The 144,179-nt window shown below is 47.9% G+C and overlaps 1 protein-coding gene across 1 annotated transcript; it reads right to left on the reverse strand.

Annotated features, from left to right (window-relative positions):
• Positions 1-3,864: 3,864 nt before the first annotated feature.
• LOC126530258 (uncharacterized) lies at positions 3,865-59,660 on the reverse strand. The gene is made up of 7 exons (XM_050177578.3): positions 59,415-59,660; positions 56,341-56,447; positions 53,168-53,369; positions 31,987-32,133; positions 27,783-27,865; positions 20,924-21,152; positions 3,865-3,999 (listed from the first exon to the last, which is right to left on the reverse strand). The coding sequence occupies exons 1-7, from the start codon at positions 59,514-59,516 to the stop codon at positions 3,982-3,984; spliced, it is 888 nt and encodes a 295-aa protein (XP_050033535.2). The 5' UTR covers positions 59,517-59,660; the 3' UTR covers positions 3,865-3,981.
• Between the last annotated feature and the right edge of the window lie 84,519 nt (positions 59,661-144,179).

Consider the following 144,179-nt stretch of genomic DNA (forward strand, 5'->3'; position numbering starts at 1 on the left):
GAAGCACCGTGCGTATCTCTTCGGTTGAGAAGTCCCAATCCAGCTCTGGATTGGCTTTGCCGCGATATGCTTCGGCGGTCGTGCCTCTAGCATTTTTGGCCAACGGGAGGTACTTATCGGCGAGGCGGTCAATGTGGTAATTTTCCGTGGTAATCTTGAGTTCCTCGCGCATGATCCTGTTCAGCATGCGAGCCTGGTCCGCTTTGGTTCTGGTTCTGTCTGAAAGGCGTTTGAGCAGATGCCACGTCGCTCCGCTGTTGATGCTGCCGTCCGCGGTTGATGCTGCCGTCCGCGGTGTCGCACACTTCGTTCCATTGCTGGTTAGATAGTTGCGTGCAATATTCTGCAATCAGCCGGCTGAGGGAAGAAATTCTTTCCTCAACCATCGATTGTGTCTTTGTTCTTTCCATCTCCTGGTGAGCGATTGTTTGGCTTCGAGCATGTGAGCCAGTTTGCTGTCCATGCTTTGTAGGGGGAGATCTGTCTCTATTTCCTTCGTGGCTGCTTTAATGTCGGCGTTTCATTGCGACGTTCATTGTTCCATTGATTCTTGGCCAGTTCGGCGTTCGTGTCTTAACTCCCGGAACTTGTCCCAGTCGACGTCCGTCATGTTTCTGGGTTCTCTGGATAGTTTGTCAGTCGTTGCCTCAACAATGTGGTGATCGCTGCCCAGATCCTCGAAGAGGTTGTTGCACTGATAGTTTCGAACGTTGCGGACGAAAGTGAGATCCGGCGTTGTGTCGTGGTTGACCGAGTTACCCGTTCTTGTGGGGTATATGGCGTTCGTGATGAGCGTTAGGTCAAGTTCACCGGCGTCGTTTAGTAAGTACTTGCGCTTGGCCCAACGTTACTAGACTAGCTTCAGTTGTAAAACTCCCCGCCCGCGCGCATACAGCCGCTGTCGCCACTTCTGTGACAGCCGCCAGAGGGCAACGCTGTTCCATCGGGCTCCACTGCAGACGCCTTGTCACAGCCTTGAGCTCGTGCGGACGGGCAGGTTGCGCGTGTTTCACGCTCGCGGGCGTTCTCCCTTGTCCGAATTAGTGATACCACGAGAAAGCGGTATCCACCTACAGCAATAAGATTTTTCGCGCCAGTTCGTTAATACTGAAAGAAGGGTAAAGTGCATGAAAGGAAGAAACGCATACAGCGAAACGCAGAAGCTGCGTTTCTAAATGTCGTTTCTTCCTGTCGTCTTAACGTTTCGCGCAGTTTAGGCTCACGAGCCTGAATATCTGGCCAAAGTGCGTGATTGTAGGATGATCTTCATCCCCACCAAAGCTTCTCACCATGCCAAAGAAGCGCTACAAAAATAAAGATGAGGTTGGTCTTCGTACACACAAGCCACACACACAAAAAAAGAAATACCGATTTTTTATTCCGTGAAGATGCTTAATTAGCGAAGCTGAAACGTGCGGCTCATTAAAGTATTTCTCAGTTATAAGGTTACACACACAATCGGCTGCGAGAGAGAACGACGTCACTGACGGTATGTCCGCAGTTGTCGCTTGCGTTCGATGTCTCGAGTTTGCTCGGCGGCGTGGTTAGCAGCCTTCGCCTGCGATTTGCCGCTTGTGATTCTTTGAAATTAAATTTCTTCAAAATTACATCTTTCCGTTACGTATGACCATGAGTGGCTCATACTCCCTTGAGCAATGGCTCATACCCCCGTAAACGCGGCCTTCCCATTACGACGACAGAAGTGAAATTCTACGCTGGAAAGATGAACGGCCATGCAGCCAGCTGTGGAAGACGACGATGAACGCGGGAGCAGTGACACGAGCGCGTGCCGTTGATTTCGCAGTGAGTTCCCGGTCAGCACGAGGAATCGCTCTGTTTCACGCCGAGCGAAGCGTCGCATTGCTGGGAGCACAGAAAAAGTGGTGCGCCGAACTGTCGACATCGTTCCGATAGCGGCCTATGCAGCCAGGTACGCAGAACGTCGGCATCGTCTGCTGATATTCTTAAGAAACTAGGCGAAGGATGACACGGATGACATGGTTGCTGAAATTCGCTGTCAACAACGAACCACAGACTACACCAACGCTGCACCGCGTGCTTAGTCCGGCACGCCCGCGTAGCCGGCTAGTGAGGAAGTGAAGCCGGGCGCGACTGCAGCGCCACGAAGGCGCGGGCGGGTGGCGGTCCCGCGCAACGGCGCCGAGTTTTAAAACTGAAGCTAGTCTAGTAACGTTGCGCTTGGCCCTGCGGGCCACGTATCCCCAGGCCGTGTTAGGAGTGTTGAAGTCCCCGGCCACGATCATGAGGTTGTTGCCGGCAAGGTTGCGGGCGAGCTGGAGTATTTGCCTAAATTTTTGTGCTCTGTGCTTGGGGCTGCAGTAAACGTATAGGATGAATCTGTTGTTGGCGTTCTTGGCTCTAGGGAAGACTTCCGTAAGAATGAATTCGCAGTTGCTGGGGTCGGGATTAATGTTGTGTGTCGTGTGGGCTAGCTTGTTGCTGACCAACATGGCGCTATCTCTGCACTTGTGTTGCGGTGTCGTAGCGGTCACGTCATAGCTGGATAGTGAGGGTGTAGCGGTATTTGTCTCTTGTAGAAGAATAACTTGGGGTTTGTCTTTTCTGACTCGAATGTATTGTCGTAGGGGTGCCTTTTTGCGGACGTAGCCCCTACAATTCCATCGCCAAAGGCGAAACGGTTCAGTTTGCGCAGCCATCTTTTTTGTTGGCGTTGGGTGGCCTTTGTGAGACCACCCTTTGTGAAGCCTAATTGTACATCGTCTAAACATAGAATAGATAATTGCTGGAGGTAGCGATGCATGAAGTGATCTATCCTATAAATGAAGACCATGTAGCGGAGCACACCTCCTTAAGGTATAGCAGGTTTTTCTGAAAATGAAAGGGATAACACATGGCCGATCCTGACTCAGAAATTGAGGTTAGACAGATAGCTCTCTATAGTGTTAAGCATATTTCCTTGAATGCCTATCTGCGTCAGGTCTCGGCATGTACTGTACCGCCATGTCGTGTGCTACGCCTTTGACATATCGAGGAATATAGATAAGAAGTACTGCTTGTGCAGAAATGCATCATAGATGTTTTCTTCAATGCGCACGAGATGGTCGGTTCTGTATCATCCTTCCCTGAAGCCAAATTGAAATAGGTCAAAGATTTTGCTGGACTCTAGGAAATGTACAAAATAGCGATTGATCATTTTCTCAAAAAGACTTACAAAGGCAGCTCATAATCGCTGTAAGATTGTTGCTGATCAGCAATGATGTATCATTACCGTGCTTCAAAAGTGAAATAACAATAGTTTCTTTCCATTCAGCTAGCTGTAGCGGACGTTTTGGTTCAGCGAACGTGTGTGTGGTTTTCTGAGCTACACAACTGCCAAGCCATATGTAAGCACAGTGTTCGTGTTGACTAAATGTCTTTCTTTCCTTGACATTGGGAAAGTTTTATCTGGTTCTCACATATTGTTTACCATATTGTGACGTCAGTAAAATGAAGCATTATGAAACCCAAACGTTAGGCACGAGTACCGGCTTTCACATATCCCTCAAAATTTATTTTATGAAAGTTAGAAGTTGAAAGTTCCATTGTCATAACCACTTTCTTTCATGGCTTTCTACGAAACGTAGGAATCTAACGCATTCGTTGGTCGTTACACCAATATATGTTGAAACTACTTGTTTCCCAAGCTTTATATTAGGCAACCGCATGGGAGCGGAACACTAGCATAAAACAACCATAATATACAGGCAGTCATTTGTCTGCCAATACTTAACCATTTCCCATCGAACTTCTGTTGTGCCAAGAAAAGCCTGCATCAATAGTCGAAGTTTCCATTCTTGTCCAAAGAGCGGTACGTGTAGGGATTAAATAATGAGAATTCAGAAGTCAATTTGTACCTGAAGTAGCTTTATTGCAGCGAAAATATGCTCATGTGAATAGAATATCTGTGGAAACTGCACACCGGCGAGTGGGTGTGTGCGGCATAAGATGGCTTCAGCATTCCTAACTTGACGGCACGCACTGAAAAAGAGCAAAATATTGCACGCAGTATTTTTATAGCATTTAAGCCCTGTCGAAACAAGATTCGTGCACTTACCGATATTCATATTTTGATTTGTTTTTCCTCTACAGGAGATCTCCATACTCGACATGCGCCACTTTTCTCACGCCTTTACATCTACGCCTTACGCGCTGTGCAAGACCAAGAACCGCATGTTTTTGCCTTCCCTTCCTATGTGCGTTGTCTTTTTGTTGCGTTAATTTTGCCGATCAGCAACGTACTCTAAATACGGAAATTTTTCATCGAATAACGCTGAAATATATAATGGGAATCCTCTGTGTTTACGTTTTATAATACAGCATTATTATAGTTTTCGAAGCCTGTTTTACATGGCCTAGTGTACTCATGATAAAGATATAAGCCTTAATAATTTGCGCGTGTGTCTCGTTTCATGGAAACTAAGAAATGTTGTAGTGACATATGGGACAAACAGATGGAATGAACGCAACACAGGACGAGCGAGTAACAGCGCCTGATGGAATGACTTGGAATGAACCCGTTCCGCAACGTCTTTGTACATCGTCCGTATAAGCAGCGCCCGATTTCTTCTTGCAGAGACCACGGTCTTCATTAACGACCACATAACACCAGACATCAAACGTATCTTTGCTCAAACCTTCGAACTAAAAAAAAAAACAGCCCGACTGGAAGTTCCTACGGACGAACAAGTGCCGCATCAAAGCACGAAAGACAGAAGGGAGCCCCGGGTACATCGTTTCTAGCACACGTGACCTTTCGCTAATCGCCTCGTAGCTGTCCAATCGTTTGTTTTCATACGTAATCAAGCAAATATTCTAGACAATGTATCATTCTTCAGAAGAACTAAAACGTTCAGTAAATAACACCAGGTTCACCCATAAAACCCTAATACACTTTAACATGGGTGGCCTCTCAAACAACCATGATAACAAGATATATATCTTTTCTAACCTGATTGACGCTTTCACTATCATCTGCCTCTCAGAAATATGGCTGACGAACAGTGATAGCAAGCTATTTGGTATTCCCGGATACAAAATGGATGTGTGCGTAAGCACGTTCGGTATGGTGGTTCGGCAATTCTTGTCCAAGATAACCAGCCATATCGTCGCCGCCATGATCTGTTTCTTTCGCGATAACGTTGAATCTGTATGCCTAGAAAGTGATGTATTTTCTTTCAGCTAAGAGTAGGAACACAATAATTGGATAAGTACACCGTTCCCCATCATCCCGTTGCCCTAATTTTTGTTTTCAACACGATACTATGCTGGCCATCAGTGGAAACGAAACACAAATGTTGTTATACTCGGTGACATAAACATAGATAATACTAACCCCACACACAGTCATTCCTACAATTAGATCAACTGATATGCAGCATATGGCCTAGATCCATTATTACCCGAATCTAGAAGATATCGTCCGTCCGGATCTCACTCATTATTGCACCATGCATTATCAAACTTACACCTAGTGCAATGTGCTCCCGTAGTCGCTATTCCCACAACGGACCACTATGCTGTGTTCGTTCTATTAAACTATCTACCCACCATACCAACGCAACATAAAAAGAGCTAACTTTCGCAACAGTAAGTTCTTTAGTAAAATTGCAGAAATCAATTGTAATTCGATTTTTCCTAGGATAAACCCAATCCTAGCTCTTGAACAATTTAACAACAAAGTTAGAGGCATGTACTCAGAGTGTCAGAACCTTGCACAGGATACTCACTGGTTCTCAGCCTCTAGGAACCCATGAATAACAGGCTCCCTCTTACAGAGTAATAATAAACGTGACAACCTTCGTAAAAATTGAAAGGCCAATCTTTTAATGTAACTTGAAAGTCACGGTAGGTAATTTGTTCTAATACACTTACCAGCCTCTTGAAAGAGGCCAAGCCCTCCAACTTTGAGAAAGCGATCATGAAACACTAAAATAATACCCGCAAAACCTGGGATATCATTAGGTCCCTTCTTCATCTGTCTTCACCAAAACGCCCATTGAACAAACTTAATATAGCAATAAGGGTAGTAACGGAAGCCACTCATATTGCAAATGATTTCAATTCATTTTTCTGTCCTACACATGACCATTCACCCTAAAGTATACGACAACCAGTACTGTGGAAAATCCCTAATTGATTTTACTTCTACCCTAGGTCACCCAAGGAAGAGTCCGATTGAATCGCTAGTTTATGAACTACAGGCCTTGATAATTTACAGCCCTCTAAAGTCGAACTAATATCACGTCATGTCGCCCAGACACTCACGCACATTATTAACTGCATGTTCAAATCAAGCGTTTTCCCCGACAGATTAAAACACGGTAAAATAACTCATCCATACAAAAGAGGTGACAAAAGAAACTAATTTCGCACTATCACCCAATCTACATGCTATGCCTATTTCGTAAAGAAATTGAGAAAGTACTTGTAAACCACTTACGAAACTATTTTCACCAATTTAATGTTCTCTCACCTGCACAACACGGGTCTCGCAAAGATTATTCGAATGAAGTAGCTATACCATCATTCACTAACAAAATAAAACACGCCCTTGACAACGGCTATATCGGTGGCTCAGTTTTCGTTGCCTTCGGTAAACCAGTTGATACGATCTGTCACAACATTCTTTCTTACAATATAGAAGCTCTGGGCATTCGTGACCCAGTTCGTTCGCTCATACAAAGTTACCTGTCTAATAGAACGTAAGTTGTAAATTTCTGGCAGCATTGCAGGAATGTATTGACTCCTACAGCAACATGTGATTCCAAAACGGGTGCAAGGCAAACGGTAACAGATTTTTGGAGTAACTGAAGATGCACCTTCGATTTCTCTCGTTGATTTCGAGGGATAAGTTTTTGGTTATTTTGATGCAGGCAATTAAAAGCCACACGTTTTTTTTAATGCACGATGGAGAAGCCTTGGAGGCTGTCTTAAGCTAAGACTCAGAACACTTTAAGCTATAAAGGAAAGCGTAGTATATTGACGCGAAATAAGTTTGCACGTGTTGACACGGGACCCTTAAGGCGAGAACGACGAAGTTCGTAGTTGCGCGCGGGCTCTCCGAGGACCAGCCATCGCTAAAGGCAGACATTTTTTGCCAATCTGTAATAGCTGGGTGACATTTCTGGTGGACGTGCGGGGTACGGTCGATGTTAAAATCTCCGGAGCATACCCCAGACCTAAGCCCGGCGAGTAGCCCAGCCGAGCTTACCCCTGTGCACGTACGTGCCAGCCGACGTCTCCAGGGACTCCAGCCACAGCACGGTCTGCTACCCGAATGAACTAGAATGACGAACCAACCACCTCCTGCCACTCCTGCAGCATCGCAGGTTGTTGTCAATCACATCCGGACGCCGAATCTGTTCCACGGAAGTGCTTCAGAGGACGCCGACGTCTGGCTTAACCATTTTGACCGGGTTGCCAACCTCAACGACTGGAACCACGAACGTAAGCTACGCTACGTGTACTTCGCTCTTGAGGATTCCGCGAAAACATGGTTTGAGAACCACGAGGCGACACTGACGTCATAGGAAGAATTTCGTAGGCAGTTCCTCAATGCCTTCGCCAGGGCGGGCAGAAAGGAAAGGGCGGAGTTAGCGTTGGAGGCAAGAATTCAAGGCCCGAATGAGCGAGTGATGGCGTACGTAGAAGACATGTATCGGCTTTTCAGACGTGCGGACCCTTCTATTACTGAAACAAAGAAGGTGCGCCACCTCATGCGCGGCGTCACAGAGGAAATCTTTGCTGGCCTAATTCGAAATCCGTCGACGACACTTGCAGAGTTCCATGACGATACCACTACTATAGAAAAGGCCCTTCAACAGTGGGCCAGGCAAAACTACCGCGACGCCGTGATTTCAAGGGAGCTCTCTGCCGTTACCCTCGGTAACGACGTTGGCGCCTTGCGAGAACTCATCAGGGCTGTCGTCAAGGAGGAACTGCAGAAGGTGCAGACGACCACTGCCCCTATGGGACATTTTTCCATTGCGGAAATGGTGCGCGCCGAGGTCCGACAGGCCGTCCATGTTCCTGGACAGTACGAGGCACCACAGGAGGTACCGCACGCCGAATTGAGTTACGCTGAAGCAGTACGCCGTCCGCCACCCTCAAGTGCGTGCAGCGTGGTGCACCCCACTCAACAAATGGACGTAAGCTTCAGGCCGCCTCGCACCCCACCGCACATCGCCGAAGCAAGGACTAGGAAGAGCGACGGGTGGCGCACCACAGACTACGAACCCCTTTGTTTTCATTGTGGCGAAGCCGGGCACATCTACAGAATGTGTCCTTATCATGTGGGGCTTCGTGGATTCTCGCCGAATGCACCTCGTCCACGACGTGGTGAGCGGCCGCCGGAAATAGAGAGTTTCGTCGCAAATCGTCGCAAAGTTGATCAGCGATGGCCGGAGCCCCGTTCGTCGTCTCCTGCTCGTTACAGGTCACCATCGCCAAGCCAAGTCTTTACTCGCGGCGCTCTGAGACGCCGCTCGCCTAGCCCGGCGGGTCAGCAAAACTGAGTTCAGCGACCTCCGGAGCTGAGGCCGCTGACTACGACCGTACGCAATATCCTCCACTACGACGACAACGACGAAAACAGAACGACGCAGACGTACAGACGGAGTCGAACACCTTACGAGAGGTAGTAACGTCGAACATTCCCGTCACCATACACGACGAAGAAATAACGGCGTTAATTGCCACTGGAGCGGACACCTCAGTTATGAGCATGGACCTTGCCTGCAAGCTAAAGAAAGTTTCTACCGAGTGGACAGGGTCGCAGATTCGAAGTGCAGGAGGCCATCTGCTAACCCCGGTAGGAAGATGCACAGCGCGAGTGAGCATTCGTGGGTTTACGCACCTCGGAGATTTCGTTATCTTCCCAAGCTGCTCGAGGGACCTAATTCTGGGAATGGACTTTCTGCAGGCTAATGGAGCTGTGATCAACTTACAAAAGTCGCGGGTAACGTTTTCGACGGCGCAGGCCTTAGCAGGGAGCAGCACTGACGACACGTATGTCAACGCCTTGAGGATTGTTGACGAGAACATCACGGTGCCGCCAAGGAGCAGCGTATTGACCCTCGTCACCTGCGACGCATTCGACGGCTATGAGGGTATAGCCGAGGCAAATATCCCGCTGCTGCTCGAAAAACACATCTGCATCGCCCGGAGCCTTGTTCGAATACAGCATAAGTGCTCGCAAGTTTTGTTGACAAACTTCAGCCATGAGTATCAGCACGTCCCTCAAGGTACAGCTGTGGCATTCCTGAACGAAATTGCTGATTTCTCCGATATCGGCACGTTACAAGTGACTTCACCGGATGCAACAACTCACGCCAGCCTGAATACCCGCGTCCACATTAATGCTGACTTAGCAGATGTCCAGAAGGATCAGCTCCTGGGCCTACTGACAGAATTCTCCGGCTGTTTTTCCACGGAATCCAAAGTCCAGCGCACTTCCGTTACGCAACACCGGATAGTTACAGAGGACTCGGTGCGGCCTGTTCGTCAGCATCCGTATCGCGTGTCACCTATGGAGCGGGAGGCGATTAAGCGTCAAGTTCAAGAAATGCTAAATGATGACGTCATCCAGCCGTCGACAAGTCCGTTGGCATCGCCTGTCGTACTAGTAAAAAAGAAAGACAACACACTCCGCTTCTGTGTTGACTACAGACGGCTTAACCGAGTCACCAGACGCGACGTTTATCCCCTGCCACGGATCGATAACGCGTTGGACCGTCTGCGTCATGCTCAGTTCTATACTTCGTTAGACCTAAAGTCAGGCTACTGGCAAATCGAAGTAGACGAGCGTGACCGTGAAAAAACCACCTTCGCGACTCCCGATGGGCTGTACGAACTTAAAGTGCTGCATTTCGGTCTCTGTTCCGCTCCTGCTACGTTCCAACGAATGATGGACACTGTACTCGTTGGACTAAAGTGGCAGACGTGTCTAGTGTACCTAGACGACGTTGTTGTGTTTTCCAGCACGTTCGATGAACATCTCGCCCGGCTACGAAGTGTCCTTACCGCAATACGCAAGGCCAACCTCACCATCAAGCCTGAAAAATGTTACTTTGGCTTCCAGGAACTCAAGTTTCTAGGCCACGTGGCCAGCTCCCAAGGAGTACGACCATACCCAGAAAAGCTCGCTGCCGTTGCCGAGTTTGCTCGTCCTAAAGACAAAAAGGCTGTTCAGCGGTTCCTAGGCCTCTGCGCTTACTACCGTCGTTTCGTTGAAGGCTTCTCAAGGATTGCTGAACCGCTCACGAGACTGACACGACAAGATGTGCCCTTTGCGTGGACGGAAGACCAAGAGCAGGCCTTCACCGAATTGCGTAAACGCCTTCAATCCGCTCCAGTGCTGGCGCATTTTGAGGACACCGCGGCAACTGAAATACACACCGACGCCAGCAACGTAGGACTCGGGGCCATTCTGGTTCAATGGCAAGATGGCGCAGAACGTGTAATTGCGTACGCCAGTCGTAGTCTGTCAAAAGCAGAAGCTAATTATTCAACGACCGAAAAAGAGTGCTTAGCAGTCGTGTGGGCCATCAGCAAGTTCCGACCCTACTTATACGGCCGGCCATTTCGAGCGATCAGTGATCACGACTCGCTCTGCTGGCTTGCCAATCTACGAGACCCGTCAGGTCGCCTCGCTCGTTGGAGCCTTCGCCTCCAGGAATACGACATAACTGTTTTCTTTAGATCCGGCCATAAGCATAGCGACGCTGACTGCTTGTCACGTTCTCCTATTCCCTTGATATCATCCGACTTGGAGCTAGATTTGCCGTAAAGTTCCACCCGTCAAGCCTGCCGGCCTCCTTCAGCCTTTGGGTCCGCCTCCGGCGCCGTTCCACCAAGTGGGAATGGACCTTCTTGGGCCGTTCCCCACGTCCTCCTTGCAAAATAAGGGGATAATCGTGGCAACTGACTATTTAACTCGCTATGCGGAGACGAAAGCTGTGCCGCGGGGAACTGCTGCTGAAGTCGCCAGCTTCTTCGTCCCCAACATCGTGCTTCGCCACGGTGCACCCGCTGTACTCATTACTGACCGCGGTGCAGCGTGTACAGCGGAGTTATTGCAACAAGTCGTCACGCTGACGCACATCGACCACCGAAAGACCACAGCCTATCTTCCCCAAACTAACGGCTTAACAGAGCGCTTAAACAGAACATTAGCCGACATGCTCTCCATGTACATTGATGTGGAACACAAAACATGGGATGAAATTTTGCGATACGTCACGTTTGCTTACAATACCGCTGTGCCGGAGACCACCGAATTTACATCATTCGAGCTTGTTTACGGACGTCGCGTTACAACCCCCTTAGACGCCATGCTCCCGGTAGACCACGGAACCACAAGGAATGACAACACTGAACATTTCGTCGAGAAAGCCGAGGAAGCTCGCCAGCTTGCTCGGAATCGCATCCGCACCCAGCAGAATACCGACGCCTACCGTTAATACCAGACCCGACGGAATGTCCAGTACTTACCAGGCGACCGCGTGTGGGTGTGGACATCTATCCGACACCGTGGGCTCTCAGAGAAATTGTTGCGCCGCTACTTCGGCCCCTACGAAGTTGTACGCCGCCTCAGTGATATGAACTACGAGGTGGTGCCTCAAACCTCCGATCCTGGTTCGAACCGACGCCGTCCCCGTGCTGAAGTCGTCCACGTAGTACGGATGAAGCCGTACTACGCACGCCAGGGTTAAGCAACCCTCACAAACCGCTTCAGCATTGTGTACATTCCTGTATGTTTTTATGCGTTGCATATTGCAATCACTCAGTTCAGCCCTTGGGCGCGGCCGGGCAGCCACCATTGACCTTTAGCGCAACCACGTGACGTGACGTCACGACAGCCGGAGGAAAAGCTGGGCCCCAACTCGCGCGGTCCCACGCGGCCGCAGCCACCACCTGACTCCCGCTCCTCCCGCTAGGGGCGCTGCGCCGGCGCGTGACGTCACAGACCGCGCAATATGCAACGCGCGCAATATGCAACGCATTCTTGGTTTAACCAAGCTAAGCCTGGCCATTTTTTTTTGTCTTTTCATGTTTGCACTCTTGCCCATAGTGCGCGCCCGCTGCCCTTGAAGCGCCCGGGCCGGTCGCTTTTGAGAGGGGAGCAATGACGCGAAATAAGTTTGCGCGTGTTGACACGGGACCCTTAAGGCGAGAACGACGAAGTTCGTGGTTGCGCGCGGGCTCTCCGAGGACCAGCCATCGCTAAAGGCAGACATTTTTTGCCAATCTCTATTTTGCCAAACTGCTTTAGTTGTAATAGCTGGGTGACAATATTGAAGAGTGCTCAGCAATTGCAAAAAGTGGTGTGGCCATGCTGTGGCTCGCAGTTCGACGAATCAAGTTAATAGATTCAAAACCAGCGGGCACCCGGGTGCATTGATTGCGTACTTGGCTTAACATCTAAAGAAAATCAATAATAAAAAGAATACGGATGAGTTTCCAAAGTAAAAAACCAAGAGTGGCTGGTCGTAATACCGCATGTTCATAATGTGTCTCATGAACTAACAAATATCTCCAGCAGACACAGCATTGCAATGGTTTTTCGTGGCATGTTACAAATTAGTTGGCGTAATTCATAGAAATAACGACAGCAACCTGAAATCTAACCGTAACGAGTCCGGTGTGAAGTACTATAAATATATGTGGCATACGATAAAGTAGTATTTTACTGCGTTTCACTCTCCTTTGCACAGCATTATATAGAGCGAACCGGGAGGTTGCGTTAACACTCGCCTGCGCAAATATAATCATAACGGTAATCAAAGCAGCCATCCCGGAAACATAGCTACACATCACAGCAGTTGCCAGCGCCAGCCTAATTTTGAGTGCACAAGCATCATTTCACGGTTAAACGATACTTTAGAAAGTGAAATTATCGAACCTTTCAAAGTGCGGCCGATTCGTGATTAGAAGTGCGCCATCAATTTCAGAAACATGCTGAGGAGGAGGCGACGTTTATTTGATGAAAAGACGATAGAAGGCGTGTGAGTAGAAACATGAAATGCATCCTCTTCTGCCTATGTTCGCTTGTTACAGCCTCGGAATTTTTTGCCCTGCGCTGTGTTTTGACATGCGAATGTCAACGCATTCATATACTCAATGACTGTGCGCAATAAACAGTTGTTAGTTCGCTATTCCAATAGCGTGTGTCTGAGTGTCTTATTTAACAGTAGCGCTCAGCAATCATTCAACGTGTACAGCTAACTATCCCCAAGCTTAGCTCTTTCAGTTGTTTCCATTTATGGTGACTGCCTGGTCATCGCAATATTGAAACAACCACCGGCTGGGCTGCAGGCCGCGCACGAATGCCCCATCGCTCCATACTTTGCTCTTCCTTCGTGCACAATCGAAATTTTCGGCGGGCTTCGCAACGAAACGTTTCGTTAAAGGATTAGCACTTATTGGAGCAGGTTCATATTTATAAGGAAAAAAATCCGTTGAAATCGCTCATCACAGAGTGTCGCTGAGTATGTTTCGACGTGCGTCACCAACAACCCGCCGAAAGTAAAGAGGTTGCGGTGGTGTCACCTTTAAATCGATCTGTCTCGCAGCATTTCAGTGCCCTGTAGGTTGCAGGTGTAAAGCATTGGAGGAAAAGCGATGTCCATTTGATCACGTGGCCCTCATGGCCGGAGTGCCTCATTTGAGGGAAAGAGCGCGCGGGCTTTGTGGAAACATTCAGCTCTTTCACGCCGTTCGTCAGATATAATCGTGAAAACAAGCTCGTTAACGTATGATTTGGTTAATGTGGGAGCACTGAGATGGCTGTTTGCAATACTGAAATGTTTCGATGAGCCCATAAACAAACATCCTTGAAACGTGAAGAATTTCAAGCGGCTCAAATAAAAAAATAAGTTTAATTTCACAACGTTTCGGAACCAACTCGGCTCCTTCTTTAGTAGGGGGTGACGTCGGAGGTGTCGTGGCGCAACTTTTAAGTTTTCCTGCTCGAGGTAGCGGAGGAGGAAGAGGAGGGTTGGAGGAGGGGTTGATGAATCCTTCATGGCTACTTAATAATGATAATAATAGTAATGGCAATGTTTTTATTTGTGTCCCATAAGAGTACACGACACGGGAGACCTGCAGTAAAAGCTGTCATGCATGACAGCTTGACACAGCCGTAGGCCCCCCATACACGAGGCAGTTACATAACGACAAAAAAGGCATATAATACATGCTCACATTTGAAATTACACATTCCGAGCATGCAATGTAACGTACACAAAAATAAGGCAAGTTGGAAATACAAATCGCAAGTTCACGCATATAATAAAACATCACAGTCAACGACGGAATAGTCACAAAAGAAATAACAGAACTGCGGGTTCATTTATCCGCAAGAAATAACTGTAATACATACACAATGTTGGTAAAGAGAAACAAAACAGATAAAGCACACATAGTAAATTGAAAGAGGAAAAACAGAATCATTCCATCACCATGTACACTGTTAGGGATAATGGAGTAAAGAAAAGCTTGGTTTGCAGAAACGAAAAGTTAAGAAAGTAACGGCCTAGAATTTGTTAAAATGCTGTCGAAGTTCTTTGAATGTTATATCTTCAAGTTTAACGTGTTCGTTATTTAATCTCTTAAGTACCCTGGGTAATTTGTTCCGTAGTGTCTTTAGACCATACGTTGTTTTACAAGTTCTCACTTTCCAGGGCGTAGTGCTATGTGTCAAGCGGGCAGAAGTGTTTTCCTGTAGGTTAGCTAAACGTTGTAAAAAGGAGCTCTTATTTGCTTTTTCGTTTTTAAATGCTTTGCCTAAGATGGTAGTAGAACAATTTGGCAACTGGGATTACGTTGTACTTGTCAAAAACATGCTGTGTGTGCGAGTGATAGGGTAAGCCCTCAACAATTCTAAGGAACTTTTTCTGCAACCTATGAAGCTTGTTTAAGTTTCCCTGTGTTGTGTCGGACCATATTAGATGGCAGTAGTTCATCCTGCTGGAAAGCAATGAATTATGGATTAACATCATAGTTTGCGGTGGAAGTATATGGCGAATTCTGTATGTTAAACCTATTACTTGCGTAAGTTTATTTGTCACGCTATCGACATGAGCATCCCATGACATATGTTCATGAAAAGTGACACCTAATGTTTTAATACTGGAAGTAATCTCAATAGGTGTCCCATTTATTGAGATAAGTTTGCTGATTGATATATGTTTGTTTTTAACTCGAAATATTACAGCTTTTGTTTTATTCTCATTTATCAGGAGGTTATTCCTATGTGTCTATTCATCTAATTTTGCTGTCGTCAACAAGGTCACCGATATCTTTACCACCTATCAATATGCTGGTGTCGTCAGCATACATGATAAATTTCACACTTTCAATAACTTCAACAATGTCATTCACATACATATTAAATAAAAAAGTCCCTGGAATGCTACCCTGTGGGACGCCTGAGGAGATAGGTAGTGAATCTGAGTGATAGCCATTTATGACAACTATTTGTTGGCGGTATTCTAGATAACAACGTATAAGAGAAGCGACATTGCCACGAAAGCCGTAGCGTTGAAGTTTTTGAATTAGAAGGTTGTGATTAATGCACTCAAATGCCTTTCATAGGTCAATGAAGATACCCAGAACAAGTTTGCCTTCCTCCAAATGATGTAGTCGATGTTCTTTTTCTGCTAGCAAAGCGAGTTGAGTGCCCATCCCCTTACAGAAACCATACTGACTGTCAGTTAGCCGATTGTTTTTGCTCAAATTCAGTTAGCCGCCTTAATATAACTTTTTCGAAAACCTTTGAAAACACAGACAGTATTGATAATGGCCGGTAATATCTGAAATCGTTCTTATCACCTTTCTTAAAAAGTGCAATGACGCGCGCTATCTGCATCCTATGAGGAAAGGTAGCTTCGTTTAAACAGAGGTTAAAGACATAAGGAATGTACTGAGATATAAGATGAGCAACGCATTTTTATAGGTTTAATTTGAAGGCCGCCAATATCCCTGGCACTACTGTTTTTTTAGGCTGAAAATTGTAATAGTTATTTCCCCCTCATGTACTGGATAAAGAAATATAGAACTGGAATTTTTAGAAATGTATTCAAGATCATTGATCGGTGCGCAGTGTGCTCCAATGTTAACAAAATGCTTGTTAAAAGCATCTGCAAGTGCTTTGTGCTTTACCTCAGTACCATTTATTTTCAAACTATGTATCTGTTCAGCAGGAACATTGTAATTTAGCAGAGATTTCAGGTTTTTCCACGTAACATCCGAAGATGAATTCGAAGAACTAAAGGCATTGAAACAATGCTCGCGCCTCGCCTTTTTTATGTCTTTATCTAGACAATTCCGAATTTTCTTAAAACGGCGGAAAAGTTCTAGATCTTTGGTCTTTGTGAATTCAGCATATAAAGCATTCTTTTTGCGTATTCGAACAGACAGCTCAGGGGTGATCCATGGCTTGCGTATTTTATTTTTCTCTTTTACGCACTTCAATGGAAACCAAGCATCGTGTATTGGTTTTAAGAGGCTAAAAAAATACTCATAAGCGTCATTTGCATCTTTAGTGAACAAGGCCTCAAGATCTCGCCGGAAAAATGCGCGTTGGTCGCGTTTAGCCGAAAGCCAATGAGATCATACGATGTGTCTATCGACGGTCGAAGCATACCTTACGTCAGGACGCACCGGTTCTTAGGCGTAATCATTGATCGTAGCTTCTGCTGGAGTCCTCATGTGGCCTTCCTAAAGAAGCGCCTGACGGATATCTCTAATGTGTTTAGGTTTCTTGGAGGAAATGTCTGGGGTACTTCAGTACATGCAATGATGCAACTGTACAGAACGCTCTTTCTTGGGTATTTTTGATACAGCTTGCCTCTGCTGACTAACACCTGCAGAAGTAATATCCGTACACTCGAAAGCGTCCAGGCCCAGGCACTTAGAGTGTGTCTTGGATTGCCGCGGTGTTCGTCAACAGCTGAAACAATCGCCATTGCACACGATTTCCCAGCCATGACCCATATAGTCATGGAAGCGCTCAGAGCACACGTAAGACACCTTGCTCGAGCCCCTGTCCATCATCTAGCCTCACTGCCAGAGGATCGACCACATGCTTCCTTTTGTGAAACAGTCCTGCCTTATCGTGCATACCTTCCATCAGGTTATACAGCTCCAGCGAAAGCTCCGTTTCCACCATGGTGCTTGGCTCAAGCAGAGGTTCCACTAATGGTACCAGGAATACGAAAAAAAGCCCAACTTTCGTCTCCAGCACTCAAGCAGCTTTCACTGCTCTTGCTGTACGAGACGTACAACGAGCATCGTCATCTATATACTAACGCTTCAACCACGGTGAATGGATCTGCAGGATCGGTGATCTTTCCAGCAAAACCTTCCACCATAAAGATTCGACTATCTCACCAGACTACATCGACTGTCGCGGAGCTTGCTGCTATTCGTTGTGCACTTCGTGTAATTTCTGAAGAACTACCCAAGAAATGGAGCGTGTTCACTGACTCCAAGGCTGCTCTTCATTGTTTGGTTTCTGCCTTGCGCCAAGGACCCCACGAACAACTAGTTCTAGAAATCAGACGGCTGCTTCATCACCTCGTCGAGCAAGGACACGACATCACGTTGCAGTGGATTCCAAGCCACTGTGGCATAATGGGCAATGAACATGCCGACGCAGCCGCACGATCTGCACATGAGGAGGGCTTGCAAGACTCCATTCCATTCTCAAGAACAGACGCTGCAACGAAAATTTGTGTGCTTGCAAATGAAGCCATCAAAACTTTATGGAACACACCAAGCTTAAAGCATACACGTTTGCACCGACTGGACCCATACCTTCGACTTCGACCCCCATCTGGACTCTCTCGACTCCAAACAGCAGTACTTTGCCGACTGTGACTTGGTGTCGCCTACACAAGATCCTTCGCCTTCCGAGTCGGTACGGACGACAGCGCGGCTTGCAGACACTGTGGCGGCGAGGAGACTATCGAACACGTGCTTTGCCACTGTCCTCAATACAGTGCGCACCGGCTGTCACTAGCGACCGCGTTGGTACGCCTTGACGACAGGCCACTTTCAGAACAGTCAGTTTTGGAATGCCTACGTGAACTGTCGTCGCAGCAAAAGTCGGTCAAGGCTTTGTTGACTTTTCTACATGACAGTGGCCTATTAGAAAGACTATAATGACCCCATTTCGTACCTTCTCATATTTTTTTCTCACGCTTTTATTTTTGTTACGCTCTTCTTTCCGTCTTTACTTCCCCTAGTGCAGGGTAGCAAACCGGAGGTGTTAAGTCTGGTTAACCTCCCTGCCTTTCTCTCATTTGCATCTCTCCCTCTCTTAGATTCAAATACAGTATTCCAAGCTGTTTGCAGGATATTGGTACGAAACATAAGAAGAGTTTGTTCAGTTATCGGTTGAATAAGGTGTGTCGACTGTGATTCCTTATTCTCTAGATGATTCTTGTAACATAGAAATATTGGCATGTGGTCGTTCGAATCCGACACGAATACGCCAGTTTTAACTGGATCTTGATTTATATTTGTAATGAATACGTCGATTAGAGATGACGTATTCTTGGTCACTCTGGTAGGCAGTTTTATAGTATTCCAGCATGCATTGCATTTCAATAGCGTTTTAGGTCTGAGTTCTGGTGAATCATTTTTCATCATGTTAATATTGATGTCCCCCACCAAAAATTATGTCTTATATTATGTTAACAATGAACGCAAGAAAATTATCCAAGTATTCAAGAAAATGTGTAACAGAACCACTTGGAGGGCGATAACAAACAGAAAACACTGTGTTATGAAGTTTTACAGTCAATAACTCATAATCCTGAGTTACCATCGAAAACTCATTCAATATTTCACACTCTAATGGTTTTCTAGTTAAATTGCACACCTAACCCCCTTGGTCGATTCAGATAGAAAGTATTATATAATGGAAGCCGGAAAACATTCACGTCATCAGTACACCATGTTTCCGACAGCATAATAACGTCAAATGATTCTTTCATTTGTTCAATGAAATGTTGTTGGTCATTTACCATGTTAGCAATAGATCGGATGTTTAGGTGAAAACATTTGAAAGACTTGCGAAATGTTGGCTCTAAATGACTAGAAAAAGTGTGCGGTAATACATAAGGCGTACTGGGTACATTTGCCATAGCAGTGTTTCAGTTTAGCTGACTGTCTTACTCAGTTTTTCGTGGTCGCTAGAATTAGAAATGACTACCGCGCTTGCCCCGTCTGTTTTCCGCACGAGAACCCTGTTGTTGTTGTGCCATTCATACTTGTAGTTGTTAGTTTTGGCCCAGAGATTAGCTCCGAACAACAAGGCGCGTGTCCTTTTAGATAAGTTCTCTCACAAAAAAAAAAAAACAGTCATTTTCACTTGACAGTTTTTTTCGTTCTTTGCCACCATTTATCCCTGATAGCCTGAATGGCAAAACGACAGATTATACCAGGTGTTTTATCTGCCTTTGAAGGCAGGCGATGGGTGGCTACTATATCATTTTCCAGAAGCTGCGGCAAGTTGTTTAACACAGTCAGCTTATTTAAATCAAGGAGCTAGTTTTCATTCTCAACCGGCTTAATTTCATTAGGGGAATACCGCACCCATTCCACCTTAAGGGTGGTAGGCTGGGCGCGGTATGAAAAAACTGTTCCAAAGAAAACCGGCCGTCAGGTTATATTCACAATGTAAGCACAGAATCATCTCGGACCACTCCCAGCCTGTTACCCTTAAGTAGCCATGAAGGATTCATCACCCCTGCTGAACACACCCTTTCAACACACCCTGCTCCAACCCCTCCCCCGTCGTCATCGTCATCTCCATTCTGACTCCCCCCTGAAGGAGGAGCTGAACTGGTACTGAAACCTCGGGAAAATAAACATAATTTTTTGGTTGGAGGCAATTTAAAGTCATGATCAATTGACCCAACCAGACAGGCCATTCTGTCAAAATCTTTAGCTTCAAATCCCTGACAAGAGCCAGTAAGTTAGCGACAAGCAACACTTCAATTGATTTTCAAGCCTTCAAACTTTCAACATGCGTTAAGGCTTTAAACGTACGCATTTTGGTTTGGTGAACGCTTGAAGGGATGCTGAAGGCATGCAGTAAGAGTCATGAGCGAATGTTTTGATCGATAGAGGTGATTATAGAAGCACTTCTCGTTACATTCACAAGAGCATAGCACAATAGGGTGCTTGCGAAATTTAAAACGCAATGTACAAATTTGTTCATGATACACAATACACGTTGCGACAAGAAAAAAATTTCAAAAATCTGGAAAGCATAAATAGTTGGGGGGTCGCAAGTGAATTACTTATTTCATTAAAACCGCAGATAAGATTGCAAAGCATACATAGCGCCATGGGCACTAATTGAGATATATGGTGTTGCCTCAAGAAAACCAAGTGTTAACCTTACAAGCCCGAAGCCTACAAAAACGTCAACTCAATTGTTGTGGTATTTCCCATTCGTCAAAGGAAAGAACCTGCTATCGCCAAACCGTAGTGATGCAATCGTGTTCTATGACATATTATTTGCTAATATTGACAACTATGGCGTAAAACACATCAGTAGATTTAGGTTCGAAATTATCTTGGGCGCCATTTTAAGTAGGCATTGGAAGGAAATTAACTGCGAATAGTGAAGCAGGGAGCAAAGTGGGCTCAACTTTTATGTGCTCGACGACCGATAAGTTATCCTTGAGGTCATTTGTGCAATATCTGACCTAGCCTTACAATGAGTGTCTTTGAAAGAATCAGACGAGTGTCCCATGGGTCAAATGGAAAGACATTGCGCTTTGTTATTTTAGTGGACCTAAGTTTCATATTGTACCAGCACATACCTAATACCCCTGAGTTAGAAAAATGGGAACATTTGACAAACGAACGTTTGGGTAACACCTACCAAGAGAGCGCTGCTCAACACAAATTCGTATATAGAGAAGGAACGTGGCTCCCTTATCTTCGTGGCATAAACAGCTTGGAAACCTTCATCGGTCCAGACTGCGTAGTGGCTCTCGTACACATTTACCACTACCTTGATTTCCGCTGGGCTTAGTGTCGCGTCCTTGCGAATGAAAAAGGTCTCATTCGGGTCGTCCTGGCTCAGAAGGACACGAATCTGCACCCAAGACCTGGAAGAAAGCCGCGCGTAGCACGCTTTCACGAAGGTTCTTTTATCCAGGCATTTTTTTCTCTCTCTCTTACAGAATACAGTTCTTATAGTTTATATTAAGCCCAGTCGTGTCGGACATCAGCCATGAACGCTACCGGTCAACTTCGCGTCGTCGAGCAGTGCCGCCAACCCACACGATAAGTACCGTCTTTGCTAGCCGATGTAGACAACCACGGTTTCTTTTTCGCTTTGCCGCTGGAACAGATGGATGTTGAAGATACCGATAAAAATCTTGTATGTGGCGAAGTTTAATACCCGCCTGAGTCCATGTTTAGGGAGATACGATCGCCTATTCCCGCGGTAAACATAGCACAGCATGTGTCACGTCTCAGATAGCGCTACTTCCACACTCTGATTTGCACACTAAATATGGATTATCAAAATCCCCAATCGTAGGCTATTTTAGTCGCTGCGCAGTGCATAGGTCTTTGCACGATATCTATTCAACGGCGTCTTGCGCATGTCTACTCCATTCTTACACCTGACGATAATGCACGAACAAACTTACGTAAACGCTTCAGACAGCAAGAGAAAACAGGGGCGCCTATAACGTAAAGCTATTTCAAACGTTTCCAATTCTGCAATCAGCGCTGGGTCAAGAACGTTTTTTTGACCACCCCTACTTCGCCTGTCTATCATGCGACGTCACGAAAACCGCGATATCTCCCAATCTGACATGGCGTGTACACACTGATTGTGCATGATTCTAATGAACAAAAAAAAAAATATGATTTTTCATTCGACGCCTTCTCGCCATTAACCGTCTGCTATAGGTCAGAAGGTTTCAGGCTGCACCCACTTCACCTGTCTGTCACTCGAAGTCATAAAGCCGCGAAAACTCATTGCGTCACGGGGACATGTGCGCGTTAAAGATGCATTATTATGCCGTAAAAAACTGATTTTTTTTTCTGTATAGCCGGAGACTGCCCTATTCTGAAAGGAATGGAAGGTGGCTGGCGCCTATCGCTCAGGCAGTGGCTACTTGCACCTGCCGCAGAGCATGGGTTTATTTGGGTATAACAAAACTTCTTGAGCAGCCGTGTAACGTCATCGAGCCCTTTCGGCAGGTATACGACCTCGCTCTTCCAACTGTTCTTTGCAGAGGAATCGTTTTAGCGTCACTTTTAACTCTCCGTTACACGTCGCCGCGTTTTTAGGCAAGCCACCGCAAGCTAAGTAAGGGAAAGCGGACCTATCGCAGACGCCGGCCCCTCCCTCTTCATCCGGTTTTCCTTTTTCAGCGCGCTGGCTTGACCCCATCAAAACCCTCTCCATCTGAGCGCACTATTTACTTCTTGTCAGCCAACTAAATAAGAAAAACCGCTTAGTGTAGGCAATGCTATTCCTTTTGAAAGCAAACAAAAGTGACCTCCTATTAAGGAGGAGAGCGTTTCATTGAGCTGTTCAGGCAACGCTGCGGGTCACCGCACGTTGCTTGTGTCGGCGGTTACGTAAATTGGACGTCAGGAAATTCGGATAAAAACATATTGGAATAGTTTTAGGTTATCGGGCCCCAGGTGTTACTACACATAGGAATGGGTAATGCTCTAAAATATGGTAACAAGAGAACTGAGCAGCGCAGATCATTTAATACAAAGATTCTAGCCCAGCACATTGAATTTGCGCAATGTTGACGATGCTATAAAATACATTTAGCTGGCAAATTTTGGAAAGCTTATAAATGCTGAATAGTCTATATCAGCCACCGTCGCTGTCTGTGCCGGTCGCATTTATATTTTATTGCATTTTCTTATTTCTTTAGCAAAGAAAGGTGTGATCCGAGCAGTAGTGGAAAACAGTTTAGTATATAGTATATAGTATAGTATATAGTATAGTATAGTATATATAGTATATATAGTTTAGTATATATCTTGTTTTTTTTTTCTTCTCTCTTCCTTCTTCTTTTATTCCCTTTACCTCTTTCCCCAGCACAGGGTAGCCAGCCGGTATTTACACTGGCTATCCTCCCTGTCTTTCCTTCCCTTTTGTCTCTCTCTCTCTTAGTATATAGATCGAAATGACGAAAAAAAAAAGGTTCTAAATGTGCATAAATAACAAACAAGTCTTAAATAAACTGTTGCTGTATGAAAGAACAATATATATATGCAGAGCTGGTAGTAAAGAAAATTTCTGAAACAGGAAATATTTTGAAAAGTAGCCAAACAAAGGAAACATATATGTATATAGAAAGAGAAAGGGGAGAGAAAAAGATGCAGCCTATATAAGACATAACTGACGCATACCACCCCAAAAACAAAAAAGACATCCGTGTGTTAAACGAGCATTTATGCGATGTGCATGGGTATATAAGCGGACACGAATATATCAGTAGGCACAGTTTTTCATTTGTTGACTGTTCTTGGTTGAAAGAAAATTTGAAGGCATTAGCACGAGCGAATGCAGGGATTAGCACATTAGGGTTGCGATACCGTGGGCGGCTTGCACCAGCATTTATTGACAAAAATAATAGCGATTTTATTAGCACGTAATACAATGCTGCCTAGAACGCCTCCACTTTGCACCCACTCAAGGGTTTAGTAAAAATACTGGTCGGCAAAAATTTTCTTGAAAACGCTGCGTCTTAATCCGAAAATTCCGGAGATCGCACTACAGACTAGTTTCCTGAAATTATGTGGTGATATCGCCGTCTACAATTTAGGGAGCAAAGTACATTTCGCTGTGAAAACAACAAAAAACAATTTTGCAAGATTTAAATTGTCTTTTTTTTAGCGAGAGTTGTCGCAACACATTGTACGTTTTAGACGCCTGATGAAAATATTTTTTTTTTTACGCGGCCATCCGTCAGTGCGGCTTCTTATGTCTAGTCAAATAGTGTCGTTCTCTTAACGACACTAATAGTGTCGGGATCTCTTAACGTTACCCAATACACGGGAATGTAGAATGACGTGTTTAGTTGCAGCTCACGTCTGCAGATTGGAAAAGAAACCTGAAGCATGTTACCTTTCTTCTTGCTTCTAGAATGCTAAGATTATTATCCTTTATGATTTCTCTAAGTGAGTCATCACGGCGGTAACAACTAAATATCAAACGAACAGCGAATCTATTGAGGTGCTCCATTTCTTGATGTCTTTTTTCGTGAAGAAACTCCAGCCAACATTAGCATATTCTAACCGCGTCCTTAGCGGTGAGGTGTCTGCTAAATACTAAACAGGTAAAGGAGGATACTTCAACTTGTATCTTAGGACACCTAACTTGCGTTGAGCAAGCGCCTGTTCATTATGAATATGATTTGACCAGTTTGGGCAATTGCTAATCGTATCACCGATATGGTTAAAAGACTAGGTTTCTGCTATGGGGGCATGTTTATTAGAGTAGTGATATTCGAAGGCAGGCTCTTTAGTGACAGTCATAAACATGTTTCTTTCCATCGATAGTTTTCATTTCACAGACATACGACCAATCGTAAACTGCGCTAAGGCTTTCGTTTAAAGTTACATGGTCAACAGTATTGTTATTTGCTTTAAACAGCAGTCACTTACAAACAACCTCATACTAAACCTTTCATCAAGTTCCGTGTTTAGGCCAATAATGAACACCAGGAAAACCAGAGGTCATAGCAAGCATTCTTGCGGCACTATGGAATTTACGGATAGCTGTTCTGAGTGTAGTGGAGAGGACGACGCGGGAGGCGATGCCACTTGAAGTCGCATTGGCGCAGGAAACGCGAATGTCGGTGGTGCAGGTCACGCGGCGACGTCGGCATAGGTCAGAGGTGCAGCCACGGGAGGGCAGGGTTGAACTAAAGGTAGCGACTCGGCAAGTTCCTCGCGAATGGCGCGCCTAATGGGAGCAGCCAGAGATGTGTCAGGCTGGCGAGGTCGATCGTTGAGAGGCAGCATAGACACTTGGCCTACCACCTCCTCATGAATGAAATCCTTAATCTCAACAGAGAGCGATGTTGCTGGCGTGGAATTGGAGCGAAGCGTGAGGCCCGAGAGACAGTCGCCAGGTGCAACCGCGCTGCGCGCAAGGACCCCCTTTGTCGACGCAGCCCATCGAAGTTCTGGCAAAAAGTGACGACAGCAATGACAGAAGTAGGGTTTCGCGCGAGGAGCATTTGAAATGCGTCGTCCTCAATGCTTCAGCATTGTAGTCCACTGTAGTCCTCCATAAAGAAAGCAACAAAATCCCTATAAAGAAAGGCGTCAGGCAGGGAGATACGATCTCTCCAATGCTATTCACAGCATGTTTACAGGAGGTATTCAGAGACCTGGATTGGGAAGAATTGGGGATAAGAGTAAATGGTGAATACCTTAGTAACTTGCGCTTCGCTGATGATATTGCCTTGCTTAGTAACTCAGGGAACCAACTGCAATGCATGCTCACTGACCTGGAGAGGCCGAGCAGAAGGGTGGGACTAAAAATTAATCTGCAGAAAACTAAAGTAACGTTTAACAGTCTCGGAAGGGAACAGCAGTTTACGATAGGTAGCGAGGCACTGGAAGTGGTAAGGGAATACATCTACTTAGGACAGGTAGTGACTGCTGATCCGGACCATGAGAGTGAAATAATCAGAAGAATAAGAATGGGCTGGGGTGCGTTTGGCAGGCATTCTGAGATCATGAACAGCAGGTTGCTATTATCCCTCAAGAGAAAAGTTTATAACAGCTGTGTCTTACCAGTACTCACGTACGGGGCAGAAACCTGGAGGCTTACGAAAAGGGTTCTACTTAAATTGAGGACGACGCAACGGGCTATGGAAAGACGAATAATAGGTGTAACATTAAGGGATAAGAAAAGAGCAGATTGGGTGAGGGAACAAACGCGCGTTAATGACATCTTAGTTGAAATCAAGAAAAAGAAATGGGCATGGGCAGGACATGTAATGAGGAGGGAAGATAACAGATGGTCATTAAGGGTTACGGACTGGATTCCGAGGGAAGGGAAGTGTAGCAGGGGGCGACAGAAAGTTAGGTGGGCAGATGGGATTAGGAAGTTTGGAGGGTCAACATGGCCACAATTAGCACATGACCGGGGCAGTTGGAGAAGTATGGGAGAGGCCTTTGCCCTGCAGTGGGCGTAACCAGGCTGATGATGATGATGATGTCCTCAATGCTTCAGAAGAACTTCACTTTGGCCTATTTGGTGTTTACTGCATATATATGCATAAATATGTCCTCAATGCCCTTGAGGATATGCTTCGCCTTGTCCTCTTCACTCATGGTGGAATAGACGCGGGCGCAAATATCCACGACATCCTCTATGCAGCTGGTGTAAGTCTCGCCGGGCTGTTGAGCACGCTGGCGTAGGCGCTGTTCAGTACGAAGTTTTCTCTAGGCTGGGCGACCGAAGACTTCCGCGAATGCTGTTTTGAAAGCGGAGCAGGTTTGTAGTTCCCGTTCATGATTGTGGAACCAGAGGTTCGCGACGTCAGCAAGATAGAAGGTGGCAGTACGTAGCTACGTCGGGTCATCCCACTTGTGATCACTGACGCGCTCGTAGATAGAGAGCCAATCTTCCGCGTCAGTCTCACGTGATCCGCTAAAAACAGGAGGGTTCCGCTGCTGCTGGGCAGCGCCGCACATGATAGGAACAGCGGATGCTCCAAGCGGATTGTTGGGAGCCTCGTTCATGGCAGCGACTGGAGCAGTTGTCAAAGTTCCGCTGCGAAGTTCCAGGGTGAGGTCAGGGAGTGCAGCACCTCCCACCAAATGTAATATGAGGATTTATTATAAGAGACTAGGCACAGTCCAGTTGCACCGGCAGTACACGAACGCAGATCGCATGCACAGCCAACACAAGCGCGTTTTCTTCGTCGTCCTCTTCACTACAAGAGTAATGCCTTTCAGTGGTGACAAATTGTTTTGGCTTGCTCAAATAGGCAGATACACATTTCATTTGACTCGATGGAAAGTCTAGACAGTTAAGTATTAGAGTCCAAGAAGAATAAGGGAACCTGTCGAAAGCTTTTCTAACGTCATTGAGTATTACGATTATCTGCAATCTTTATCATTAATTGAGGTGTTTGCGTCAACCGCCAAAGTAAAGAGTAGTAGTCAAAAGCTGCGTTGCGATAAGGAGGGAATTTTCAGTTTTTTTCAAGGAAATTCGTCTTGCAATTAGAAAATGATGTGCTCGAATAGTTTGCACAATCTGCACTTCTAAGATATTTGATGATAGTTAGGTAACAATGCAGGTTCGCCTTTTTTTTAAAGAATGTGAACTGCCTGAGTGAACCGCCAGTCTGCACGGACTACACCATGTGCAAATGAAGAGCGACAAATTATAGTAAGAAAACGGGAAGGTAATTCGGGCACAGTGGCGAAAAAATGTATTCGGAATATTGCCGCGTGTTGGTTTTCTTTCAGAAGCAGGGAAAAGACGACTTTGCGAGTTATGAATTTAGGCCTCATATAAGCTGTGCGATCAGTAACAATGCGGACATGCTGGTTAGATTTAGAGAAGGCGGAATGAAAGTGTCCATCAACTCGAACGCCTTTTTGGGTAGCCTGAAGTGACAGCTACGAAAGGTTGGTTCCCTCAAGACCATAAACCACGAACATGCACATTTAGGAAAAGCCGTTAAAGAAGGTGACAAGTAAGCTTGCTTGACGTAAAGCCTACATACCGCTTATTATCGAGTGCTGTTCCGCTGAAGCTGACATAAGAGCCCGCGTACAGCACTGGCATGAGTGGCACTTCCAATCCGTTCTGTAAGAGATGACAATTATTTATTCAAAATGTGAAGAACCTGTGTCTTCGGAGCCTCCGGTTTCGTGATCGATCACAGTTGCTTTGCTAGTGAGCTTTAGTGCGCTTGAAACAAACGCTCGGAGAAGATATTTCATTGCTGAAAGTTTAAAATTTTTTTTTAGCTTTCTCTCGCTTTGCTTTCTCCATAAACTTGGCCGATGCTACTACAACAGGCAACTATGAAAAAAAGAAAGAAACGTCAGTTAGGCTTCCACATTTATCTTAAACGTTAAAACATGTTTACACACGCGCGGTATACAAACCGTTCTTGTAGGCTGAGTCTTTGGCAAACTAGCACAATAAGAACGTCTTTTCATGCATGTGCGTTCAGAAAGGCAGTGACAAACGGTTTTCTGTCGTTTGTTAAAAAACATTACCAAATATAAAAAAATAGCCAGAGTACAAGAAGTCACATGGTCAGGAAAGAGAAACCGTACAAGAGTAACTTCTTGGATGTTCTATTTTTTCATTTCTGCAATATTCACCAACTGTACGAAATCACTGAACCCAACAAGTAGTGTCAATACACTCGATGTTAGCGGAAGTATATTTTTTTACTATTCTCAGGAGATTTGCTCAAGCTAATACCCTAACCACAAAATCGGCGTTTACGACACTGCGCTCTAAAGAAAAACTCTCAAAATGGGTCATGTTAAAGTTGGCTGTCATAAGCAATGGCGTAACTTTAAGCTCTTTACGTTGGAGAAGGAAAGAAAGAAGGTTAAATCACGTTAAAATTGTGGACAAGGGGAAAGAATACGCGTGTGTTCCTTCCTTCCACTTTTTCTCGTGTTTTTTCGCGCAGTTTTAACCTTCTTTGAAGTATGATCCAACTAGGCAGCAAGAATATGTCCTACTAAAGAAAGAAAGGATTCAGTTTTGTTTCATTCATTCTCTGTTTTGAAGTTGCTAAGCGGTGTATTTACCTCAATATTACAAAACAGTGATGTAGGACTAGGCACTAAGAATTTGCGAAATAGAAGCCTCAGCTGCTTATGCTTCGTAATCCAAAGTTTAGTTCTTGGAATAACAACAACAAATTACATTGTTATACTATATACGTTCCAGGTTATATGGTAGTCAATCAACTCTAGAACTAACTGTACTAAAACTTGTTTCCGCGCTTGCTTCAGCATTTAGGGAACATGCGCTGAATCAAAGATGACGTCTTATATGTTCGCCCACTACGTGTGTAGCAGTGAAGCGGTTTACACGACATGATATGACTAAGGGATCACAAACGTATACCGACTTTTAAATGATAACGTAATTTCCTATTATTAGTTGGGAGCATTGGGTGTGCTGTCGCGCTGTAATGACAATGAAGAACCCAACTCTGGCCCAATTGAGTCACGAAAGCTAACCCCGGCATTCTAGATCGTTTCGCAACTCAGTACAGCACCTCGACTTCAGAAAATGCATGGCAGCGTCACCCCTCGAGAGAAGTGATCACTGCGCTTCAATCACACCCCAGGAAAAATGTTGAGAAGCGCAGCCTTTTTTTCAGCCGATTGGCAGCGCTGCGCATTGCAGGATGGTGGAACGCAGGAAGGGCATCGCGTAGAGTATCGTTTGAGAATATGGTAGCAGTTATTTTTGGTACGAACAGGTCGAAATAGGTGACATTCAAGCACGATAGCGGCGAGCACACGCGTCGGTCGTCAGACAATGATTTCCGGGTTAAGAGGGTAGGCCATTTATGCGTGACTCATTGTGCTTTCCTGCATAATCGATGGTACTCCCATTTGTACGAAAATGTACGCCAATCTACGCTTCAAGCGTGCGATCTGATTAGACATGCCGGTGCACTTTGGGGTTAGTGATAACTTAGCAACACTGTTACCAGGGTAAAACGGTCATTGAAAAGAGACATGTGCTCGTGTCCATTCCCTCTTCTCAGCAACCATAACCCTAACCCTTACTAAAAAACATGAAAGCAAAAAAGACGCAGTTTCGCTCGCAATGCGAAGCATCGCTTGTGATGGCAAATTGGTAGACAAATATAGAAAGTAATAATAGTAGTTTTACCGGCAGTATACACTTGGAAACATTAGCTTACTGAGTGAACTGACAGGCATGGTGTCAGCGCGCACAAGCAAACATGAACAAATCACAATAATTGAGCGCGAACACTCGTTGTCAAAATGCTGGCGTCAGCGAGCGCTGCAGCAGCAGCGAGAGAACTAACCTTCCTGCTCTCTATCGCTTCAACGCAAAGTGAGCCTACCAAGGTACGAGCCGTCCGAAGGCACTTTCAAGATACGGCACGCGCCACCGCCTAAAGTAAGCACTTGCTGGCACAGTTGAAGCCGCCTCCCCTTCCCTTCCGCGCTGCGTCCCGCTTTCCTCCCTTCCGTGCGCGAGATGGCGCCGCGATGGTCAGTTCCCCACACGCCTGGCCGCGAAATTCGCAGTTGCTGCCGGAGCACAACGTCGCCACGCCTTCTTCCAGGGCCTTTCGCGAGACTGCGCGCTTGCTCCCCGCTTTCCTGCTTTGCGCGCGCCAGGTGGAGCAGCTATCGTTGGCGCCTCTCGCTTGCTTTCATTCGCACATAGAGCATACGGCGCGCGATGTTGGTGCGGTCGTCACTTGACTTTAAACGGAACATCACGGCAATGCCGTCAGCAAAAATGCCCCTGGAGTGCCCCTATAATTTCTGTCGCAATAAAAAAATAAAATCACGAGGGGAAGAACAAAGCAAGTACGAAATATATTTTTCAGACTCCGTTGGCATGCAGAGAATGGGTTGGGCCCCTGTAGGTGAACGGCTCCATGTCATTCATGGCGCCACTTACATTGCGTTACACCATCGAGCGGGACTTCACAGCCCTGTGCACGAAGGCGTCGAGGAATGTTGACATACTTTTATCGAGAATGTTGCTAAACTGAATAGCAGAAGTCACTAAGATTTCGCTGAATTTTGCACCAATGTCTCTAAGCTTGTCGATAAAACTGTCTGCCTAGCAAATTTTATATTCTCGTTACAATAATGAAATGCGGCTAACGACAGCAACTTTTCGTCATACCAAACTATTTCTTTGCTTTAAGAGTGATAACTATTTCTTTAGCATTTAGTTGACGAGTTGGGTTGCCATGAATTATTCGATTCAGAAGGAGCACGCTTGACCTACGACAAAGTGATACAGGCCAACAATGGCCATGTCGCAAACGCTTGCCCTTTGCGCAAGTCCGTGTTGCTTTAGAAATTGTGCCACATTTCTTTACACACTTTCAAGGATCTAGGAAGTGCGATAACAGATGTGCTAGAAAATGGTGCCATTTGACATGCCAGTAAATGTGAAAGATGAGAAATCAGTGATTTCCGAACTCATTTATTCCAACATGGGCATTTTCACTGAAGGCTACTACCTTAATGTTTCTTGTCTGCGTTTTGCTCAAATAACTGCGCTCACTCGCTGTGGGGTAACAGTGAAAATTTAGCTTGTTTTTAACTTTACTTTTACTAAAATGATCAAGAGGAAGCAACGCCCTGAAGAGATCAGGCTAAGCCACAATCATTTAATAAACCACCTTACTTTGTCTTCGCTCTTACATAAACTAAAACTTCTGCATTATATCTGCATTTGCTATTTTTTCCTTTTTGCGAACAGCCACAAAGTGCTAGGCAAATAGAAACGTTTACCTCCAACAAAACATCGTGACCTCATCGCGAGGGAGGAAACCCGTGATAGAACATCGAATCAGATCTTAATCTCGCCAACATCATCGCTTCACTGCACTTTCCCCTCAAGGTTGTGAAAATTGCCCAAGAGGTAGCTTCTGATACCACGCCGCTGGCAGTGCCTTATTCGGCACTGTCAAGACAACGTTGTAACATATGGAGGGAGTCGCATTTAATTAGCCCATTTTATTTTCGAATGTCACACCAACTTTGGGACATTCATCTGAACCTTTAAAAGCTCAATCTAGGCAATAACCAAGCCTAGTGTGCACGCCGTTTCCATGACACACAAATTATTGGCAAAACATTAGTTTAGGTTAAATTTTTTCAGAATCTCTTCCTTGAATGCGCTTCCTGACGATCAGCATGCAATACAAAGGGCAGAAAACAACTTACTCCGCTGAAGACGTATGCACGCCTTCCATTCGATTCTGTAAAATGCGCCTCGTAGACGGTCAGCGCATCGGCATGGATGATTAGCCTCCGCAAGGAGCTGAATCTCCGGATAGGATCTTTCAAAAATTCCTTGTCGTCCCAGTAGAACTGCGTGTGTGATCAAGATATCAGAGAGATCATACCTCGCCAGAAATACGGTTATCTATTCACAAAAGGCATAACATCATGCAGGAATTCCAAGCAGTATTCGAACGAACGCATGGTTCGTTCCTTTGAAGAATCTTGAGTACTTTCCTTCCGCACTGAATGATCCACCATTATTGACTTACAACTCGGTTTTGACGTAGTAGTTCTGCGGAAACCCGCAAGGTGGAGAGAAGTAATTAATAAAGGCAAAATCAGACATCCACCCGTTCGTAGCAATTGCTACAAAGGAAACCCAAACGGGTTCCTCGAAACAAAAGCCTCAGAGTTGAAGAAAAATTCGTCCTGGTCCGGGACTCGAACCCGGGAACACCGCCTTTCCGGGGCAGCCGCTCTAACATCTGAGCTAACCAGGCGGCTAGCAGATGGCAGGGCGAAGTCGAATTTGTCGACAACACACGAAGCAAGGCAAGTGTTTGACGTTGTAGTTCTGCGGAAACCCGCAAGGTGGAGAGAAGTAATTAATAAAGGGAAAATCAGACGCTGTTAATAAAGGGAAATAATAAAGGAAATTAATAAGGGGTAAATCAGACGCGGAAACTCCGTGGAGTTTCCTTTGTAGCAATTGCTACGAACGGGTGGATGTCTGATTTTCCCTTTATTAACAACTCGGTTTTGTCAAAATTGCTGCGAAAGGGAAGGTAACGTTTTCCATTAACTTTTGTTTGACAGGAAATGATCTATACTTGAAAAATGCTCAAGTTAATAATGATGAAATTCGTCACATATTCTCGGTAATTTCTATTACGTATCCCTGCTACAACAGCTACTACAAAAAGCGCTGCATCGGCAGAGAAGCGAGTGCTAGTCTACGATGATTCAAATCACCAAATGAAAGTGCGCGCTTTTAGAGACAACTGGTGGCGTTGTTCTCAGCTAAAAAAAGGCAGACACTGTGCCGATGTTTGCGAAAGTGAATATAGGACAGACAGAACCGACTGGACGAACGCACCCAGCGCGCAGAGGATGTAGCGAACAACGTTGAGTGTTCTTAGAAGTGTACCTAGAGGGGAAAAAAAACTAAATCTCATAATTTCTCAAGCAGCATTACCGCGCTAGCAACTTCTTCAGCAGAATAACGTGCATGCTCTCCGAGTAATGCTTTCAAAGCATGAGCGACATGGCACCATCAGGAAGAATTTTGTAGTTCACGTCACAACAGTGGCGCAACCCTTTGTATGGTCGAACGCAGCGACTGAGGAAACTTTCTGGCAAAACTTCGATGGGTAGGATTCTACGACAAAACTTGAACGCCCAGGTAGTACTAAACTTGTCCTCGGCGGACGCTGCAGGGGCGTGCATCCACTGTTGCGTGATGTGCAAACGTGCAAGTCGGCGGACTTCCTCGGCTTATTCAGTAAGGTAGCATTAGGTATGTGAATGAAGCCCTGTCATCATGCGGAAGCATAGCATCCTGAATGGTTCTAGACTTCCCAACAGTAAACACGACAAAACGGCTAAAAGCTTGTTGTTTACTGTATGGCAGTGTTGCAAGCGAATACAATGTAAGAAGGATCCGAAGCCACGTCTCATGTTGCACATATGCATGCACGAATAGCACGTAAGCAATGGTTCTGTTCAATCGCTCCGCCAGTCCTTTCGTCGGTGGATGGTATTCAGTCGTCTTGAAGTGGCTCGTGCAGCTCAGCTTGTACACGTCTTCGGGCAGCTGGGCCATGAACACTGTTCCTCTGTCGGTAGGCTAATGGCGTACGACGGGCCGCTATGTCGAAGCAAGATCTCGTCTGTAAAAATTCAGAGCTCTTCCACAATGTAAAGATGGAAAACCAGCGAAGTTGTATTCCTCAATAGCTATATTAAGTTCTACAGTGAACTCTCACTTGAGTGAACTTCAAGGGACCGAAGGAAATAGTTCACTTAACTGAAAGTTCACTAAACTTAATATTCACTAGACCAACATAAGACATGGCATGCAGAGCCAAAAGTTTGAAGTGTAATTCATGGAGCAAAAGACATGGCATCCATAGTGTTGGAAATGTGTGAAATGGAATTTGTACCTATCAACAAGTACAAGGGTCATAACAGTTATAATGCTGCCTTTCTCACTTGGAATAGAAATCTGTAAGCTTCTTCTGCACTTGTACTTTTAAAGCACAGGAAGTAACAAAACTGTCCAAAGAGTCAATGTTTTAGTAGACTTCTTCTGGCACAGCTTGCGGTTGAGACAGTCTCTCAACTTTCCAATGTACCCTACAACCTCAGCTGGACCGTTGTCCAGGCGCTGAAGGATTTCCATCTTGTCCGAGAGAGAGAACCGCTTCCGTTTCGCCGCACTCATCTCGAAAGTGGGTACGCAAATTGCCGTTCTTACTTAAAACTGGAAGGCTGAACGGAGCCGATGAAAAACACAACACGTGGATCGTTTGTGTGCACACGCGGAACCGACGAGACTGGAAAGAAAGAGACGACGACCATGCCACGACTAGCCGGTCGGAAAAAAAACACACCACGTGGTTTGTGGTGTGACAGATCGCCGCTTTGCTCTGGTGGCGTTGTAAGCGCCAACGATGTTACTTTGTTCACGGCCTCTGAGGTTACATGCTTGCTCGTTTTGTTCGGGAAATCTTGGAGGCCATGCCTTGTTGCGGTTCGTTTTCCGTGCCGCCGCTTTGCCCCAGGGGTGCTGTAGCGCCAGCAATGTTACATTGCCGCTGGAGCGGCGGTTTGATGTGGGCGGGAATAGGTTGCGCCTATAGTGCAGGGCGCAAAACTTCGTTAAACTGAAATATTGACTGTTCCGAAACTCGCTTAAGTGAAACATTTTTGCATAGAGTCTATAAGGAAACTGCCGGGGATTTTTAATATGATCGTTATTCCGAAATATTCGATAAATCGACCTTCGTACAACTGAGACTTTACTGTATATGGTGTTATGCTATATTGGTTGAATAAAGGCACAAACACATAACTTCGTTGTTTGTATCGTCTTTTTTATATACTTATTGTAATGTTTTTACTCCTTTTATTTGATTTTATTATTTTCATTTGTTACCGTTTGCTTTTGTTCATAGATATGCACAGACCTCTCGACACGCATCGTCTTAGACTTTCGTTTGGGCAACAGCGTTCATCGCTCCGGCGCATTGTTTTTGTCATCATCATAACTTCCTCGTTTCTTTCGTATCCTTTTTTTATTTTCTTTTTATTTTTATTTATTCAAAATTTTTAGTTTTCGTAATTATCATATTTTTTATTTGATTTTCTTATTTGCTACTTTCTTTCTTTCTGCCTTTTCTTCTTTTTTTTCCTCTATACGTATAGACTGACGTTTCGACAAGCATCGAGCCCGTTGGCGTATGTGCCATTGAACGCGGACCCTTTCTGCACTATCGCCAGGACTGGCCCACAGGGTGATTTGTTTTTGTGAGCATCTTGGGGACACATTTCTTTCCAAATCCTAGCCATAGACACCTTCGGTGTAAAAAAAAAGAACTGCGCAGCATCGGCAGCCGTAGCGCTTTGCAGAGCCCTGGTGTCGGCGCAGCGCCCTACGTCATCTGCGGCGGCTACGATCCACTTGTCCCCGGCAGACGATAACTGAAAATGAGGCCATGCCGCTTACCTCGAATGGTGCACAAAGGGATGTGACCGGTTACCGTACACTTGCGGACTTCTAGGACGGTGATTTCCGGCGTTGACGTTCACGGCAGCTTTTTACGCAACCCTTAAGACGTGCAGGAAGCTTGGCACAGTAGTATCCCTGTCGAGTGCTGGCGAGAGTTCGTGAAAGTGGCTAAGAGACAAGACATGTGCTTGTCGTAGGATGCAAGTGAAATGTCGTCGCGCATATCATTAGTTTGGATCACAAAGTGAGAGTTCCTGTTTCCGTTCAAGTTTTTCTTTACAGGAAGTCGATTCGCTGGTAGAACGACGAGAAACTGCGACTAAAGCGGCTGGCGCATGGCGGACTTGCCATATGCTCACAACTATAGCGCGAGTTTTCTTTCGAAACTTCTGTCCTGAGACTGCACGTAGCATTATATTCTGGTTCATGGCGCGAATATAACGCGTATGTTAATATAACTTTGCGTGCTCCCGATGCCCTCCGCGCCTGCTGCCCCTTCGCCTCGCGCAAGAGTTGCGAGTTAGCAGCTGCCACTGCATTTCGCGCTGCCCTATTTTTCTTTTTCTATCTTCGAAGCCTCATGAGGCCACATCGATGTGGTGCCAGCGCATTAATCACAACCTTGGCCAAGATTATCAGCTTGGTTGTGCAGGCGTGTGACTCGAGCGATCTTTGAATTCACCCGGGGCAGCACCAGGCAATCCGTGAAAGGCTTTGCCGGGGCTCGAGTGTGTCGCGGGCATTTCTGCAGTGTTATTCGTCCAGTCACCTTAGTGAGTGTCACGGAGGACGATGCCGTTCACGGCGGCAGAGCAAATACACGTCAGCACTCATCCGTGCGTTATATCTTGTAGCGGCAGTTCGCAGTAACGAACAATAAAGCCTTCAGTGCACACGCTTTGATTCGACGTTTCTTGTTTTATTGCGGCAATACTTCACTTTACAATCATAATATACTTCGTTTTCTTCTTTCATTTCTCACAGACCAGAGTGGACGTTCGCGTTATGTTAGCGGCCGCGCTATTTATGTGCAAATGCGGTACACCCATCGCCATTTTCTATGATTAGGCAGACATCGGGATACTCGCTCTGCTGTGCGACCAATTCCGCTGCCGTGAGTGCCTGCATGAAATCGCTGTCATTCTCCGCGTCCTGGATTGCAAATTTGAATGGGTGTGGCTTACAAATACTCGGCAACTTCGTGTTTCGTGACCGGATTTCTACGATATGGTAAGAATAATTTCCAGTAGACGAAGGGTCTGGCGTGCCAGTTGCCCAGATGGGTCTTGTAAATCGGACAACCAGCACAGATAACGATGGTCGGACACCAATTTGAAGGAGCAACCGCAGAAGTGAGGCCTAAATTTTATGCTGGTCCGCACAACCGCGATACATTCTTCTCTGAGAAAGAGTATAATTGACTTCGGTGCGTGAGAGAGCACGGCTTGCGTAAGCTATAGCTCGCTCGGTGCCCCTTTGGTGTCAGACGGGCACGGCACAGAGGCTTACGCCGCTGGTGTAGTTATCTCAACATCGTTGTCAGAGTCATCGTCGAAGTGGTGGTGTCTGCAGGTGTTGTTGCGCAGCTCTGTGAAAGCCGCGTCCAGCTCATTAGCATACAGGCTAATGGCGCGTCTTCGCGTATGAGATGAGTCGCACTATCCGCAATCCGAGAGCAGCTGGCAATGAAGCGGCGTTAGTAAGCCGCAGAGCCGCAGAAAGACGCCCCGCTGCTTTCTTCTCACATTCAAATACGATACCTTTATTACCTTTCTTTGTCATATAGGCAGTTCCGTAGTCACTCTGGGCACACTGCTTGTTAGGTGAGTAGGCAACGGTGGAACGTACCCATGCATAAAAAAAACGCGATTTTTACTTTGCGTGCAAACTGAAGCGGGGCCCTGTAAATCTGTAGATGTTTATACGACCAGGACAACAGATTCGCAATAATTGCATTTGCAAAACAATTAAACGAACTAGTAAATGTGCAGCTCATCGTAACAGCATGATAACGCGTTCTCATTATTTACAAAGGAGAATGAGACCTAAAAATTATGAACCATTTCACTGTGTGAAGGTGGTTAAAATGCAACGCTGTTTAGCACGTGACACGGAGGTGACACACATATATATAGTTTTGAACAAAGGTGCGAACTCATTTTTTGTCTTGATGGGAGCTCATTATGACCAACAATACGCACGCTCATTCATTGTCTTGATTGGCGGTTATTTTACTCGCAACTGCAATCACATTCTTTGATAAAGTGAAATTGATGCACGTACGCTGCTGGGTGGCCGGTTGGGCCGGATTGGTGTGACATCGCAAGGTACGCGTCTACAACACGGAATGCGTAAATCGCTCCTTTTTCGACGCCGACACATCCACATTGAAACCACTGACAACGACAGCAGGGGTAGTGACATCGCAGCTAATTCACCAAAAGTGAGCAGCCATGAACCATACGCGACTAATAATCGTTGCATTTTTTGCTTGCGTTACAGTGAGGTCCGCATAGCTGTACCGGAGAAGCGTGGATCTCTGCGCTGCGGAGCTCCGAGCTTTCACGTCAAGTATAGGCTGTCCAGAGAGCGTACGATGCGGCAGTGATCCTTGGCCTTCCCGTCCCGACGTGGGAGAAGACCGCGGCTTCATCAAATCCCTGAAAAGGGACTATCAGAGCCTCTCAGGACCATCAATAAAGTTCTCTCTCTCTCTCTCTCTCTCTCTGTCTGTCTGTCTGTAACCAGTCCAAGTGGGACGCCTTGCTGAAGAGCTCGGATTTCCCACACCAACTACAGGCCGTCCAGAGGGCCCGCGCAGTCGCGGAGAGTCACCATCCTGTCCCGTCGTGGGCGGAGCCACCAAATTGATCGGGGAACTTTCGGTTCCACCAATCAAGTTCCTCAGGACACTCTTAATAAAGTTCTTGTCACTGTCACTGTTCGCTTCACTTTGTCGAACGCTTGTAGCCTCTGCCTTACGGGGCTATGAGCCATCGCATTTTTCGCTTGCTTACGGGAGCATGAATGCTTCCGGCGGTATGAGCCATTATTGATGATAGTTTTTATTCACGGAGAACAAGAATGCAGAGAACCCCAGCGATATACAGCTTCGCTGTAAAAGGAAACCCCATTAAATTTCTAACAGCGAAGAAGAAATGCGTCTATGGCAGCAGCCTTGTCATGCTGACGCCGAACACCGTCCGCAATCACAAGGCCGAGAAACCCGCGCTCTTCGTCCCCAACGTGGCACTTCGCTGCTTTTTGCGAGAGGCTAAAAGAATCAAGCACTTCCAGCGAAATCAGCAGACGCTACTTATGTTCATCAAAGTCGCCAAAACTACGACACCTTCATCCGCATAAATTAGACTAGCGTGCCATTTCAGACCAGCAAGAAGAGCTTTCGTCATTCTTTGGGATGTAGCTAGTGCAGAACATAGGTCCAATGTATAAACACAAAATACTTGACTCGCCGCTGTCTGCCGAGATAATCATCTATATGGGGCAATAAATGAACGTAGTTTTTGTTATGATATTAGGCTCTCTATGTGCAAACTAAAGCCTGCTGTTTGATCTTCTTTCTTTACGAAGACGACCAGCAGCGACCAGGGATTACTGGAATGCTGTATACCATTATCCCTAAGCCTCTTTGACTTGTGCTTGTGTCACGAAAAGTTACTTGGTCGAAACTTGTCAAGTGTGTTCTTTTATGGGTAAGGCGTCATTATATATTCGGTGTTTGGTCATGCTTTTCTGACGTACCTTAGATGACGATGAGAGGTAGTCCTTCAATTAAAGCAGCAATTCGTGCAGCGCTGTCCGTTGTTGGTCCGAAAAACTCTAAATAATGTCGGCGTTGCTGAGGAACGAAATAGTGTTAATTTCTGTTGACTGGTGCCCGATGTCCCTTGCTGCAGACGCGAAGCATTCAAGAACGTCTGCTATGGGGTCGGCGAAGGCGATAGCTGTGCGAATAAAAAGCTGCCTGAACACTGAAATTCAGCCCAAACAGCGCAGAACGTGTATCGCGAAGCGTGGCGAGGCTTCGGGTAGCGCAAATAACTTGTGTCAACGAAAGCAAGAAGTTTCCTATGCGACTGCTTGACTTTCTCGACCAGGACGTCCGCCCACGGTGGCAACGTTATGCTGCCAACAGAAAAGCAAAGCGCGTTAAGATGGAAGTCGTCAACACTATCTGCTGCTCTCTCTGTAGAGCTGATGGTCTCCTCTTGAGGTCTATAATGGCACTGAATTTCCGCAGAAAGTTGGCTTCCTGGATAAATACTCGTTCAAATTCGTGAAGTAGAACGCAGCTGGTCAAAATTTACATTCCCGAATGCAGACTTTGATTGTACACATGCCGACGGGGCCGACTACAAGCCGTGCCGGCAGTAAAAATTTGTGTTTCGTACGAAGGCAAGGAACTTCCTCCAACTTCTTCACTAGTTTACTACTGATGATCTAGTAGTCGGCCACTATTTCGAACAGCCGAATAACCTCATGGATGTCGAGCACCACTGGCATATCTAAAGACAGCTGGTTCCAGATTTCATTTGCTGTCGTCGTTTCTCATCTGTGCTCACACAAATCGTACGCCATACTAACGTCGATTGTCAGCTGCCTCACCCCCGAAGGTAGCTGTCGTGGATTTTCCCGCGAAAGGCTTGGCGTAAGCCACTGCGCTGCCACGGGACAGCTCCGGGAATTGGCGAAGACCACCATTAGTACGGTGATCATGACTGTCGCCACAGGGGCCTTAGCATGCGCTTCTGGATTGGTACTTTTCTATCGCTATGACTCTCGCCAAATTTAGGCCTTGGCGAATTGATAGCTAGAATCCTGCATGCCAAGGCTTGGTTGGGTACAGGCAGTTTCCGTATACGTGTCCGGTTCTACCACAGTGATAGCACAGGGGCCACCTGTCTGGTGTACGCCAGACGCATGTTTCCCTCTGTGGTGGGCGCTGATGGTCCACTTGCTGGATAGGTTGCAATGGCAGACGCGTGGCGGGAGACGTGATGAGTACGAAGAGCGGTGAAGCAGGAAAGGAACGTCGCACACCTTCAGCGCATAATGCATCGCAGATCTCGGTCGTCACAGGCTGGTGTTGCCACTGGAAAGCGGAAATTGCAGAGCTTGCTCTACTTCATTCCTGATAAGGCTGGAGATAGGTCCAACAGTAGGCCCAGGCAGGTGGCAAAGCCGTCCTAGGTCTTCGCTCTCATGATTCTAATGGGGTTCATTGCAGAAGCGTTGTAGAAGCGGCACTGAATTGCCGTTCGTGCACAGCTGTCTGCTGCTGGAGCACTTGTTCCATTGTCGTGACTTCAGTCAAAAACTCGACCACAGTCATTTGGCGTACATCGAACGAGGTCAACGAATCGCTCCTCGTTAACTTCACATGAATTGCTTTAGCTGATGTGGTGCCATGTTAGCGTAAGCTCGATGAAACTGCTGCACTGTGTCTTCAAGGTACGTAGTAACACTTTCGTTCGGTCGTTGGACACGCATCTGAATGGTTCGATCGCTTTCTTCACGTTAGATGGAGTTTCTGTATCTTTCGCGCAGGTAGCGACATGGTTTTCTTCAAGTTTTTCTCTGGTTTACTGCTGCAGATCGAGTAGTAAGCCCCTATTTCGAATAGCCAACTGACGTGATGACTGTCGAGCACCGCTGGCATATCTAAAAGCGGTCGGATGCAGAGTTCATTTGCTGTCGTCGTCGAATCGCTCCTCGTCAGTGCTCGCACAAATCGGAGGCCATACTAATGTCGATTGTCAGCGGCCTCACCCCCGAAGGACGCTGTCTTGAACTTTCCCCTGGAGGGCTTAGCGTTAGCCACTGCGCTGCCACTGCATCGTGCATTGTCAGAAAAGCGGTCTACGATGACTGAAATTACCGAGCAAAGGCGCGTGCTGTCTCAAACCACTTGAATCTGAAGCTGGGTCACTAGCTCAGGTGGACATCTCTGTCTTTCCTGTAAATAAATTCTACCTATTCCCTCCACGACTGCGCAGCTCCCATTTCGACGACCAACTCTGGGCGACCCAGCAGGCCTACGAAGCGAAGAAGAGGCAAAACCTCGACGTCCCATTATGGGAGGCCTAGGCCCAGCCGACTAAACTGCTGGTTCTCATTAAAGTTCACTATCTCTCTTTCTCTATTCGCTCCAAGAAGGAAACAGTTCTCCCTTGTCGTACAAGGGGCGAACGCCGTCCTCCACGGTGGAGTACGCGTTCTTTGGATTTGTCATGTCATTCCAGTCATTGAACGCTGCGATGCGTTCATCCTGAGTCTTGCACCCCTCGGAGGTGGAACCATAGCACGCGTTCACCGCTCGTGGGTTCTGCAACATCTAATGAGTCGAGTTGTGCATTCCATATTGTTTCGTGGAGTAGGCAACGTTGCCTTGGGAAGAAGTCCACGCTGAGGGAGCAATCATTGAATCTTCAGCTGGCCCGGTGAACAGGTATGGTCACTAACAGTGCGCTGACATTCCTGTTACCAGGGAGGTACTTGTGTATACTTCCAACATCGACTGCGACTACCCCTACATATTGCCACGTCCTACAGAAGGTCCTAAAAGAGGCACTAGATCTGTAGAATAACGAAGAATAGTCTACGACGGCTGAATTGCTGAGCGAGAGCGCGTGCTCTCTCAAACCACGTGAACCTGAAGCTGGCTCACTGCACCTGCTCGCATTGCTGATGTAAATGCTGACTTCCCTAATATATTGCATTGCCAGTAAGAACAAGTCTCGAGGTGGTGGTGGTGGTGGTGGTGGTGGTGGTGATGTTGAAGCAGGCGGGGTTAGCCTGGCATACATAGCCGGCAATTGTTCCGCCTGATCCTCCTTCGAGTTGAGGTCAGGGGGTGTGTCACCAGGTGTCGATGAGCCCCGTGTCTCGCAGGAAGGCTATCAGCAGTCGTTGCGCTCTCTTCCTGAATGCCGCGGGCCCTCCGGGGAAAACAACGTCTTCAAAGGTCCTGTGCGTGAGACCGCTTTTTTGCAGGTTGTCGACCAACGCTTTTCTTTCTGTGTCAAACTGTGGGCATAGCCAAATGAAATGTTCGATGTCACCAATGTCACCACAGAAAACATAGAGTGGGGAAGCGCGAAGCCCAGTCTTGAATAACCAAGCTGGGGTGTATGCGGAGTCGGTCCTGATGGGGTATAAAAGCGTCGCTTGTTCGCGTGTAAATCCATGAGTCACACAGGATTCGTGTGGATTCTTGCGCATCTGTCTAAAGTGAAGGCGGATTGCATCCTTAGGGTTTTGAAAAGCTTTTGGAGCTTTCACTTTTGGGACACATGTCAGCGCTAGGCGTGCAAGGGCGTCAGCTTCCTCGTTTCCATCAATTCCTACGTGTGATGGAATCCACTGAAACGTTATGTTAAATCCTTTGCTCGCTAGGTCGTCAATCAGTGCCAGAGACTGCCTTGTAAATTTCTCTAGAGGTAGGCCCCGATGTAATCTTTGTAATGCTGACTTGGAATCCGTCAGCACCACGACATCTCGTGCAGAAAAGGCACGTAGTTTCCCCAAAGCCGCGGTGATTGCGGCGCTTTCTACTGTTGTAGAGGAAACTACGCGATCCAGTCGGCCAGACCATGACACATCAAGGGATGGTATGCAGAATGCCGCTGCACAGCTATCTGTTTGTGCGCACACCGAACCGTCTGTGTACACTTGTAGATGGCTTTGAAACACAGCGCTCAAGTGGTCCAGCACAATAAACTTGGCTTCGGCAGTTGAAATGGTGCGTTTCGTCGGTAGGTGGGGTACATTGAGGCTGCAGCTAACATCCGGAAAAGACCATGGCGGGTCAAGGCGACTTCGTTTAGGCCATTCCAATCCTAAAAATCGGAAGGTGTTCAGCGCCGCATGGAAATGTGAGCGAGTTCTTGATCTTAGCCGCCGGAGAAGCGCCGTGCCTGCGCGTGACTCGCCCAGCCTTAATAGCTGCGTCAGCAAGGCCTGAGATGCCAAGAGGCGGAGTGGAAGAGACTCTGCCTCATTAGTGACTTTCTTGTTTGAAGCCGCCGTTGGAACTCCCATCGCCAAGCGAAGTCCCTTTCTGTGCACTGCCTCCAAGCGCTCGAATTGACTCGATGACGGTGATATCAGAAGGAGCTGATAGAGAATGCGGCTTGTTATCAGTGCATCGTTCAGTTTAAGCATGGATATAGGATTGTTTCCCCAACGTACACCTGGCAATCGACGAAGTGCGTTGATTCTTTGCACTGATGCAGCCACAACACTTTCGACCGCACCACGCCATAGTAGCTTGTTGTCGATGGTGATGCCCAGGAATCGAACATGAGTTGCACGAAGAATTGAATGCCCTCTGATATTCAGCGTCAGACGTGTTGACTTGCGTCTCACTCCAGAGAAAAGCATGAAGGCTGATTTTTCTGCTAATAAGGATAGGCCAAGCGTCGATAAGTGGCGATCGATAGTGGAGATTGCGGCCTGGGCTATCCGGGCCAGACGTTTGTGTTGGTACCCCGAGATCCAAATGCAGATGTCATCTGCGTAGATGGACATTCTAACTGCCGTCCGACCTACTTTCAGGGCATCTGAAAGGCTGGCCATGGCAACGTTAAAAATCAAGGGGGATAGGACACTTCCTTGTGGGACGCCGAGGGAAATGCGTCGCTTGACACTCATTATACTTCCCAGCTTAACTTGTGCACATCGATCACTGAGAAATTCATGGACGAATCGAAGAGCATTTCCCGAGACGCCCATGGCTCGGAGTCCGTTGATGATGCCTGTATGAAGCACAAAGTCGTATGCCTTGGCAACGTCCATAAAGATGGCGAGTGTGGAAAGGTCGTCTACGCGATGGTGCTCGATATGGCTTAGTAGATCCAAGACACTGTCGTGGGCACTCAACCGTGGACGAAATCCGGTCATACATGATGGCAGTCTATTTCCTTGCTCAAGATACCATGTTAACCTCGTACATATTAGTCTTTCCATCAACTTTGATACGCATGATGTTAGCGATACTGGCCGATATGAGGTGAGGTTTGCAGGATCCTTTCCGGACTTGAGCACTGGCACCACCCATGCTGTCTTCCACGCTTCTGGGATCTCTCCTGTGCTCCAGACGTGATTAAATATGTCCAGAAGTGCTCGTTTTCGTTCATATGGCAGATTTGTCAGCATCTGATTGCTGATCGAATCGGGACCCACAAGTCTCGACTTCTTTCATTACCGTACTTAACAGAGCCCGAAAGGTGATAAATAAGGCAGATATGATTACGCCAAATGGTAAGACATAATTGTGGGCAGGGCCTGGTATATGCCATGCAAAGAAACACGAAACACATAAATGGGAAAGATGAGCAAATGGTAACAAAGGCAAAAAAAATTCCGCACATCCCGTCTCACGATGACTGTCGACGGTAATGCTTTAGCATTTAATCAATAGAGCAGTACAAGGTAAAATCACCGTAGAAACGACGCATATATGAAGCATGTGCTGTAGCGGGACTCCACTTCCGCGTTTCTCTGAGAACACTAGGCGCCATACAGCGCGGCCACCACCAAGCCGGCACATAGCCTCTGAAACGCATGGCTCCTGAGGAACGCGTCATATGACAACCGGGCTCCTATCTCCCCCCCTTCTTTCTGGGCACGATGGGCCATTTAGTACTCCTGCCGCGAAGTCCAAGAGAAGCGTGGTGCACCGGTGCGTCCAAACACTGGGAATTGATCCCTCGCTTGCCCCACAGTCAGTGGCGCACACTCAGTAACCCAAGTTGGCAAGAGGTTTGTTGAAGAGCAGCCCACACCTAGTGCATTCATGGTGCAGCTCGCTAAGGCTTTGGCATGAAAGGCGTTCACTGAAAAGCGGCACTTACTCAATGCATTTGTGCAGTAGCTTGCTAATGCGTCTGTTTGCGGTCCTCGAAGAACCTTTGTGGTGACACTGCTTCGATTCCGCTCAGCGTCGGAGAAATTTAAGGCATGTTTTTAGTTATTGCAAAGCACCACATTCCTAGTGGAACATATCAAACTACACAGGTTGGCGTCAAAGGCGCTGATTGCAGCGCGGCACACGCCTACTGGAAGACACCCTGTGGCCTAAGTTGGCATTCAAGAGGCTTACTGACTGCAAGCGCAGACTGAATGGCGCATACCAAGTGTTGCAAGTCGGCGTCAGAGCTTCTTGGAACACCAGTGCCTACTCAGTGCCACATCTACACTGATCCATGTCGAGGTGAAAATGTTCGTTGAAGAGTGGCACGTATGTACGCATTCCGACCGACTCGGAAACCCAAGTTGGTCCGATGGTGGTTTCGCACTCCACTGTCTGTCTGTCTGTCTGTCTGTCTGTCTGTCTGTCTGTCTGTCTGTCTGTCTGTCTGTCTGTCTGTCTGTCTGTCTGTCTGTCTGTCTGTCTGTCTGTCTGTCTTTTATGAACTATTGCTGCGCGGGAAATTCAAGCATTTGCTCGCCACATCAGACTTCTATGACGAAATTCACTCACGCTTACACTCACGCTTACACTCTCTCTACCCTAAGTTGCAACTTCGCCTGACACCTGGGCTCTCCAGTCACTAAAGAACTTTACAGTGTCACATGTCGTTATGCGTTGTATTTACTAATGCCTATTTGTTCCTAATTGGGAGGGTCAACAGTGCGGCGTGCCTCTTGTGCAGGACCGATGAGACTCTAGTGCATCTTCTGTCTCACTGCCCATCATTAGACACTCAACGACGTACCCTACAAGTTAAACTCAGCCTGCTTGATAATAGAGCGCTCTCGCAAGATCCTTGGACCATCGCATGTGCGTTGAGCATGCAAAAGGACAAATAAGCTCTTCTCCACTTTGTGAAGGATACTGGCTTGTGCTAACGCTTGTGACAGCGGAGATTCTTCTGCGACTGACTGTGAATCTTTGATTGCTATTTTTCTTTTCTCTCCTTGTCCATTGTTCCCCTTTCCTCCTCCCCGAGTATAGGGTAGGCAAACGAACACGTCCTTGATTACCCTCCCTAACTTTCCGCCTTCGTTTTTCTATCTCTCTTGAGAAAGTGGTGACTACGCTCCGTCTGTGAAAACCGCACGCCGCACTCGAGTTCAAAATTTGGCTGAGATGTTCACAGTAGCATGCTCTAACCTCGGAATGTGTTTTTCTCCATGCCCGAGGGGTGTTGGAGGGCCTATTCTGAAGGATTTGGAGTTTCTTTCCTACACGCTTGCTACGATTGTAAACAGTAGGCAAAATAAATTTCAAGGTCGCTTTAATAGTGAGAACAGCTGCTCATAATTTGAAGACTATTCGAACAGTATTCTAGTTCATTTGCTCTTGACAATCCATTCACCTAAAACTGCTATTCGCACAACATTAGCGGCGCTTATCGATATAGAGGCGTCCATCACATTTTTCAAAGCGTTCATATCCGGATTTGTTTTTCCTGTGCTATGCGCTACATGGAACTAACAGGGACGAAACGAAAACTGGATATAAAGAGTACACGAAGTGACTCCCCGAGTCACCTCGTGTCTACTTTATAACCAGTACTGGTTTCGTACCTGTTAGTATCCTTTAGCACATACCGCAGGAAAAATGCATGCACATCAACTATCGCAATTCATCGCGCTTTGATATGCTTATTTATTCTCTGGTGGGTTTGATACACCAAGGTGGCCCATGCACATTCCCCGGGTGCCGCAATGGAGGGACTCCAGTTTCGACAACAATAGGTTTGTTAACGTTTAGTTCAAGCTCGGCGCGCGAAGGTATAGCTTGGCAGGGGCATCTCAATGTGTTCACTGGCTCAGTTACCAAGCTTGCGACCATCAACAACCTGCGCCAGGAAAATCCCGGCAATAAAAACTCACATGTAGGTATTCAAATAAAACATGTGTCGCTTTATTGGAAATTAACTAAGGGGTATAGTGGCAGAAATAAAATGTTTGCATTTTGTAAACTGGACTTGGCAAGAAAAAACGATACGATGAGCCGACGATGGCGACTCAATCTCGCACGCACACGGTAGGAAAGCGGGGATGAAGCACCACCTTTCGCACCACGCAAGGCGCCGAGGAGAGCGAAGTTGGGAGGAGAGGGTGAGTTCTGCTCGGGCTTCTGCTGCGTAAGGTGTGGCCGCTCGCGCCCTATCTCGAAAGCGAAACACAATGAGGGAAGAGTCTAGGTGCGCCTAGCGCTCATAACCTCGTGTAAGTTTTGTTTTTTGCAGCTTAGCTCGCGTTCAAGCAAGAGCAAGTAGGAAAGTCATTTCGCTTACTGCTCGATACAGGGAGTCTTCGCAGTCACCGAGTGAGATATGTCTACGTTTGCTCCGGCGCGCGTGACACCATGATCGTTAATTTAGATAGTTAGCGAATACTTACAGATTTATACGGCCGATAAAGCTACTACCCTCACTTTATATAGCTGTCTACTAATTTACGTTTGCCGCCAATGCTTCGCCGTTCCGGTGGAACTGCGACTTTTTTTGCCTCAAATGCGAAGCACCGATTTCGACAACAAATTATTAGACAGCTACGCGAAGTAAGGTTTCTCTTTTTCTCATTTGCAAAAACTGCGGTAAACATTCGCTTAGTAAGTAAATTAACAAGCATCTTGCGCGCATGCGCAGGAAAACATGAACACGCCCCACACGATGGTCGCAGACACTCGCTGTCAAAACGCCGGCTCGACGAACAGGGGCATCAGTAGAGAGCGAATTGGCCTTCGAGCTGCAGCTCACTTCAACACGAACTGAGCGGTGGAATCACTGTGCACATGGAGCAACCCGCCCTCGGCGCACCTAGACTCTGTTCCCACCGCAAATCGCTTTCAAGATAAGACCGGCGGTGCCCCGTTCAGCCACAGTCGGAGCCGAACAACCCCCCCCCCCCCCCCCTGGTGCCGGATGCGCGATGGAAGACGGCGTGCTCCCTCCCTACCTTCTTCCCTGTCATGCGCAAAGTTGAGCCAACATCCGTCCCCGCTCGCACGCGCAAGCTTTCAGTCGCGTCGCCAGCACACAAGGCGCCACAGCGATGTTATCGCACCTGGACTTTATAGTGAGCATCACGGCGACGGCGATGACAACGGCGGCTATTCGCCTGAAGCGCCCATATATATAATTGCTATCGCCATGCCGCTAAGAGAAAGAAAATGGACGTGGTGCAAGCAATGTAAACGTTACGCAGTCCCTCAGCTATAGTATAGGCGGAAGGCAAAGAAAGAATGGCGCTTGCGGCACTAGTTAAGGCGGGAGGCAGGTAGTTTATGTTGGCGTGAAGTTTCCATCCTGGCTACGTATGGGTAGCATCCTGGCAGCACTGCAATTATGCATTTTAGTTTTACATAGAAGCTGTTTATGGCTAGGGTTCCGTGCATATATCGTGGCCGTCAATAAATATGCGTGAGCGAAAACTACCATCATCAGCAATGACTCATGCCAATTCTCGCGCTATCGTCGTCATCGTCTTACACCGCTGGCTCCGTTGCCGCTCATCATGCCAGCGTTCCCACACTTCCCCTCCCTCTGCGAAGGAACTGACGTACAGGGCTTTACAGGGCACTACAGGGTTTTCATATAGGCACCCTATGGCCCAGTGCCAGTCGATGCGGTGATTTCGGTCTAAATTCTTTGCCTCAATATATAGCGAAATGACAGCCCGAATGTACATAACGAATGTCCAACACGAATAAACCCAGATGTATAAAAATAAATGTCTGTGCGTACCTTTTGTCACGATGACCACCGATCAAGACAATAAATGTGTTCGTACCTTTGTTAAAAATTCTGTGCCACCTCTTTGTGCCCAACGAACCGCCAAAGTATATTCATCCTGAATGTCTACAGTAGTCCCAAAGCTCAAAGACAGCGCTTCAAAGCCCTAATCGCCAAGGCCACGCAACTAGCGCGCAACTCCCCTTTGATCATAGCTGGTGACTTCAACGCGCCGTACCACACCTGGGGCTACCCATATAACACTAAAAAGGGGGAGGACCTCTGGCGTGAGGCTCTAAACCTAAACTTGTTGCTAGTCACGGACCCAGCGTTCCCCACCAGATGCGGAACATCGTCGAGCCGTGACAGGACACCGGATCTCACCTTTGTCAGGAGCATTGCAGCGGTCAAGTGGACGAACCTCGGGGTAGACTTTGGTAGCGACCATTATATCTTGGCCACACACCTCCAAGTCGACCAGAAGAGACAGCGCATGTTCCATTACACAGACTGGGACAAATTTCGCAAAATTAGGGAAGAGCGAATGGAGAGTGACGACAAGCCTAGCCTCGAACAATGGGTTGCACAGGTTAGACACGACATCAAAGCTACCACCAAAGAGGTTTGTACAGACCTACCAGTGGAAAAGATAGACAGCCGTCTCGCTCACCTATTGGAGGCCAAGCAATTCCTCCTCGCCAGGTGGAAAGGACAACGGCTCAACCGCAGGCTCAGAAAAAGGATATCGGAAATCAACAGAACTATAGAGGAACACTGCAGAGCCCTCTGTAAACAGCAATGGGATGAGGTGTGCAACTCGATCGACGGGCAGATGCGCAACGGTGGCACCTGGAACCTCCTAAAGCATCTCCTCGACGAGACGAACACTAAAACCAACCAACGCAACACACTGGCGCGCACCCTACACACAGCCAAGCGAGAATATTCGAGCAAGGAAATTTTATCGAAACTCGTACAAAAGTACCTATCAGTCGCATCGTGCCCTACACCACCTTCCCCTGACTACGAAGGCTCCGAGAACCCTGAGCTCGACGCAGAATTCGGGATTGAGGAGATCATGCAGGCGCTCCACGCCCTCAACGGCAGATCGGCTGCGGGTCCGGACAAGATCACAAACAAAGCTCTACGGAATCTGGACGAGAAGTCCATCGAATACCTAACGGACATCATTAACCAAGCATGGAGCAGTGGTAAAGTCCCGGAAATGTGGAAATCTGCCAACACCATTCTCATCCCCAAGCCAGGCAAGCTGCCCAGTCTCGATAACCTCCGCCCAATTTCGCTGACATCATGCGTGAGGAAAGTTGCTGAGCACGCAATCCTAAACAGGCTTTCACGCTACCTGGAGGACCACGACATTTACCCACACAACATGATCGGCTTCAGGGTCGGACTCTCGACGCAGGACGCGATGAAGCTCATCAAGCATCACATTACTGACTGTAATACGCGGGACACGAGAGCCATACTAGGTCTAGATCTGGAAAAGGCATTTGATAACATTCTTCACTCGTGCGTTTTAAACACAATCTCAAGCCTATACCTGGGGAAGCACTTTCATTCCTACACGAGATCTTTCCTGTCAGACAGAGAAGCCACCCTTAAGATCGGGGACCTGACTTCAGACATGATCAAGCTGGGGTCTAAGGGGACGCCACAAGGGTCAGTCATTTCCCCAACCCTCTTTAACCTAGTCATGATCGGTCTATCCCGGACACTGTCTGCTATTGACGGTATCAATCATACCATATACACAGACGACGTTACCATCTGGTGTACGGGAGGTAGTGAAGGACAGGTAGAGACGGCCCTGCAAGAGGCGATTGATGCTACCGAGAGATACCTTGAGTCCACGGGCCTTCGGTGCTCACCGAACAAGTCGGAACTGCTACTTTATTGACCCAAGCGCAGAGGCCCGAAACCAAAGGGATGGAAGCCACTCGCCGAATGCGACATAAAACTGTGCACAAAAGATGGAGGATATATTCCGAGGGTGGATGCTATCCGGATTCTCGGCATGATGGTAGAGTCGAGTGATTCAAACAACCAGACAGTGCTGCGACTCACTAAGAAGACGGACAATGCCATCAGACTAATCAGAAGAGTGGCCAACCGGCAGCAAGGCCTCGGAGAAGATAACCTTGTGACATTGGTACATGCGTTCGTAATGTGTCATTTCACTTACGTCGCGGCCATGCACAACTGGCAAAGATCGGAGAGGGATAAGCTCAATGCATTAATCAGGAAGGCAATCAAGAGAGCTCTCGGCCTCCCCATATACACTCCCACGGAACGCTTACTTCAGCTTGGCATGCATAACAGGCTAGAGGAAATAGCGGAAGCACAGGAGAGGGCCCAGTTCATCAGGCTATCTACCACACAAGCTGGAAGACACATCTTACAGGAGCTGGGCGTTCCTTCCAGAGTAATCAAAACAAAGTTCTGCAGCATCCCTCGAGAGCAGCGGGACCGCATCACTGTCGCGCCGATCCCACGAAACGTCCATCCAGAACACAACGTGGGAAGACGTCGGGTGCGCGCGAAGGCTCTCCTGGAAAAGGCTCGTGAACGGGCTTCGCAGAACAGTTTGGTAGACGCAGCGCGCTACGCCGACGGACAGGCCTTCGCTGTAGTTAGCGTAAATCATGAAAGCCAAATAACGAACGCAATCTCGATTCGGACGACGTCCTCTGAAATCGCAGAGCAGGCTGCAATAGCGATGGCCTTATTGGACAACAAAAGGACATCAATCTACAGTGACTCGATAGCAGCTGTTAGGGCATTTGCCAAAGGAACCATATCCGAGCTGGCCCTAGGGATATTAGGAAGCAAAGATGTCACGCCACACACATTAATCTGGTTTCCAGCCCACATGGGACAGATCGAGGGTGCCCCGCCCAACCTCAATGAGTCTGCACACGGAGCTGCGCGAGGGATCATCAACCGCGTAGCTACCGGGCAGCGTGACGCCGGGGGTACTGACAATCGGGACTCTCCTTCCTCGTACACCGAAATTACTAAGCACTTTTACTTGGCTCGGAGGATCTACCCCCTCCCACATTGCAAACTCAATAGACCTCAGGCTTTGACACTAAGGCTTCTACAGACGGGGGCATACCCAAACCCTCTACTTCTTCACAATATGTACCCCGAAATTCAGACGACAAATGCATGTGCACTATGCAATGACTTAGCGAACTTACCTCACATGCTCTGGCGATGCCCCGCATTACGCGGCAATGAAAGTAACACTTCTTCACGCTGGGATGCTGTCCTACACAGCCCCAACCTCGAAGAACAGTTATGGGCTGTCCAACGGGCCCGCGACGCAGCGGAGAGGCTCGGCCTCTCTGTCCCGACGTGGCAGCGGCCCGCTGCGCGCTAGGGCGCGCCCTAAAGGACCCTAATAAAGTTTTTCAGCCATCCATCCATCCACCTCTTTTTCATGTGCTACACAGTTTGCTGGGCGTCCGCCATCACAGAGTGGAATGGCTCATAATTTTATTCGCCATCTACGTTTAAAATGAACCAAGCTGAAAAATTGCTACGCTCTAAGGCCCCCTAGATGGGATCTTACAACTTCGACTCTAAAACTAAAATTGGAAATAGGGTCTGGTGCGGGGCCCTTTAAAGAACCCAATGACACCAAGAAGCTACCTACGCGTAAATATGCTCTTCGCTCCATCAGTACACGAAAGACATGAGTGCCAGGCAAGATCGCTACGTCGTTCCCGGTTAAGGTGGTTCCGTGCACACCCGTAGCACTGGTATTTGCGTCCACTTTCATCTTGTTCGAGGAGTCCACCGATGATTTGTAGTGAATCCCGTCGACTTCAAAAATGTGCTCCAAGGAGAAGTCGAACCTGCAGATACAACGACGCCAGAGTTCAATTATTTTTCATTGTGCCACCTCTGGTAAAATTGACGTCTCGCCGTTGATAGATATATAAAATGGCACCTGTGAAATAAGAATGAGCAAAATGGGTAGATGTCTCTTGATAGCCTGGTGCACCAAGTCAAATACTCGCTCACATTTTATCATGCCGTTCGAGTGAAAGGTATAGTAACATCAAATATTTTACTCTGGTTTGATTATCTTCACGGTTGTGCCTTAATATCTGTGACTCACTTCCATGTCTACTCAGGATTACAATTGGTACTGCAACTATCTTACATTTAGGAATAATAACAGGAAGATGGTGAATTGACCAACGAGCAGGGGCAAAGGAATGGGAAGCCCCGGCAGGAATCCGACGTTGAAAGTAAGCCACATAGCCATTCGTCGTTTCACAATTGTCGACGCAAAGAAAACTAGAGAGATGCAGTAACGAAATAATATTGCCCTTCTCTCGTTCCGCCATCTTCCGTATTCTTCTCACGCCAAAAGAAGTCCTCGTGATTGCAAAGAAACTTACTCACTTACCCATCTTGCAGGATTTTTCCAGAGATCACCAACTGGTTTCCTAGGCAGCGTTTATTCTGTCTTTTGATCGGGACAGAAAAGGACCATAGGCAGATGAGTAGACAAAAGGTATGCATTCAAAATGTTCAAGAGGACGGACTAGTAGGCATGGCCGAACAGGCTGCAAGTTCTTGTAAGAAGTAGGGAAGATCAAAGTCGAAAAGTATTTTTTCAGCCGACATTATTAATATAAAATGCTTAATTCCTCCAGAATAAAGGAAGAAGGAATATGGATCAGACAGTTGTAGAGTGTGCAAGAAAAAATTTTTTAAGTGAGTTGTCAAACGAGATTTACACTTAAGCGTAAGCAGTTGGAACATAACACAAACCAATGCTAAACTGCACATGGATCATTGAAATTTCCAGAATATAAACAATAACGAGGATATTAATTGTAAAATAACTAATAAATGAAGACCTAATATGAAAGAAAGCATCATATGCAGGGCACTTTCTTTTTAAAGTGTTGTCAGTTTCTCTTTTTTTAATCTCAGTTTTCACAAGCGATGTATTGATCGTACTCATCGCGTTAAATTTTGTTTTTCTATTTTTACTGGCCCTTCTGTCCGTTACTTTACTTGTCTTGATGCAGCTTTGCTTCTTCTCGTTCTTAACTATAATTTATGAACTGTCCAAAACATGTCCCTTCCACTTCTTTTCTGGTAAATCTCTGAGAACCGGACAAACACCATCTCAGCCTTGGCGATTCCTTCCCGTGTTCGTCACCTTTAGTTCGCTGGAGAACTTGCAGCGCATCTGAGACCCATCCGCTTCCTTTCCTAACTTAAAATTCACTTTCGACATTTCACCGGCTCTCACCATTTCGATATCTCTCAGCCTACCCAGGCAGTTGCAGCCGCGTTCGCTGTGAACTGGACAGCCTTGAATGGCCGCACAACTTCTCCTGGCTATTCTTCTGGACCACCTGGCCCATCAGAGGCTTCACCACACCAACTCCCAGGTGAGCCACTGCCATCTCTGCAGTATTGCTAACGTATCCTGGCGGTCACATCATGCGAGCTATGTACACCATTCAACGCCGGCTCCCGCAGTCGCCAACATGCCGTGTCGCCTAGTTCTCCACTCTCTCGGCACTGTGAAGGCAGCGACGTTTCTCTTGCGCTCACTGTAGGGGGCACTGTGCGAGCTGCCATCATCATCATGGAACTCCAGGCCACGTGCCGATGGCGTGAAGCCAGGATTTCCCTTGCAGCTGCACCGGCAGCCACAGCTATTTGGACCCGGAGCTGACAGAGAAAACTTCGTGCTTCCTCTTCATCGGCATGGTGTCCAACTCTGAGAGGCTCAGCTGGCCGTCAGGCTCAGAGGGCATGGCCCCGTACACACAAAAACGCATGCGGTTTTGCGGAATACCGTGTTCGCGGAGAGGTGTACGGTAGCGACACCACTAGTAGCTGCATCTTGTGAAAGGAAGCTTACCCAGAGAGAACACAAAGCTAATACTGTAGTAACTCACGATATAGTAGTTAATTGTGGTTTAAAAGGACTGGTAGCGTAATAACCTTCCAAGGGAAGCCCTTTTATTACCTTCCTTCGACGAGGACCCTAACGCAACGCATATATGTTTCAAAAGCACTGAATAGTTGAACAGGTAAAAGCTATCAAAGAAACTAAAACTCTCGTCTATGGCATCAGATAACATCCACACAATTATTATTGACATAAGTGCCAACATGAAAGAAGCTTCACGTCCACCGTTGCGGCTGCTCTGCATTAGAGTCGCGTAAATTTTTATGAGTTTCTGTTGTTGTTGTCCTTGTTACAATGACATTCCTGTAGCGCCCATTTTGTTACTTCTTTGCGATAATTAATCTGAACTTTCTCACGAACGTCCCGTGCGTTTAACATACGTTCGAATTAATATATTTAGGACCACGTAAACCAGTATACACAGCATTTGAACGGCGTACGCAATGCAAAGCTACTCACGACTTCTTGAAACATCGCAATCAATCAGCGTTGCACTGCTTGCAGTCAGCAAATATTACGAAAGCACGGCGCCACACATGATGCGATTTTCAAGCTTTGGCAATACCTCAGAAAATTGCTGGGCGAGAACACTCGTTTTTTTTAAGTATGATTTCCTGTCTGCGTTCCTAGAAATGTTTGACTCACTCACACGTTATGACGTCTGTAAGCAAATATCCATTTGACCAGGAACGCCGTAGTCGGTGACTTTCATTTTGTTCGGACAAGCTAAATTGTTCTTGCGTACGCCTACGTAAGAGTGCAGCGTTTCGCATACACAGATAACGGATCTGCGACGTATCCAATAAGCACATTTCGTAAACGAAAAAAAAGTTGTGGACGAAGTTCTTAATATATTCAAACTGCTGAACTCCCTTGCTCACTTTTTGTTATTGTCAGGCACACTTAGGACGACGGTGATGACGATAGCTCCCCCTTGAATGCTGGAGCTGAGGTTGAATGCATAAGGGTTTTCGGTGATGCCGTCTCCCTGCGAAAGTAAAATAAAAATTGCAACGATCAAACGTTGGCACCAACCTGTAACCTGTAAAACCTGTAGCCTGTAAAACCTGTAACCTGTAAAATAGATAACAAAGACAAACAGCTACAATTCACAAACGATATAGAGGTTATCCTCCTTATTAAAGACGGTGTTATGCTGGTCTCTAAGAGCTAAAAACTGAAAACAGCCCGTTCATATGGCGTGATTCGCAGCGGCAGGATGATACGATTGCACATGTTCTGTTCATGCGGTGGTCTACGAGGTGTCCGTGGGCAGGATTCCCTTATTATTTGTATTCAGATAACGTGGAAGCTAGCGACTTGACATAAAAGTAGGTGGGACATTTCCAAGCTCATTTAGATGGAAGTCAAGAAAGAGTATATTTTACGCTGAAATGAAAAAAAAGTATAATTTACCACGCGTTCTAAACAGCCTTTCGAAAAAAAATATATTCCCGCCAATTCCAGAAATAACCTGCAGAGCTGTCTGAAGTACTACTTGTGCACAAGCAACAATGGCTGCGCTGCGTAATGTTCTGCATGTCATGGGTCGTATTAGGGGGGATTAAATACGTTTACTTTTGCGTTTATAGAATGGTGTTACAGCGATACGTAATTCATTACACCCTCTACGCATGTAAGTCGTATGCAAGGGAATGAAAAGACACCTACCCTAGCTTGCCGTGGTTGCGTAACGAGATTTCAGCACCCAGGCAGCCCAGACGGCCCAAACCATCCGTTTGGATTTGAATTCGCGCTTCTATTTTGCTATCGTTTCTGACGAAAAAAAATGCGAACTCAGCCATCGCTTGGGCTCATTTCACGCTGAAGACAAAGTATTGGCCATGCTTTGTGTTTATTTTTTTAGTATAATCTGCCTACTTTGACGTTGCTAAGCCTACAGAGCGGCGCCGAACCGGAACAGTGGTTCCATTTCTACCTCTATGATGCCGAAGATCCAGTCCTTCGAGGCATCAACTCGTGCAGTCGCCCTGAGAATTGTGTGTGTGAAGAAACTGTAGGAGCAATGTAGTCAGGTGCTCGCAAAGTGGAGGCGGGTGCAAACGTCGTGTGGGGAAAGCAAAATAGCGGAAATACATAGGGCCTCGCTAAGCGCAGAACGTTGCTTGACAAACGATCCACACAAGGGCGCTCTTGAAGAGTGATTGCAACAAGCATGGACTTAAAGTACCGCTATTCCAATAGTATTCGCCGCAGATTTGGAAACTTCATTTATGCTTATGCTGTCGTTTAACTCCTCCGGGAGTATCCACTGCGCTAGTGAGATTGGTCTTGCCGGCGGAGCGCAACATAGTGTCTGGTGAGGCGTGCGCATAGCGGGCATCTACAGCACCAGCTAGTTCCCCCTGTTTCTGCGCATGATATCACTAGAGCGGCGATCACAAGAACGCCATAAACGGGGCTTCGCATCGTGTTTCTACGGCATCGCATTCATATAAACGGTGCAAATAAGCTAGATAGGATAATCGGAGCATTGCTACTGCATAGGGTAGTTCGAGACGGTATAGATGGTCTCACCCTGAAGAAGGGGGGGGAAATGAGGCAGCTTTCGCTGTGCGCTCTCTTTCATACCTCGGCTGAACGCATGTCGTCGGATAAAAGACCTGGCTCGTTTAGGACGAAGGAGGATGCGCCATGTGTACGTGCTGTCGCTTGAGCGCTACCCTGATGCGCTAAGAAAGCGATACGCGTCTGTCATGTTCATTGAAACGCCCCTACTGCAATCACGCCACTGCCTTTGCGCGTGCTCGACCATGTAGGAGCCGCGACATAAACGAAGTATGAGCGGGAGAGAGAGGGAGGCGAAGAGAAATTGTAAGGAAAGCGGCGTAAACGTTTTTGCGAAGGTTACCGTAATCGTTAGGCAGAAATCAGCGAAGAATGAGTAATTAATTCAAGTAACCTAATAATGCTTTTGGCACTCATTATGCTTCCTTTAAGTACGAGGCACTCCTTGAATCCTTTTTGACACTTTGCCGTAGGGTTGAAAGAGGTAGGTAGGTTCCTGTCTCGCCGAGATTATATTCAAAGAAATCGTTGCCTGACCATTGGGGAAATCGTTCCTCTGCCGCCGACCACAACAACTGGGTGCTCTAACTACTAGGCCACGATGCACCCGTATTTCACTCGTTCCAATGAAAGCCAGCATTTTGACTCACTAGGCGGCCGTGCCACTTGTGAATTTCTTGTTTTTCTGTAAGAGCTCACGCTTTGAGGGGTCGGGTTCGACTGCACAAGCTCTGGGACCGGCCCACTTCCCCCTGTGCTTTAACCGTAGTAGCTCATGCTGCGTTGAAACTGTGCGACGTGATACCAACTTCACGATCGGCGAAGGTAATTATGTTTCACCGTTTTTTTTTTCGTCGGAGTACAAATGCCATCGTCCTTTGAACATACCCTACACGGCGTAGTCATTGGCAAGTTCGATTGTATAACGCCTAGTTGCTCATGACACGACAATCCCTGTTGCTCTTTCTTGTGGTATCCCACTACTCATGTAGTACATAACGATCGTCATGTCACAAGCTCCTGTCGAACGGCCGCTGTAGAAATGCTGCTTTATGATCTTCTTCAACGTGATCATCGTCCTACTACTGTCGTCGCACACGCGCACGCTCCCGACTCTACTAAAAGAGTTACTCAATTCACACAAGCACGTTTGTTCACCTGGTAGCGGTTTTCAAAACACCAAGGAATGCTGGAGAGCTAAGTACTTGAGAAATACCTTGCATAACATCCATGGCCCCCGGTGCGTGCGATCGGCAAAAAAAGAAAAAAATTATGTTTCACTTAAAGTACCATTCAGCCTTCATTCTTCACGCTGATGTCCAAGAAGCTTCTTCCATTCATTAAGGGCATTGCAATGGACCATGAGAGTTCTTTCCATTGAAGCGTTTCTCAGAACAACATGCCAGCAACACCGCCAGTCACTTACCGTATAGTAGTGGTGGTACCCTAGCGCCTCTCGTGCTGCAGACACCCACGCGAACTGTTGTTCACTGAGGACTAAGTTCTCGTTGATGAGTGTAAGTGCCATGTTTCTTACGCGATTAGCGATGCTCCTTGAACACCTGGTCCTGGAAATATAAGTGCTTTCTCACGTCTCGCAAGACCGCAGAGACCGCTTTGCCGCGAATGTGCGTGGCTCTCGCTAACGGCGCAAAAACGCACTACAATGCCATCGCCTGATTCCCAGGGTGCTGCGTGCCTGATTTGCAGCTGCTCATAGAAAGCGCTTGCAATATTTTGCGGCCGCGAAGTGATAAATAACTAGCGTCTATTCATAGCTGGACGCTTTCTGCGTCTATTCATAGCTGGGCGCTTTCTGCGTCTATGTCCTGTGCGTGTGTTTGATGAGCTCGTTCCGGTGGACGGAACAATCAGACTATAATTCGGTGAACGAGATCCCACAGTACTCTTTATACTGCTGTCTGGCCCAGGAAAGCTGGAATGGTGGTGACTACGGCGTTACCTGCTTCGTCTTCCTGCAGTGGCGTCGGGGAGCTAAGCTGGATCTTTGGAATGCATATTCCAAAAATCTTACACAAGTACATCTTACACAAATATAAAACAGGCTCATGTTTACACAGCTTATGAACCTGATGAATCCCGTTATAGTCATGTTCAATATATATTATTTTCCACTGACTGATTAACTGCCTTTTTATTCTGATGTTTCCGGTAAATATGATAACGCCATGTTCTAGAAGGCGCTAAACGATATCATATTTAGGTTGTTTTATTTTATTTATTTTTTTATTTACCAATGCCCTTACAGGCCTCGTATGAGGCATTGGGTAAGGGGGGCGTTACAATAATGTTAACAGAGTATATAGAACATATAAAAAACATAATAGACATACATTATTAATTGACAGTGAAAAAAATATATGCCTATATTATACAAGTATTAAAGCATACGTTAAAGTATTAAAGTATTAAGTTAAAGTATACAGCGGCATTTCAGCACCCTAATTTATGCATGGCTGTTTAAACAGCGTTACAAAACAAATTTCGCAGAATTCGAACACGCCATGCCATGCTCTGGCTTGAAGGAGGCCACCACGTCCCCACCAAATATTCAACAGCCGGACTAGATTTTGTATTCTCAGGATCATTACTTAAAAAGTGTCATACAAAAGATAACATGCCACAAGGGACTGAAATTAGTGTTTTCAAAGCGGATCTGGGATCTAGTATTAAATCTGCAGCAGACATTACTACAAATAGCTTGTTCAGTAATTTTAATTTAAAACATATAATACACATACGTGTGTACCGGAGCCCTCTGTATAAACGAGTATTGTGGAAAGGCGCGGTAGCGCAGTCCACGCCAGCAGGCCCCAGTGCGGGCAGTACGCACCCAATAACGGCCAGCTACGGCTCGCGCCACCACGCACGCTTTCCTCGTCGTCCTCTTTTTCCAATGGTTTAGATGTCTCTAATCCCGGCAGTGCTTCCGTAGTATATATGAGACTGAACAACAATTCTGAACACTCGCGAGAAGAATGCACCATCTAACACTACGGACGTGGTCCGACCAAAAAGAACAAACCCCGGTCGAAGCAGTACGGTCTGTGTTTGTCAGTGCATGCGTGGGAATGAGGGCGGGATGGCGGGGCGCGGGTAGGGGGTGCATTGTCGTGTTGCTGCTTTGTCAACAGATGCATCGCTGGCAACGTCAATAGTTCGCTGAGTATGTCTACCACATCGCTCAGCTTTTTTTTTTTTTCATTTCATTAGGTTGGCAGCAACATTATTGCTGAGGAAAACAAGGGAAGAAACAATTAGAAAACATTTGCTTTTCTAGCGGCAGGTGCCCTTCGCGAAAATTCCATTTATATATCAACGGGTTTTTGAAAACATCAGTAGAACTCCTCTCACGATGACTGTCGACGGTAATTCGCTTATCATTGAATCAATATAGAAACAGAACGTATTCCTACCGTCGAAACGAGTTATGCGTCAGGCATGTACTGCAGCGGCATTCCTCCGTCGCGCTTGCCTAAAAAAAACTCAGTGTCTTTACACTTTGTGAAGAAGCATGACCAGGGAAGTTGTGTATGTGCGCCCCTTAATGGCTAACTGCACCTTCGCCGCGCGTCGGCTTGGCATTGCACTATCATAGGGATCGGCCCACGTATGGGGAGTGGTTAACGCCTGAACACCGCTTGAACAGACATTGGCACATGCAATTTCTCAAAAGAGGAAATAATAGAATGGTATTCCCATTTTATTACCCCAACCTAAACAATATCGTTACAGCGAAGCTGCCAACACGACTAGACGCGCTCAATAAGGTTATATTCCTGTTTTGACGGTTTGTTGGCCAAAAATTTACGGCTCATGAAGTTTGTATACTCGTGATATGTGGCCCATTCCAGCTGCACTCCGTAGTGAATCTTTGTGTTTTTTTGTGGTATTTATGAGTTAAATGAAATTCCTAAACTGTGCGGAGGTCGCGGGATCAAATACCGTCTACGGCGGGCGCATTTCGATGGGGGCGAAATACAAGAACGCCCGGGTACCGCGCATTTGGCGTGCGTTAAAGTACCCCAGGTTGCCAAAATAATTCACTATAGCAAGCTTCATAATCAGCTCGGGGTTCTGGCACGTAAAATTCCAGAATTTAGCCCTAATTCCTAAACCAGTGCTTTCGGCCCGTGTAAAGGCGTAACGTAAAGCGCTAGCAAAATCCATCGTTTCCCTAGGAGGAACAAAAGGATCACAAATTTCATGCTTAGAGTAAATGATGGCTCCTCTAGGTGGTATGTAGGGAAAGCTTGCAGCGGTGAGGTAATTATGTGCTTTACAAAAATTTCTGGATACTCGTGCACTCCCACTCTTTATCCGTTATACGAGGCGTGTAGTTGGTCTTTCTCGTCCTCTCAGTGAACTCTGTGAGGCTCGTTGATTATGCTTTGTCGAAGTAATAAACATGTGAATGAAACATTGTAACTCTGTCATGTGTGTAGGCTAATTACAGACATTTCACAAAATTATTATGCAAGTGTTCTAGAGTGTCATACAGCCGGCATGCGCAATCGTTCTCGCAGACCTAAACCACTTTACAATACTCAATGTCACAACGCGACTTCTTGGACGTGCACTTCCGTACAAGCAGTATAACGAGTGCTGATATATTTTAAAATATGGAGAACGAATTGGGTCCAATCTGTTTACGACGAACCAAGTTTAAGTTCAATGAAAATTGTCCAAATAGTTAGCACAGTGTGTGACGAAGCTTTCACGGTTCTGGCTTAAATGCAAGCGTTGCAAATAGTTGCAGAACTCTCATTTTCATCCCTATCTTCATTTATTACATGAGCTTCGCAGTTGCCTTCCCCGTGCCCGTCGGTTACCTAGACAAGGCACCTTGCTCATACTAAGAGAAAATAAGGGGCCCGTTATCGAGCATGTGTAGGTAAAGTTCACGAGTGTGAATTGATTGCATCCTTTGCAATAAAGTACCGTTGCAAGTGCCCCAGAACGATATGACTGAGTTTTACAAGAGGCCCAAAATTTACCCAGCGGCACGGCGTAACTAAGAAAGCCACCGAGCTAAAACATGGGAAACATAGGAGAAGCGCTATGCGTAATTTATGTCCGTAGTTAAATACGTTGGGATGCAATACAACCTTTCTTGAAATATTGCAACGCCTTGGTTTGAGGCTAAATGAAGAGGAAGAGGACGACGGATCTTAACACGGCTCCTGGTGTGTAACGGCCTGCGGACGAGGATAGCTAAAGCGGTGTTCGTACTTCGAGTCTGGGTAGTGATAGCGCTGCGCCCTCGGGTGGCGAGCAAGAACTGTACTTGTAGTCCTCGACACCAGTTGCAGCAGTAGAAACATGATGAGAGGGGCCTGGCATTGGCACAGCATCATAAGGTGGCGAGTCCACCTGTCGGGTGAGATCTTCCCGTGCAATCCCGCATATTGTAGATGCGGGATCAAAGGACGAGCAGCCGTTAACTTGCAATGGAAGTCACATTCGGTAACCGACCGAATTTAGGCTTGATACGCCGCCTCTTTAGGGTCTCGAATGCATGACAATGCCATGTGGCGTCAGCTACTGTACCAAGGTTCTTTTTGCCGGTGAGGAACTGATATACATCATCGGCAATTCATTTTACGAAGTGGCCGACCTTATCTTCCTCCGACATGCGAGGGTTGAGGGCCCTGCAGAGCTTCAATATAGCCTCAACATTGGACAGGTGAGTTACCGCATGCCAATGGTAGCAGTTGCTCACCCGTTTGCAGTGTGTGAGCCACTCATCGACGTCCTCGCCAGATATAACTCCGAATGTGCGAGGCTCTATCGGGTAGTAACGCTGCCAGGGACCAGCCGCGGCTGAGACAGGTACCGAAGGGGCCGCTGTAACCAGGGCAAGGGCTGCAACTGCAAGAACTGGGAAATCCGTCTTTACCGCCAGACATCTCGACCACCCGCGGAAACGGGGACAGGCGAGCTATGCGGCGGCTTCGGCATGGATCAGGTGGTTGCAGAACCGTGTTTGCTTGGTCGAGTACCCAGCGCTTCCAACTCAGCAAGTGACGAAAGCGTAATATGGCGAGTTCACGGTAATTTTAACGCGATAGCCATAAGGATACCGTGTCGCAAGAAATGCGTTGCCGGCGTCATACATAGACTCGCAAAAAATTATTCCTAACCCCAACCACGCAGCCGCTTCCCGTGGCACAGAGGTGTCGCTAAACTAATTCAATCCCTCAAAGTAAAATGCCTCAGAAAGATCGTAAAGTACAACCTAAAAACAAGCTACAGACATAATAGCCTTCGAGTTTAACTTGAATATACCAGTAAACATAGTTCTGTTACGCGGAAACTCAAACACATTCCCCTCTTCCAGGGTTTCTACCATTCATAGAAAGGCGCGGTCCACTCGGTTCCTTGAAACGACACCATCGTGCTCGGCTCCACGCATCCGCAAAAGATGCTGCTGTTGCCGGGAAACTTCAGAAGCAGTCAGGGATCTTTGAATGCTATCTCTTTCCACTCTTAAAGACGAAGCTTAAGCGTCCTCTAATGTTGAATTCCAATGGCGCAGTCGGAGCAAGTTTTTCTGGTCGTTTCGGAGCAAGTTTCTTCCAATGACAGAGTGAGGGCGGGAGTAAGGTGTTCCAATGAGAGAGTCGGAGGGGATTCAGAGCGGGAGTCACTCCGTGGAGCAGAAAAAGATGCTGCGCCAAAATCGGCGGAGTGGACCGGAACTCTGCGGGACGTATTTCCTTTACCACGTTTGCCTGCTGGGAGGCGCCACTGGTCACGACTCGCGAGGAAGCAAAAGCTGCTGCACGTTTGGCGAGACACCCATTCCGCACTTTTAAAAAGCAACATGTGAACGGCGCTGAAGAGACAAGTGACCGGTGCCGCAGTGCTGGGAGCAAACAGCGGAAGGAAATGACAAGACGCAAGGTATCCTGGGTAACTAAGTGATAGAACTTCCGCTTCCGCCTTGCTCCGGCGGCGCAGGTTGTGTTCCACTCGCGGATCTGGAGGCGTTGCTCTACGCCATAGTCGAGTGCTCGCTCGCGGAGTTCGTCGGCTGCTCCGACTCCGCCATTGGAAATCAACATCAATTTTCTGTCGCGTGAGAACTTCAAGTTACACCAACTTTATATGTAATAAAGGTAGCGAAACCTTTGCGAGTTATGTAAACGCATAGCTGGAAGTGTACGGGTTGTTGCAGCCTTTGCAAAAAAAAAAAAAAAGATACATATCCAAGCACTCTGGACGAGATACTTTTATGAGCGGAGCGAAATTTTGCCGGCCGTAGGAGGCTAACTACAAATGCAGCGAAGGTCGAACAGCAGAAATGTGGTGAAACGATGGGCAATCTGTGCGGAGTTACGGGCGTGTGTGCGAAGTTACAAGCAAGTACCGCTTTTGGGAAAAATGTCGAAAGCATGGATTCGAAAAAATCACGTGGTCGTTATGAGGTTAGTTTCCCCTCATCCCGAGAGGACTTCCCATTATACCCGATTTGCGTTTATTATACATTGTTAGCGCATTAAATGCAATGTGACGCTATATTTTATCGTTTGTCTCTTATTCGAAGCGTTGCTAAGATACTGAACCTTCGTTTCTTTTATTTTTAAGCGGTATACAACGTTCCCTAAGTGTCCTCGGCGAGCTGATCTAAACACATCGTTTATGTCGGGTTAAAGTAAGGGCTAGGTAATGGTCTGTGAGTATACCATGTTCGAAGTGGGCGGTTTATTTGCGGCCTTCCCAATAAGTACATGGAGGCGCTGCACGGCGTTATGACTGAGACGGATAGTGCCGAATCGAACACAATGTCCTAGTTGAACGTCAACTGCATCCGAGGTCAAATTCAAGGAAAATAGAAAACAGAGCTTTACAGAAATTGTCTGGCAAAGCAGCTGTCAAAACATTTCTGTAAAGTTATGTTTCTTTTTAATTTTCCTGTGACTTACCATGTCATTTATAGTTTAGGTTGACAAAAATTTTGTGCGTAAAGACAGTTACCTATTTCATATTACAGAAAAAGTTATGTTTCCTGTTTGAAATGTTTATATGCTTAAGTATTATTTGCTGTTTTATTTTGAAGAAAATGTATGTGTAAGAACATTTGTCCATTTTGCGCCACAGGAAAAATTCTGCTTACTGTTTATATTTTTCTGTTATTTAACTTTCTTTCTGCTCCACTGCACAGAAATTCGATGTGTAAAGAAAATGTTCTATCTTTATAAATAGCGGGCGAACCAGGAACGTCGCTCAAGCCAACGTTTTGCAATAAAATTCATTTTTCTTTATGACCGCAGTCGCCACCCTGACAAATTTCTTCAGTTGTATGTTGTTCCAATTTTCTATCGTGCGTCACGAAAACATTGCAAAATAACAAACATCCTGTAAATATGCACTTTGCCTCAAAGCGAAAATTTGGCCGTGTGATAAAAGCTGAGTATATTTAAATACAGCGGAAAAAGAAAGATGTCTCACGTAACGCTCGTGTGTGTCTACGTCAGGTTGGCTTTACTCAGTTTTGTGTGCTGCTGTTATATATGGTCACTTTTTCCCTCAGTGGCTGTAAGAAATAATTTGTAATTGAGGACATTGTAGAAGAAAACGAATTTTGGTTCCATTTTACATCAACACATCCTTTGACAGATAAATATGAAACAGGAATCATAACAGAAGTGCTTATGCGCACTAGGTTCAGAAAATAAGTATCACCAGTTTTCCTGCAATTGTTATAACAGCCTAAAATCAATCTCCTGAGCTACATTTTAAGCTTCCGCTCGCCGTGGATCGTTAGTGCACGTAAAGAAGGAAGAACAGGAAGAAGTGCACGCCGTTTCAAAGCGAGGTCAGCGAATCAAATAAGCACGCACAGTGTTGTGTTCAATAGGCACTCATAGCTAACTTACTGAACTGTCCCCACATCGTCATTCAATATTTTTGAATTGTGTTTTCAATGTACGCGTGTATTAATGCCCAATTTCTCTACACACAATAGCATGAAGCTGGGTGTGCAGTATGTATTACGCATGACGCTAAGTGCACAGTGAAAAGATGCACGGATTTTGAAAGCGTAAATACGAATAGAACGCTTTTTTGATATCAACGGAAAGTTTTGTGAAAAGCCAGATATTGGTTAAAGTCTATCCTCGCTGACTGGGAAAATAGGAAAACAGTTATCACCTGAAAATTGTTTAACCCATTCTTCCAGCTTGATTTTTCAATAAACCAAATAATTCATACAGCCACACCCAACAAAGAGCATGCGGCCGCCCTACTAATGTTGCAAATGATGCTTCAAAGAGCGAGACTACAGTTGGCGTCGTGAAAAAATGAGAAAGCGTTTCATTTTAAAGCAAGAAAAGCTGACTCCTAAATGAGCTACATGAAAACCGAAGAGAACCAGTGAAGTTCTTATTATTGTACAAGAGTACCAGCTTGCATATCAAGCTGCAATGACACTGAAAAGTTACTCCGAATGGCATAGGCATTTCGCTAGAATAGCAGCTTGGGCTTGTTGGTTTTCCATCCAGGTGTTAACAGCGCAAAATATAGACGAGAGACGAGACGAGAAGACGATACCACAAGCACTTGTGGTGTCGTCTTCTCGTCTCGTCCCTCGTATACATTTTGCGCTGTTAACACCACGATCGGCATTTCGTTGTTGAAGACTTTTGCTTTAAAATCCGGTCTTGGAGACACTTGATTATGGACGCTGCTTCTGGTACAACACTGTGCTACTTGCTTGAGCGCTGGACCTTCGTTCCTTCCTGAGGATGTCATGGTGCGACTGACCTGAGAACAAATGTGGTGCTTCATTATGCATGTGGTGGCAGCATGATTGCACATACGTCAGTGATGCACTCTCCCACAAGACTTCCATTTTCAAAGTCGACAATGCCATCTGTGTAGCATTTGTGAAGCGACTCACAAATCATTTTTTTTTTTTGCACCAGCCAGAAGAGGGTTTATATTGAGGTAACAGCAGAACATGAGTACTTGGCGTACCCGCCGTGGTTGCTCAGTGGCTATGGTGTTGGGCTGCTGAGCACGAGGTCGCGGGATCGAATCCCGGCCACGGCGGCCGCATTTCGATGGGGGCCAAATGCGAAAACACCCGTGTACTTAGATTTAGGTGCACGTTAAAGAACCCCAGGTGGTCGAAATTTCCGGAGTCCTCCACTACGGCGTGCCTCATAATCAGAAAGTGGTTTTGGCACGTAAAACCCCATAATTTAATTTTTTTTAATGAGTACTTGGCAAGTCAGTGGCACCGCATACTCTTTGAAGCTAAGAGTGCTCGCCATTGTACAAAAATGCACACGCGCCGCACATGCGCACAAAACACGCGACGCAAAAACTACACAACACAGATTTTATTCCGCGGTGGAGGTCACTGTGTGTTTTAAAAAAGTCGCAGTTTCTCCCGAAAGCAAAGCATCGACTGCGATAGCAAATTAGTAAACCGCTGCACAAGGTAATGATACTAGTGTTTATCGGCCGTAGAAACTTGTAAACATTGGCCTACTAACCAAATTAACAAGCATTGTGTTACGCGTGTACAAGCAAACATGGACCCATCTCACTTAATGACCGCCCACACTCGCTGTCGAAACGCTCGAGCGAGAAATCGCGGCTGCCGCGGCGAGCAAATTGACCTTCGTTCTGCCTCTCGCTTCAACGCGAAGAACACATGGCACACGAAGCTATCAGCACTGGGCGGACTCTGTCCCCATTGCAGATCGCTTCCAAGATAGAGAACGCGCCCCCACGCCATGCGCAGCTGCCGCCGGAGTATAACTTCCCGTTCCTCCCCTCCCCGCTTTCCTCCTTTGCGCACGAGAGAGTGAGCCACCATCGTCGGTTCACCCGGGCAAGCTTTCACTCGCACCTACAGCATAAGCGGCGCGGCTACGCTGTTATAATCCTTGGACTTCATGTGGAGGATCACGGCGACGCTGACGGCAGAAATGCGCCTCGAGTGTCCGAATTGTTGCTATCAGAATAATAATTGATAAGCTGCACTGTTGGGAAAACTTACGTGCGTATATAGTGTGAAGAACACGAACACCACTAAGTGCATCAGTACAGTTAACGCTTCACGCAAGATGACTTTGAAGTTGGGATCCAGAGTGTTGCCAAAAGTAACTGCTCTAACCGCCGGTTTGTGCAATTTAACCGCATTCCTCCGAGAGCCTGTGTATGGCAATGCTAATGAGGAGCGGGGACAATACCGAACCTTGTGGTGTGCCGCTGTTGCCTAAATTGTATGGACCGCCTGTCACTATACCGAGTTTGACCCGAGCTCTACGATTAGCTGGAAAGGACCTCACATAATTGCAAAAATTGCTTCCCAGGTTCAAGGTTGAGATTTGATGTAGAATATGTTCTTCTCCTCGCGTTTTTTTTTATTATTTTGCGGTGCAGTGCACGAGCTGTTGTGGTTATCTGGTTTCGCGCAACGCACGATTTTGTGAGCTGTGCACAAGGACACATGACTAGAGGTATAATTCAGTGCTACACGAATACTGAGTTCAAGTGGCCTAGGAGTTCTATAGAGATTTATACAGTACCAGTGGCACCCACGACGATAATGGAAGAGAAAATAGTTAGAGGAATTTGAAATCCCACAAGTAACGCCGGCCTCCTCCACGTAAAATTAGTCGAGTGATCAAATGACTCAAAATCTTGGGCATCCATTGTGCACACAAGAGCCGATAACCGAGATGTTCCTGAATTATGCTGTGAACCGAACCGTGGCTGATGTTCATACGCTCTGCCAGTTCATCGATGCGTATCCTCAATTCTTGTCTAATCAGCTCATTAACTTTGCAATTGTATGGGGGTGATCGCACGTTGGCTTTGGCCCGGTCTTGGATCGTTTTTGTATCTTTCACGCTTTCAACCATTTGCTCCAATGCTTCACAGTGGCCAATGAATTGCAATGTTCAACGTGCACGGCAGCCATACGGTGATTAATTTCTTTTTGTGAAGCACCTTCAGCTGTCAAAAACCTCACGACACCACACTGTTCAACTTTTGGAGCATTCATTATGTCACGCAACGATGCTCAACTCGTGAAGTGCATAAGAACAATAAAGAACATTTATCCTCACACCTGCTTGTCAGTTTTGTAAATGAGATATGCCTGTGTGCTACGCGCATGCCTCGCACATAATGAACCGAACCATTATGGCGAAAGGTGGGTTGGTTCACTTTCATTTGGCTAGCCCTCGTACAATATAAATGTGAAGATACACTGCAATATACAAATGCGAAGATACAGCTTCATAAAGGGCAAAAAATTGCCACTGGAAACAAAGTTCAGAGCACGTATACAAAAAACCTCGCCACAAGATATGTAAATATACGTATAAGTCTGCAATATATCAACATATCTAAGAAAACGTCGCTCTATATAATGCTTCAAACAAGTTAAATAAACATGTTGTGCAATCACAGATTCGCAGGTCAAAGAATCCTTAGGATCGCATTCCCCTCCCTCCACTGCCCCGACGTATTGCGCGCGACGGAAGGCGGCGCGCTTCCTCTCCGCTTTTCTGCCTTGCTCACACAAGACTGAGCCACCATCGTCGGCTCACCCATGCCACCCCCTTCGTAGCCTTCACTCGCACATGCACCATGCGGCGCGCCATCACGATGTTATCGTCCTTGGACTTTATATGGAACATGAGGGCGACGGCGACAGAAGGAATGCGCCTGGATTGTCCATATAATTGCTATCGCAATAAAATAAAAGGATCCGGCAACTGAAGCCTCCTGTGGCCCTTTACATTCCGCAAAAGAAGACGAAGTAACGAAATCGAACTTTCACAATGCGGTTAATTCGCTGCGCCTTAACAATCTTTTTTTTTTCTTTTGTGCGGCCGGAGCACCGAAATAAAAAAAAAACGCCAAGGAAAGCACGTTGGCCGCAATCGGATGCCTGCTTTGGGCACCTAATGTGGCTACCGAAGGAATATCAAAGAAAACGTGAGACGCTTGGCCCGCACAGCACCATACGCATACTGCTAGGTATCCTACACTGCCGAGACAAGACTTTCCGGAGAGGTGGCGCTCAAGCGAGCGCGTTGCAATTCGTCTAGTCGCCACAGTGATGGCGGAGAGCAACCATTCTTTCTTTCACTCGTCTGCTCTCCAGGAAGTGTCCAAAACTCTTCCAGACGAAATCCACTCGGCCAGAAAAAAATGAACACGCACCGAAGGGCGCCGCACGGTGGTCGGGCAACATGAGAAAAACGCATGCGTTCTCGCTCGCTCTGACAGCCCGCGGGTAGCGAGAACAAGAAAAGCGAAGAGCCTTAATGTGTTTTCGCGAATGAAAGTAAGAGTGGAAAAATAAATACGAACGTAGTTACCTTTGGTGGCTTCAGTGTCTTGACATGGATGCTTTGGCGCAGTTGAAATGTTGATATTCTTTTCTGTGACATCATGTCACAAACGAACCACCACAACGCTCGCTTCGTCTCACAAACGAACCACAACGCTTCGTCAAGACCTCGCTGCGTGCTTTGTCAACTTGTCTGATAGTGTATTGATTTGGCTTGATGCACCTTTGGCGTCGAATGTTTATAACAATAAACACACAAAGTTGCGGAATTGAAAATCTAAAGCACAACTTTGCAATTCTCAAGGCACCTTTCGCGTCAAAAGCTTATGTGAACTTTATACGAATAAAGTTTTGAAATTGAAGTCCAAGCGCTCTGTAGATTCAGCGGCCTCCACGAGATGCCGCAATGAGCCCACTTGCGAAGAAAACGCCCTTGAAACTTTGTGCTCGGATGGAGCTCCTTGCGTTATGTGACTCTCGGTGCACGGGCGTTGCCGCAATTCCATCCCGAGTGTGCTATGTTCGCGCTGAAATGCTTTTTCGAACATGAAAAAAAGACTTTCTAGAGAACGTCCAGATTGATTTCCGGCGCCGGGGGTGGTTTTCACTGGCGGTGCATTACAAAAAGAGAAATAAATGTTTATTATACGAAACAGTGTTCCGAGCGAGGCCGGGTATCACCCTGAGGCGGGAAGGCTTCTTAGTCCAGGAACCCTCTGGCTTGGACTGCCCTCTTGGCCCTGGCGACGAGTTGTCGTTGGTCTTCCCGGTCCCCGAGGGTTAACTTGGCCTCCCACGTTTCGAATAGGTGGTTTGCTTCTGATGCTCGTTTTGCGTCGGTTTCTGGTTGCATTTCGCTGCCTTCCTGCCACGGGCATTCCAGGAGCAAGTGTGCCAGAGTGTCGGCTACGTTGCAGAGTGGGCAGAGGTAGCCGTGGAGCATCGGGTAGAGGCAATGCATTATAGTTCCGTGCGTGCACGTATTAGTTTGCAGGCGTCTAAGGATCAGGCTTTCTTTGTAGAGCTTAGGGTGCGAGTTTAGGGTGCGGTGGAGGGGGCACTCGACGCTCGAGCCTGTAATGTTGCAGTATGGCCGAATAGTTGGTGGGTACGGCCTCCGCCTCTTCTGTAGCGGGTCGGAGAGCGCGTGGGGAGAGGGGAGGCCGGCTAACGTGCTCGCGGGCAGCGGCGTGGGCCGCTTCGTTCCCTTCTAGTCTATCGTGTCCGTGCACCCACGTTACGCAGGTGTACTGGAGCGGAGTGCTTCGTCTTTTCAGTATCTTGAGTGCATCGGCCGAGATGCGGCCCCTCAAGAAGTTTCTGCAGGCGGCCTGAGAATCGGTGAATATAACCGTTGCATTTGTGCATGTGGTGGTGATTTCCGCTTCTTTAGCCGTTCCCGGGTTGCGTGCCTTGATGGTTGCCGATGCTAGCTCGGAGCCTCGGGAGTCTACGACGCTGAGAGCGTACGCGTTTCGATGCGGATACTTGGCCGCCTCGGTATAGCGGGCATTCGGGTCATGCTTGAAGCTTCGTTTGATGGCGTTGGCTCTAGCCTATCTTCTTCCACTCTTGTGGTATATGGAATGCATGTGGCGCGGGACACGTGCGATGCAAATGTACTCTCGATCGTCCAGTGGGATTCGCTCTTTCTTGTCCGTGCCTGCGACATACGTCTCGCTGTAGTTCAGGGGTCGGAGTACTGATCCCTCTGCGGGCGTGAGCTTGAGTCGTTCCAGCTGCCTGTTTTTGTGCGCTTCGGTGAGTTCTTGCCACGTGTTGTGGACGCCCACCTTAAGGAGACGTGAAGTAGAGGCCATGGCGGGGAGTCCCAGGTCGACTTCTATTGGCTTCCTTATCATGATCTTGAGCTTTTCTATTTCAGTGTTCTTGAAATCCAGGTACGACGTGCCGTATGTAATGCGGCTGGTGAGCAGTGCTTGTATTATTCTTAGAGTGTCTTGCTCCTTGAGTCCGCTTCTTTGGCTTGAGATCCTCTCGACGAGGTGTGTGAGTTGCGAAAAGGTGCGTTCTAGTCTCGGTAGGCTGGCAGCTTCCGATCCGTCTTTGTGGATGTGGATTCCAAGTATTCGCATGGTGTCGACTTTCGGGATTGTTGTCCCGTTGAGGGTGATGCTAGGGTCGGGCTCTTCGTAGCTGGGTGTCCGGCCTCTCGTTCTTGCTTTCAGGACGAGGTGCTCAGACTTCTCTGGCGCGCAGCGGGGGCCGCAGTTTCGGAGATAGCTTTCGATGGTGTCGACGCCAGATCTGCGTCACGCGATGTATGCTGATGACATCACGCTCTGGACTAGAGCTACGAACGTTGGAAGGCAAGGAAGCAGCGGTGCATTACAGCACGAAAACATTGAGGGGCGGGGCTGAAGCCCCATAAGCCCCCCCCCCCCCCCCCCCCCACCTCGATTACGCCCTTGACCATGAGCGACGTCACATTGCGGACCCAAGTACGGAGGCACAAAGACGCGAGTACTTCACCGTCCGTATTGGAGCGCAGCGGCCACGAGGAGAAGGGAAAACGACGTTCAGATTAAAATTTCAGACCATTCCGCGGCACGTAGCGATGTAGTTATATGCAAATACTATCGTTGGCGCGGATTGTATGCTCTGCGCTTGTCAGCTCAAGATCGCCAGACCTTGTGAGGGGCCCTTTAACTTCACAAAAGGGCAAAGAAGTGCTATCTGTAGGGAATGCCAAGCAAGTTCCGTGATGATGATTGCGTGACGTACGAAGAAGGTAAAAAGCTTAGTTTTAAAATGGGAATAAAATCACAACTGCCGCGCTCATCTTAATTGAACACATCTGGGAGATGGAGTGTGCATTATCAGTAACGGGACTGTAAAAAAATATTTTTTTTTTGCAGCGCATGAAGAAAAACTGTAGACTTCTTAATTTATGCCACCATTGCAAAATCAAGTGCGACACAAACAGGCACCCCAAACACTCGACAACTGCACGGCAGCTTTCAAGGGCAGGTAGTTAGGCAAACCTCAAGGAAGCAGTTACATATTACGGATAGAAAGAACGGTGCTGTATCTACCTTACAAAGAGCTCTAATTAATTCTTTTAGACAGAATATTGTGATGTAGTAGTGATTTATTTTACGCGCACAAGGTCAGAAGGGATTGAAATGTGAACGCACATGCACCACAAAAGCATTCTGACCTATAACACAAACTCGCACAGCAGTAATACAATGCTGGGTTATTATATTTGATGGCTGTCTCTAATTTACGTACTAGATCAAGCTGAAAAATTGGGTTTTGTGCACACCAGCAGAGAGAAGCTTACAAGTAATTCTCAATTGTATTTGAACTATAGAGGTTGCTTTCACGTACACACAACTGGCGCTGCCGTTGCCAGGGAGCTTCATGTGTAGTATTCAGCATACGCTAGATGCGGCACTACAATCTCGAAAGCCGAACCATTCTCTAGCCACTCATTCTCTCGGCCAGCGATTGACGCTAGATAGTGATATTGTATAACAAAATAATACTCCTTGAAAAACAGTTGCACTTTCGCTCGAAAGGCGAGACATCTAATGTGATAGCAAATTAGTAAACAGCTATACGAGGTAAGGTTTTTTATTAGCCGTATAAACTTATAAACATTCGCTTACTAACTACATTAAGAAGTATGGTGCCACGCGCGCACAAGTAAGCATGAAAGCATTTTACTCTAAGACCGCCCACACACGCTGTCAAAATGCTGGAGTGAGCAAGCGCATCAGCAGCAGTGAGCGAATTGACCGTCGTCTTGGCTCACGCTTCAACGCCAACTAAGCGGCGATTACACAGGACACAGGAGGCTATCAAAACTCGGCGAATTCTGTCCTCTTCACAGATTGCTTTCAAGTTGAGGCCCGCGCTGCCACGCCATGCACAGCCACCGACGGAGTAGAATGCCCCATCCTTCTGGTGGTTTGCCCACGACGAAGACAGCGCACTTCTTTCCCGCTACCCTTCCTTGTGCGCTAGAGATTGAGCCACCATCGTCCGCTCATCATCGCACGCTTTCACTCGCACGTACAATCGCAGTCTTTGTAACAGTGAACGCGAGAACGCGTGCCACACACTACACGCAGAACACCCTAACGAGCAGCTCGCGCACTTTCGAAGCTTTTGAAGTTAGCGCACGCACTCCCTCATCGTCTGCTACCGCTGCTACCGCACGGAATCGGTATAAATGATGCAAGGTGCGGCCTCGTGCGTGCTCATTGATTACGGCCTGGAAATAGGCTTCCACACGCAATGCGCGAGTGAGGTCAGGGAGTGGATCCGCAGAACCTAACTAGGACAGTGCGCTTGCCACATGCCAGAGCGTTCTGCATCTGCCGAGCGGCACACGCTCCCGTGTTCACAGTCACAAAGATTGTGGCTGTACAGCATACGGTCTGCGTGAACGGTGTTCTCACGCTTGGACTTTACACATGTTATCACGGCGACGCCGAAGGCGTCGACAACGGCTGAAATAGGCCTGCAGGGTACATATAACTACTATCGAAACAATAAGCGATTACTCAGCTATGCATAACCCTTCGTACCGTGCTCTGGTCGACGACGCTGATTGGAAGCATTCAATTGTTGTCGCGATTCCGAAACCAGGAAAGTCTCCAAATAGCCTGCAGTCTTTACACCCAATTTCACTAACCTCAACTATCTGCGAGCTCGCTGAAAAGATGCTGGCCACACGTGTTTCCTGGTGACTTGAACGCCACGATAAATATCATCCTGCTCAAATCGGATTCCGTTCTTACTTGGGAACTGAAGACGGACTTTCTATCTTATCAGACGATGTTTTACAGGTTTCACCACACAGTCACGCTGTGCGCACGATAGTAGCAACAGACATACCAAAAGCTTATCACAATATAGACCATGAAATCATTATAGCCAACCTCATCGACCTGGGACTTCCACCGCGGGTGATAAGATTCATCTACTCATTCCTTCAGAATCGCATATTTGCGATTAGAGTAGATGGAAGGCAAGAAAGATACTTCACATCGAACAGAGGAGTCCCACAAGGTTCGGTTTTGGCTCCTCTTCAACGTTCCTCTAATACCTCTAGCCTGGCAACTACATCGAATTCCAGACGTGAGGTTCTTAATCGATGCGGATGACGTCACTTTTTCGTCCGTGCATGAAGGTATATCTAGACAAACTCAACAGCTTCAAGAAGCCCTTGATGTTCTGAACAACTACGCTCGGAAAGCAGGGTTGGACATTCCCGCCCAAAAATCAAGCTATGTTGTGGTGGCCAACAAGAAAGGACGCACAAGAATCACACAGCACCCCTTTACATTTAGACTCGGCGCAGTTACAATCCCTGAGGCTTCTGAGGTCCGCATACTGGGTCTCGATATTCACCACTCCGGCAGTGGTGCACACTGGCTCCGTAAAACCAGACAGAGTTCGACAAAAACACTTCACCTTATTCGTCACATTGCAGCAAAAGCAGCAGGAGCTCGTACTGACGTAGCTCGACGGTTGGTGCATGCAGTCTTGCAGCCACGAATTTTATATCAGGCCGAATTTCAACCGCTGATTTTGGCACAGCTGGCAGAGTTGGAGACGATTAATCGCGATGCTATGCGCACAATCACAGCACTGCCCCGCATCACTCCGATACCAACCTTAAAGGAACATGCCCACCTCAACACAATTGCACAGCTAATTTTGCAACGTGAAAAAGCACGTGAAATAAAAAAGCAAATTATTCCGGCTGTCGCTGCGTTGCATGCTCATTTTCAACGCGGCTCTCCGATTGACAATCAGCCCTATCCAATGCCTCCCTGGGAATTCACCAGCATCACAACTAATAAGCCAACGAAGTTACAACGCAGCGATAGAACAGGTATTATTGACGAACACAATATTGTCGATGCATCATGCGCTAACACCTGCAAAGTCTATACTGATGCCGCCATTCTCCCAGACGGCGGAAGGACATCATTCCTGAGTACTACGCATAATTTCATCAGCGGTCACCAGCGCTATTTATCTACGGAAGCCAGCGCTGTAGTAATGAAACTTCTAGCCATCCACGACGCTGTGCAAGATGCGACATCTAAGCTGCCTACCATCAAGCAACTAGATATCTTCACTGATTCTTTAGCGGCTATTCAGGAACCCAAGAAGGTTGATAAGGCGATGGAAATCTGCGGGACAATACACACTTTGAATAGTAAAACAGCTACTTGCGCCAAGGTACACTGGATTCAAGGCCATTCACAGAACCCTCACGACGTTGCTGCTAACCAGCAGGCACACTGCCCTCCTAATCCTGATCTTCCGCCTATTCCCCTCCCACCTCAACCCCTTAACTCGCTCCGAGCCCGTAAAAATTTTCTCCGGCAGGACACACGCGCTCTTATCCCACTATTTGTCTGCTCCCTCCCCCTTCACCTTACTAGGGCGGAAGAAGGAGGCTTCGAGCCGGGGTGGCCCTTACACCGGCTGTTATCTCAAGGTGGAACTGGTCGGATTTACCACTGGGTGCTACGTGTCCATACTGCTCCGTTCCTGTGATGGTAGCAGATGCATACCACCTAATATGGACATGTACTGGTTTAAAATCGGAACGCTCGCGTCTCCTACTGCAAGCCGGCCTCCGCTACAGTGCGACAACCAGCTATGATCGCTGGATACATGACAACAGATTCCACAAAACGCTGCTTCAATTCATACACAACACAGGCCTCACAGCACACATATAATACACATATACGCAACAAGAATTATGCTTTAAGGGCAAGTCTTTATCGCAATAAAAAAAAAAAAAAAATCGATGCCTGGCGTTTTGCTTGCCATTCTCTTTTCTTTGTGTTCTGCTTGTTTTGTGCTCCCCGTTTCTTTCTGTTACGTTATTTCGTTATTGTTGAGGGTTAAGTGTCAGCAGCCCCTTTATTCGCGGTCTTTTTTTCCAGAGCCATTTCACTTTTGTAGCGCTACTAGCTTGTGTCCTACCATCTTTTAATGGAATCACCTAGGGGCGCCCGAGTCAGGCCACCCTCTGCACAAGAGCCAGCCGTTCTTCCCCTCTTTCCATACGCTTCCCACACCCTGTTCTGCTTGTGTCCCTCAAACAAGCCCACCCAACCGCTTGTGGGGCGTTTCAAAATGTCTAAAATGATTCCAGCACTGCCAATTCCTTAAAAAGAACTCTATTGATCCAATGTTCCCCACTGTGAGAATTTTTTTTTTCCAATTTCACTCTTCTTTGATCCCGTGTAAATAAACTATCAGCTTAATTCCCGCAATCAATGTGATTGACCATGCTTTCGAAAAACTACGCGCACTACCGCGATGTCTTCATGCACACATGAGCACACCAACAACACGAATGCAATGCGGTCATAATTTTTCTGGTGCTAATAAGTCAACGGTATGCGTAATATGAATTGCATGCGCTATGGCATCAGTATCATGGACCGGGGGGTATCATATGCGATATTTAAACACTTCCTGCAGAGAAGATCTAATTCTCATTTATGGAATGTTTTAAAAAGGTCTCCACGTAAACTTTTAGGCGTTATCAGAAAATAATTGTTAGCTTTACAAAGAGATCGGATGATGAAAATATAAACTCGTATTGTGATATAAAATTCTCTTTGATAGTGTCCTAACATCAGAAAAAGATTTTATACGCTTCTGTTGCATTGATACCAGCTGAAGTTGTTTGTCGCGTCCTAGTGCTGCCTGTCGCTAGAGAATGTTACGCTGTCAAGTTGTCTCGTTGTGTTGTTACTAGCTGAAGGTTGTTCCGCTGTCAGACTGTTGTTTCCTTAATACAAAAGGTTATCTCGGCTTGTGGTAACGTTGCGTACTTACCACACAAGGTTATGTTATTGTGTAGCAATATTGTGCAATTACTAGACATGTTCGTGTTGCAACAACAAAACGAATGTGTAGTCGCAACACGACCTTGCGTTGTTACTGCAGAAATATGTGTGATTACTATAGAATTATTCCTTGTGTTTTCCAGCTGGCGTCTTTATCGAGAGCCAGAACGCCAACAAAATACGCGCAACTTTACGGACCGGCATGGTGGCAAGGGTTCACTGCAGTGTATTTTGTTTATCCTCTTATTATATGCGATCATCTGCATCTCGGTTTCAATCTGCACTGCTGTGAACCACTAGAATGTCTTAGTGTCATATGAAGCGTTTCAAGCCTGTACAACTTTTGCAGTTTACTGAAGGTGGGGATTACGTTCGAATGCGCGAGCAGTGATGCAAGTCCGTTCGAATTTCTCTAATCTTTCTCTCCCGACAGAAATGCTCTTGGGCCAAAATTACAAAAGTCTGGAAGGAATCGCTTCAGCTGCGTAAAAGCAATAAACATGTGTCACTACGTCATTGTACTTGTGTAAAATAGTGCAAACACGGAACAAAAGGTTCGGAGCAATGGGCACAACACTGCTGTTATCTTTCACTTGCGCTGCATTTCGCCTGCGTTGCGCAAATATATTTAAAGCAAAGCATCCATTTGTTAGTGCATCACAATAGAGAGCGATAAAGCTTGTTATTGAAAATGGAGAGTTATAGCAAGCGCATTTTTGCCTGCATCCTACTGCACAGGGAATGGGACGAAGGAAAACAAAGGCATTAGAAGGAGGTGGGCAGAAGCAAACAGTGGAAAAAAAAAACAATAGTGTGATATTAATAAACATTAAACAAACAGTGGGATATTATTAGCAGTAGCGTGAGTGACCACCGTACCCTATTGAGCAGTACGGTGAGTGAGAGACGATCAATGCAAAAGAAAATAAAATCACAATCTAGAAGACATGATGTGCGTGAGTCAATTTAGACAGCAACCAATTGACTCAATAATGAAAAGACAGGGAGTCCTTGGCTTTGCGCTATTTTGATCGGTAAGGCCAGGAACCAAGCATTAGTGTCGATATCAACGGTACTTGGTCGAGCTTTTCAATGTTCATTTTATGTCGATGTCACTCTTATCTGTAAGCGGCGCGCTCGAGTATGATGTGCTCTTGAGATTCCACCGCGCCACAGTTGTCACAACGTGTATTTGTGGTCTGGCCATTCCATAAAAGATTAGAAAATAACACTGATTGAATTATGTCGCCTGATAGCATTTTGTCAGCTACGTATACCAGAATGATGAGGTAGGCTAAAATGACCTTTACATGTAATAGGAAACGGAGAGTCAAAAGCCGGTCGACGGCTAGCGCGGACGGCTTCACTGCGTCGGACACGATTGTGCCGTTGCCATCACATCGCCTGCTTCGCATCAGCATCGAGACCCTCGGGGCCTGCACACAATAAGACAAATGATGACGGGCTTCAAAGGAAAGGTTGCTCTGATCACAGGTATGACCACGCCCTCCCTCCCTCCCGAACATGCTAGGTACATCACAATACCTAATTTCCTAAGGATCTCTGAGGGTACATAACGTAAGTGCTGGGTTACAATATTCTCACATGATGGTGGTCAGTCAAAAATATGATCAATCACCTATCCAGGAAACTCGGTGGACAAGTCATTGCACCAACTTGGTCGAAAAGGCCATTCCATTTTGATGGTTCGTGCCGACATAAGGAGGAGGAGAATGCCAGAGACGACCTCGGAAAACACATGGCATGAACTCTGAATTTAATGGCTTCTGCGAGAAGTTATATGTGTGCCAGCTGTGAGATATAATGCGGATGGCCGAGAGAACTGCGCAAAAACAAAAACCTCCTCGTCTCAGGGTGACGGCGATTATAGTTACGTGACACATCCGATTTAGTTAATAATGATGACGAGGAAAACGCTATACATTCGAATTTGCACGCGCATGCGAGGTGAGTTGGCCGTGAGGCATTGTTGCACTCATGAACGACTTACCTTTTGCAGGAGCGAGAACAGATTGAATACTATCATGCATACAAAGGGCTCGTGATTGAGAATTCATACAGGCTGTGAGAAAATATTACAGCTTTTTTTTTATTTGAATACTTTCTGAAGCACAGTGATCATACGGGGTTTAGTAAATGTATTAGCTTTTCAAAAAATGTTCGCCGTTGCGGCGGGGCAAGGAAGAAAAAAAATATTCTGTGGTTTTACTTCATACCAGGCTCCAGAAAATGTAAAACCATGAAGATTGGGCTAGTTGCTAAGACCTTAGGATCTGTGAAGCTTCTCTAAAAGAAAAAGGAAAAAAAAAGGACACAAAAAGGCAACGTACTGACACATAAGCGATCAGTCAGCAGCGTAAAAGACAAAAACAGAAATGACGCACTTTTCTCTATTCCGTAATTTTTGTGTAGCTTCGTCAATGTACATAAACTAAATACACGACTAGCTTAATGCGCACAGTAACACAGCAGACATTGCTGTAGATCCACGTCCTATATACTTCTCGCGGTGAGTTTTTTTTCTTTTCCTGGGAGCCTTTACACCGTAATTTCAACTCGTTTTCGGCTTGATATACTGCCTGATGCCATGGATATGGCCTTATTCGCACAAGCGGCGACCTTTCTCAATAACGCATGCACAGAAATGCGTCTTCAAGTTCATCAGGCCTCAGGACCGCCAGCGCACAACTACTGAAGAAACCGTGTGGGCCTTGGCCCCCTCGTCTGCAGAACATGCCATTGCTCTTGCTGCTGCCTTTAGTGGCGCGAATCACCAACGGGCTGCTGTTGCCTCAAGTCGACCGCCCGGTGCCTATAGACCTTTTATAGCTAGAAGTGCACAGGCGAGAAGCTGCCGCCAGAAGTGCGCCTCTAATGAACTCCTCATAAATCGCAAGCGAGCAGACGCCATCCACCGCCGGCTGCCCCATCAACGTTCTACAAGAAGACCTTATGTCGCTTAGCACTATATGTATAAAATGTGGAAGTGCAGAGGGATGATGTGCTTTGCCGTATGCGTGAAAAACTGCGACACACAATTGAGGGTGCTGAATGACTTTGTGCGAGCTTCACTCACCTCAGCGGCACAGTGTCCGTGTTAGCTTGGACTAATTTTATCCCGCAGGACTGTATCAAACGTTTTACTGAAGTGAAAAAATATGACATCAATTTTGCTATTAGTACGACGACAGCCTTTACATCGTCCTACGGTCACATCCTCTACACCGGCACTGTGTTTATGATAATGAGGAATGCCTTCCACGAAGTTCTCAATCGGGTTATCACGGTAAAATCAGAATTAGGCCGGAAGAAAAACGCGAAAAAGGTCATTTTTAAACCATGAAAATTCAATATTGGCGCCAACACCAAATAGGCCACTATAGGTAAGCTAAAGATGCCGTCAAATTGATTCTAGGTCCATAGCGCATGCTTGTATCTTAATTGTGTACAGCAAGGACGTAAGAAAAAGTGGGTAATTTTGTAAGGTTCTGGTCTCTAGTCATCAACAGGGACGAAACTTAGGCGTGCAGGTGTGACCATGAGCCGAAGCAAGCGTTGTCTCAGTGAAGAAGCCCGACGTATCCACGACCAAAAAAGACTAGGCATGTTCGCAGCGGCACAGAGTGCATGCTCATCGCGATTTTTCTTTTTTTTAAATCATGGCATTGTGAATCAGGAATTCATCATGAATAGCCAGACTATAAACATCGAGTTTTACTGCCAAATTTTAGGCCGTCTGAGGGAGGCGGTTTGTAGAAAACAGCCCGATGTGGGGCGTACGAGGTCCCGGATGATGCACAGTGAGAATGCACCCTGTTACAGATCAGTGCGCACGGGGAATGATCATCGCCGGTAGTGACGATGTTATCAGATTTGGCTCCCACTTATTTCAGTCTTTTGCCAAACTTCAAGCACAGCTCAAAAATAGCCATTTTAGCACGATTTCCTTAATCACGCTTCGTTTGCAGAAGGGCGATCTACTCCTTCCGGAAAGAAGCATTCTAGGAGACATTAACAAAGTGGAAGGAATGCTGGGAGCGCTGTTTGCAGCACAAGGCAAACATTGCAATGGTGGTAGTGTTTTAATACGTACAAGTAATTGCTTTTTTGAAAGAACAGACTGTCTCAAAAGTATTTTATAACTCCCGGCATTGAGCGTTGATTCACTGGCCGTCTATAAGCAGTGTTAGCATTCACATAAACAACATCATTGGCATCATATCTATTATATATATGGCCACGGCGGCCGCATTTCGATGGGGGCGAAATGCGAAAACACCCGTGTACTTAGATTTAGGTGCACGTCAAAGAACCCCAGGTGGTCGAAATTTCCGGAGCCCTCCACAACGGCGTGCCTCATCATCAGAAAGTGGTTTTGGCACGTAAAACCCCATTTAATTGTTTTTAAATCTATATATATATATATATATATATATATATATATATATATATATATATATATATATATATATATATAAATATATACATATATATATATATATATATATATATATATATGTATGTATATATATATTGTCACGTGGTCGGGACGTCAAAGAACACAGTAGCAATACTGTGAAAGGCAAAACTAGCTTTTATTGGGCGAACCTGTGCCCACAAAGGGGGCTACACTTTAAGCACAACGAGAGCGGCGAACACAGTCGGCGATCGTCGAAAATCTGATCAACGGGTCAAGCGCGTCGGCTTGTCTACATCAATCGTCGAACGTTCTAGACTAATCGCTGGGACCCACGCGCCTTCCACAAAGTTCTACACCATTCACGTCAGGGCATGAAATCAAATAACATCAGATTCGGCGACAACAGACAGCGAATAGAAGCATCGATAACTTTCCAGAAACTTCGGATACATGCAGGCGCGTCCCGCGCTGTGCGACAACATTTGTTAGGCGGCGAAACGTGGTCACCCGAAAAAGATAAGTACACGTGTCATTACCCCCTCTTAAAAAGCATCGACCCGATGATGAAAAAAACGAAAGTAATAAAGAAAAGCACTCGTAGCAAAGAAAACCAAAATAAGGAAGTTCGTCAGCGTGCGTAAAAGGGCTTCAGACGCACTACGTGGACCATTTCCGATCATGCCCGGCGCCGCTGTGACTGCGAAATGCTGTCTGGCACGACCTCATAGTCCAGTTCGCCAACACGTCGGATGATCTTGTAGGGTCCGAAATAACGTCGTAATAGTTTCTCACTGAGTCCTCGTCGACGTATTGGTGTCCAAACCCAAACACGGTCACCGGGCTGATACTAGACGAAGCGTCGATTGAGGTTGTAGTGTCGGCAGTCGGTACACTGCTGGTTCTTTATCCGTACGCGGGCGAGCTGTCGCGCCTCTTCGGCACGCTGGAGATAGCTAGCGACGTCAAGATTCTCCTCGTCAGTGACTTGCGGCAGCATGGCGTCGAGCGTCGTCGTAGGGTTCCTGCCGTAGACCAGCTTAAACGGCGTGATCTGTGTTGTTTCTTGCACCGCCGTGTTGTAAGCGAATATTACGTACGGCAGGACGGCGTCCCAGGTGTTGTGTTCGACGTCGACGTACATTGCTAGCATGTCGGCGAGGGTTTTGTTCAGGCGCTCCGTAAGGCCATTCGTCTGTGGGTGGTAGGCAGTTGTCCTCCTGTGCCTTGTCTGACTGTACTGAAGAATGGCTTGGGTGAGCTCCGCTGTAAAGACCGTTCCTCTGTCGGTGATGAGGACTTCTGGGGCGCCATGTTGCAGCAGAATGCTTTCGACGAAAGATTTTGCCACTTCGGCTGCGCTGCCTAGTTTCAGCGAAGCGAGTGAGGTAGTCCGTCGCCACGACGATCCAATTATTTCCGGACGTTGACGCCGGAAACGGTCCCAAGTCCATCCCAATCTGCTGAAAAGGTCGGCAAGGAGGCTTGATCGGCTATAGTAATCCAGCTGGCCTTGTGGGTGGTGTCTTGCATCGCTGACAGTTTCGGCATATCTTGACGTAACGGGCAACGTCGACGGTTAGGCGTGGCCAGTAATACCTTTCTTGTATCCTCGATAGCGTCCGGGAGAAACCGAGGTGCCCAGCGGTCGGATCGTCATGTAGGGCGCGCAGTACTTCTGGACGCAGCGCCCACGGAACAATAAGAAGGTAGTTGGCGCGGACTGGTGAGAAGTTCTTCACGAGTAGATTGTTTTGAAGCGTGAAGGAAGATAACCCGCGCAAATGTCCTGGGGACAACGTCAGTGTGCCCTTCCAAATATTCTACGTGGCCTTTTAGCTCCATGTCTGCCCGTTGCTATTCAGCGAAGTCTCCCGCCCTTATCATTCCAAGGAAAGCACCGTCATTCTCGTCATCTTGCGGCGGTGGGTCAATGGGGGCGCGTGCTAGGCAATCGGCATTGGAGTGTTTCCGTCCGGACTTGTAGGTTACAGTGAGGTCGCATTCTTGTACTCTGAGGCTCCACCGCGCCAGTCGTCCTGAAGGATCCTTTATATTCGCTAGCCAACACAACGCGTGATGGTTTCTGACGACTTTGAAAGGCCTCCCATAAAGATAAGGACGAAATTTAGCTGTAGCCCAAACGATGGCGAGGCATTCCTTTTCGGTCGTAGAATAGTTGCCTTCCGCTTTTGACAGCGACCCGCTAGCGTAAGCTATCACCTGTTCGACTCCGTTTCTCCTCTGGACTAGAACGGCACCGAGGCCTAGGCTACTGGCGTCAGTATGGATTTCTGTATCGGCGTACTCGTCGAAGTGCGCAAGTACCGGCGGCGTACTTGCCGCCGGCATGAGTCGTTTGAGTTCTTCAAATGCGTCGGCCCCCGCAGGGGCGTCTGCGTCAGCAGGCGTTTGGTGTGTTGCGACACCACGGACCCGAGCACACGAGGGTTGGACCCTCCCGCGTGTAGCCGTGCGCGGCTTAGCCATGTCCGGGGAAAAGGGGATCCTGGAGGTTGAGCCGATGCCGGGTGTTTGGACCTTTAAGGCCCCCCGGCGGAGGCAACACACCTCTTTGGCCTCTGCTTCACGTAGACGGCACCCCCGGACTGACCCACCCGGCGGAAATCGGTAGTTGCCTTTTCCTGTTTCTCTCTCCCTCCAGCCTTCGTCTTTCTCTTACTTTTTCATCTTTCCTGTCTTCTCCTAGTTTCCATTTACTTCCAATTTTTCCAGGCAGCAAGGGTTAACCTTGTGTGAATAACCAACCTAGGTTATCTCATATTTGGTTATAGTGATAGCGTACAGCTGGCGTTTGCTGGACCTGTTTTTTACAGTCCCTATAACGTCCCCTTGTAGGGCTCCATGGTGGGTGGCTGGCGTTATTGCCGAAAATTCAATTCCTTTATGGCTAGCTCCTTCCCTCCGCTTCCTGATCGCCCTCACAAAAGAGGGCGCACCGAAGATGTATTTCAGTTTTTTGGACGACAAAGACCCAACTTCCCACGATTTCACGTCATTCATTCAGAAAAGCCAGATAAACAAGTACGCACAATCTCCCCATTTCTAGTTTCTAAATCTTTAACTGAGGCTCTTGGTCCAGGTTACAAGGCATCAAGGATGGCAAGTGGAGATCTTCTTTTGGAGCTCCGTGACCTGAAACAATACGAAAAGCTACCTAATCTAGTGTCTTTTGGTGACTTTCAAGTGAAAGTGACTCCACACCGCACTATGAACACTACACGCGGCGTTGTCTCAGATGATGACCTGCTTCAGCTGACAGAGGCAGAGCTCCTAGAGGGCTTCAATGAGCAAAATGTTAATGTGAAAAGAATAAAGATGAAGCGCGATGGTAAAGAAATTCCAACCAAACACCTAATTCTCACCTTCAATTCAAGTGTCCTGCCCGAATCAATCGAGGCCGGGTACATAAAGCTCCGTGTCAGGCCTTACGTACCTAATCCACTCCGATGTTTCAAATGCCAGCGCTTCGGCCACAGCTCGCAGAGCTGCCGAGGCCGCCAAACTTGTGCTAAATGCACTGCCAAAGAACACACCACTGAAACTTGTGAGAACGCTCTCCGCTGTGTAAACTGTGATGGGGAGCACGCCGCGTACTCGCGGTCGTGCCCATCCTGGAAGAAAGAAAAGGAAATTGTTACAATTAAAGTCACGGAAAATATCACCTTCAAACAGGCACGCAAGCGGGTTTCATACCTGCCCAAGAAAAGCTTTGCCGATGTGACGCGTCAGGGGGCAGCGTCACAACGGCCTCCGGCGGCTGTCCGGCCCACAGTCAGTGAGTCGGCAGCTACGCCATCTGCCCCCGCGGCGGTTGCAGCTAGCGCTGCTCCGCCAACCCAGCAGACGGGGCCATCGAACCCGAAGGTGGGCGCAGCCGAGGCTGCCCCAACCTCAGAGGCCCCTTCCAGCGCTGGCAACGGCCGGCGCAGCCAAATCCCCCAGGGAGCCCCATCGACCTCCGGGCTGGTGGGCGCAGGGGTCTTGCCCTCCAAGGCGGGACCCTCGCTGGTAACTTCCCGCTCGCAAGAGCACGTGTCCGGCGCCTCACAAGAGGCGATGGACACTACACCCATCCTCAAGGCGCACCAAGCGCCTAAGGAGCGGCGAGGCTCCCTCGAGCGCTCCAGAAAGAACAAAACCCCTATTACAGGGCCTCGAAAGGGCTCTGTAATTTAATCATGAAATCTGCGTAATTGATACTTCTGTTTCCGTATACACAGCACCCATTTGCTCCCAATATGGATACACAAATAATTCAATGGAACATCAGAGGTCTTCTTAGGAACCTTGATGATGTGCAAGAGCTTATCCAAAAACACAATCCAACAGTGCTGTGTCTACAGGAAACACACCTAAAACCACAACGTACAAACTTTCTCCGACCGTATGTCAAGTTTCGCAAAGATCGCGATGATGCAGTCGTATCATCAGGCGGTGTTGCCATTTTGGTCCGTAAAAGTATCTCCTGTCAGGGTTTACAGCTACAAACGCCCCTTGAAGCAGGGGTGGTTCGAGCTGTTCCTTTAAATAAACTCGTCACCATTTGCTCGCTTTATGTACCCCCACACTTCAAATTAAACAAGCATGAATTTCAGTCATTTATAGACGAATTGCCAGAACCTTATGTTGTTCTTGGCAATTTCAATGCGCACTCTCGTACTCTCGTACAGACGCGCGAGGTCGTCTTGTTGAACAGTTCCTCTTTTCTTCCGGTGCGTGCTTGCTGAATAAAAAGGAACCCACATATTACTCTCTAGCAAACAGAACATTTTCTTCAATAGATCTTAGTATAGTTTCCCCGTCTATACTGCTTGAACTTGAATGGGAAGTTACGAAGAATCCTTACGGGAGCGACCACTTTCCCATACTGATAAGAACATCTAAAGAAAACGAATATCCTCCGCAAGTTCCTAGGTGGAAGATAGACACAGCCGACTGGGAGAAATTTCGAACTCTCACTAACATCTCATGGGCCGACATGTCTTCTCTATAAATTGATGCTACTGTAGAGTATCTTACATCATTCATAATAGATGCCTCATCAAAATGCATATCCGAAGCGAGTGGTCTGGCATGCAAACGACGTGTACCGTGGTGGAACAGCGAATGTAGGATCGCCCGTAAGAATCAGAACAAGGCGCGGGGGTTGCTACGCGCTTCTCCCACTGCAGAGAATCTTATGAACTTTAAAAAAATAAAGTCCCAAGGCAGGCGAACCCGCCGACAGGCCAGAAGAGAAAGCTGGCACAAGTTTTTATCGAGTATTAACTCGTTTAGGGATGAGGCCAAAGCCTGGAACAGAGTTAATAGGATTGGAGGGCGGCAAACACATTCACTCCCACTGGTAAACACACAGGGCGATACACTACAAGACCAGGCAGACTCACTTGGGGAGCATTTTCAGAACGTGTCAAGTTCAACAAATTATTCACAATCCTTTCTCAAACACAAACAAATGGAAGAATGTAAGCCTCTAATCAGAAAATGGCGTCAGAATGAACCATACAAACGTCCTTTTAGTATTGCAGAGTTGAGAGCTGCCTTGAACGCATGCGAGAGCTCTGCGCCAGGATCGGACAGAATAATGTATGAAATGAATAAAAACGTACACAGTGACACGCAAGTTACAATACTTGCACTTTTTAACACTATTTGGGCTGTGGGGTACCTTCCAACCGCATGGAAACAAGCCATTGTTGTCCCTGTTTTGAAACAAGGCAAAGACCCTTCCGCAGTGGCAAGTTACCGCCCGATAGCCCTCACAAGCTGCCTTTGTAAGGTATTTGAAAAGATGATTAATCGACGACTAATTCACTTCCTTGAACTGAAGAAAGTGCTAGATCCCTGTCAGTGTGGCTTTAGAGAAGGGCGGTCCACAACCGATCACCTTGTACGTATTGAAGGATATATTCGCGACGCTTTCGTCCACAAACAGTTTTTCCTATCGGTATTTCTGGATATGGAGAAGGCGTACGACACAACGTGGCGGTACGGAATCTTGCGAGACTTGTCGAGAATGGGCATCCATGGCAATATGCTAAAACTGATAGAAAGTTACCTGTCCAACCGTACCTTCCGCGTGAAAGTCGGGAATGTACTATCACGTCCATTTATACAAGAGACTGGGGTACCCCAGGGAGGTGTGCTCAGCTGCACGCTCTTTATAGTTAAAATGAACACACTTCGCGCTTCATTACCACCAGCTATATTTTATTCCGTGTACGTAGATGACATACAAATAGGTTTTAAATCATGTAACCTTGCAGTGTGCGAAAGACAAGTACAGCAGAGTTTGAACAAGATATCTAAGTGGGCAGACGAAAATAGATTTAAAGTCAACCCACACAAAAGTTCATGTGTTCTCTTTACAAGAAAGAGAGGCCTGGTTCCAGACCCGTGCATGGAACTGGGTGGACAACAAATACCTGTCAACAAAGAACAGAAATTTCTAGGTGTAATACTTGACTCTAAGCTTACTTTCATCTCGCACATAAAATATCTCAAAACTAAATGTCTAAAAACTATGAACTTACTAAAGACGCTATCACACACAACATGGGGTAGCGACAGGAAATGTATAACGAATATTTATAAGAGCCTTATTCAATCTCGGTTAGACTATGGCGCCATAGTGTACAGCTCTGCCGCCCCGAGTGCACTAAAGATGCTGGATCCCATCCACCACCTGGGTATCCGTCTGGACACAGGCGCATTCAGAACTAGCCCCATTTAAAGCTTGTATGTAGACTCGAATCAGTGGCCACTCAATCTGGTTACAGATCCTGGTTCCAGACCCGTGCATGGAACTGGGTGGACAACAAATACCTGTCAACAAAGAACAGAAATTTCTAGGTGTAATACTTGACTCTAAGCTTACTTTCATCTCGCACATAAAATATCTCAAAACTAAATGTCTAAAAACTATGAGCTTACTAAAGACGCTATCACACACAACATGGGGTAGCGACAGGAAATGTATAATGAATATTTATAAGAGCCTTATTCAATCTCGGTTAGACTATGGCGCCATAGTGTACAGCTCTGCCGCCCCGAGTGCACTAAAGATGCTGGATCCCATCCACCACCTGGGTATCCGTCTGGCCACAGGCGCATTCAGAACTAGCCCCATTCAAAGCTTGTATGTAGAATCGAATCAGTGGCCACTCAATCTGCAAAGATTGCAAAGACTGCTTCACATACTTCCTTAAAGTGCACTCCAATAATCAACATCCAGGTTTCAACACTGTTAACGATATGACCTGCACTACACTTTTCCATAATCGCCCCTCTGTAAGAAAGCCTTTCTCGCTTCGAGTGAGGGAGCTTAGTGATGAGATACTTGTCCCACTACTCGAGCCTCGCCTAATGCATCCAACCCAATTGTTACCGCCTTGGGAGTGGCAGGTCATAGAATGCGACATATCCTTTTTAGAGGTAACAAAACACGCACCAGAGATCGAAATACGAATTCATTTCCTAGAACTCCAGCACAAGCACTCCTGCGCCGAGTCCTACACAGACGCTTCGAAGTCTAATGCCGGGGTGTCGTATGCTGCCGTCGGCCCATCCTTCTCAGAATCCGATGTACTACATCCGGAAACAAGTATATTTACGGCCGAGGCCTACGCATTACTGACTGCTGTGAAGCATATAAGAAAATAAAAACTCCAAAAGTCAGCGATATATACAGACTCCCTAAGCGTCGTGAAGGCCTTGATGTCACCCTATAGACACAAAAATCCAGTACTTAATGAACTATATTCCGTCTTGTGCAAAGCGTACATAACTAACCAGCATATCATTATATGCTGGGTGCCTGGCCATAGGAATATCGAGGGCAACGGTCTGGCGGACGAGATGGCCGCGTCTATAGCATCGCAAGCCGTTAACCCTACCGCCGAGGTGCCTGTCACAGATCTGATGCCTTTCTTGCGAACGCGGCTGCGGGCCCACTGGCAACGCATGTGGGACGCGGAAAAAGATAATAAGCTCCACCTAATAAAGCCACAGCTAGGACTCTGGCCCTCTACAACAAAATCGCGCCGAACAGATGTCCTATTCTGTCGTTTAAGAATAGGACACACATATGGCACCCATCACTTTCTACTGACCGGAAGTGAGCCTCCAAACTGTGGTAGATGCGGGAAGAGGCTGACCGTACTCCACGTCCTCCTGGAGTGTCGGGAAGCCGAATCTGAGAGAAGGAGACATTTTTCCTTAGCATACCGCCAACACATTCCTCTTCATCCTCTAATGTTTCTCGGTCCAGAACCGCTTTTTAATACAAACAGTGTCCTAGGTTTCCTCAGAGATGTCGTCTTACATGTTATTAGTCCCATGAATTCGTAGTGCCTCCTCTCTCGAGAGGATGCCACTGCGATAATTGTTTTGCATAGCACATGCCTCCAGGCCCTTGTGCTTCAAGGGCTCTAAGGAGGCAGTAGTGCTCTGGCATTTCTTATAATCGTGATATATTTTACCTATCGTATCATTCTTCTTATATGCATCTAAATTTTCATAGTACAAGTCATACATCATCGCCATAATTTTATCATACAAATTTTACGCACTTTAGAGCGTATATTTTAAGGCCTCTTTACAGCCACCTCACACCAACTTCATAGCAATCATAATTACACCGCAAACTCATTACCACAGACACGGCGCTCTTTGGCCACACCTGGCCCTTGCGCCATAAAACTCCACACGTCATCATCAAATGCGTCGGCCTGCGGCGTTTCCCACTTGAACTCAACATCACATTTAGTTAGACGTGCCAACGGCTCAGCGATGCGTGCAAAGTCCTTGACAAAGCGCCTGTAGTAGGCACACATGCCAAGGAATTCGTGTCGATGGGTTGCGGGAACTGTGCGATGGCAGCTGTCTTTTGCGTGTCTGGACGCACACCAGATTTGCTGATTACGTAGCCTAGGAACAGAAGCTCATCGTAAGCGAAGCGGCATTTTTCCGGCGTCCGAGTAAGCCCTGATGACTTGATGGCCTATAGTACTGTCGCAAGCCACCTGAGGTGATCGTCGAAATTTCCGGCGAAGACGACGACGCCATTTAAGTAAACGAGACAGGTCTACCACTTCAATCATCGTAAAAGCGTGTCCATCACACGCGGAAATGCTGCAGGCGCCGAGCACAGTCCGAATGGCAAAACCTTGAACCCGTAGAGGCCGTCTGGGGTGATGAAGGTTCTCTTTTCGCGATCTCTTTCGTCGACTTTTATTTCCCAATAGACAGACCTGAGGTCCATCGACGAGAAGTATTTAGCGTTGCAGAGCCGATCCAACGCGTCGTCTATTCGTGGGAGGGGGTATACGTCCTTCTTCGTGATCTTGTTCAGACGACGATAACCGACGCAGAAACGTAGGGTTCCGTCCTTTTCCTTCACCAAGACTACAGGAGAAGCCCACGCGCTTTTGGACCGCTGGATGATGTCGTCGCGCAGCATTTCGTCGACTTGGTGCCTTATAGCCTCACGTTCTCGTGTAGAAACTCAATAAGAGCTCTGGCGGAGTGGTCGAGCACACTCTTCGGTTATTATGCGATGCTTTGCAACTGGCGTTTGTCGAATCCTTGATGACGTCCGAAAGCACTCTTTGTATCGTCGAAGTAAGTTTCTCAGCTGTTGTTGCCTAATCATGAGGAGACTTGGATTTATGTCGAAGTCTGGTTCGGGAACTACGGTCGGTGGGTACATGCGGCAGAAAACGAGAGGACAAACGCATTGCTGGTTTCCAGAATTTCCTCGATGTATGCGATCGTCGTGCCCTTGTTGATGTGCTTGAACTCCTCGCTGAAGTTTGTCAGCAACACTTTCGTGTTTCCTGCGTGCAGTCGAGCGATTTCTCTAGCCACGCAAATTTCACGGGCGAGCAGTAGACGATGGTCGCCTTCGATGACGCCTTCTACGTCAGCGGGTATTTCCGTGCCGAGCGAAATAACAATGCTCGAGCGAGGCGGGATGCTCACTTGATCTTCGAGCACACTCAAGGCGCGGTGACTACGAGAGCTCTCCGGCGGTATCGCTTGATCTTCCGACAGCGTTGTCGATTTTGACTTCAGGTCTATGATTGCGCCGTGTTGGTTCAGGAAGTCCATACCGAGAATGACGTTTCGTGAACACTGTTGGAGGATAACGAAGGTGGCAGGGTAAGTCCGGTCATGAATGGTTATTCTTGCCGTGCAGATTCCAGTCGGCGTGATGAGGTGTCCTCCAGCTGTCCGAATTTGAGGGCCTTCCCGTGCAGTTTCAACTTTCTTCAACTGGGCGGCGATGTGTCCATTAATTACGGAGTAATCGGCCCCTGTGTCCACTAAGGCAGTAACTGCGCGGCCATCGAGAAGCACGTCGAGGTCGGTGGTTCTGTGTCTGGCGTTGCACTTACGTCTCAGCGTCGGATCACGGCTGCGTCGTGTTGTACTCAAGCTGGAACGTCGCGTCGTCAGGTCGTCTTTCGTCGTCGTAGTCATTGCTTCCAGACTTCGTCCGGACGGCGGCGTGTCGTTATGTCGTCGAGGTAGTCTCTTCGGTGTCTTGGTCGGCGGCGGAGGATCTTCGTCAGTTCGACGAACAGCAACCGCACCTCCATCGGTTGCGGCTTTTAGTTTTCCGGATATGGGGTCGCAGACCGGCCCCGGGCTGGGCCAGTGTATGGTCGGCGCTGCGGCGACAGGTAGCGGCCTGGTGATGGCGAACGCGACGGTCGTCGAGAGCTCCATTGAGTAGCGGCGAGGTAGTCGGTGATATAGCGAGGGCGTTCACCTTGCTGCGGGCGCGGAGCGTTGACGGCGAAACCTCGCAGTCCCGTCTCCCGGTATGGGCATCGTCGGTAGACGTGACCCGCTTCTCCGCAGTGGTAGCAGAGCAGGCGGTGGTCAGGAGTGCGCCAAACGTCTGTCTTCCTCCGGTAGCTGCGCTGGACGACGAGTTGGCGTGCTGGCGGCGGCGGTGGTGGTCGACATAATTGCGACGTTACGGGGCCCTGGCGCTGTCGTGGAGGGGGACCTTGATGGCAGGCGACGGCGGCGTAGGTCATCGCTTGCGGCTGAGCCTGCGGCAATTCAGGGGCTACTCCGAGTTGTTGCAGCTGCTCACGTACGGCGTCGGCAATCGAAGCCACTTGAGGCTGTGATGATGGGAACAGCTTCTGTAGCTCCTCCCGCACGACCGCTCGGATAGTGTCGCGTAGGTCGTCGGTGGCCAGTGACTGAAATCCGGTGTAGTTTGTCGAGTTCGTACGGCGGTCGAATTTCCGGTTTCGCATCTCGAGTGTCTTCTTGATGCTGGTGGCCTCGCGAAGAAACTCGTCAACGGTCTTCGGTGGGCTTCGTACCATTCCGGCAAACCACGCATGCGTAGGCGGACATTCTTGTCCTCGGGCATTTCAGGGTCGGCGTGGCGGAATAGACGGCCCATTTCCTCCGTGAAGATCGCGGTTGTCTCATTAGGTAGCTGCACCCGGGTTTCTAATAGCGATTGGGCTCGTTCTCGGCGCACGACGCTTGCGAATATCCGCTGCGAAAAGCCGCTTCGGAACAGTTCCCAGGTCGTTAAGGTGGCTTCTCGGTTCTCGAACCACGTCCTGGCTGCGCCTTCCAATGCGAAGAAGACATGTCGCAGTTTGTCGTCGCTGTTCCAGTTTTTAAATGTAGCGACGCTCTCATACGTCTCAAGCCAGCTTTCCGGGTCCTCGAACGTTGAACCGCGGAACGTCGGAGGCTCCCTGGGCTGCTGCAGCACGACGGGGCACGCTGGGGCTGCATCTGCGGTGGACTTGGTGGCGATCTCCCTGGTCGTCTCAGGCAAAAGTCCGTGCTCCGGGGGCAGTCCTTGCAGCCTGCCGCTACATCGCTGGTTCTTGGTGACGTTGGTGTTGTCTTCAGCGTGAGGGCTTGGGTCACGGCGTTGTGGGGGCGTCCGGTTCCTGAACGCAAAGCACCTCCACCAGATGTCACGTGGTCGTGACGTCAAAGAACACAGTAGCAATACTGTGAAAGGCAAAACTAGCTTTTATTGGGCAAACCTGTTCCCACAAAACGGGCTACACTTTAAGCACAGCGAGAGCGGTGAACACAGTCGGCAATCATCGAAAATCTGATCAACGGGTCCAGCCTGTCGGCTTGTATACATTAATCGTCGAATGTTCTACACTAATCGCTGGGACCCGCGCGCCTCCCACAAAGTTCTACATTATTCGCGTCGCGCACACATGCAATCAGATTATACAAGTTTCGGTCAGACAGTGGATGGAACCATCGATAACATTCCAGAAACTTCCTACACATGCAAGCGCGTCCTGCGCTGTGCGATAACATTTGTTAGGCGGTAAAACGTGTCGCCCGATAAAGACAAGTACACGTGTCAATATATATGTATACATTGTACTGGAGAAGGACGAGCAGCAGGCACTGCTTCGAGAAAGACGACGACAACGTGTGACTGGAAGCCTTGTGCCTGTGTTACCGAAGCTCTGTCTCCTCTCGCTACGTGCTCTGCTATCCGACTGTTTAATCAATTGAACTATAACACCTCTTGACATTTGGTGGAGGTGCTGGGCTCTTCCCAAACCTGGAACTCCCCAGCCGGACGCTCCCTACCGTTTCCGCCATGCCTCAGGACGCCGCGCAGCCCGATCCTCCCCTGGCATCGCCTGTCGTCTGCTCCGGTGCTCTACGCCAAGGAGATCCTTCGGTCTTCAGCGGCAACGACGACCATGAGGTGGAGGATTGGCTCTCGTCATACGATCGCGTGAGTGCACATAACAAGTGGGATGACAAAGCTAAACTGACTAACGTCATCTTCTATCTTTCTGGAGTCGCTAATCTCTGGTTCCGGAATCATGAATCGATCCTTTCCACCTGGACAGCATTTACCCATTGTTTCAAAGAAGTCCTTGGTCGCCCTGCTGTGCCCAAGCGCAGCAAAATGGTGAAAACTTAACCAGCTACATTCGAGACGTAGTTGACCTTTGGCGACTACCCGACTCTGAAAAGATCCCGATGCCCGACTCTGAAAAGATGTCCGACTCTGAAAAGATGCCCGACTCTGAAAAGATCAAAAATGTCATGAAGGGCATAGAGGATGACGCCTTATAAATGCTCTTGGCGAAAAATCCTCCAACGATTGACGAGGTCATTACACTGTGCCAGAGCTACGATGAGCTCCGCAAACAACGCCTTACCACGCGCCGAGCTGCCGCGCCGAGCGACATTGTTTCGGCTTTAACTGACAGTTCCAGTGCTGCTCCCGCCCACTCTTCATTCCTCGACCAAATCAAGCAATTCGTTCGCGAAGAAGTGGCGCGCCAACTCTCACTGCTGCCTGCTACCCAGTCGTCTGAGTCTTCTTTGTCCCCGGAACTGCGACGCGTCATCCATGAACAAGTCAGGGACGCGGTACCTCTCGCTAATCAGCCACCTTCAGCGACGGTTCCGCTCACGTACGCTGCCGTCGTCGCCAGGCCAAGACCTCCGCCTGAAGTTGCGCATTACACGCCCACAAGCGGCTTCTACGCCTCGCCTTCTGCAGCTGCGAACTACTTGCCCGGAAGCGGCTTCTGCGCGCCCTCCACAGCCCCTACGCCCAGCTCCGACCAGCGCACCGCTACCTAGGCCCCCTGTTGATAATCCAAGGCGTACCCAAGACAACCGGCCGATTTTCTTCGCGTGTGGCTTTGCTGGCCACGTGGCACGGTTCTGCCGCCGGCGAGGTTGGTATCCTCCCTATGCTGCGAGACTTCGACGGGATGCTCCTCACTCCCAGTCCCGCTATTCACCACCCGTTCCGCACTTCGCTCCTTCATCTCCTGCTACCTAAAGCTTCAACACTCGTCGGTGTCCATCTCCCCGTCGACGCTCCCTGTCCCCCATCGTCCGCCGCCCTCCAGCTGTGGAGGAAAACTAAAAGGCGCAGTTCCGGAGGCAAGAATAGCGATCTCTTCGAGCTGCTCAAGCCCTAGTTTATTCCCTACAAACTTCATTGAAGTTTCTGCCGAAGGTATCGCCGTTCACGCGCTTGTCGACACGGGTGCCGCAGTGTCCGTAATTGCCGACCAGCTTCGCCGCACGCCCCGAAAAGTCGCGACGCCGTTTTCTGTCATTTGTCTACGCACAGCAAAGCTGAGCCAATTGAGGCCTTAGTAACATGTACCGTCCGTGTCGCCATACAAGACAGTTTATACCACATTGAATTTTTCGTTCTTCCCCGCTGCTCTCATGCCATCATTCTAAGATGGAACTTCCTCTCATCTCATCACGCAATTATTGATTGTGCCCATGTAGAACTTGCGCTGACTCCAATTCGTGGCAATCCTTCTGAAGATTTGCCTCCACCTTCTGCTCGGGTGTTCGTCGCCACCGACGCTGATATCCCTCCTTTCTCTTTCGCCCTTGTACCCGTTTCCTGTGCTGCTTTCTACGATTACACAGTTCTTTTCACGCCATCTCAACTTGCTGCACGCCGTCATCCCTTCTTGCTTCCCTTTGCCCTCCTTCCCTTTCGCCAGGGCTCCAGCACACTTTACGTTTCGAATCCGTTTTCGTGTCCATCAAGCTTACATCATGGCGAGTGCCTCGGTTTTGCAGATGATTTCGACACGAGCTCTGCCTACGACGTGCCTGATGACTCGACTTCTCTTCACGTTGACTCCATGACTCTCCCTGTCTCTGCGCCTCCGCCTGCATGTGACCGAGAGTCTGCTCCGTCTATCGATCCCAACCTCACTCCGAGTGAGCGCACGCAGATCCTCGACCTCCTTAACCGATGTCGAACTTCTTTCGGCCTCCAGAAACAATGTTTAGGCCGTACCTCCACAGTCGTTCATCATATCGACATCGGCAGCCACGCGCCGCTGCGCCAACGTCCATACCGAGTGTCCGCGAGGGAGCGCCGTGTCATCGATGAGCACGTAGGAGACATGCTCCGACGCGGCGTGATACAGCCGTCACAGTGTCCTTGGGCTTCTCCGGTAGTGCTGGTCAAAAAGAAAGATGGGACAATTCGTTTTTGTGTGGACTACCGACGACTCAAGAAGATAACCCGGAAAGATGTCTACCCTCTATCGCGTATCGACGACGCACTGGACTGCCTCCAAGGCGCTGAATTCTTTTCCTCCTTAGACTTACGATCCGGTTATTGGCAGGTCCCGGTGGCTGATGCAGACCGTCCGAAAACGGCATATGTTACGCCTGACGGCTTATATGAATTCACCGTGATGCCCTTTGGCCTCTGTAATGCGCCTGCAACTTTTGAAAGAATGATGGATAACATCCTCCGGGGCCTGAAATGGCAGACATGCCTTTGTTATCTCGATGACATTGTCATCTTTTCCCCGGACTTTTCTTCTCACCTGTTCCGACTCAAACGCGTGCTCACTTGCCTTGCCGATGCTGGACTCCAGCTCAACTTGAAGAAGTGTCGCTTCGCCGCCCGACAGCTAGTCATCCTTGGCCACGTTGTTTCGAAAGATGGCATGCTACCAGATCCAACCAAACTCCAAGCCGTTGCCGAATTTCCACGACCTAAGACCACAAAAGAACTCCGCAGCTTCATCGGATTATGCTCCTATTTTCATCGTTTCATCCGCAACTTCGCCACCATAATAGCGCTGTCGTCCTTGAAAGACCCTTCAGGTCGCCTCGCTCGATGGGCGCTTCGCCTCCAAGCGTACGATATTCGAGTCCTGTAGCGCTCAGGCCGTAAACATTCAGACGCGGATGCCTTGTCTCGCTCCCCATTGTCAGGCCAGCCCAATTATCAGAAAGTACAAATATGCGAGTCCTCCCTCCCCGCCACGTAAATGCTTTCGGAGTAGCAGAAGGATCCATGTATTGTTGCTATGCTGGCTTTTCTGTCAGACCTATCAGCGCCCTCTAATGCCCGTGCATTGCGTCGCCAAGTACATCACTTCGCTGTTCGTGACGGGCTCCTGTACCGCCGCAACCACCTCTCGGACGGGCGCAAATGGTTACTCGTGGTTCCTCGGCATCTACGTTCGGACATATGTGCAGCGTTTCACGATGACCCGCAATGCGCACATGCAGGAGTACTAAAAACATACGCGCGCCTGCGAATTCGTCGTTACTAACGCGGGATGCACCGATTCGTCCGCCAATATGTCCGCTCCTGCCTCACCTGCCAACGCCGCAAGAATGCCCCTCATGCCTTAGCTGCTCCACTGCAACCATTGCCTTGTCCAGGACGGGCCTTTGACTGGGTCGGAGCTGATCTTTATGGGCCCCTTCCGAGTACTCCAGATGGCAACCGCTGGGTGAAAGTGGCGATAGGCCATCTCACACGCTACGCCGAAACTTCGCCTCTGCCCAATGCATCTGCGCGGGATGTTGCCGGGTTGCTTCTGCGTAACATCATACTTCGACATGGAGCCCCAAGAGAGTTGCTGAGCGACACAGGCCGCGTCTTTCTGTCTGATGTTATAGAAGCCCTGCTCAAGGAATGCAACGTATTTCACCGTACTACTACTGCATACCACCCGCAAACGAATGGCATGACTGAGCGCTTTAACCGCACTTTTGGCGATATGGTAGCCATGTACGTCGCATCTGACCAAACCAATTGGGACCGAATTCTACCATTCGTGACGTACGCTTATAATACCGCCACGCAGACCACTACGGGATTTCCCCAGTTCTTTCTTCTTTACGGACGCGAGCCTTCCTGCACAATGGACACCATCCTTCCGTATCGCCCTGACACAACGGAGGCTACTCCCTGTCCGAAGCTGCTGCACACACGGAAGAGTGCCGAAAGCTCGCCCGCACATTTACTTCGGAAGATAAGCAGCGACAGAAGCACCTTCGGGATATTCCCTCCTCTCCGGCACCCTATGCCCCTGACTCACTAGTCTGGCTTTGGGTTCCCGCTACCAGCCCTGGGCTTTATCCCAAGCTTGTTCCCAAGTACCAGGGTCCCTACCATGTCATCAGTCAAACGTCCCCTGTGAACTGTTTGGTAGAACCACTTGAGCCGCCTTCCGATAAGCGCCGCCGAGGGCACGAAATTGTGCACGTTCAGCGGCTCAAGCCATACTTTGATCCACCTGTGCTATCTTGCCCGTAGGTCGCCGAGACGGCTCCTCTTCGCCGGGGAGGTAATTGTACTGGAGAAGAACGAGCAGCAGGCACTGCTTCGAGAAAGACGACGACAACGTGTGATTGGAAGCCTTGTGCCTGAGTTACCGAAGCTCTGTGTCCTCTCGCTACGTGCTCTGCTATCCGACCGTTTAATCAATTGAACCATAACACCTCTTGACAGTATATATATATATATATATATATATATATATATATATATATATATATATATATATATATATATATATATATATATATATATATATATATTATTACGATATGATTCCGCGAGAGACGAGCAGCCGCGAGAACGACGAAGAAGTGGGTCGGTGCCCTCGGCACGAGCGAGTGTCAGCCTGGCTGCCTGGCTTATATATAAATATATATATATATATAATTGCTTCTGAAAGTTTTCAATACGTTGTGGGACCTAACCGCAGTTCTATTTGTCTCACTTCTTTGCTGGCGTACCACTTCTTCCAAAAATTACAACCAACTACACGCGACAACTGTCTCTACTCATATTACTACACCAATCTTCAATTAAGACATCTCCCTGACAAAGGACAAGCATAGCACTCCAACTCTGCCGCGGCGGTGGACGACGAGCGCCTGCGCAGTGTAATTGCTCTATTTCACAGACGTGCTCGCAATATCGTGACCAACTTTGCGACAGCTGTTTCATTGCACAAAAGCCACTGCCCAATTTAATTACCAACGGCCCAAAAATTTCCAGCTGCTGATATAGCAGCGACCTGCAAACATAAAGTATACCTTTGCAGGACGCCCGATGTATTATCCTGTTCAAATCCCTGTCATGCGAAGAGACAGCGATACACAATCGAAGAATTACCTGTGGACGAACCCAGAGAAGTACGCGCATGTGGCGAGAGCTCAAGCCGACGCTAAGTTCAGCAGGCCCAGCCCGCTATAGGATGTTTCGCTTTTGATAAAACAGATGAGGTGGAGAGCCTGCAATGTTCTTGCAGCAGGCGCGTATGGAATGTGAAATCGTTAACCAGCGATCTCCTAATGGCTCTGATATAGTCTCTTTAAAAAAACAATATCTTCACTGTCTACATTCGCTGATTTCTTCAGCTGTCATTCTTAAATGTAAATAAAGCAAAGAACAACCACAGATTATATTACTGGCTCTGAAAGTGTGACGTGATTTGCACGTGTACAAAAGCAAATGAACAAGCACGCTAGGCATATTTTCAAAGGCTAAGTCGCTGTGTGGTTCGGCGGCGAAAGACGAAATCGTAGGTTCAGTTCCGGCCAATGATGACCGCCTTTCTGGGTGTTCGAAATGCAAGAACGCTTGTCTGCAGATCGTTCCGTGCATCCCAATAATACTAAGTTGGTCAAAATCAACCCGTAGACATCCATTGCGTCCGTGTCACTGCCACTTTGCTGAATGGTACGCTGAACTCCATATCACAGTGAACCAATTATTTTCGGCAACTTTTTTATCACCTCTTGTAGTGACGCACATGTACCATAAATGTTCCGTCAGTTCGTTCCGTCTTTTAAAGAAAGATTGACCTGGGAGCAAATGACTTGGCAAAAAAGTACCTGGAAGCTAACTTAAGGAAAGATCACAAGAAAGAATGTTGCTGTCAGTACCGCACGTGTTTTGTGGGCACAGGTTCGCTCTATAAAAGTTAGCTATGTCATTCACGGTATTGCTACTGAGTTCTTCAACGTCACCACCACCAAGTGACATCGGGTGGAGGTGCTTTACGTTCATGTACCGGACGTCCTCCACAAGCCGTAATTCAAGCCCGGACCGCAAAGACAACAGCAACGTCGTCCCGGAACATCCAGCAAGCCGCCGGCTACAGCAGCTTCCCCCGGAACACGGAATTCTAGCAGAGACGACCAAGAAGATCGTCCGAGAAGGTCGTCCAGAGACGACCAAAAAGGCAGCCCCAATGGCAGCCTCAGCGGCCCCAATAGTTCTGTAGCAGCCCAGGGAGCCACCGACGTTCCGCGGTTCCACACTTGAGGCGCCGGAAAGTGGGCTGGAGACGTATGAGAGGGTCCCTACGTTTAACAGTTGGGATAGCGACGACAAGCTGCGACATGTGTATTTCGCATTGGAAGACGCCGCCAGGACCTGGTTCGAGAAACGAGAATCCGCCTTAATGACGTGGGACCTGTTCCGAAGCGGTTTCTTGCAAGCATTTACAAGCGTCGTACGAAAAGAGCGAGCCCAAGTTCTACTAGAAACCAGAGCGCAGCTGCCAAATGAGATGATCGCTATCTTCACGGAGGAGGTGGCCCGTCTTTTCCGGCACGCCGACCCGGAAATGTCGGAGGAGAAAAAAGTCCGCTTCCTGATGCGGGGCGTCAAGCAAGAACTTTTTGCCGGATTCATTCGTAACCCACCGAAGACTGTAGCTAAGTTTTCTGCAGAGGCATCGACGATCGAAAAAACTCTGGAGAAGCGCACCCGCCAATATAACCGCCAGGGGCTCACGCCGCAGTAGGCCATCCTAGGACTGTGTTCCGAAGACCTTCAAGAGACCATCAGGGCCATTGTTCGCGAAGAACTGCGCAAGGTCCTGCCTTCGTCGCAGCCTCAAGTGGCCTCGATCGCCAACATCGTGAAAGATGAGTTTCAGCAATCACTTGGGGCTCCTGAGGTTCAACCTCAATTACCGCAGCCCCAGCCAGAAGCGATGACCTACGCCGCCGTCGCACGCCGGCAAGGCCCCACTCCGCGACCGCGCCAGGGCCCTGTGACGCCGCGATTCCGTCGTCCGCCGCCGCCGCCGCCAGCACGCCCACCCGTCGCCCAGCGCACCTACGTCAGGAAGACGGACATTTGGCGAGCCCCCGAGCGCCGCCCGCTCTGCTATCACTGCGGAGAAGCCGGCCATGTGTACCGCCGATGCCCATACCGTGACATGGGACTCAGAGGGTTCGCCGTCAATGCGCCGCGTCCACGGCTTGGGGAGCGCCCACGTGACATCGCCGATTACCTAAAGGCCATTCATTGGAACTCTCGACGACCGTCCCATTCGCCGTCACCAGGCCGCTACCTGTCGCCGCAGCGCCGACCATACACCGGCCCAGCCCACGGCCGCTCTGCGAGCCCATATCCGGAAAACTAAAAGCAGCAACCAATGGAGGTGCGGTTGCTGTTTGTCGAACTGTCGAAGATCCTCCGCTGCCGACGAAGACGACGATGAGACCATCTAGACGACATAATAACGACACGCCGCCGTCCCGACTAAATCAGGCACCCAAGACTACACCGACGAAAGACGACTTGACGACGCGACGTTCCAACTTCAGTTCAACATGACGCAGCCGTGACCCAACGCCCAGAACAAACTGCAACGCCAGACAAGGAACCACCGACCTCGAGGTGCTTCTGGACGGCCACTCTGTTACCACATTAGTGGACACAGGGGCCGATTACTCCATAATGAGTGGACACATCGCCGCCCAATTGAAGAAAGTTAAAACTGCATGGGAAGGCCCTCAAATTCGGACAGCTGGAAGACACCTCATCACGCCGACTGGAATCTGCACGGCAAGAATAACCATTCATGACCGGACTTACCCTGCCACCTTCGTTATCCTCCAACAGTGTTCACGAAACGTCATTCTCGGTATGGACTTCCTGGACCAACACGGCGCAATCATCCACCTGAAGTCGAAGTCAATAACGCTGTCGGAAGATCCAGCGATACCGCCGCAGAGCTCTCGTAGTCACCACGCCTTGAGTGTGCTCGACGATCAAGTGAGCATCCCGCCTCACTCGAGCATTGTTATTTCGGTCGGCACAGAAATACCCGCTGCCGTAGAAGGCGTCATTGAAGGCGACCAACGTGTACTGCTCGACCGTGAAATTTGCGTGGCAAGAGGAATCGCTCGACTGCACGGAGGACACATGAAAGTGTTGCTGACAAACTTCAGCCAGGAGTTCGAGCACATCAACAAGGGCACGACGATCGCGTACATCGAGGAAATTCTGGAAACCAGTAATGCGTTTGTCATCTCTGATTGCGCCGCATCTACCCCGACGACCATGGTTCCCGAACCAGACTACGACATTAATTCAAGTCTCACCGTCATTAAGCAACAGCAGCTCAGAAGTCTGCTCCGACGATACAAAGGCTGCTTTTCGACGTCATCGAGGATTCGACAAACACCTCTCGCCAAGCATCGCATAATCACCGAGGAGTGCGCTCGACCACTCCGCCAGAGCCCTTACCGAGTTTCGCCGCGAGAACGTGAAGCTATAAGAGGACAAGTCGACGAAATGCTGCTCGACGACATCATCCAGCCGTCGAAAAGCCCGTGGGCATCCCCTGTTGTCGTGGGGAAGGAAAAGGACGGAACCTTACGTTTCTGCGTAGATTATCGTCGTCTGAACAAGATCGCGAAGAAGGACGTATACCCCCTCCCACGGATAGACGACGCATTGGATCGGCTCTGCAACGCTAAATACTTCTCGTCGATGGACCTCAAGTCCGGCTATTGGCAAATAGAAGTCGACGAGAGAGATCGCGAAAAGACCGCCTTCATCACGCCAGACGGCCTCTGCGAGTTCAAGGTCTTGCCATTCGGACTCTGCTTGGCGCCTGCAGCATTCCAGTGCGTCATGGACACGGTGTTAGCAGGATTGAAGTGGCAGACCTGTCTTGTTTACTTGGATGACGTCGTTGTCTTCGCCGGAAATTTTGACGATCACCTTAGGCGGCTTGCGACAGAACTGGAGGCCATCAAGTCATCAGGGCCCACTGTGAAGCCAGAAAAGTGCCGCTTCGCTTACGGTGAGCTTCTGTTCCTAGGCCACGTCATCAGCAAGTATGGAGTCCGCCCCGGCCCGCAGAAGACAGCTGTCATCGCAAAGTTCCCGCAGCCCATCGACAAGAAGGCAGTGCGTACATTACTTGGCATGTGTGCCTACTACAGGCGCTTTGTCAAGGACTTTTCACGCATCGCTGAGCCGCTGACACAGCTAACTAAATGTGACGTCGAGTTCAAGTGGGAAACGCCGCAGGCCGACGCATTTCAAGAACTCAAACGACGCATGTAGTCGCCGTCCGTACTTGCGCACTTCGACGAGCACGCCGGTACCGAAATACACACTGACGCCAGTAGCCTAGGCATCGGTGCCGTCCTAGTCCAGAGAAAAGATGGACATGAACACGTGATAGCTTACGCTAGCCAGTCGTTGTCAAAAGCGGAAGGCAATTATTCTACAACCGAAAAGGAAAGCCTCGCCATCGTTTGGGCTACAGCGGAATTTCGCCCTTACCTATATGGCAGGCCATTCAAAGTGGTCAGCGACCACCACGCGTTGTCTTGGCTAGCTAACTTAAAGGACCATGCAGGACGGCTGGCACGGTGGAGCCTCAGACTACAAGAATACGACATCACTGTAACATATAAGTCCGGACGAAAACACTCAGATGCCGATTGCCTATCAGGCGCCCCCATTGACCCGCCGCCGCAAGATGACGAGGATGACGACGCCTTCCTTGGAATAATAAGCGCGGAAGACTTCGCCGAACAGCAACGAGGAGACCTGGAGCTAAAAGCCCTAGTCGAGTATTTGGAAGGGCACACCGACGTTGTCCCTGGGCCATTTAAGCGTGGATTTTCTTCCTTCACGCTTCAAAACAACCTACTCTGAAGAACTTCTCACCAGTCCGCGCCAACTACCTTCTTGTTGTTCCGTCGGCGCTGCGTCCAGAAGTACTGCACGCCCTACATGACGATCCGACCGCTGGGCACCTCGGTTTCTCCCGGACGCTATCGAGGATACAAGAAAGGTATTACTGGCCGCACCTAACCGCCGATGTCACCCGTTGCGTCAAGACATGCCGAGACTGTCAGCGACGCAAGACACCACCGACAAGGCCAGCGAGATTACTACAGCCGATCAAGCCTCCTTACCGACCTTTTCAACAGATCGGGATGGACTTGTTGGGGCCGTTTCCTACATCAACTTCCGGAAATAAGTGGATCGTCGTGGCGACGTACTATCTCACCCGCTTCGCTCAAACTAAAGCTCTACCGAAAGGCAGTGCAGCCGAAGTGGCGAAATTTTTCGTCGAGAACATCCTGCTGCGACATGGTGCTCCAGAAGTTCTCATCACCGACAGAGGAACGGCTTTTACAGCAGAGCTCACGCAAACCATTCTGCAATACAGCCAGACAAGTCACAGGAGGACAACTGCCTACCATCCGCAAACGAATGGTCTCACGGAGCGCCTGAACAAGATCCTCGCCGACATGCTAGCATTGTACGTCGACGTCGAGCGCAAGACGTGGGATGCGGTCCTGCCGTACGCAACATTCACTTTAACACGGCGGTGCAAGAAACAACACAGCTCACGACATTTAAGCGGGTTTACGGCAGGAACCCGACGACGACGCTCGACGCCATGCTGCCGCACGTCACTGACGAGGAAAATCTTGACGTCGCTACCTATCTCCAGCGCGCCGAAGAAGCCCGACAGCTCGCCCGCCTGCGGATCAAGAACCAGCAGCGTATCGACTGCCGACACTACAACCTCAATCGACGCTTCGTCTAGTACCAGCCCGGTGACCGTGTTTGGGTATGGACCGCGATACGCCGACGAGGACTCAGTGAGAAACTACTACGACGCTATTTCGGACCATACAAGGTCATCCGACGTATTGGCGCAGGGGACTATGAGGTCGTTCCAGACGGTATTTCGCATTCACAGCGACGCCGCGCACGATCTGGAGTGGTCCACGTGGTGCGCCTTAAACCCTTTTACGGATGCTGACGAACTTCCTTATTTTGTTGTTTTGTTTGCTACGAGTGTTTTTGTTTATTACTTTCGTTTGTTTGCATATTTGGGTCAATGCTTTTTAAGAGGGGGTAATGACACGTGCACTTATCTTTATCGGGCGACCACGTTTCGCCGCCTAACAAATGTTATCGCACAGTGCGCGACGCGCCTGCATGTATCCGAAGTTTCTGGAAAGTTATCGATGCTTCTATTTGCTCTCTGTTGTCGCCGAACCTTATATTATCTGATTTCATCGCCTGACGCGAATGGTGTAGAACTTTGTTGAAGGCAACCGGGTCCCAATGATTAGTCTGGAACGTTCGACGATTGATGTATAAAAGCCGACGCGCTTCACCCGTTGATTAGATTTCGACGATCGCCGACCGTGTTCGCCGCTATCGGTGTGCTATAACTGTAGCCTGTTGTGTGGGCACAGGTTCGCCCAATAAATGTAAGTTTTGTTAAGGCATCTCCCTGACAAAGGACAAGCATAGCACTCCAACTCTGCCGCAGCGATGGACGATGAGCGCCTGCGCAGTGTAATTGCTCTATTTCACAGACGTGCTCGCAATATCGTGACGAACTTTGCGACAGCTGTTTCATTGCACAAACGCCGCTGGCTGATTTAATTACCAACGGCCCAAAAATTTCCAGCTGCTGATTTAGCAGCGACGTGCCACCATAAAGTATACCTTTGCAGGACGCCCGATATATCATCCTGTTCAAATCACTGTCATGCGAAGAGACAGCGATACACAATCGAAGAATTACCTGTGGACGAACCCAGAGAAGTACGCGTACGTGGCAAGAGCTCAAGCCGACGCTAATTTCAGCAGACCCAGCCCGCTATCGGATGTTTCGCTTTTGATAAAACAGATGAGGCGGAGAGCCTGCAATGTTCTTGCAGCATGCGCGTATGGCATGTGAAATCGTTAACCGGCGATCTCCTAGTGGCTCTGATATAGTCTCTTTAAAAAACAAAATCTTCGCTGTCTACATTCGTTGATTTCTTTAGCTGCCATTCGTAAATGTAAATAAAGCGAAGAACAACCGCAGATTATATTACAGGCTGTGAAAGTATGACGTGATTTGCGCGTGTACAAAAGCAAATGAACAAGAACGCTAGGCATATTTTCAAAGGCTAAGTAGCTGTGTGGTTTAGCGGCGAAAGACGAAATCGTAGGTTCAGTTCCGGCCAATGGTGGCCGCCTTTCTGGGTGTTCGAAATGCAAGAACCCTTGTCTGCAGATCGTTCCGTGCATTCCAACAATACTAAGTTGGTCAAAATCAACCCGTAGACATCCATTGCGCCCATGTCACTGCCACTTTGCTGTATGGCACGCTGAACTCCATATCACAGTGAACCAATTATTTTCGGCAACTTTTTTATCACCTCTCGTAGTGACGCACATGTAACATAAATGTTCCGTCAGTTCGTTCCGTCTTTTAAAGAAAGATTGACGTGGGAGCATAATGACTTAGCAAAAAGTACCTGGAAGCCCACTTAAGGAAAGATCACAAGAAATAATCTTCTTGTCAGTAACGCCCGTGTATTGAAGGGTTAGAGTCCTGTGAAGAGAAGCTGAAAGAAAGCGGGTCAAGCTCATTTACTATATAAATTATAATTTCAACATATCAATCCAGCTACGTTTCTTATTCCTAAGCCATTGAAAGCAGGGATAAATGACATCTCTGTCTATTGCCATTTTGTTGCCATGTCAAAGGGACGAGTGTTGGAGGGTAGCCAAACAACCACCTTGAAAGGACACTCCATTGGGCGACCTCGTGCCCCTGAAATAAACATTTCGCAGGGACCCTTCAGACTGTTGAAGTGTGGGAATCGGAAAGAATTATAGTTGCTTTGGCGAAAAGTCTTTTTCTGCGCGTTCACTGTCCGCGCAAGTTCTCACCCGCGCCTCGGCGACGCCACATAAAAACGCGCCAAGCGTCTCAACGCGCTCGCTCGCCCGCGAGGAGTTCGTAACTTCAAGGACTGCTCAGCGGCATTTAATTGAAAATAACTGCTTTTTATTTTATGCACTCCTTGCATACACCCATTTGATACACTCATGACATGGCGCCACCACCGATACATTGGCCGTGCCGTCAGGTGCCTACCGAGGCACGCACTAGGCACACATTTAGTCAACCTGAGCCGTGGAGCCGCCGCAGCGTCGGGAAAGTAAGCTCGTCTCGCACACCGGAGGACCGGGTTCGATTCCCGCCCAGATCGGAATTTACCAAATAAAATTTCTAAAGGCTATAAGCTATTTGGTTTACAAGAACCTCCTTGAGAAATTTCCCGTCAATCTGGGTATTGTTTATGCAGTTTTACTTTTTGCCGTCGGCCATTTTCGGTACCATCATTCGGTCACGCCGCTGACTGTAAAACCGGCTTTTCGCGTAATGGGGCGTATCATGTTTTAGCGTGAAAATGCTATTCGGTGGAGGCGATACTATAAGGGCGGCCGGAAGTCGTCAAATCGCTGGACAATGACTATCGTTTCATGTTTATTCTACTACTCTTTCCTTTATTTCCCTCTGTAAAGTTTAGTTTTTTGTGAGGAAACCTCATATGAGCCATTGACCAAAAAAATCGGCGTCTGTCGTATGTAGCAGCGAAACTGCAAGCTCGCATTGCCATTGGCTGCGACACCACGCTACGAGCGCACCTCGACGGAGCGCAGCTGCAGAAAGGGCACACCTACTACTGTGTTGGCGGGTGTTGCAATCTCAGCGCTGACACCGGTTGTTGCATATGGGTCGCAAGCCCCAAGGGTAGCGTTGGCCTGGCGGCCTGGGGCACAACTGGAAGCATCCGAAGGTCCTGGCAAAGCATGAGTCGACTGCTAACAGAACAACTTGTTTATTCTAGCATCGCAAAAGAGCGGCCGGTCATGTCGACCGAAGTGGAGAGACGGGAGAGCACGCTACTCAACGGAAGAAATCGGAGCCTCTCTCTTGGCGTCCGGGGCAGCTGCTTTTATACTCTCGCAGTCGCGGGCAAGAAGGAACGTCTCATCAGAGGCGCACGTGACGGGGCACGGACACGCTGAGAGACAGGTTGAGACGAGTGTAATGACGCATCCGCCGGACCGGCGCCGGTCAGGCCTCCTCGCTTCACACTTGGGGAGCTCCTCTCCCCGGCTGCCGCGCTTTGACAAGCGTGGGCACCAACATGCACACACACACACACACGCACACTTGAAGACACGTGGCATTGAAACATGCCTGGACGCGCTTGGCGGGGAGGCGTATCAGCGGCGTTGAACGGGCCAAAATGTCCGCCGGTTTGAACGAAGCCCCGGCGCCCGTTGCATCCGTGCCGGCTATACCGCGCGTCGTAGGCGAAACGTAACAGACCGCCCCGCCGGGGAAGGAGATCCCGATGGTCAGGGGACTGCATCCGCTGTCCGGAGGGATGTTGCTCGATGATGCTCATAACCGAAGTCGGGCGTCCTTCGGCGTTTCTTGAGCGCAGCGCACTGAGAAGGCCTCGTTCTCTCGTTCAGGTTCACACAGGACACTGCAAAGTGACTTCGGGAGAGTTGACATTTTTGTTCTCGTTCTCGGCAAGCGTTAGAACTACGCCGAAACTCAACCGCTCAGTCAGCAAGCACGAAACAACCCTCACTAAGCCCTGCCAAGCTCTTTCCCCTTTTATACCACTGCCTAGGTCCTTACAGTAATCTAGCAGCACTCAGAACGCGTCCACAAATTGGAAAATTGCACTAGAAAGCACGTCATCACTTTGAAACACTAAACAAAAGCAATATGTTAAAAATCCTGCCTCAGGAAGAAAAACAACAGTAACAAACAACTCTGAGGCTGATTCCTACGTTAGGGGCTTCGACTTAAGCCATCGGCGTTACCGTTGAGACTCCCCTTTTTGTAACGCACCTCAAAGGAATATTGCTGCAAAGCGAGGCTCCAGCGCAGGAGGCGGCCATTTGTGGAAGAGATGGTCTGCAGCCATTGGAGAGGGCAGTGATCCGTATCGAAGCATGCGAAGCGGAGATCGCAGCGAGCGACCGTACGCTAGCTCAGCTGGCGAAAACCCCGTAGCCGCATGCGGCGCGGTCTTTATTGCAAACATCACCCCAGGCAGACACAGCTCCCAGTCAGTTTGTTGTTCAAACCACAATGCTCTCAACACGCGCTTCATGACGGAGTGGAGCTTCTCAACGGAATTCGACTGAGCTGTGTAACAGCTTTACCCCGCACCTTTCGAGAAAGGCTGTCGTCAAAGCGCTAGTAAACACTGTGCCCTGATCTGACTGGATTTCCGTAGGAAAACCAACTCGCGCAAATATGGACAGTAGTGCATTGACTATCTCAACTGAGCTGAGTTCTTTAAGCGGCACTGCTTCAGGGAACTTTGTCGCTGGGCAGATCACAGTCAAAATGTGTCTGTACCCCGTGGTTGTTACCGGCAGAGGTCCCACTGTATCAATAACGAGCCGTCTAAAAGGCTCCGTAATGATAGGTACCAACTTCAACGGCGCCCTCGATTTGTCCCCTGGTTTGCCCACCCGCTGACAGGTGTCACATGTCCTCACAAAGTGATCTGCGTCCCGAGAACACCCTGGCCAATAGTACTCTTGCAAGAGACGGTCCTTAGTTTTCTTAACTCCTAGTTGTCCGGACCACGAACCCCCATGCGACAAGCGCAACAGATCCTGACGGTAGCACTGAAGCACGATCAGCTGATCGAAGTCCACTCCCCTGCGGTCTAGATACTTCCGGTACAGGACCCCACCTCTTTCCACAAAACGAGCATTTTTCCTGGCGATACCTTCCTTGACATTGCAGCGTATGTTTTCTAGGCTGCCATCCTTTTTTTGGTCGGCTATCAAAGCCGACCGGCTGACTTTTAGCAACCTATTAAGTCCGTCTTACGTAGGCGCGATGAGCACATCTGTAGATAGCTCTTCTAACTTTCCCGTGTCGGGCATTTCCTCTCCAGTATCTGGTGCCTTCAACGCTACAGGCTCAATTTTATTCAGTTCGGACGTGCTCTGAATATCAGCTTGCTGCGCCTCCGACCTTTTCTCATTGTTCGACAACGTCGGCCCCGCAACTACCGCCTTTGCAGCGAGCTCCTGAACTTTCGATTTGGTTAAGGCCTGAACGCTAGCCTCACCAAACAAAAGCCCCTTCTCGCGGAGGAGGTGATCGGACCTGTTCGAAAATAGGTACGGGTACTGGGGGGGCAGCATAGATGACACTGCGGCCTCCGTCTCAAGTGCTCCGAAAGGTTCTTCAATAAGCACTTTTGCTACGGGCAGACACACGCTATGAGCTTCCACGGCTTGCTTGATCCATGCGCACTAGCCCGTGAACATCTCGGGTTCTACATAAGAGGGGTGAACTACATCCATCGTAGCTGCGGAATCGCGAAGCACTCGGCACTCTTTCCCGTTCACGAGGATGTCTCGCATGTAAGGCTCGAGAAGCTTCATGTTCTCGTCAGTGCTGCATAATGACAAAAACGCGACTTTTGTTTTTGTTTCCGGACACTGCGCCGAAAAGTGACCCGGCTTCTGGCACGTATAACACACGCGCGCTTGCCTCGCCTCGAACCGCTTTCTGCGTTCGGCTTCGGCTGCCGCCGTCTCCTTACGTTCGGTCGGACACTGCGCCGAAAAGTGACCCGGCTTCTGGCACGTATAACACACGTGCGCTTGCCTCGTCTCGAACCGCTTTCTCATGGGTGTGAACTTCGGCCTCTCAAACTTGGAGCCAAATTCACCCTTTTGACCGTCCTTAGCTCCGCGAGCCCGACGCGTCACTAACTCCTCGGCTAGCTCAGCTGCTTTAGCCACCGTACTAACGTCTGGCCTATCCAAGACCCAGTACCGCACGTTCTCAGGTAACCGACTATAAAACTGTTCCAGCCCGAAACACTGCAGAACTTTCTCGTGGTCACCAAACGCTTTCTCTTCTTTGAGCCACTCCTGCATGTTTGACATTAGCCTGTAGGCAAACTCTGTATATGACTCACTTCTGCCTTTCTCATTTTCCCGAAACTTCCGACGGAACGCCTCCGCTGACAGCCTGTACTTTTTTAGCAGACTCGATTTCTATTTGTCGAAATCCTCTGCCTCCTCTCTCTTCAAGCGAGCGACTACGTCGGCCGCCTCGCCGGGTAACAAAGTGAGCAAGCGCTGTGGCCACGTTTCCCGAGAGAACCCCTGCTTCTCGCACGTTCACTCAAAGTTAACCAGGAACAAACCAATGTCCTCTCCAAGCTTAAACGGCCGCATCAGGTCAGTCATTTTGAACGATACTCGTTCTCCTGCACTGTGTGCCTCACTTCCATTACGAGCGCGTTCCATCTCTACCTCGAGACGCTTCATTTCCAAAGCGTGTTGACGGTCGCGCTCTTCTTTTTCTTTCTCTTTTTGTTCTTTTCGTTCGCGCTAATCTTTCTCTTTCTGTTCTTTAAGTTCGCGCTCCTGTCTTTTTGCCGTCTCCCTCTCCTCAATGGTCTCAAGGCATTCCGACAGCTCGTCATCCTCAGCTTCTAACTCAAGAATAGCCCTTAGCAGTTCTGGTTTTCTGAGTTTGTCTGAGACATCCAGACCCAACTCTCTTGCAAGCTCCAGCAATTTCGGTTTGCGCAACGACTTCCAATCCATGGCTACTCTGAATGCTGCTTTCTCTACTGCCTACTATTGTCTTGCCGCAAACTAACCCGGCAGCAACGACAACCACAATTACCAGCTCTGTTTCTGACACTAACAAAAGCCTGGCAAAACTCAGGAGAAGAAAGTCCCGCACTCACCAAACCTCGCAGGCAAGAATTCAGCGCAGTCGTTCCACTGCAGGCAACCAGTCATCACACAGGGCTCGTTGCACTGCTCCCGGATGGTCGTTGTGCTGCTCAGCATACAGTCATCCGCATATCTTCGCTGCTGGCCTCCGTTATCGCGATCTCACCGCTACCAGCCAGTTGTTGCAATCCCACCGCTGCCAACAGTTGTTGCAATCTCAGCGCTGACACCGGTTGTTGCAAATGGGTTGCAAGCCCCAAGGGTAGCGTTGGCCTGGCGGCCTGGGGCACAACTGGAAGCATCCGAAGGTCCTGGCAAAGCATGAGTCGACTGCTAACAGAACAACTTGTTTATTCTAGCATCGCAAAAGAGCGGCCGGTCATGTCGACCGAAGTGAAGAGACGGGAGAGCACGCTACTCAACGGAAGAAATCGGAGCCTCTCTCTTGGCGTCCGGGGCAGCTGCTTTTATACTCTCGCAGTCGCGGGCAAGAAGGAAAGTCTCGTCAGAGGCGCACGTGACGGGGCACGGACACGCTGAGAGACAGGTTGAGACGAGTGTAATGACGCATCCGCCGGGCCGGCGCCGGTCAGACCTCCTCGCTTCACACTTGGGGAGCTCCTCTCCCCGCCTGCCGCGCTTTGACAAGCGTGGGCACCAACATGCACACACACACACACATGCACACTTGAAGACACGTGGCATTGAAACATGCCTGGACGCGCTTGGCGGGGAGGCGTATCGGCGGCGCTGAGCGGGCCAAAATGTCCGCCGCTTTGAACGAAGCTCCGGCGCCCGTTGCATCCGCGCCGGCTATACCGCGCGTCGTAGGCGAAACGTAACACGGGGCAACAGTGTCCCGTCCCTCTGGCTCCCTCTGTCCGCACGAGCGCTTCTTGGCGGAGCGGAGCCAGCCTTCCTAGATAGCAGGCCTGAGCACTTTGCTTTATGACGTCGTGCCACTTAAACCGAAATTTCCACTGTGAAACCCAGTACAACGAAAGCGGCGACATCAAACCCACCGCGGCTTACTCGGGAACCTTCTCATTAGATTCTATGGCGACCGGACAAGAGAACATGATGTCATGGATCGAAGTACACCGGCCTTGTGCTATCGGGAGGCGTTGGTGTTGCGTCAGCGGAAAGGGCATCGCCGCGTCAGTGGCATGCGGCGTTGGCACCGCAGACTGCTGCTGCTTGCTGGCTCGGGCAGCACGTACCGCTATGGTAAATTAGTAGCAGCGCAAAACTTGGACCACTCGGGGCCGTTCCATTGGACATTAATGCTTTCGCATTCACAAATCCTAATTGATTCAGTGTCCTCAGATTTTTTTTTCATGCGACGCATCATTTGCCTCATCACTGACGCTCCACGCTGGTTAGGTTCCTTTCTCGCCTCGTGTTCTAGTTTTTGAAAAATTACGCGACTAGTAGTGGAGACGATGGAGGGTCGCCCAGAACAAAAACACTATGTACTAGATATTAGGATACAGAAGGTTTTTTCGTAAGTACACGAAAAAAAACGGATAATGTCAATCAACAGACATAAGTGGTGACTTCGGCTCAGCCCATCTCTTCGTCAGGCAAATTTTTATTACCTATGCTTTTTTTTATGCTTTCCGGACGTTCACAAAAATTTTTGACCGGAATGATGAAGCTCCAATTAGGCTACCTTATTCCTGACGTAGTAGTGTAAACAGGTTTTGCGGATGTTCGAGAGTCTACTTCGGGCTTTTTCGTGTTGGTCCAGCTGCAAAAGGGTGCGAATCAGGGTTACTTGATATTGCATGTTGTAGTGGAAAACAGCGCGGAAAACAAAGACTGAAACACGCAGCATGCAGAGTTCCTGTAGTGTATGTCCCAGTTCTTGTTTTTCTCACTGTTTTCCACTTTCCGGAGGTTATTGAGTCAATTCTATTTGTGGGGGACAGGATCAGGCTGGAATAAATCTTCCCTGCGAGTCATGAAGTGATTATTCCTGCAGTTGTAGAAGCAATTTTCTCAAGCTCTTATATTGTGTGCCTTATTTAGATCAGTCATATCAGGCTGCAGTTCGCTGGGATGGCAGAATGCGTTTATCATCTGCAATGAAAGCTTTTCGAAACGATAGCTTTCGTTGGCTTTTTTTTTTCACTTTGCGATGTGTATTGATATGCACTTCTCTCTGGCAAGTTATGCTTCATGGATGATGACTTGTACTTGTGCCAATAATGTTCATATGTACGAATTATTTGCACTTCCGATGGTTGACTTCAAACCCGGTTGCCTAAGTAAAGAAGCCTCACGCTCTAGCCATTTTATTAGGGATGTAAACTTAGAATTCGAAATAAAACCTCCTTACGAATTTCTCTCGTGCAAGTCAGCATTTCGAGACGCTTTGCGCGTTAGGTGCATCGCATAGCTACAATTTGTTTCACAAAATTTGGCATACTCAACTTCAGAAATAAATTGCGAAGCATTTATGTTTTGGTATAGAATTGCACTTATAAATGATAAATTTCTTCTGTAGCGAGTGGTCAAAGTTACTTTGGCAAGTTGCGAAAACACGGGGAGTGCAGGACATGGCATCTGGTAACCAGTGACCCAACTTGGTGTCAAAGAGGTTCATTAAAGAACTGGGCACACATACCCAGTGGCACAAACAGTTTGGCTGTGGCTCCAGAAGCATCAGGAACATTACTGTGGCGATGAGCTCACACTCGCTGCGCTTGGTACCCTAGCCATTCATTAGATGCGACCTTAAAGCTACAGCCATGGTGCCTGGAATTTGATGCAACACAGTTCTTCAATACACGCATTCATCTCATGGTTAATGATGAAATTCAATGCACAATAATATGGAGCAAAAAGATGTACGAAACGCAGTTTGTCGTTTTCATACTGCTTAATTGTTTGTTGAGGGAAAACCGAGCCAAATAGACTAGCGCAATTCTCGCGCGCGTACGTCTCTTGCGGCAGATGATACGGCAAAGGCCAGGAAGGTGCGTCCATCAAGGAAACTAACATTATTTGACTCACTGTGTGGGTACAGGTAAAAACAGTCAACAAAAACTGCAGCGCTGCGCTCCCCAGAAATGTTCATATTAAACGGTATATAACCACACTAAGTTCTGAACTGGTATTAGAGGGCAATTACAAAAGTAATGAAAAAATGGCACACAGAATCCTTCTCATGACGAATGTGCACGTTAAGGCGTTTAGCTTTGCTGCAACGTAGCGACACACCGTATCGAAAACCCAGAGACGTGCCATATGTGAGGCCTGCATTCACCCGGGCACCTCTCTCGCGATTCCCTGCGGACAAGCTGCACCATCTAGTGGCGCCTCCACGAAGCCCGCGCGTGGAGCGTGGGTGAAAATATATAACGCTGGTACGGCTCCGCGCGCTGCCTCAAAAATTTATCTTAATGATTTCTTGATCATTGAAAAGCGGGACATACTCTATCGCAAATCCTTCGCGATCCAAGTTGGTGTAAGGTAGTTCATTGAACAGCGGCCCAAACCCCGTGTCCCGTAGCCAGTGATTTATGCTGGTCGAATGATCGGCATTTAACCAGGTTTCCTCAGCACAACAGACCCAAGTTCTACCATTTAGACTATGGAATATGCCGCAAAGTTGGCGGGAAAAACATGTTACAGAGATAGACCGACAGATAAACACTAGAAAGTATGTAAAGTATTCTAAGAATAGCAGTTGCATTAGAAAATTACTGCTGAACCCATCTCACAATCGATGTCCGCGTAAATGCGATTAGAACTGAAGCACTGTAGCTACCCACTATGTTTCCTACGCCACATGTACAAGGCATGTATGCATCTGGGCTCCTCTCTCGAGCATCTCGTTGGACTCGCTTAGCCATCTAGCAACGCCACCTCGAAGTACAGGCTTGGCGCGTGTGTGAAGATATATTTTGACAAGATCGTCTGAGTATAAGCGAAGCGGCTTCGATTCCGCCCACCACTGGGGAAAACGTTAAAACGTTATTCTTCCTCGTTGAAGAGTGGTACATACCCAGGGACTCAGGTGTGCATCAAAGACTGTCATTGAAGAGTGGCCCATACACAGTGGCTCAAGGTGGCGCGAAAGCTTAGCTTCATTGCAATGCGACCCATACCCAGTGACCCAAGGTTTCGCCTGAGAGGTTCACGAAAGAATGGTATATGCCTAGTGCTGTATCCTTCGTGACCCCTGCTAGTCCGACGGTTGATATCGAGCGCAGTCACCTCAATACAACAACTCCGTGCTCTATCTATTGGTTCGTGGGCTGCCCAGTGACCCAAGCCGGCGGGAAAGAGATTAGCCTAGGACAGACGGTAATACACACAGATAGACATACCGCAAACAGCGTGAGCGTCCCAAAGGATGCTAACCTCATTTAACATAACATTAAAAATCCTTGCGGATCATCTCGCACATGCACGATTAGCTGGCACTGAACACGCTTGGCGTCAAAGCCAAACACCATTTGTGACCCAACATCTAGAATAAGGGTGCCTGCGCTTTGGTTCAAAGCCCGTTTTCCAGAGGCGCATTGATATCATGGTCAATTATGTGGTTCTGCGCTATTGCCAGGGACAATGCGTTTCGACGACAATTCGGACAGAAAACGTGCGCGATGACTATCCAAACTGCAGTTTCTTTCTGATATCGTTATTATATCTTATCTTTTGAATGTCAGTCCTAAGCTACTTCATCCACTCTTCTAGGGCTGTCTGGGTATCTAAGTATAGGGTATTTTTTTTTGCCACTTGGGTAACTAGATATGTGGCACCGTGTATATGCCATTGTTCAATTAACCTTTGTGATTGCGACTTGCAGCACTGGGTATTTGCTACTTGGCCTGTGCCGCTCTTCAATGAGCCCGACTCCAACTTCGGCTACTGGGAATCTGCCACTGTGCAGGTGCCGTTTTTCAATGAATCTCTTTGAGGCCTACTCGGGGAATTAAGCACGTGCCACTGGGTATGTGGCGCACATCAGTGGCCTCAGGTAACCCGTTTCATGCGTACTTGTGTTACTGAGTATGTGCCAGTGCTTGTGTACCGCTCTTCAATAAACCTCGTTCACCTCGTCTCAGGATGCTTTATTAAGGCGAAAGGTTTAGATGGCTCCTCGGTCAAAGCACCCGATGTCCGGTGTTATACCACCATAATTGTGTGCCACGAAAAAGTGGCACAAGAACGCACGACCGTTGGTGGGATCCGAACCCACGACCTTCGGTGTTAATTACGGCAGACTTGATTAAGCCAGTCAGGCACTAAAATTTAATTGGAATTGAACCCGCAAGCTTTGGTGGAAGTAGAAACCAGTACCATTGTTAGATAAGGCGAAATTAATTACGGCACATATAATTAAGATATAGTTGAATAAGGCACTCAACCCGCGATGATTGGTGTTAATTGGGGTGAAGTTAATTACGGCACATTTACCTAAAGTGGCGTTAACTCGCGCACTCCAATCCCCTAACTCTGGTGGCAGTCGAACCCTAAACCTTTTGTGGAGCAAAACCTGCGAGCTTTGGTGCTAGTAAAGATAAAGTTTATTAGGATATACTTCAAAAAAGAGACAATCGAACCCATGACTGCTGTGGTAATTAGAGTGAAGTTAATTAAAACAGAGAAGATAGAGACAGAGTTAATTAAGGCACTCGAACCCACGACCTTTGGGGGAGTCGGAGCCACGACATTTGTGTTAATTACGGTGCAGTTAATTAAGGTAGAGGTGGGCGAAAATAAGTTATAGGAAGTAACAACGCATTCGAATGAAAATTGGCAGTTGGCATTTTACCGCGTTGATGATCATGCCATGCTCGGTGAAATGCTCGAATAGGAGGCGCAGGTGTCATCAAAAGTATTTCGGGGATGTCGTGCACTTAGGCGAAAATGAACGGCAGGCCTTATAACATGACATCAACGATGCGTTGAAAACTTTGCGTGGTCTTTCGGGGGGAACACAGGTGAATCTGAAGAGACCAAATAGGGGAACAGTGGCGATCTTTGAAACGCCTCCTGGAGAAATGGGAATTTGGTGGTATGTCTTGTCGAAGCTGAGCTTAGTAAATATTATGTATCCGCACAAGACCATCGTGAAGTAGGGGTAAGTAGTAGTAGTGCCCTAAATTTAGGGCACCGTAATTTTCGCAGAGTCGCTACTCGCCACTTTTTTCGTAACCATCTGCAAGGACGCTGATCATCTGTTTGATTACGGGCCAGAAATCCCGATCTCAACTTGTTAAGTGCAATGCGGAGCTTTTGAGGAGTGAGACATGGAGTCGCGTGTGTCGGCTGGGTAATCGTGCCGATACAATTGATGACGTCGTGCTTCACAGGCTTAGTCCAGTTTGGTGCAGCGATCATAGCGGGAAATTCATGGAGCAAATCGCCGTATTGTGCTAGGACTGGCATACGAAGAGTAAAAGCAAACCGGTGGAGGCGAGAAATGGTGACACGTCACTGAGCAACGTACACTGGACTGGAGGACTTTTTAGGGGTCATGTCAACCAAAACGAAGCGGCAAATGAAACCTGCTCCGATAATAACGTAATAGCACGGTACGCTCGGACACCATTGCCTTGAGAGCATCATACTCATTTGTCACTTGTAGATTGGGGGGAAATCGTACAATTTCAGCGCTATCGCACTAGGAAAGGCAAACTGAATGCGGACAAACCGAGCATGTTAAAAGCTAATACGTTGTAGGCGGAACAATCCTTCAGCTTGCATAAGAACCCCACTTCAAGATGTTGCCCCCAGAAAAGACGATGGCAAACAATGCTTGCTTGAACGGCCAGTGGAGGTGATGCGGCCGGCGTGGTTTCTTCGTTGCAATCGTTAGCTTTTGCAATTCTAGGTTACCACTGTAGAGACGAGGCCTATCGAATAGAGCCCTGGTCAGAGTACAAGGCCAATAAAATAAAATAAAAAACAAATTCAATACACGAAAAACCAATAAAAAGCCAATCCCATAATCATGATAATGAGGCTCTTTTCTGGCGTGCAGCCACACGGGGGCATAGGCCAAGCATCGAGCAGGAGGTCTTTCGAGAGAATTCGTATTTGAAGGGGAGAAACGCCATTGAAAGTTATTTAGACTGCATGCACTGTGGGAATCGACGTAAGCGATGCTTTCTTTGCTGTTTTGTCTGATTGACGATAATTAGCGGGGATGGTGACGGCGAATGCTTATTTTGCTTCGGCGCTTAATCCAACACGAGAGTTGTGAGTTGTTGTTAAACTTAACCTTGCGTTCACCACTGCCGTTTCTCTGCGTAGTACACAGATCACAAAGGGAGACGTCTTTGCTTGAGGCGTCGTGCGCCATATTTAATAACCAGCGAGATGGTTGAGCATTGTCATAGCCTCACATAGCAGATCCCATCGCGGCAGAAGTATTAAACTTTAACTTAATTATGGGGTTGTACGTGCCAAAACCACAATCGGATTATGAGGCACGCCGTAATGGCGGACTCTGGATTAATTTTGACACCGTGTTCTTTAACGTGTCCCTAAATGTAAGTGCATGAGCGCTTTTTATTTCGCCCCTGCGAAATGCGGCAGCCGCGGTCGGGAACAAATCCGTAAGCTCGAGCACTGGCATAGACGCAAAGCTACCACGGCAACAACAGAAGTGATTTGATGTGCGACCGCCTTCGTATTGTCGCCTAGACCCAGCGGTGCACTTTAATTAATGCGGCTTCTCTTCTGCACGCTCTGCGTAAGTCGTCCGCTTGAGAAATTTGATTGCATGGTGTTCATTTTTCAAATAGCGAAGAAATGTACTGTGCCGTGCCTTGAACCTAAATGAATCGCGTTTCCGCGCAACCGCAGTCGTGTCTGTAGTATCAGCGTTTCGTTGCCTTCTCGCGTTACGTTTTCCCTATACCCCCTCCCACTCCCCGCCGTCATGCATGGGAGGCAACTGCGAGTGAAGAGTGGCAAGGTTGTAATTCCTGGTTTCGCCAGTGCGTCGGTTTTAGCCATTCTCTGCCTCCTTTTCGCCTTCCTCTCTACCATTCTAACTAGTTTCCATCAGTGTTTGCACGACAGCAGAAACATAAGAGCTGCAGTTTCTACAATGCTTGTGTGGGGGAGGGGGGTGCCATGGATTATTACAACTGTCCAGAGGCTAATGTGGTGACGACCAGGGAACTACCGAGGGCATTGTGCACATTCGACGGAGCGCAAAGTTCCACACGAGTTTATACAAGGTGTCTCCGCTACATTTGGCCAGAGGTTTAAAACATGCGAATGCCACGTAGCTGGACAGAACTAACGTAACGTTGTTTACCGTCGCTTGGAGATCCTCGTATTTATTTTTATTCATCCTAACTACATGGTTACTCCTAAATATCTACTCAACTTCTGAAATATTGTAATTAGATGAACAGTGTCAATGAGAGAATTGTATACCGACATGAAAAACACCCGAGCAGCAAGCGAATTGAACTTCATGCATCTCTCGCTTCAACGGGAGCGCAACGTCGAAAACACAGCGCATACCAAGCTACCGGCACTACGCTCACTCTGGAAACATCGCAGATCGCTTTGAAGATGAAGCACGTGCGCGCGCGCACCTTGGCCATATCGTAGATCGCTTTCAAGACACACCAGCGCCGGCAACGCGTCTCTACGGCGTCTACTACGGCATGCGCGATTCGCGTGGCAACACCACAGCAGACGCCGCGGTTGTTTCCACACTGCACGGAGTGGCGGGCGAGGAGGACATCGAGGCACCCTAGCAGCCGCCGGAGAAGAACGCCCCTCCTCCTTCGCCTGACCGCCCTGCCGCCTTGCCTCGCGCGTGACAGGAGAAGGCACTCATCCGAGCCGCGTTCCTCACTCACGCACGCGAGATTGAAGCGCGTTCGTCGGCTCACACTCCCGCTTTCACTCATACGGCACCCCACGGCGACGCCGATGGCAGAAATGTGCGTGGAGTGTCCATATAATTGCTGTCGAAATAAATATTCGCGGTTCCGCCCGAAAGGTGAAGCACTGATAGCGATAGCAAATTAGTAAATAGCTGTACGAAGTAAGAATAGTAGCTTTATCGTCCGTAGAAACCCGTAAATATTCGCTTGATAACAAAATTACCAATAATGGAATGTGCAAGCGTGACTCAGTGAGGTCGTAGAAAGAAACAGACACACAAAGACAGCGCTGTCTTTGCGTGTCTGCTTCTTTCTGCATCCTTGTTCGGTAGCGCTTACCCATTCTGTCATGGAATCAAACCAGCTAGCCCGTCAAGGTGTTTTAACTAAATTAACCAGCACGGTGTCACGCTTGAACAGGTAAACATGAACACACCTCGCTCATTGACAGCCCAAACTGTCTGTGAAAACGGCGTGGCTAGGAATCCCGGTACCAGCCGCGAGCCAATTTACCTCCCTGAATCTGTCGCTTCAACGTGAACGAGACATCGAGAAGAGAGAAAATAAACATTTATTTCATACAGCGCGTAGAAAATTTCCTCGATGAGTGGGGCCCTCAGTCCAGGGCTCCATTGCCATGCGCGACTTCGCGAGCCCGCTGGATCAGCCGTTGCTGTTCCTGCTGGCTTGTGCTGAGCAGCGCAGACTCCCAAGAGGAAAGGGTAGGGTTGGGTATAGGAGGAACACCTGAAGGGTTAGGGTATTCCCATATGGAGTGATACACCGTGGGTTTGGCCCCACAGTGGGGACAACAGGAAGGGTACAGGGTGAGATGAAAGATATGTAGCATGTGAAGGCAAGGAAATGAATTAGTCTGCAGTTGCCGCCAGACAGCGGCATCTGCTCTATTAGGCGAAGGATGAGGAGGGGGATAGTTATGGCGACTTTGTCAGTAGTACTCGAGCGTCTCAGTGTACTGTAGGGGCTCTGGCGGTGCGTCGTCTGGGTTGGACAGCTCTTCCGATGGTGCCCGGCCAGTCAGACCTCGGGCTACCGCATTAACGCGTTCATTACCATGGACCCTGTGTAACGTGGGAGCGGGGACAGAGGAGAGAATTCGATGTGTGTGTGCAGTCACGAGTCCTTGCGCGAAGGCCCGGCAGGCAGCCTGCGAGTCTGTCACTATGGTGATGGGGGTGTCTTGTGTGGAGAGGGTCGAGGCGTGGACAATGGCCAGGGCTATTGCCCCTTCCTCTGCTGAGCAGCTGTGCGTTGTTAGAACTGTGGCACACACCCTAAGCGCGTCTGTATTGTCAGTTACAGCTAAACACATGGCCCGCCTCTCTGGGTAGCAGGCCGCGTCCGTGTATAAAACCGGTGTAATTGTGGTGCGGTCTCCAAAAATGCGTGCCAGGGCCTGAGTTCGGGCGCGTCTACGGCCGGCGTGTCGCTCGGGATGCATATTGCGGGGAATTGGAGCTACTTGTATGCTAGCGCGTAGAGCAGGAGCGAGACGATATTGTGGGACGTGTGTGGGTGTCTCAGGGACAGGGTAGCCAAGGCGAAAAAGTATAGCGCAGCCCTGACGGCTGCGTCTGAGACGTTGGAGCTGACCATTGCGATGAGCCTCCAAAAGCTCACCTACGGTGTTGTGGATACCAAGCTGAAGAAGCCGTTTTGTGGAAGCATGTGGAGGCAGCCCAAGAGCCGCTTTCACTGCCTTCCGCAGAGGGGCGTCCATCTTCTGAGTTTGAGTGAGGGTGAGATTGTGATTGTGATATGTGAGCCGGCTGATTAGCAAAGCCTGTACTATGTGGAGGACGTCTTTCTCGCGATGGCCTCTTCTACGATTAGTAATGCGGTTTATCATATGTGTGACTTGTGCTATCTGCTGACCCAAAAGGTGCGTAGTGTGCCAGGCTTTGCTATCCGACTGAATGTGGAGGCCCAAGATACGGAGCCTAGCTACCTGAGGGATGGGGCTGCCGTGTAAGAACAGAGAGATATTAGGGGATTCGTCGGTTCTGCGGCGCCGCCTGTGCACGAGGAGCAATTCGGACTTTTCGGCTGCACAGGAAAGGCCTCCCGTGGCTGCATAGTTCTGCACGACACGTACAGATTCCTGGAGAGCATCCTGGATGGCCCCGTTCGATCCCTGGGTTGCCCAGATCTTAACGTCGTCGGCATAGAGAGCGTGCCGGATGGTGGGTATCTGGTCTAGTAAGAGGGGCAGCTTAGCCATAGCCACGTTGAAGAGGGTGGGCGATAAGATCGAGCCCTGTGGTGTTCCTCTACCTGCGAGTGCGATGACGTCCGACCGGAGCTCTCCTATGCCAATAGTGGCTGTGCGGTCCGACATGAAAGCTCTGACATAGTTATAGGTACGTGTGCCGCATTGGGAAGAAGCCAGATTGTCGAGAATTAGATCGTGGGAGACGTTGTCGAAAGCCCCTTTGAGGTCCAGGGCCAGAATAGCTCTGGTTTGTGCTGTAGTGGGGCCATCCACAACGTCCTCCTTAAGCTGCAGCAAAATGTCTTGCGCAGAGAGGTTAGGGCGGTAGCCGAAGAGTGTATCCGGAAAAAATTGGCTGTCTTCGAGGAAGGGCTGTAGCCGCGAAAGTACAACGCGCTCGAAGAGTTTACCTACACACGAAGTTAAGGATATAGGTCGGAGACTCTGGAGGGACAGTGGCTTGCCTTGCTTAGGAATTAGCATGATGTCCGCATGGCGCCATTCCTGTGGAAGCCTCCAGTGGTCCTCCAGTGGTCATTGTAGAATGCAGTTAAGTCTTTAATGGCCCCATCATCGAGGTTGCGTAGGAGTGTGTATTGAATCCCATCAGCCCCGGGTGCAGTGTTGCGCCTAATACCCCGTAAGGCCGCCCTAACCTCGGCTTCTGTAATATCGGCATCTAGGGAGGTGGCGTCTATGTGTGGGTAGTCTCTGTAGGTGGGGCGGGTGCCTGTAGCAATGTAGCGTTGCTGTAGAGTGTGAAGTAGAGTAGTGTCATCGAGGCCTGATTTGTGGAGGATGGTGCGGACTCAGTTGCTAGTGTGTATTTTGGTTTGCGTAGGGTTTAATAATGCGCGGAGTAGCGACCAGGTCCGAGGTGTGCTTAGCGTGCCGCTGAAGCGATCGCAAAGGCTATGCCAATTGTTATTAGTGAGGGTGTTCGCGTAGTCATCTGCCTCCGTAGTTAGGCGGGCAATACGCAGACGAAGTTTCCGATTATGTTTTTGCCGGCGCCACCGCCGGGTCAGGCCTCTACGGGCCTCCCAGAGATGGAGCAAATGGAGATCCACATCGGGTGTCTCTGTTGTCGCAGTGATGTGTTGAGTTGCCCTATTTAGATCAGTTTGGAGTTGTTTGATCCACTCCTGAAGGGAGAGGGTGTCCTGAGGAGCTAGGGAGGACCGATTACACCTAAATTTATCCCAATTGATTAGCTTAACAGTACGTTCAGGAGTGCGTGTTGGTTGTACCTGCAGTTCAGTAGCTAGAATGTAATGGTCGCTGCCCAAGTTCTCCCCGAGATTGCGCCAAGAGTGTTGACCTACCCCTCTGACCATGGTGAGATCAGGGCACGTGTCTCTGCTTACGCTGTTGCCTAATCGTGTTGGCTGATTTGGTTCTGTCAGCAGAGTCATGCGATGTAACGCAAGAACTTGAGCAAGCCGGCGTCATTTCGGTGTTTCTGTTTGGTAACCCCAGGCCGGGTGCGGGGCATTGAAGTCGCCTACAATGACCATCTGTTTAGCCACCTTGCATAGATGTGCAAAAAGATGTCCGAACTCATGCTTCCTCGCATTAGGTGCGCTGTAGATATTAAGCACAAACAGGCTGCTATCGGAGCGAGAGCACGGGACCAATTCGAGAAGTACATGCGGTATGGGTGAGGTTTCGAGGGTGTGTTCGATAACGGTCACATGTTTGGACACTAAAGTGGCTGTGAGGTGTGGTGTGTTGCTATTTATTGTGTCTGTGTGCGTGTTGTAGCCGGGAAGTGTAGGAGTACAATGCACTTCCTGCAACGCTATTACATCGGGGGGATGGGGCTGTGTGGCAATGAATTGCGTAAGGGATCCGCGTTTCCGGCGGTAGCCCCTGCAATTCCAATGCCACACGCTTAGGGGTTGGGGGGTAGCGCGTGTCCGTTTACGGTTGCTGGCCATGATCAAGTATTATTTGTTTGTGTTTTATACCCGGGGACTGTCCGGGTGGCGGCTCATTGGCCTGGCAGGTGCCGGGAAGTGTGTGTTCCGGGCCCAGTGTGGCGGGTTTTCGGTCCGGTGACGGTAATCGGGCAGGACGAAGGTAGGGATGTGATCTTTGTGTGTCACGTGAAGAGGACAGGGAGCGTTTGGATGAAGGCGGAGGGATCGAAAGTTGGCCAAGTGAAGCCGCTATTTGTTGTTTAATATCGGCCACTATCTGCTGGACAGCAGGTTGCAGGGCCTGTTGTATTAGCTGTTGAAGTGGCGCTGTGACTTCAGCCATAATGAGCTCCTTCATTTTTTGCATTTCTGCCTGCATTATGGCAACCAATTCTGTCTTTAGAGCGCCGGCCATTTCGTTCAGTGCTTGTTGTGTACAGTAGTTGGTGCGAGAGGTTTGTGCAGAGTCATTAAGATGCGGCTCATTGTCGGTCACCATGGGTTGCGGCGTGGGTTTAGGTTTAACGTGTTGTGTGACTGAAGGGGTGTGGAGATGTGGAGAGGGAGACAGAGGTGGGAACTGCGCTGCCCAGCTTACCGCTTGCTCCTTCTTGGCAGATCCATCTCCTTTATGGCCGCGGTCCCTCGAACGGCTGGTACTGGGAGTCCGGCCCTTGGAGTGGCCCTTGGAGCGACTCCGGTCAGTCTGGCGGTGATCCCCGGGTGATCCGCGACTGCGGCTGCGTCCTCTAGTCCAGGGGTTCTCCGCCGAGTTCCCCGGTGTCGTTGCTACTTGGGTCATAGTTTCCTGAGCGCTCTGCTGAGTCGTCGTCCCAGGCTGGCCTTGCGCTGATCCGGGCGGGGGGCGCTCGTCCTTATGTTTGTTTTTTTCACGAAGCACGCGCAATTTGTTGTGTTGCGGCAGTTGACGCGATGGACAGCGAGGGTCAGTTGCGGGATGAGCGCCGTTGCAGTGAATACATTTAGGTGTGCACTCATGTTCCTTCGGTGGGTTTGAGATGCCACACGCCGGGCAACGGGGTTTGTCGGGCGTGGGACAGACGTCCGCCCGATGGCCCATCGACAAGCACAAGCTACACACCTGTTGGCGCGGTCGGTATACGTGACAGCGGAGTTCTGCTCCGTACATACGGACGTAGCGGGGTACGTGGGTGCCGGAGAATGGGATCAGGGCCGTATTCGTAGGTCCCATCATGCGAGCGTGTAAGACAGGGGCTTCTGAGCAGCGGAGGTTTTCTAGCAGCGTCGTCGTAGTGGTGTTGGGCTCAAGGCCTGAGACTACACCCTTGCAGGAGTTGTCTGGGGCGGCTACGTACGCTTGGACGGCGTGTTGAGTGACGCCCATGGAGATGAATCGAACTTTCTGCAGCCGTGCCGCGAGGTTCTCGTCCGGTGTGCTGAGCACCGCAAGGTTTCGTTCAATGCGGATACGAATAATGAGCTCGTTGAGCACGGCGCTGTCCAGCCCCGCTGCTATGCCGATGGCTCGGGCAACAGAAGTATGAGGCCACGCACCGAGGTTCAGGCCGTCTCTCGGGTGGAACACAATCTTGTAGTCGTCGACAGGCAGTGGCGGGAGTCGCGCGTTCCTCTTGCGCGGTGCTTGGGGTGTCAGAGGAGGTGGCAAGTTCGCAGTAGCTTCTGCTAAGCGTTTCTTTTTACGAGCGACGAGAAACCAGTTGGTGTCGTCCTCGGCCTGACCGGACAAAGCGTCGGCGTCCATCGTGTCAGGGGAGCGGGTGTCGTCGGTCTCCATCTGAGCGGAGTAAATTGGCATTGGAAAGGACGCGCGCCCGCGTCTAGGCTGGCGAGGTGAACGCAGGTAAGGCCCAGCGCAGCGGCGTCGGTGGTCCAGAACTTCCAAAGCCAATAAAATGTAAGGATCTCACCAGATCTTGGAGAAATCGGGCTCGATCGATGCCGCTCGCCGAGCTACGTCGTTTGATGGTATTTTCAGTGGTGAGAAGGCAGGGGAACCGCTCGTTGATGGTTCGAAATACGGAGCCCATACAGAGTGCGGCCAGTCACTACGGCAGCAGGTGGCGCCCTCCGAGACATCGAAAGCACATCGTATACGAAGCTGCCGGCATTACGCGCTCTCTGCAAACCTCGCAGTTCGTTTTCAAGGCGAGGCCCGTGCAGGCGCGCACTCCGTCACGTCACACATTGCTTTCAAGGCACACGGGCGCCGGCGACGCGTCCCTACAGCGTCAGCCAAATGCGCCGACTACAATGTGCGCGACTGGCGTGATCAACGCCGTAATAGACGCCGCAGTGTCTCTACTCTGTATGGAGCGGTGGGTGAGAAGGACATCGAGACACCCCCCTGGCCAAAGCCACCTAGGTGGCTTTTTCCCTGGCAGCCGCCGGCGAAGAACGCCCCTCCTCCCTCGCCTGACCACCATTGCATCGCGTGCCACAAGAGAGGACACGCATCCGGGCCGCGGTCCTCGCTTGCGCATGCGAGATTGGCCGCGTTCGCCCGCTCACTCTAAAACCCTTTGGCGCATACGGAACCTCACGACGATGACGACGGAGAAATGCGCCTGGAGTGTCCATATAACTGCTATTGCAATAAAAGTTCACCGGTTGTTTATCCTGATGAGAATCCCACACGGCGTCGGCAGCACAGTGACGCTCGGAGACGCTCCAAGACGGCCGAGCACTGCAGCTGTCTGGTCGTCGAAACACCGCCCTTCGCAACACTGGGAGAGACGCCACAGGTCGTCGGGAAACCACGATTGGTCCAGGTGGAGGCCTCTTTGAGCCCCGGCCCAGGATCCCGAAAGCCCGTGCCTCCGCACCCATGCAGCACTGCTTCATTTTTTATGTCCTGTTTTTCTGTTTGAATGATTCCAGGGGCGCTATAACGTAAAACTATTCCAAACTTTTCTATTCCAATTCTGCTATCAGCCCTCCACGATTGGTCAAAAACTTTTTTCGACCACCCCCACTTCACTTGTCTGTCACGCGACGTCACGAAAACCGCGATAGCTCCCTATCTGATATGATGTGTACACACTTATTATGCATGATTTGACAGAAAAAAAACTGTTATTTCTGATTCGACCCCTTTTCGCCATTAGCCCTCGGCTATTGGTAAAGAGTTTTCGGGCTGCACCCACTTCACCTGCCTGTCACGCGACGTCACAAAACCGCACAAACTCACCGCGTCAAAGTGACGTGTACGCGATAAAGATGCATTAATATGCGAAACAAAACTGAATTTTCTTCGGAATAACCGCAGGCTGCCCCGTTCCGAAAGGAATAAAACATGACTGCCGCCGATCCCTGAGACGCTGGCTACTCGCACCTGCTGGAGAGCATGGGTGTATTTGCGTATAAAACTTCTTGCGTGGCCGTGTAACGTTTTCGAGCACTTTCGGCACGTTTACCACCTCATTCTGCCAACTCTTCTTTGCTGAGGGTCAATTTTAGCGTCATTCTTAAGCTTCCATTGCACGACGCCGCAATTTTCGACCAGCCACCACAAGCTAAGTAAGGGAAAGCCGACCAATCGCAGACGCCGGCACCACCCTCTTCATCCGGTTATCGATTTTCAGTGCACTGGCTCTGCCCCAGCGGATCCCTCTCCAATTGAACGTTCTCCTCGCCTCTTGTCAGCCAATTAGATACGACAAGCCATTCAGTGTAGGCAATGTTATTTGTTTTTCATGCAAACAAAAGTGACCTCCTATGAACGAGGATAGTGTTTGATTGGTCTGTACAGACAACCCTGTGGGTGACCGCCCGGTGCTTGCATCGGTGGTTACGCAAATTTGACGTCAGGAGATTGGAATAGAAACATATTGGAATAGTTTTACGTTATAGGGCCCCAGAGTTATATAAACAGCTAGATCGTCGAAGATTCTAGGATTCATTTCCACTATAGCAGTGGCTGTTGTTTTCTTAGTTTTTGGTCAATCTCTAACTACGTAGCAGTAATCAAGAGGAAATAGCATGAGAAATTACTAATGCAGATCGCAAGGCACGGATGAATTAATACACGGACTGATTTGTGCAGTGCAACCTAAGTCCACGTATGGTTTCGCGCTTGGTACCGTCGACAGTCATGGTGAGATGGGTTCTGCCGAACTTGCGTCTAATCTCTGAGCTTCTTTTCAGATTGCATTCATCTTTTTCAAACTGTTCGCGTCAATGTTACAAATTTATTTGTTACTTGTTTTTGACCTTGGTATAATTTCAGCAACTGGATGTTTAAGTAAAATTTTTTAGTAGAACTGCGCTAAAGCAAACGGTCCTTCTAAATATATCCTTGGGCCTCCAAGACAGTTTCAGTTTATGTAGCATTGTTTCACATAAAATTGATTGTTAGAAACAATGATACTGACACGAGTACTTATTTAACTTCCTGCGGAGACCGCTTTTCACCGGTTAACAATTGTTAAACCTTACTGCTCGTCTCAGGACGCGCCTGCATGTGTCGGTAGTTTCTCGAATGTCATCGACGATTCCATTCGTTGTATGTTGTCACCGAACCTCGTGTAGTCTGGTTGTATGCGCGATGGAAACTGTATACTTCTTTCTGGAAGGCACGCGGGCACCAGCGATTACGCTGGAAGTTGAGTCGAGTCATGCACAAAAAGCCGACGTGCTTGACCTGCAGATCAGATCTTCGACTATCGCCGACAATGCTCGCCGCTATCGTTGTGCTTGAGTGTTACTTGTTTTGCTGGACAAAAGTTCGCCCAATAAAAAGCGAACTTTGTAACTGATACTTTTGGCACGGCATTGAAATTCACCGGGTCTACAACGTGGCAATATATTAGTACTATTTGTTATATTAAAATACAACTGTACAATGGTCTGTTATGGGATATTACTATAAAGCAAAGAGAAAACGAACACAAACGTGAAAATATGCGTGCACAGGTATTAAAAGCTGCCAAGGGATTCCTGTCTCAGTTTCGCTGGCGCAGTGCCAGTTCGCTGAACACCGTAAGACCAGACTACTCCAAACATGCATCTAAAATGAATGCCTTCGCGAGTGCTTCTCCGTATTGACCGATAGTTATTGATATTCTTGCATACTGTTGCGACTCGGGGTCCGAAGACGTGGGATCCTCTTTCCTTATGAAAGAGTGAGTGAACGTGAGGCTGGGTGCGATATTCAGGACGTTAGACAAACACGTGCATATTTACATAAGTACAAGAAAATGCAAAGAAATACAGAAAAAATGATGATAAAGTAGTAGTCTCTGATCACTCCCGCCGTCCGTAGCTTGTTTTATGCCTTGCATGATCTTTGCTTGGTCACTTCACCCAATCCGGTGCCAGGGGGCCGATGACAACAGGTCCCACCAATCCGGTGTCAGGAGGCCGCTGACATTAGGTCCCACCAATCCGGAGGTAGGTCGCCCTTTACGCCGACGCCGATCGTACTCTGAGGGGGGGGGTGGCCGGGTCATCGCACTGAGCACGTCTCTGGCTTGGACACGCCAGTTTGTGCTGCTGACCGGTGACAGCCACATCATTGCTAATGGCTCAAACCTTTCTTGAACGAGGTATTCCCGTGCTGGTCATAATTAATGGGTGTCGAGAACCATTTTGACGAGGCCGTCGGCCCGTTGCCCATAATCGGGCGAGCCGTGACCATGGGGTGTCGCAGGGGGTACGGCCGATCACAACAATACGTAGCGGTACATGTCATAAGTGTCGACCACATTTTAAACGGACAAAAGTTTATTGTAGGCTGCGTAGGAATTAAACATTGCACCCAATCGTTTTCAGGGAGCCTGAAAAATTCCTCATAGAAAATTTTGCCCCTTGTTCAAGACATATGCAAATTGAGTATTTATGACTGGCTACATATGGGCAATCGAATATAATAAAAAATACAGCGTCCGTTGTTTCACAGACTGTATAGAACGTTGACTGTGGAATAGCGCAACGCTAGCATTTTACACTTTGTCGAAACAGAGCTCGTAAAAACTTTTACAGACAGACAAACGTGCGCAGCACTCATTGCGCTTTTTTTTAGCATTCTGTTGAAGCGGTCGTTTATTCCCTGCAGGTGCATCGATGGGAATCGGCGAGAGCACTGCCCTACATTTTGCCTCCCTTGGCTGCTCCCTTTCCCTCATGGCCCGGAACAAAGGAGCACTTGACAACGTTGCTAGAGCGTGCTTTGCAAATGGGCTCTCAAGCGACAAGGTATGGAGCCGCAGTGTCTAAAAATTCATTTGGTTCATTTAAAAAGAAGCACACAATGATTCCAATCCGCGTATCTATACTTCAGGAAGAGTTCGTTGCTCCTGTCTGAATGGAGCAAGTTTGCGGAAGGGCAGGCTGTGCATAAAGCTGTATGGCTGTGAATTAATTTTTCGTCCTGGCAATGCCTCCTAAGCTACCAAGCGTCAACGAGCTATTTCCGCGCGGACAATGTTTTCAGGGAACCTGGTGATCATGAGTTTATTACCCGTGCACAACTCGGTATCATACATTCGGGATATGCACGATATGAGCCTTGAAAAGCAGAGTATATTATGCTTTATTTCCAACTCAAGTAAGAGTCAGGGAAATAGGTGTTGCTAAATGCAGGGCACAAGTGGCGCAATTCTTCTGATGTAAGGCTCCATAAATCACAATAAATGTCAGGAAAATCGCGGATGATCGCTTTTTTCTTGTAACTCAGTCAACCACAACCCGGAGAAAAAAAAAACGTGGCATCGCATGAAAGCTTTCTAACGACACCCTTAGTCCGGCTCCTTGGCATCGCGGCGGCTTCATTATTTTATCTGGGAGGCACGCTGAGGCTCATCAGCCCCATATCAACAAGTAATTATGCAGAAATTCATAGAATATGTAGAATATGTTTACCAATGTTGCCTTTTACGTAGTCGTGACCTTAAGCATATGTATCGCCTGTAACCTAAATAGACTAGACAAACAAATTTGGTAAACGAGCAGGGAAATAGACATTCTACCAGAAAGCATGAGACCAGAAGGTTTATTGCTTTTTTATTGTACCTCGCGCTGAGCGTTCCTAAAAATCGTACCATGTGGGGCCGGAATCAGAGACACACATCGGGCCAAAATGAGTGACCGCTGCAATAAATTTTATTACGAGCATCTTATTTAACATATATAAATAAAGGCTCAAATGCTATCATATGTGCTCTCTATATGAAAATAAAATTATAGTTCTGGATGCTTCTGCCCCATCTATTTTTCCTTAGAGATGGAGCAGATTTTGTATTTTCTATGGATATTCGGTAGATTTATCGACCAGCTCTATAAACATTGGGCGGTGCGCTCTCATCGCCGGTTCGTGTGGATTACACATTTTGTAAAACCGAGCAGCAATTTCGTCTATACAAAGTTTTCTTTTCTTTCTTTTGCCTTTTCTTTCTTTTGCTTTCTTTTTCATTTCGCTGGGATTTACGTGCCGGTTACTTTATTTTATTAGTCCACAGGAAGATCTGTGGGATCCTGTTGTTTCTTCGCGACCCGTTCTCCTCGTATGAATAAAACAAGGTACCGTTTCGCTCGAAAGGCACAGTAGTGATGGCAACATCGAAGTGTGAGAATTGTAGTAAACGTTTGTTCTGCTATTAAATTACAACTCCCGGTGTAACATGCGCACAGGCAAACATGAGCAAATCTCATTTTATGACCTCGAATTTTTGTTGCTGCAAAGCTGACATCTTGAACGCACAAACAGCAGTACGGTGTGCTTCGTGCTGCCTCTCGCTTGAACGCGCATGTGAAACTTGAGATTGCGCGACCTCCAAAACAAGGCGTGGGGCAAGACAGCGCACTTGAAGCGACCAGCCATCTCGACTCATTCGTACTTTGGACTCGCCGGGGATGATCTCCAAAACAAGGCGTAAATGCCACGTACGCGCTAAGCCATGGCCGCGCTAGGGTAGTGAATACCTGCACTGACGCAAAGAACACTGTTGAGCAGCACCGAAGCAAACAAACAAAAAGCACATATTACTCGAGGGTCTGTGATTAACAACCTCAGGTATGACAAAGAGCCCATGAGTTTCCGCGATTAGTTCAAATCCTAGTTGGAGACAGCAACATTTATTATTGCTTAAATTCTTGTTTCCATCAACACATAACTGATTGTAAGAGTTACCTGCCAGATTCAGTACGATTTATGAAAGGAAACCAGAAATGTCGTGTTCAGAGCGCGTCCGCGAAGCTGGTAACTCCAAGCACCCAAGGCAATGAAAATACAAGAGAAAAAAAAATTACAATGTATAAACAAGCGTTAGTTCATCCGTGCTCTGCACCTTTCGTAGCTCACCGAAATTACACAGAGTTTCGATGATGTGACAGTCACTCCGCAAGAAGTTCGGTGTCTTACGCGACAGCACATAGAACTAATTATTGGAGTTTTGCCGATAATACGAAGCAGACACAAGATAGTTGGGGCAATGTTATACACAGCAAGTGACGCACTATTTATGCTTCGTGTTTCACCATCACAATGTTTATTCTATTTTGTCAGTACTGCTGCTACGTGTCACATTTTTTCTAATATGAACGGCGTCACGTATAGAACATAAGCATGATTTATGTACAAAAAAGCGGTTGTTACGCAGTTCAGTTTACAGCGCAAAATAGCATCGTAATCAAGCTCCGCACTGTCAATCGCGATGGAACTCGTATACCTATTTAAGCCTCAGCCATAGTACCTTTGCAGGATTTTGTTTTCATCGGCGAAACACTTTTCCAGGCGCTCAAACGTTATTAAAATCTTACCCTTCATACACCGTAAGTGATCAATTCAAACGAAAGTCGCAACTATTATTAAAGATACAAGGCATCACGTCCACTCGTACTAAATAATACCTTCATATAGACAACGTGGATCTTGGTTAACGATATTACCATTTTTTGTAGTAAAAATAATAATTTCCAAGCAAGCCTCTAAAGCTTTTTCACTCTATTTCTACGAGCAAATAAAACCAGCACTTTATTCTAAGTTGCTGCTCTATTCTTTACTAGCCCATAAAATAATACACTGCACTTTTACTTTTGCCTGAGGCACTGCCTTGGATGAACCGCCCTTTTCCTTGCCTTGCCGCGAATAGTGAGCGAGCTAATGAATGACAGTGCTCCTCCCCTCCCTCTTTCTCGACCCTCCCCGCCACAAGAGCTCGCGCAAGACGATCTACTCCCCTCACTCTCCCTCCTCCACCAAGAGCTCTTGCCCTTTCTTTAGGCGCGTTTCCTGGCCTTCCCTCCCACAATTGAGACCTACTGTCGTAGCACCGCCCTACCACGAAAACGGCCTAAAGAGCCAAGAAACCTATTTCTCCTTAAAATATGCGTCTACTAAATAGAGCACATGGTACACGATTATTCTGAGACTTCGCGAAATAGTTGCACCTTTTGAAAAAGACGAAGAATAAAGCACGGGTCAATTTTGTTTATATTAATTTAGTTACTGTGAAAAATGGTTGATCTACACGCCCGAAGTTTCGTTTATTCAAAACCACGCGTAAACAATATCCTACATCCATGACCTCGTCAAAATTAGCCTAAGTGTTATGAACCGGCGGACAAATCGAACATGGGTAATCGTAGTTCAATAATATGTAGTGTGCGCCGTTGCAAAGTAGCTGCATTAACAGCTGGTGCCGCTACATTCACCGTTATTTAACGCAGATGGAACAATTACTCAATTACTCTGCTTCTTTGTCTTCTCTTTCCTTTCAAGGTGCTCGTTTTACCAGGAGACATAACGATCGACGAGGATGTCGCCACTGTAGTGGAAAAGACCATGCAGCACTTCGGAAAAATTGATATTCTAGTGAGTGCGAAATACAGTGCTTGACGCCTCCTCAGGGGCATATTTTACCAATGAATACTTCTAAAAGTAATATTTCCGCCAGGATAATACTATGATGTTGATTTCTCTTTATTTTTGCGTCCCTGGCGAAGAATGTCAGCTTCACTGAACTACATTTACCGAAATTGATCATGCGAAAGTGTTCATGCTTTTGTGAATCCCCCAAAAAATTGGCTCGCAAGAACGAAAAACAATACGTCTTTCCTTCTTTTCATATTTCAGTGCCTTTCAAGCATGGCAACATATATCATAGATAGACTAAAACGTTTTATCAATATGTGTTATAGAATACGACCATTCACAACTGAAATCACAAATATAAAAGTAATAGATAAGAATAGCTCGATCATCTTTATTGGTGAAATTGCAATTACCATCTCTGTCATAGCGTCCACTGTATAGCTAGGATTGCTACAGCAGTTGAACGGACGGCAAGAACTAAGCAACGAAATGTTTATGGCGAAAAAGAGTGCGCTTTGAGCTGGAATACATTTTTCTTAATATTTACAATTCTTCCAGTTCTGCCGAAATATTTGTTCGTTGGGTATGCATACTAATGGCAAGTAAAATGTGGGAAATTTAAAACGTGGTTAAAATAGCAATGTTAGTGTATTTTTTTTTTCATTCCGCTACGGTTTTGACCAAACATCCTTGCTTACGTGTGTTGATCGCAACGCCCATTTTTGGGGTCTTGACTTGTCTCCAACTATGAGACGAAAGAGAGGTATCTTGAAAGCTGTAAATTTTGTTAATGCAGGTGGGTTTCTCTGCGACGTAAACTTTTACACTTTCATGCGTTTACTTTTTCAAAGCGTTCGTCGAACTCACTGCTATGACTAACCTTCTGACGCGTCTCTACAGAGACATTTCGATACAAGGAATTATTGTGCTATTTTTCTAAGCTAGTACAATGTGCCTGTATTATTGTGTGCACAATTACTATTCCTACGCTTCAGATAATGCAGGAACCACTACAGGTTTAAAATTTCGGGCTTATATTGAGCAATGTCAAAAATGCTCATATTGTCTGGCTAGCAACCAGTCCTTTAGAAATGTACGCAAGACCTCTGTTACATAACTCTCCTTTCTCTTGTCATCTTACACCCCCGACTTTTGAAAATGGTAGCAGACCACACGCTTGTCTCATCAACCTCTGTGTCTTGCCTGTCTGAAAGCCCAGTGGCGATGGCCCACCGGCATACATCAATATTGGCGTTGTGTGGTAGTGGGCACTATCACTCCGGATGCTGGGCGGCTAAATATCGGGGCACTGGTTACTGGCCGAAAATTGGCTTTCATATAATCCTAGAGAATCCTGATAATATGTAGACTGTAACTATAACTAAACCTCAAACACTGCGACAAAAAAAGAAAGAACAACAAGAGCACCAAAAAACAAGACATGCTTACGTGCGGGATTCGAACGTTTCACCACAACATTTCGAGTGTTACACACACCGCCCCGCCATCTTTTATGGCAGAACCACGCTAACCTTTATTTCGTGTAACAACTATATACTTGATATTCTCCATCTTCTCTTTTTGTCGTTTGGGAACACAGATCTAAGTTTCTTAGAGCGGGCGACAAGCACACCAAAGCTACTTTGTTTGTTTGCAATGTGCTACATAAACGAAGCTTAAACAAAGACACTCCATTACCAGAATAGGAATTGGCCTCTTTGCTGCAGTATTCGGCCAATACCTTCCTGATGAATCCTACAATTAATCCATGGCCCTCAGTCCCCAGCAGCAGCGGAGCACCTGACGAAGGCGATGGTCAGATCTGTAACGCAGCAGAGGGTGCTCAGAATCTGTGGGTGCGGACAGGCCGCCAATGCAAACTGACCCTGTCAACCTTTAAGAGCCGAACTCTGTCGAGTGAGCCTAGCTTAGCAGTACTCTTTGACGAACAACCAGATATTGTTTGGGATATCATCGGCCTTAGTGAGATTAGAACAACTGGCGAGGCTTTTACATTGGTGAATAACGGCCATGTCCTCTGCTATAGGGGTCTCCCAGATAAAAAGCAATGCGGGGTGCGATTCCTAATCCATAAGGACACAGCGGGAAACACGAACTCTACGTTATAATGACAGGGTAGCAGTAGTCGAAATCAAACCTAATCAAAGGTATAGAAAAAAGGCAGTACAAGCCTACGTTCCACCATCCAGCCACGATGTTGAGGAAGTACATCAGTTTCTTGAAGATGAATAATTAGCGATTAGAAAACTGCAAAGTCAGTATACTGTATTAATGGGCGACTTCAATGCAAAAGTGGCGGAAAAGCAGGCTGGTGAACAAGCAATTGGCAACTACGGCGTCGATTCTAGGAAGGCTAGAGGAGAGATACTGGTAGAATTCCAAGAAAGAAATAAGCTTCGAGTAATGAACACCTTTTTCAGGAAGCGTAGTAACAAAAAGTGGAACTGGAAAAGCCCTAATGGTGAAATGAAACAAGAAATGAAATTGATTTCATACTTTCTGCCGATGCCAATATAGTGCAGGATGTAAAAGTGATAGGTTGGATAAAGTTCAGTGATCATAGGCTATAGTTAGGGGCAGGATTCACCTCAGTTTGAACAGAGAAAGAGTAAAATTGGTCAAGAACAAACAGGTCAGCCTAGAGGCAGAAAGGGTAAAAGCAGACGAGTTTAGGCTGGTAGTTGCAAACAAATATACAGCCTTAGAACAGAGAGATGACATAGAGGTAATGAATGAAGCCGTAACTAGGCTGGCTTTAGTGGCAGCAATTGAATTGGGATGCAAGACACCAAGGCAACCAGTAGGCAAGCTCTCTTAAATAACAAAATACTTAATAAAGAAACGACAAAGAATGAGAGTGTCCAACTCAAGAGATCAGAGAGAATTCGCAGAACTATCAAAAGTGATCAACAAGGCGAGAATAAGTAAAATTGGAAACTACTACGTGAGAAACACTGAAGAAGCTGTAAAAAATGGACGCAGCCTGAAATCAGTGAGAAGGAAGCTTGGCATAGGAAAAAACTAAGATGTATGCACTGAAAGATACCCAGGGTAATGTCATCAGCAATCTCGAAGCTATAGTAAAAGCAGAGGTAGTATTCTACACTTACCTGTACAGTACCCAGATTAGTCAGGATACCTCCATTAGAAACAATAACAAACAGGATACAGAAACTCCTCCGATAACTAGCGATGAGGTCAAAAGGTCCTTGCAAGACATGAAACGAAGAAAAGCGGAAGGAGAAGATGGAATAACGGACGATTTAATCAAAGATGGAGGAAACATAATGCTTGGAAAACTGGCGGCTCTATATACGAAGTGTCTATCGACTGCAAGGGTCGAAGAAAACTGGAAGAAAGCAAATATTTTACTAATCCAGGAAAAGGGAGACGGTAAAGAACTGAAAAATCACAGGCCCATTAGCTTACTCTCAGTATTATATAAAATATTCACCAAAATAATATCCAATAGAATGAGGGCAACACTGGACTTTAGTTAACAAAGGTAACAGGCTGGCTTCAAGAAGGGATACTCTACAATGAATCACAGCCATGTCATTAATCAGGTAATCGAGAACTCCGCAGAGTACAATAAGCCTCTCTATATGGCTTTCATAAATTACGAACAGGCATTTCATTCAGTAGAGATACCAGCAGTCACAGAGGCATTCCGTAATCAAGGAGTGCAGACCGCTTACATAAATACATTGGAAAATATCTACAGAGATTCCACAGCTACCTTAATTCTACACAAGAAAAGTAGGAGGATACCTATAAAGAAAAGGGTCAGACACGGAGACGCAATCTCTCCAATGCTATTCACAGCGTGCTTAGAAGAAGTATTCAAGCTATTAAACTCGGAAGGCTTGGGGGTAAGGATCGACGGCGAATATCTAAGCAACCTTCGGTTTGCTGATGACATTGTTCTATTGAGCAACCCTGCAGACGATTTACAACAAACGATTGAGGACCTTAACAAAGAGAGAGTGTAAGAGTGGTGCTGAAGATTAATTTGCAGAAGACAAAGATAATATTGAACAGATTGGGAAGGTAGCTGGAGTTCAGGATCGCCAGTCAGCCTCTTGAGTCTGTGAAGAAGTAAGCTTACCTAGGCCAACTAATCACAGGGAACCCTGGTCATGAGAAAGAAATTCCTTGAAGAATAAAAACGGGTTGGATCGCATACGGCAGAAATTGTCAGCTACTGACTGGAAGCTTAACATTATCATTGAAAAGGAAGGTGTACGATCAGTGCATTTTACCGATGCTGGCATATGGGGCAGAGACTTCGAGACTGACCAGGAAGCTTCAGACCAAGTTAAGGACCGCGCACAGAACGATGGAACGAATAACGCTAGCCATAACGTTAAAAGACAGAAAGAGAGCGTTTTGGATCAAAGAGCAAACGGGTATAGTCGATATTCTAATTGACATCAAGAGAAAAAAATGAAGCTGGGCAGGTCATGTAATGCGGAGGCTAGATAACCGGTGGACGACAAGGGTTACAGAATGAGTACCAAGAGAAGGGAAACGCAGTTGAGGACGGCAGAATACTAGGTGGAGCGATGAAATGAGGAAGTTCGCGGGCGCTAGTTGCAATTGGTTGGCGCAGGACAGAAGTAATTAGATATCGCAGAGAGAGGCCTTCGTCCTGCAGTGGGCACATAAAATAGGCTGATGATGATGATGACATGAACATGTATATCAAATGCCTCACTCAGTGAATTCCACATTTGTGCCGACCTGCTAAGCATTTATTCACTTCTTTGTAATCGACAATTTAATTTTGACCTCCTCACGAAAATTTTTAGTATAACTTTTGTTTGGTGCAGCGGTGGCGTAGAGGTAGAACACCCGCCGCGCGTGCAAGAGGACCGTGGTTCAAATCCCGGTGCCGCGCAATTTTCCACCGGATTAAAAAAAAAATCCGCGTGTTGATAAAATTGCATAAACTGGCCTGGAGTGTGGCCTGATCCCGGTGACCAGAAACGGTAACGCACTCCCTCACCAGAGCAGGATTGGCCACCCTGGTGCAGTACTTGGCCACAACCTCCTATATGAACACAACAATCAAACCCCGGCCCCTCAGTCCCCAGCAGCTGCGAAGCAACTGACCACGGCGGCGGTCAGACCTGCGACACTGCAGAGGGTGCTAAGAATCCCTGGCTCCGGACAGGCCGCCATAGGAATATGAACCTGGCAACGTTTAACGCTAGAACGTTATCTAGTGAGGCCAGTCTAGCAGTGCTATTGGAGGAATTAGAGGGCAGTAAATGGGATATAATAGGGCTCAGTGAAGTTAGGAGGCCAAAAGAAGCATATACAGTGCTGAAAAGCGGGCACGTCCTGTGCTACCGGGGCTTAGCGGAGAGACGCGAACTAGGAGTCGGATTCCTCATTAATAAGGCCATAGCTGGTAACATACAGGAATTCGATAGCATTAACGAAAGGGTGGCAGGTCTGGTTGTGAACCTAATAAGAGGTACAAAATGAAGGTTGTACAGGTCTACGCCCCTACATCCAGTCATGATGACCAGGAAGTCGAAAGCTTCTATGAAGACGTGGAATTGGCGATAGGTAAAGTCAAAACAAAATACACTATACTGATGGGCGACTTCAATGCCAAGGTAGGCAAGGAGCAGGCTGGAGACAAGGCAGCGGGAGAATATGGCATAGGCACTAGGAATAGCAGGGCAGAGTTAGTAGTAGAGTTTGCGAAACAGAATAATATGCGGATAATGAATACCTTCTTCCGCAAGCGAGATAGCCGAAAGTGGACGTGGAGGAGCCAGAACGGCGAAACTAGAAATGAAATAGACCTCATACTCTGCGCTAACCCTGGCATCATACAAGATGTGGACGTGCTCAGCAAGGTGCGCTGCAGTGACCATAGGATGGTAAGAACTCGAATTAGCCTGGACCTGAGGAGGGAACGGATGCAACTGGTACATAAGAAGTCGATCAATGAGTTAGCGGTAACAGGGAAAATAGAGGAATTCCAGATCAAGCTACAGAACAGGTATTCGGCTTTAACTCAGGAAGAGGACCTTAGTGTTGAAGCAATGAATGACAATCTTGTGGGCATCATTAAGGAGTGTGCAATAGAAGTCGGTGGTAACTCCGTTAGACAGGATACCAGTAAGCTATCGCAGGACACGAAAGATCTGATCAAGAAACGCCAATGTATGAAAGCCTCTAACCCTACAGCTAGAATAGAACTGGCAAAACTTTCGAAGTAAATCAACAAGTGTAAGACAGCTGACATTAGGAAGTATATTATGAATAGAATTGAACATGCTCTCACGAACGGAGGAAGCGTAAAAGCAGTGAAGAAGAAACTAGGAATTGGCAAAAACCAGATGTATGCGTTAAGTGACAAAGCCGGCAATATCATTACTAATATGGATGAGATAGTTCAAGTGGAAGAGGAGTTCTATAGAGATTTATACAGTACCAGTGGCACCCACGACGATAATGGAAGAGAGAATAGTCTAGAGAAATTCGAAATCCCACAGGTAACCCCGGAAGAAGTAAAGAAAGCCTTGGGAGCTATGCAAAGCGGGAAGGCAGCTGAGGAGGATCAGGTAACAGCAGATTTGTTGAAGGATGGTGGGCAGATTGTTCTAGAGAAACTGGCCACCCTGTATACGCAATGTCTCATGAATTCGAGCGTACCGGAATCTTGGAAAAACGCTAACATAATCCTAATCAATAAGAAAGGGGACGCCAAAGACTTGAAAAATTATAGAGCGATCAGTTTACTGTCCGTTGCCTACAAAGTATTTACTAAGGTAATTGCAAATAGAATCAGGAACACCTTAGACTTCCGTCAACCAAAGGAGCAGGCAGGATTCCGTAAAGGCTACTCAACAATAGACCATATTCCCACTATCAATCAGGTGATAGAAAAATGTGCGGAATATAATCAACCTTTATATATAGCTTTCATTGATTACGAGAAAGCGTTTGATTCAGTCGAAACCTCAGCAGTCATGGAGGCATTG

This window comes from Dermacentor andersoni, chromosome 5 (assembly GCF_023375885.2).
Source record: "Dermacentor andersoni chromosome 5, qqDerAnde1_hic_scaffold, whole genome shotgun sequence".
NCBI classification, from domain to species: domain Eukaryota; kingdom Metazoa; phylum Arthropoda; class Arachnida; order Ixodida; family Ixodidae; genus Dermacentor; species Dermacentor andersoni.

Excerpts from the sequence above, each read along its gene's own strand:
- LOC126530258 (XM_050177578.3), bottom strand. The coding sequence starts at position 59,516 with ATGGCACTTACACTCATCAACGAGAACTTAGTCCTCAGTGAACAACAG. Across the intron at positions 32,134-53,167 it reads AGCGAAGAGCATATTTACGC|TTCTACTGGGACGACAAGGA; the intron begins GTAGGTAGCTTC and ends TCACACACGCAG. Across the intron at positions 21,153-27,782 it reads ACAGCACTCGATAATAAGCG|GTCTTGGGTGCAGATTCGTG; the intron begins GTATGTAGGCTT and ends GCTTTCTTCCAG.